Genomic DNA, 144,179 nt, shown 5'->3' with positions numbered 1-144,179 from the left:
CACACCCTATAAACTAACCCCAACCCCTACAAACAAATCCCGAAATCTCCCAACCCCTGTATATTAACTCCAAACACCCTCCCCTCTAAAAACGAATTCCGACACTTTAAAAATAAACATGATTACCCTCAAACCCTTTTAACTAAACCCCAAACCCTAAAATCTGACCCAAAACCCCCACCCCCTTAAAATCAATCTCTGTTACCTGTTCCTCTGCTACGCTCCTCCGAACTCGCGATGTGAGGAAAGATTATTATTCAAAATTGCGCAGTGGCTGTCGGTTTCTGCTTTGTAGAGTTTTAGGACCAGCCATTGTTTTCGGATGTAGTAATCTGATCTGTTTTGCACAGTGGGGCTCAAAGGCGTGCACATCAGGATGCTTCACATCCGGCATTGTAGTGGGGGCAATGCAGATGAAGTGCATGTCCAGACGTGCAGACGTGCATGTAAGTAATTCCACACGTAAATAGTGCATGCATGTTCATACGAGGCGGTGCAGTGCAGCATACAGTGCAAGAGTGTTTTGTGATTCAAAGTCAGGTCGGGAAGTTCACCAGAGAAAAAAAAATGGGGAAGTTCACCAGAGACGGCAAAAACTAGATCAGTGCGGAAATGTTTTATTCTGAACTATGACGCAAGCGAAACTCTGCCCTACCCGAACACTAAACCGAACCAGCCTTCGTGGTTAAGGCTGAGTCGTTGTTCGGGCAAGTCGTTGTTACGCTTTCGTGACTCCGGAACTCGTTGTTCCGGAGTTGTTGTTCAGGATGTTTCCCCAAAATAACTGTAAAATGTAAATGGCTACTTGCATGTAGGGTAACTTTATCTTCCTCTGACAAAAAGAATATAATGATGCTGCTAAATGTGTATATGCAATGGGGTAACAGAGAGGAATACGTTGTTGAAATGGGGATTTTAAAGATGATATGGATACAATCTGTGAAAAATATGGCAGGGATTTGATAATACTATTGGGAGACTTTAACCATAAACTGGACCCAAAGAAAGTCGATTGTTGGTTCCAAGAATTGCTGGAGGCTTATGATATAATACAAGCAACCTTCCCCGACTGTGTATCTACATCTAATGATACTCAGCTGGGGAATTATTTGGAAACTAAAAGCCTCTTTTGTCTAAAGGGAAGATCAACCTTAGACTGCCCAGCAAAGAAAGCATTTAAATTAGGTTTGCCAAACTGCCCAATAGATTATGTTCTTACGACACCCTGGTGTTTCCAACTAATTAAAGATTTTGGGGTCATTAATAGAGAAGGGAGTGACAATAACCTCTTAGAGTTAGAGCTCCCAGGTGTACATTTGAACCCCTGTAATAAAGTTATTGAACAACAGGCGGGATATCCTAGGTCGATCATCACAAGAGTGACAGAAGAGTATGTAGCTTGGCTAGTACAATTGCAACAGAATTTAGATCTGTGCATAGTAAGTGGTCAGAGACTGGATTGGTATGAGGATAAAATTGAAGAAGTGGTCCAAAGCCTCAGCGATGGTCTGAGGAAAGATAACATAAATGATAAAAGGAGACAAAGAAGATGTTTTACAAAGAATTGTTTGAAAAAGAAAAGAGAAATGAGGAGAACAGCACATAGTCTAAGCATAAAGTATGATCAGGGTAAGGCCGACGCCCTCACAAAATTAAAAAGAGAATATGATAAGTTAATAGAAACAAAGAATACATTTAGAAACTAATTCAATCAGCAGTGGACCCCCTGCCGCAACAATGAACTGTGTGGTAGAAGAAGCAGCTTGGGAGGAATGTTTTCTGGATCTATATAGCCCAGGCAGAGAACTGGGAGAGGGTTTGCACCCAGATTTGAGCGGTCTGGTAGCAGTCTTAAAACCCAACTTTTCAGCCTCTGAAGTGAAAAATACGATAAAAGGTTTGAATCTAACAAGGGCAGCAGGTCCTGACAACCTTCCTGCCCTGATAATTAAAACCCAGTTGGACTGGTGAGCATAATTCTTTTAAAAATGTTCCAAGTTATCTTAGAAACCAGGAAGTTCCCTAACAATTGGAAGGGTGCAATAATAAGGCCCATACACAAAGGGCAAAGACACCACCACCACCACCACCACCTCCACCAGAGCGGACACCTCAGCAGAGCTGCAGGGCAGATGTTCCCTCCCTGCACGAGATCGAGTCGGAGCAGAGTTCAGCACCCCAAAATGCCCCACGTCAGGCTGTCGTCACTCCAACCACCCAAACAGCAGCATGTCAGCGTGTCAGACAGAGGGCTGTGCCCCTGGGTAGGGCAGCAGCAAGACCAGTGGATGCGTCCGAAGGGTACGGAGTTGTTGAGACCCGGATGCTGCGTGTCCAGCGCCTGCAGGGGAGACACATGGGTGCTATGAAACTCCATGATGACACTGTGCAACAAATTAGGACACATGACTGACGCTGTACGTGAGCACACCACAGCCGTAGCTGCGGGAAACAATGAGATCAAGCTTTGCCTGCAGGAACTGACACGTGCCGTAGTCCCAGTTCAACAAAGTGAGCACCGGAGGCACAGGCAGATCATGCTCGCTGTAAATTCCACCAATAAGGCCATCACTAAGCTGTGCAACAGCACAGCTGTGCTGTCCCGCAGGTCCGTGTCCATGCAAGTGGACCTAGGGCATTATTGTGGGGATGTGGCAAGGCCCCTTGAGAGAGTGACCACTGCAGTGGAGCAACTGCAGCCTGGGTCAGCCAGTGTCAGCAGTGTGGGAGTGAATGAGGGGAGTGAGGCAGCCTCCAGTGTGAGAAGCGTCTCCCTGCCGGAGACCAGCGGGAGGAGGCACAGTGTGCGCAGCGCAACAGCCACTGACACCCTTCGTGGAGAAGTGGAGGAGTCACGGGACAGGAGACTGGGGGTACGTGGCAAATGCAAGTAGACATGTGGCAAAGTCTCACTATCCATGGTGACGTAACCATGGGCCAACTATAGTGCCACAAGCATAACCCGTGTTGAGAAGGGACAATTTAAGTTTAACTTCTACTGCAGCTGCATCATGTTTGAGTTACATATTTCTGCACCAGTTAGGTGTTCATGACCATTAAACCCTTCCAAACCAAATCATGTTGTCAAGGCACTCTCTTACCTGTCTCAGAAATGATGCCGTGTGATGTATGTCCGCCTCTGTTGCCCTTCTGCTGTGTTGGGCACATGCGCCTGTTGGTGTTGGGGGGGGGGGGGTGTTTGCTGAGCACGTAGTTCATCCTCTCCCTCCACCTCTATGGGTATCCCCCTGCGGGTGGCGATGTTGTGCAGGATGGCACAGACAGCTATGATCTGGCAGCAGGTCACTGGGTCGTACTGCAGGCACCTCCAGTCTTGTGCAGTATTCGGAAGCGACTCTTGAGGATGCCAAATGTACGCTCCACCACATTCCTTGTGCTGATGTGTGCTCTGTTGTAGCGCTGCTCTTGCGGTGTTGCTGGGTTGAGGTAGGGAGTGAGTAGATATTCATGCAATGCGTAAGCGCTGTCACCTGTAGGATGGGGAGAGAAAGGTCATCAGCATGAACGCAATGATACATGTGGGGATGGAGTGAACGATGATGCTTCAATATGTACCTAGTAGGTATCCCTCTCCAAATTCACAGTTGATCAGGCGCTGTGGAGGCCACAGTGACGGAATATGTAAGCGTTGTGTGTGCTCCCGGGGAATTGGGCTATAAGGTCCGTAATGATATGACTTCCGGTTGTGGTATATGTATTCGGTGGCTGATGGAGGACATATGGGGACATGCGTGCAGTCAACACACCCTATCACATGGGGGAATTGTGCCACCTGGTAGAATTCCCGTTTGGTGCGGGTCAGCTGCTGGGGGGTTGTGGGGAAGGTGATGTGGCGATTTATGAATGTCAGCATGGCCTCTAGGAACCGGTGGAAGAAGCGTGATAATGCGCTTTGCGACACACCTCCAGTCTCAGCTAATACCCCCTGGAAACTTCCAGATGCCAGCAGGTGCAGGCAGCATAGGACCTGGACATGAGCTGGTATGGCGTTGGTCCTAGGGGTCTCTTGCTGCAGTAATGGTTCCAGATCTGCTATTAGGCGCATGATCATGGCACGGTTGAGTCTGTACTTATTGTACACCCGTTCCTCGGTCTGCCCCAGCAAAGTGATGCGCACCCTGAAGACCCTGTCCTGGATCATCCTCGTGCGCTGAGCCTGGGTGTTGATCCTCCTCCTCCTAGCAATCACGTAGAGGGCAGCCATTTTGAAAGACTTGTGGGGTTTCCCAGGGCATTTGTGAAGGGTTACTGATTGTCAGCACCTGCTGAGAATTAGAATTTTTTTTCCTATCCTTCAAATAACTTTACCTCCTGTTTGAGATTCCCCTTATTTTGCTCATGCTAAATAGCGTTTTTGCGTTTTTCGGTATTAGCGATTTTTCATGCATTCCATTGCGATTCTTAAATAGCGATTCGGTATTTCCAAAGTCAGCTTTGGTGTTCGTTATTTCCGATTGTCTGATTTGCAATTCGGTACTTTACAGAGGGGATATTTTTAGCGATTCTTTATTTTTTACCGATTTGTGGTTGATGCATAGCATTTTCTGGTTTTGCGTTGGTATCGGCCTGTTTTACCGATTCGGTATTTTAACGGGAGGTATTTTGCTTGATGCATCTGCCAGAGAGTGCCTAAAAATAGCATCTCCTCGAGGGCGGTGTGAATAAGTAGAAACGTTTTTATTATTCGTAAGTGTTTCAAACGTTGCATGTGTGCACATATATATAAAATTTGGAAAATGTTTTAAATGATGTCCAAGCATAGTATTTTGCACTTCAATTGCAAAACGTATGGTAGACAAAACGCACACACCTTTGCACTCATTGAAAAGGTGTGTGCATTGCATTAGGCAGCCTTTAGAAGAGCCTTGACTGGGGAGGGAAGCAGCAGTGCCATATTTTAGCAGATATGGCTCTGTGATTCACTCTTTCCTTAGCACAATGTAGTACAGCAACGTCGGTTGCCTTGCTGTTTTGCACAAATGTTTTATATATGTGCCCCATGGTTTACCGGCCAACCTTGAGTGCAACCTAACTAAGCAATCTAACTTTTTTAAGCATGAGTAATTTATGGGGATTATGTAGCCAGCAACTTTCATTTTATTTATTTCTCTTTTCTCAATGCTTGTGGTTTGCAAAGCTGACATTTGATAGTTAATTTTTTGTGACATGAACAGGATAGGGGTGGCTCATTCCCTAAGGCGGAGGAGCATCACCACACTGCTTTGCGAGCCTTGCAGAGAAAAAATAAAAATGATATTAACAAAATGCTATTATCATTTTATTTTTCCCTTCCTACGTGCTGGGAGAGGCGGGGCTGGCCGGAGCAGGGGCTAGGAGAGGAGGGGTGAGCACAAAGGGTGCATGAATGTTTGATCGGCTGTCTTGGGCTGGACAATCATTCATGCACACTTTGCCTGTTCTCCACCAGGATGCATTACACAACCTGGTGGGGAACATTAAAAGACTCCCTGTCCCCCTGGGAGCATAGAACCATGGCGTTCAGACCAATCACAATGCTGCAATGCAGCGTTGGGATTGACTTAGTGGATTTTAGGGGAGCCAATCACCATGCTGCATTGTGATTGACTAGGGAAGTCTGGGATCCCGGGTGCTTCCAGCGAGGAGGAGAGGTGGCAAAGAGGTGGCACTGGCAACGTGACCAGCAGGTACAGTTTCTCTATTTTTTATTTTCTATCCCCACTCACCCGCCACGCACCAATATGCCCCCCTACCAGCCGCCACTGGAACAGGAAGTGCTATTTTTTAGCTTTTTATACTCTTTTTACAGTCACAGCATTTTAAGGCCAATCTTTGCATTTAATTAGATGTTTTATGACTGCACATTTCATTTATGTACAGTTCTGCATTAAACACCACATGAAGCATTTGTAAAGCCATCAGGAATAGATTTACCTAGGAGCTATGCCCAAACAGATAATACTACAGGAATATATGTATTTAAAAATAATAAACACGTAGACAAGCACAAGTATACACAGCCTGTGTGGTGCATGTATCCACGTTGGTTGTGCTTGTGGGAGAGAATGTAAGTTTCTGCTGTGTGCATGTGTAACAGTGTGATGTCTGTGTGTATATTGTCTGTGCACACCAGCCACATATTATGTTTTAATGTATCTTTCTCGACGCATTCCTTCCATTCCACTTCTTAGATACTTAAGAGTTTCACAGCCTAACAGACTCATTATGTTTTTTTCTTACCAATGAATGGGGCATATTCACAAGGATCTTTCGCCTAATTAATGGCACTTTATCGCAGCCAAAGTCGTGATAAATTTACCACCCCATTAACAAGCTGGTGCTAACAGCCCACAGCACCAGTTTAACCGCGATAGCAGCCGCAAAAGCATCGCCACAGAGGCCACAGAGGACCTCCGCAACTATCGCTAATGAGATGTAGAGTAGGCGTTCTCGTGCAAAAAGCCACGAAAACACGACACCTCAACATTCACTACGACCAGCCTGATCTGTAAATAAGAACACAAAAGACGCAATAAGGCGCATTAGCAGCCGGAAAATAACACCTGCTCTGTGTAAAGTCGGATGGCAGCCTGCACCACAAAAGGGAGCCCAGCCTGGGGCGTCATCGGAAGGGCAACAGATGCCATGGGGCCACGCATCATGCAGCCCGGACATCCAAGAGGGCCACAACACCCACCAGGTGCACCCCCCCCGGACCACCACAAAGGCAGCGCAGACAAAGACAGCCCCCAAGGAAATGCACCTGCCTCACAGGCCCGACATCTGACAATGTCACTGTCCACTACAGGCTGAAAGGGACAACCATCCTAAGCAGCCTTGCCATCATCGCCTAACAGGTCTACAGCACAAACACAGCGGACAATTAACATACCACCCCACACCAAGCCGCTGGCTGTGCTGTTTCTGTTGGCCCCTGGCACACCCCAACCATCAACCGCCAGAGTCAGCAGAGTCTCACAGCCAGCCATATCTAAGTGCCCCACACCTGTCCTGGACATCACCATCACCCTGGCACCCCAGTACCCATACGTCTAACACAATGCTCTGGACCTGCTGGAGACAAAGCAAGGACCATACGCCGTAGCCGAATGCACACATGTGTTGGGGCAATCCACTGCACACACGTCCCACCGGTACCCCTGGTGATACTGTTCAAAATCAGCGCAACAGGAAGCACACATCGCACACCAATGAGCAGGCAACATCGGAATACCATGGGACCATCACCAATGTCGCCTCCAAATGCACAGTCAGTGTGCATGATCCCTTCACCCTCTGACAGTCCATCTGCAACCAGCGTTCCCAGGATGGCACCAAGGGAAATGCACAGCCTCTTGGCAAGTGCCAATTTAACACCCCACTTACCTCAACTCTACAGCCATGCAATCCACAACTCTGGCAATGCACATGTCACAAAACCACAACCAACAAGCACAACAACATGCCCACCCTCCAGATATGATAGAACAACTTACAATGATAACCTGGGCAAGCCGTGAACATAACCAATCAACGGCATGGCACCTCAGTCACACAATTGCTGAATGTGGGGAGAAGTGGCAACCAGGCATGTGTGAAGGATGCAGTAGAACCATGTTTGGGAAAGTACACAATGCCAAGAGTGGCGGCAATGTGCTGGAAAGACTGCAGTATGCAGAACACACACATATCCACGGCGAGTGTAGTGTACAATGGACGCAACCATGTCACCCCAGCCAGTGGGCGTCCTCTTGTAAATGTTGCCTGTTATGCCGACCCCCTGTAAGCGTGAGCAGAGTGGGATGGCCCAGCGTATGCCAGGCTAGCGTAGGGGTGTGAATAAAAAGCACATAGCCCTGGGCATGGTTCTCTTCCGAAAAGCCCTACGTCTCTGCCAGGGTGGCGCCTCCCACCCCGCCATGAGGCCGACGCCGTTCTCATGAGTGGAGTTGCATGCAATCCTGTGCGCCTGCCGTACCCCGGCCTTCTGGACCACAAACTTTTAGGCTCGACCCTGCGCAGCCAGGCCACACTGATCACTTGCCGACACCAGCGTGTGTCAAGGAGGACCCACCACGCGTCTGTGTAAGCTCCAAGCCCGAGGATTGCGAGCCAGCCAGCCTCTCAGAAAATTGCTGGCCCCCTAACGCGGCCCACATTACTCCTTCCTCATTTACATACTCCACCGGCATCCTCTGCAGACCAGTAGACCCATATGTGAAACTGTGTCCTGGCTCCTGAATGGCAGTGACCCCAAATTCAGGCCAATGACCACAGCACCAGACCCCCGATCCATGAGGCATAGTTCCATATGGGCATCTTCTGACACGTGGTGCCACTAACCCTTTTTAATGCCAGCCGGTGACACTTGCTGCCACAAACCCTGTTCAATGCCAGCCGGCGACACGTGCCACCACAAACCCTGTTCAATGCCAGCCGGCGACACATGCTGCCACATACCCTGTTCAACACCAGCCGGCAACATGTGCTGCCACAAACCCTGTTCAACGCCAGCCGGCGAAACGTGCTGCCACAAACCCTGTTCAACGCCAGCTGGCGACGCGTGCTGCCACAAACCCTGTTCAATGCCAGCCGGCGACATGTGGATGAGGGACCAGGACTACCCAGCGGACCAGTAGGGCTCACATCCAGCACCTAGTTGCAAATCGCGAATGGTAGAGTCCACACCAGGGGTCGCACAGAGAGGAGTAAGAGGAAGATGCAGCTCAGTCCAGACAAAAGCCGGATCACAATCACAGAGGTGACCGAACACGTGGTGCACTTAACCTGAAATACGCAGGCCGGTGGATCCACCAGCCTATGCCGGCGACGCTCGGTGAATGGCCCATGTTGACTGCTGTCTCGAGCCTACACTGCGGTCCAGTAGGTCACAGAGTCATCATTTAGCAATGGCGGAGTTCATATCAGTGTACTGGCATCATCGCAGACTGAATCCCTCTCTCAGCCCTGGGGCCACTAAGTCTGTTCCCCGACATTCATGGACACTCTCTGGTCGAACTTTAGTGGCATTTGAGTCTATGGACTAGGGGCCAGTTTTCATCCTCATGTAGCTGATACAGAATTGGTGGTGGCAACGAGGCTGTCGCATTCCACTCCTCCATTTGCTGCTTCCGGATAAAATGAAACCTTTCGGCGTCATGCCCTGGAGGACACCTTCTACTGTCCCCCACAACCCTCCGCTACATACACCTCGGACATTGATGGTGACCCGCTCAGGCTGCATGGCCCATCTGACTGCACCGCAAGTCACCGTCCCATGGCTGGGTGCCAGTTCTGGCCGCAGTGCATCCGGGCCACTAACTCTGTGCTGGTCAGGTCCGGGACCCCTTCTCTGGAGACATTGGATGGCCCCTGAAGTGTAGGACTTAGGGTCATTAACGCCATTTCTCTGTGGCCTTGCGGTGTACGCAGCATTCGGGCCCAAATGCGTCCCACCAGGGATTACACACCAAAGTGAGTCCAGACCGGCCTAGACGTCGCATCACTGCAGGAGGCACACCGACCACCCCAAGCACCACCTCCAACCTCCATCTGCCAGAGTTGAAACAGTGGTATTGCCCTGGAGGACACCTTCTACTGTCCCCCACAACCCTTGGCTGAGGTGGTGTTGCCCTGGGGGGTGCAACTAGTGACATACGCTGATGATACTCAGCTTATCATCACGCTTTCCAGGCAGATGCCGACCTATGACAGACTCTCCTCCTGCCTTACCAGAGTCCGTGAATGGATGGATAACTCCTTCCTAAAACTTAACGGAGCAAAGACAGAGATCATGATGTTAGGGCATAACGCCCCCTCTTCTGTGAATGGCTGGTGGCCTGACACTCTGGGCCAGCCCCCCCCCCCCCCCCCCCCACCCCAAAGAAAAAATAAATAGTCTGGGAGTGTGGCTGGACCCAGCGCTCACTTTTCTGGGGCAAGCCCAGAAAGTAGCAGCCACCTGTTACGCTTTGATGAGATCACTCAGAAAAATTATTGGGCTCCTTTCATTTGAAGCAAGGCGGATATTAGTCCAGGCCCTGATTTTAACTCGCCTTGACTATTCTAATGCAGTCTACCTAGGAGCCCCACAGGGGACACTTAAGGTCCTGCAGACTGTACAGAATTGTGCAGCCCGGATGCTACTACAGATTCCTCGTAGAACTTCAGCCAAACCAGCGCTCCGGCAGCTTCATTGGCTGCCGGTTCAACAAAGGATTGAATTTAAGGCTATGACTATTGTCCACAAAGCTCTAACCAAAATAGGACCTGATCTTATTCAGCCTTTGTTCTGTCTATATCAAACTAACAGGACCCTTAGATCCAGCAATAATAACTTTCTTGCAGTTCCCAGAATAAGGAGAAGCCGTATGGGTGGCAGGCGGTTTGCCGTTCAGTCAGCAAAACTTTGGAACAGCCTGCCCGACTCTATCCGGATGGAGGAGAACCATCTTAGATTCAGAAACATGCTGAAAACCTTCCTATTTCCTTAAATCTTAGGGGATGAATTGGTCCACTGAAGCGCTGGGATGCCCTCGGGTAACCATGCGCGATATAAATGAGTAGTCATTCATTCATTCATTCATTCCGCTACATACACCTCGGACATTGATGGTGACCCGCTCAGGTGGCATGGCCCATTTGACTGCACCGCAAGTCACCGTCCCATGGCTGGGTGCCTGTGATCGCCAAAGTGCATCCAGGCCACTAACTCTGTGCTGGTCAGGTCTGGGACCCCTTCTCTGGAAACATTGGATGGCCCCTGAAGTGTAGGACTTAGGGTCATTAACGCCATTTCTAGGTGGCCTTGCGCTGTTTGCAGCATTCGGGCCCAAATGTGTCCCACCAGGGATCACACACCAAAGCGAGCCCAGATCGGCCTGGATGTCGCATCACAGCAGGAGGCACACACCACCACCACAAGGACAACCTCCAACTGCCATCTGCCAGAGTTGAAACGGTGGTCCTGACAGACTTACAGAGTGGCTCAGGCCTTTCGTGGATGCCATCAGTGGACTTATACCCTGCTCACCACGCCAGGTGCCAGTGACTCCGTGCACTGCAGGCCGTTGTCCGTTGCTGATTGTGTTTTGTGCTGTGGAGCAGTTGCCCAGCTATGTCACCTCGAACAGTGTGGGGGCCCTGAGAAATTGATGGGGAAGATGATGCAGGTCTAACAACCCCCACTGCATCTGCATCAGGAACATATCGAAGGAACACAATGCGAGACTTTTTCTTCACATGAGCGCGCTCATCTCTAGTGTCCCAACTCCAGTGCGCTGCAACTCAAGGACACTTCTGTTTGCATGTTGGCTGTCCTCTGGACTTTCTCTGGCTCATTCCATGTTGCTCGGCAATTGACCCTGTTATGCATGGGTTTTTCTGTTTCGGTTGCACTGAAGTCCAAAGTGTTTGCCAGCACAAGACATTCCATGCGTAATGGCTTACACTCACCACACACACATCCAGCACAGGCATCACTGTGCATGTTGCCCTGCCAATAAAGGGGCTGGGCGCATGTGCCCAAAGCCATTTCAACATGTTATCTGTGTGTGTCCCTGTGGTCTTGTTGTATGCATGAGAGCCCTGGGCCCTACGACATTACATTGCGCTATTTACATTGGATGCTGACATATCACCGCAGGCAGCGGGTTGGGGCTTTGACATGTAGCTTTATCGTCACCCACTCAATTCATAAGGGGATTGGCCAGGGCCGTTGTACACATAGCCAAAATGGGTATGTGACTGCTATTTGAGCGCCCCTGGGCGTGGTTGTGTACGGTGAATGTGCATCTGCATGTGTCTCTATGGCAGTGTGGGACTCCTTAGTGGGGGGTGGGTGGGCCCGATAGACACCTACGTATGTGTCCTGGTTCACATTCCATGGGTTCAGCCCCCACCCACACCTGTTGGGCCACCTCCTTTTGGCGTGCTGACACCTGAAATTGGAGTGCCATGTGTGGGTAGCTGAAGTGTCATGAGCCAGCTGTGCTTGCAGGTGCTTCCTGCTGTGTGTGAGTAGCTTGGCTGGCTAGGTCCTGGTGGTGGGTTGCATGAGATATCCAATGGCTGTTGTAGGGCATCGGTGTCGACTGTGTGGTGGTCCTCTCCGGCATCACTGATGTGCTGTATTCTGTGGTCTGTTGAAGGAGTTGTGTGCCCCTCTGCGATGTGAAGGGGAGGTGCATTTTGACTTTGTGTTGACATGCATGTTGGCGCATTGTGCTGGTGTGCATGCCGACTGTATTGCAATGTACATTGTGAATGTTTGGGGGTGCTGGATTCTTCTGCGGGACAGTGTACATTTGGACTACATGATGGATGTGAGGTCGTACACTTACATTTCCATTTCACAGTTTCCGGCTCTGTCAGAAGTAGTAGGCATGTTTCTGTGCATGTGCGGAGCCAGTTGTGTCCTCTGTTCTGCAGTGTCAGCTATGCACGTTGTGCCACGTTGTCGTCAATGTGGGTGTGCTATTCGTGCTATGTGTGTGCCCTGCAGTGTTCCAAGGGGATCTGGGACATGATCCTCTGTGATTATGGGTGTGCAGTCTGCTACACCTTGTTGTGCATGTATTCCATTGTGCCCATCTTCTCCCGTCACCCCAGTCCCTGTTAGTTGCACTCCCAGTTGAAGTTGTGTCACGTCCTTTCGAGGTGAGTACTCCCTACTCCTTGCACCGTCTCCACACTGATGACTGTGGCCTGGGTTTCCTCCAGCTCCTACGGTGGTGCTGGACTGCCACCTCCTGTCGCCGTTGCTACCTTTCTGTTGGCAGCAGGTTGGTGCCTGGTTTAGGTAGTCACGTCATGCCGGCGCCCATTGGCCTCCTGGTTTGGCCTCCTCAGCACTCCGACAGCAATCCAGGTGGTCTTGCTGGTACTGTACTGTCACCTCTGAGACACTGGTCAAGTTTTTATGCGGTTTGCACCCTGTCTTCCTCTCCCTCTTCTCCTTGGCCTTCCCCTCCCTGTTATTCCTTGCTGGTAGTCTGTGAGGGTTGTGGGGTTCGAGTTGGCCTTTGCGCTGGGTCAGGGTGCCTCCATGTTGCTACATGCTTTGGCTTTTTTCTGGCGTATTTTTTCTGTGGTTTTTATGGTGCATTGTCCTGCCTGATGCGTGCTATTTGCAGGCCTGTGGCTGGTTTTTGCTACTTTTAGTACCGTGGTTGGCCTCAACGCATGTTTTTTTGCATTCGCGTATCGCATTTTTGCAGCGTGGTATTGATTTTCACGCAGATATTTGCCGCGTATCTGGTGTCTATCGCATGCTACCTCAGTGTTGTGAATTCCACATTGACACAGGGCAATTTTCCCGAGATAGTCTTCGATGTTGAAAGTTGCGTTACGCTACTCTTGCGGTACTTATCACACGTTCTTGTGAATATACCCCACTGTTTTCTAAAATTACTGTTAGTTTATATGTGCAACAATACAACGTAATACCTTATAAGAGTCAATAGAAATAAAATATACTCGAATCTGGTAGCAAATTTGATTCCCCAATTAGGTTTTGGTGAATTACATTCACTGTAGTAGAGCAATAGAGTTAACAGCATCATGCATTTTGCTCGGTATAACTCCAAATTTTTAAAGGAAAATGTTGTATGTTGTGATGTCCCTTCATTGCATAATTAGTACTTTTTCATACTAGCTGAACCCATTTTAAACGAAAAGGAATAGGGTAGGTCGACTGAGGGTATAATATTGGCGAAATGAATTCAGGCATTGTAAACCTGTTGGCAGCAGACAGAAGGCAAGGTGGGACTGTGTTCTGGCAAAGGAAGTACAGAAGATGTGCTAGATTCCCCCCTTGCCACTGGCAGAGGCTTATAACTATGTCATTAAAAGCTCGAGCGCTCTCTCAGTGCTTCCGACCTGTGGAAAGAACATAATTGATTTATATGATAAGTCTGCCAACTTCCAGATAACATTTTAGAAAGAGCCTTTGTTTGTTTTATTAATACTTCCCAGAGTTTTCTGGGTTGAGATTGCCAAGTATTTTAATGTGGCCAATGCTGATGGCCATCAATGTACCAAGTTATGTTTTATATATATGTGACTTAGTTTACTTTAAAAAAAAACAAGATAAGAGTGTTAAAATGGCGGGGCTAACTTTCTGTGACATTTGCACTTAAATATTATATACATACCAGGTCTCACAGGGAATAATGCACAGATGCCAAGAGAAGCTAAGTGATCCGACAGATTAAAATTAAAAGCTTCCAAGTGCACAACAAATATTTAAATTCCACATTAGCAAGTTTGATGGACAGCTGACCCACTTAGAAACCTATGAATAAAGAATGAACTTGGAGACATTAATGGATAGAAAGGAACATCACTGTGACAAGGAACTGGTCGACATCGGAACAATTCTTCCCAGCCTGTTGAAAGACGCACGCAGCTGATGTGCATTCTCAACAGTGTTATTTCCCCAATAAAAATGTGGCAGCAGCTATAGGCTAGGGGAGCGCTAGGTAATGAGTTCATGCTCTGCATACCTTTTCGATAGTTCGATCTTTAGCTGTCAAATTCTCTAATCATGTTGTATGAATAAAATTAATCTTAAGAACGTGTTTGTATCACAAGACTCGTATCTGAGTAGCTACTTAAAAAATACACAATATTTTGTCTATGTGTGATTAGAATACCATAACAAACTGAGAAAATGATGGCGTGCAGTTTTCCTTACCTGACATACACCTGTCGAAAGTACTATTTCATGGGAGAGTAGACGGCACAAACATATGGATACTCGTTTTCAAATTTATAGAACTGCTAAGCAATTTTAATATATGCTCCATGAATACGCTGTTGTACAAGAGCACTTTCTACTGCTACTAATTAATTTTATTGGTTCGGGGAAGCGATTCAATGGATTTTACTACTATTAAATGTCTGTTGTTCGTATGGTTCTCGATAGACTCGAGGATGAAAATCACGACGTATGATGGTCAAGGTTGAGGCCAGGAAATTTAAATATGTAATTAGGAATTAAGGGGCATATTATCAAGACAGGCGATAAAATTATCGCCGCTTTAGCGGCAGAAAACTGTCGCTAAAAAGGCGAAAATGGGCTTGATAATATGCTCTTTGGAATTCCAATTGATGCCCATGTTAAATTTGAAGGACATCTAACACGGGCTAAACGGCGATAATTTTATCACCTGTCTTGATAATATGCCCCTCAGTTATTAAGGGGTGATCGGTTGATTGCTGCATCATCAGCCGAAATGGTGGAGGAAAAAAAAATATCCAGGGTGCTAATTTTGGAATTTTTTGTTTCTTCTGTGTTTTCTATAGGAAAATGCAAAATACATCGTGAAACAAACCGAGATGTTTGGCTTTCCAGCATAATTCGTAATTGATATGAAACTTTGTTGGTGGAGGGAGAGTGGGCCAGTAGTCCAATAAATGGCTGAATGAAAAAGGATGAGTGGCTGACTGCATGGATGAATAGACACGAGTGCCTTGAAATCTGAAACGATGTGTGAATCAGTGGATGTTATACCTGACATCTTTTGGCGTGATTACCCCTATCTTTTTACCTCTGCCTCCTGTATTTTTCGATGCTGTGCTGGATTCGTTTTTGCTGGTTTAGATGCTTTGGACACTCTGCCACTGCTGATCAGTGCCAGAGTGTAAGTGCTCCCTATATAAATTGTTATTCTGATTGGATATACATGTTTGGCATATTTGTATCACCACGAAGTCCCTCGTAAAGTGGACTGGGTGTGCCAGGGCCGGTGATGACAAATGCTACTCGTGGGCCTGCAGCACTGATTGTGCCACCCACAGGAGTAGCCCTAAAATGGTGTCTCGGGCCTGCCACTGCAGCGCCTACGGGCAGTTTAGAACTGCCATGTCCTCCTGGTCCGCGTCCCCGCTGACCAGGCCTAACCCTTCCCTTTTCGTGCACATCAGTCACCCCTATGGAAGGCCCAAGGTACCCCCCTGGGCAGGGTGCCGTGTATGTGAAAGGTAGAGCATGTACTGGTGCAGGTGACATGCTCTGGTAGTGAATTACAGCCATTTTCGTTTTTCACTATTGTAAGGCTATCTTGCTCCATAGGTTAACATGGGGGATGCTGGCTACAGTGGTTAACGGCATTTCTTCCCATAGGAACAAGATAGGACATAAGTATCTAGTATCCCTGAACTCAGAATTTAATAACGCATCTTTTAGGAAAGGTGGTTTTTAGATCCTGTGTTTGAGAACCGCACTTTTAGAAAGTTGCTGTTCTCTTGTTGGACCCTTCTGTGTGCCTGAGACTGTTTGTGTATTGACTGTCTGGTTTGTGAGTGACAGGGGCTGGGGAATGCCCCAGAGGCTGGATGAGTCAGCACTAGGCTGAGTGGAGCAATTGCTACCTGAGTGGTGGGAGGAGTTAGCACCTGGGCTGAATAGGGCTGTGCCTGCCTGCCACAAGGCTGGCTCCACCTCCTGCTGGGCGGCTGAGGACTCTGCCCCTCACTCTGAAAGGAAAGATGCAGCCAGCACATCAAGGTACTCAGGATCCGCCCAGAACTGGTTCAGACCGGGCTCAGGGCCCACATGCACAGAGAGAACAAAGACTTTAGGGGTATAAGTACAGGACCCCTGACAACAGAGAATTAGATCATCCTGGAATCAAGAAGGAACCTCTGCCAAGGAGAAAGCTGACTCTGAAGAAGGAAGACTGTCCTGCTGTTGCTCTGCTGGACTGACCTGCTGTTGCTTTGCTGCCAAGGAGAGGGGAAGGACTTTGCTGTGAGCTGTGTCCCCTGTCTTGTAAGGAATCTCCAAGGGCCTGAGAAGAGCTGGCTCCCTGTTTCCGAAGTCCCAGGAACAAAAGGACTTCATCCCCAGTCTCCCCGAACTCTGCTGTGAGAGTTCTGTCCTTCGTAGAGTGCTTGATCCAGTTGTGGGGCCTCTAGAAGTTGAACCTGAGCTGGGAAGCTTGAGACTAAGTTGAGAAACTTGTGAAGCTGAAAAGTGTCGCCTCGCTCGCTTGCGGAGCGCAACCCCGACAGTGCGAGAAGTTCCCCGCCGCTACGAAGGTCGAGATCGGCGCAGCACCTGACATCGCTGCCGAGGCCGTCGCACCCTTCGTTTGCGGGACGCACCAGGCCGGTGCAGGGGCATCGAACATCGCTGCGAGGGTCGTCGCAGAGCCTGTCGCCTGGGTGAGATCACCGCACCGCTTGCTTGCGGACCGCATCACGTCGCTGCGAACATCGTCGCAGAAACCTCACATCGAGGTGCTGCGAGAGAGAGGGTCACCGCTGGACTGCGCATCGTCGCCCCGGAGATCATCGCAGCCCCCACGAGATCGCATCGTGCCTTTGCGAGAACAGACTTCCCACGGAACCTACGCACCGGAATCTACGCAAGCTGCCTTCCTCCCCTTACAGACCGGATTCGTCGCTGCACGCCCGCTGCTGCAGCGGAGCTGTCGCATCGCCTCCCCAGGGTCTCAGGAGTAACGCATCGCTTGTTTCCACCGCACCAGCTTCCTGCTTGTGGAACTTTGTTGCATCTAAAAGGTACTTTGAGTCGACGTGACGCAACTGTGAACTTTTCACGCATCTGTGGATTATTTGATCGTAACTTAAAGAACTTTGATTACAACCTGAAGAACTCATTTGAAACCATAACCTTGCATTGTGTATGTTGGATTTCTGCCGTTTTGGTCTTGTGTAGTTTAGAATAAATATCGTTATTTTCCTAAACTGTTGTGGAATCAGTCTGTGGTGTTTTCACTGTGTTACTGTGAGTGTTGGTACAAATACTTAACGCATTGCCTCTGGTTAGCCTAGACTGCTCAGGCCAAGCTACCTTGAGGGCGAGCAGGGGTTATCTAAGAGGGTTATCTCCTCGTCCTGACTAGAAGCAAGGGTCCCTATTTGGACATTGGTACCTACCTCTGCCAACTAGAGACCCCCAGTTCTAACATTGGTGGTCAGGCGGTGGGATTTGAACTTGTATTTGTACTTGACCCACAGTAATTGGTGTACATCACTAGTGAGTGCAGACCATTACGCCACCGCATCCTACTGGTTTTTGAGTTTTTGCATTCTGTTGTTGAGTAACTCTTCGGAAAGCATCATGTCTCTGAATGGGAAAGCGCCCAGTGAGGAGGCAGAGCTAGATTTGGAATTCTCGATTGAAGATCTGTACTCCTACCCGGTAAAGCATCTTAGGTACTTCTGCCAGCAGTTTGAGTGCCCCATAAAGAGCACCTACAGGAAGGAGGAGCTGCAGAAAATCTTGAAAACCTATTGGGAAGCACAGGAAGGAAATGAGGTTGTGGATGTAGACAGTGCTTTTCAAGGCAAAGACCTGCCAGTGGGCAGAGTAGGCTCAGGAGCTGGCAGCAACCACTCCAGTAGGGGCCTCACCCCAGAAGAGTTACAGGAAAATCAAAGAATACGAGAATATGACCTGGAGGTCATGAAAATGAAAATGAAGCAATTGGAAGTCGAGAAGGCGGCAGAGGAGAGCAAGAGTGCCCGCGCCTTAGAGGAAAAGAAATTGCTTTTGGCTCACGAGTTGAGAATGAGAGAGCTGGATCTGAAAAACAAGGAGGCGGATGCCAGTTCAAATGGTGGCAGCGCACAGCCAGAGCATGGGGGTAAAGTATATATTCCCAAAGACCTGGTACAGAATTACCATAGGAGTGAGGATATTTATGCCTGGTTCACTTCGTATGAAATTGCATTGAAGATGAATGATGTGCCTGACAAGTATTGGGGGGCGGGCCTGTGGAAACATTTTGAGGCGTCTGGGAGGAGTGCCCTAGAGCCCTTAGAGTTGACAGGTGCCATGACCTACCCCAATATGAAGGAGGCCTTATGTCTCAGGTATGGCCTTACTCCAGAGCAGTACAGACTGCAGTTTAGAAACTCCAAGAAGAAAGAGTCTGAGACTTGGATGGAGTGTGTGAATGGGTACTCGCGTGCACTGGACGGTTGGATGAAGGGCAGTAAAGTAACTGATTTGAAGGGGTTGTTGCATTTAATCAGTTGGGAGCACTTGAGTAGTCTTTGTGTTCCAGAGCTGCGCCAGCATCTTTTAGACAGCAAGCTGACCGACCCCATTGAGCTTGCTAAGGAGGCGGACCGCTGGACCAGTACCAGGGTCCACAAAGGAATTGTGGGTACCACAGCCAAAGGTGGGCAGGGTCCCCAGCAGAAGAGTGGGGGGGACAAGGGTAACCAAAAGGAGTTCTCGCAAGGGCCCCAAAGTAGTTCCCCGGAAAAGGATTCCCAAACCCCCAAGCCTAAACAGCCATGGCCCTCTAAGGGTAGGCGGGACAAGAGAAATAACCAGGGTCCCCCTACCTGCTATCACTGCAACGAGGTGGGCCATATTGCTCCAAAATGTCCCAAGAAGAAGCCCGCACCCACTGGTGCTCCAGCCCCAGCGTTAGCTAGTGTAGCTTTGGGTGGGGATTTGGTTTCTAGTGATTGGGGAGAGCTAGCGGTCATGACCCTTGTCTCGCTAGGAGACCGAGAGATGGTCCCGGAAACCTTACTGCCCTCTAACACTAAGAAATATGGGCAGAAGGTGACCATCAATGGGAGGGAGGTTGAAGCACTGAGAGACACCGGAGCCAGTGTGACATCCGTGAGGTGTCAGTGGGTGTCTGACGAGCAAATCATCCCTGGCGTGCTCCGCCCTGTAGTGGCCGCTGACAGCTCAGTGCGCCTCTGCAAGTTAGCGAAGGTTTCCTTTGAATGGGGAGGAGTCTCTGGTCTTTTGGAGGTAGTTGTCAGTGATGCCTTGCCTGTGGACTGTCTGTTAGGTAACGACCTGGAGAGTTCTCCATGGAAGGACATAGAACACCGAACTCACTTGGAGATGTTGGGTCTGCCTGCGTGCATCTGCGTGACCACGCGTGCTATGGCAGCCAGTAAGGGTGAATCAGCAGAACTGGAGCCTGAAACAGTGGCCCAGAGACCTGCCAGGAGAGGAAGAGGCAGAGGGCGCGGGAAACCAGCCCCAGCCGTTCCCACGGTCCAGGAGGAAGCAGAACCTGAGGGGGATGCCCTGGAACCTACAGGGGAACAGGTAGCCGAACTGGGAGACCTACCTGAGCTGACCCATTGGCAGCAAGAGGGTGGTCCCTCCAGGGAGGAGTTCTGCCAGGCGCAGAAGGAATGCCCTTCCCTCATTGGTCTGCGGCAACAGGCTGTAGATCAGGCAGCAGGTGGAGCAGTCAAAGATCACTATGTCTACTGGGAAGGTGACCTACTCTATAGCGAGCCTAAGTTTGCTGAGCCCGGTGCAGCCCGTGTGCTGGTGGTACCCGAGCGCTTCAGAAACTTCCTAATGGGTCTGGCTCATGACGTGCCTCTCGCAGGACATCTGGGGCAAGACAAGACCCTAAACCGGCTTGTCACCCACTTCCACTGGCCCCAGATGAGGAAGCACGTCGGTTCCTTTTGCAGATCTTGCCAAACCTGTCAAGCTAGTGGCAAGACTGGAATGAAGTTGAAGGCCCCCCTTCAACCCTTCCCAGTGGTGAGCACCCCTTTCGAGCGGGTGGGCATAGATATCGTAGGGCCCCTGGACCCCAAGACAGCCTTAGGCAACAGGTTCATCCTGGTCTTGGAGGACCATGCCACCCGGTACCCGGAAGCAGTCCCTCTCAGGACAATCACAGCACCCGTGGTGGGCCGTGCATTGATGGGGATCTTTTCCCGTGTGGGATTCCCCAGAGAGGTGGTCTCCGACCGGGGTACCAACTTCATCTCTAGGTACATGAAGTCTCTGTGGGAGGAGTGTGGGGTAACTTATAAGTTCACCACTCCTTACCACCCCCAAGGTAATGGGCTGGTTGAAAGGTTCAACCGGACCCTGAAAGGTATGATTATGGGCCTCGCGGAGCCCATGAGATGGAAGTGGGATGTCTTGTTACCATGCCTTTTGTTTGCCTACAGGGTGGTGCCTCAGAAGTCCTTAGGGTTCAGTCCCTTCGAACTCCTGTATGGCCACCCTGTCAGAGGACCTCTCTCGCTGGTGAAGGAGGGTTGGGAAAAGTCCCGTGGGAAAACCCCCCAGGATGTGTTCAGCTATGTGCTGGCCATCCGCAACCAGACACAATGCTTCAGGAAACTCGCTCAGGCGAACCTGGAAGCAAGCCAGGAAGAAATGAAAAGATGGTACGACCAGAATACCACTCTGGTCAAGTTTCAACCTGGGCAGAAAGTGTGGGTGATGGCACCAGTGGAGCCTTGCGCGCTCCAAGACCAGTGGTCTGGGCCATATGAGGTGGTGGAAAGGAAGAGTGAGGTAACCTACCTGGTTAACCTGAAGACTCCCAGGCAGCCCCTGAGAGTTTTGCACGTGAACCGCCTCAAACCACACTTCGAGAGGTCTGAAGTAACCATGCTAATGGCTACAGATGCAGGGATGGAAGAGGATAGCGATCCTCTCCCTGACCTCCTGTCAGTTAAGGAGCACGATGGGTCAGTGGATGGTGTGGTCCTCTCGCCCACCCTGACCCCAGAACAGCAGAATGACTGTCGCCAAGTGTTGGGTCAGTTCTCCTCTCTGTTCTCCCTGACCCCAGGAGTCACCAACTGGTGCGTCCATGACGTGGACACTGGAGACAGTCTGCCTGTGAAGCAAAAATTTTACAGGGTAGCTGACAAGGTCAGGGCCAGCATCAAGGAAGAGGTTTCCAAGATGCTGGCGCTAGGGGTGATTGAGCCCTCCAGCAGCCCCTGGGCTAGCCCAGTGGTCTTGGTCCCCAAGAAAGCTGCTACCCCCGGTGGCCCGCCAGAACTCCGGTTTTGCGTGGACTACCGTGGGCTCAATGCGGTCACGAAGACTGACGCACACCCTATCCCCAGAGCTGATGAGCTCGTGGATCGGTTGGGAGCTGCCAAGTACCTCAGTACGTTTGATTTGACTTCGGGGTACTGGCAGATTGCCTTAACTGACGGGGCCAAAGAGAGGTCAGCATTTTCAACGCCAGAGGGGCACTTCCAGTTCCGTGTCATGCCCTTTGGGTTGAAGAATGCCCCTGCCACGTTCCAGAGACTTGTAAACCAGGTACTGTCCGGGCTGGAGGAATTCAGCGCTGCATACCTGGATGACATTGCGGTGTTCAGCTCCACGTGGGAAGAACACTTGCAACACCTCTGCGAAGTGTTGAAGGCTCTGCAGAAGGCAGGCCTCACTATCAAGGCCAGTAAGTGCCAGATAGGGCAGGGATCTGTGGTGTATTTGGGACACCAGGTGGGGAGCGGCCAGGTGGCGCCCCTACAGGCAAAGATTGATACCATTCTGGCTTGGGAGCCCCCCAAGACCCAGACCGAGGTGAGAGCCTTTTTAGGACTCACCGGGTATTACAGACGGTTTGTCAAGGGATATGGCACCATTGTCGCCCCCTTGACAGAACTCACTTCCAAGAAGTTGCCCAAAAGAGTTGACTGGACTGACGCCTGCCAAACTGCTTTTGAGGCCCTGAAGACTGCGATGTGCACAGCACCGGTGCTCAAGGCACCTGACTTTTCCAGTGAGTTCATAGTTCAGACGGACGCTTCAGAGCATGGTGTGGGAGCAGTACTCTCACAAGCCACTGAGGAGAATGGAGACCAGCCAGTAGCTTTCATTAGTCGGAGGCTACTCCCCAGGGAACAGAAGTGGAGTGCGATTGAAAGGGAGGCTTTTGCTGTGGTCTGGGCTCTGAAAAAGTTGAGGCCCTACCTGTTTGGGACTCACTTTCGTGTTCAGACCGACCACAGGCCCCTCAGGTGGTCGGTCTGAGGGGTGAAAATGCAAAACTGTTGAGGTGGTCCATCTCCCTACAGGGAATGGACTTTACGGTGGAACACCGCCCTGGCACAGAACACGCCAACGCTGATGGTCTGTCCAGGTTTTTCCGCCTTAGTGAAGAGAACTCCCAAGAGGGTGGGTAGTTCTCCCCACTTTCAGCTGGAGGGGACACGTGTTAGACCTGACATCTTTTGGCGTGATTACCCCTATCTTTTTGCCTCTGCCTCCTGTATTTTTCGATGCTGTGCTGGATTCGTTTTTGCTGGTTTAGATGCTTTGGACACTCTGCCACTGCTGATCAGTGCCAGAGTGTAAGTGCTCCCTATATAAATTGTTATTCTGATTGGATATACATGTTTGGCATATTTGTATCACCACGAAGTCCCTCGTAAAGTGCACTGGGTGTGCCAGGGCCGGTGATGACAAATGCTACTCGTGGGCCTGCAGCACTGATTGTGCCACCCACAGGAGTAGCCCTAAAATGGTGTCTCGGGCCTGCCACTGCAGCGCCTACGGGCAGTTTAGAACTGCCATGTCCTCCTGGTCCACGTCCCCGCTGACCAGGCCTAACCCTTCCCTTTTCGTGCACATCAGTCACCCCTATGGAAGGCCCAAGGTACCCCCCTGGGCAGGGTGCCGTGTATGTGAAAGGTAGAGCATGTACTGGTGCAGGTGACATGCTCTGGTAGTGAATTACAGCCATTTTCGTTTTTCACTATTGTAAGGCTATCTTGCTCCATAGGTTAACATGGGGGGTGCTGGCTACAGTGGTTAACGGCATTTCTTCCCATAGGAACAAGATAGGACATAAGTATCTAGTATCCCTGAACTCAGAATTTAATAACGCATCTTTTAGGAAAGGTGGTTTTTAGATCCTGTGTTTGAGAACCGCACTTTTAGAAAGTTGCTGTTCTCTTGTTGGACCCTTCTGTGTGCCTGAGACTGTTTGTGTATTGACTGTCTGGTTTGTGAGTGACAGGGGCTGGGGAATGCCCCAGAGGCTGGATGAGTCAGCACTAGGCTGAGTGGAGCAATTGCTACCTGAGTGGTGGGAGGAGTTAGCACCTGGGCTGAATAGGGCTGTGCCTGCCTGCCACAAGGCTGGCTCCACCTCCTGCTGGGCGGCTGAGGACTCTGCCCCTCACTCTGAAAGGAAAGATGCAGCCAGCACATCAAGGTACTCAGGATCCGCCCAGAACTGGTTCAGACCGGGCTCAGGGCCCACATGCACAGAGAGAACAAAGACTTTAGGGGTATAAGTACAGGACCCCTGACAACAGAGAATTAGATCATCCTGGAATCAAGAAGGAACCTCTGCCAAGGAGAAAGCGGACTCTGAAGAAGGAAGACTGTCCTGCTGTTGCTCTGCTGGACTGACCTGCTGTTGCTTTGCTGCCAAGGAGAGGGGAAGGACTTTGCTGTGAGCTGTGTCCCCTGTCTTGTAAGGAATCTCCAAGGGCCTGAGAAGAGCTGGCTCCCTGTTTCCGAAGTCCCAGGAACAAAAGGACTTCATCCCCAGTCTCCCCGAACTCTGCTGTGAGAGTTCTGTCCTTCGTAGAGTGCTTGATCCAGTTGTGGGGCCTCTAGAAGTTGAACCTGAGCTGGGAAGCTTGAGACTAAGTTGAGAAACTTGTGAAGCTGAAAAGTGTCGCCTCGCTCGCTTGCGGAGCGCAACCCCGACAGTGCGAGAAGTTCCCCGCCGCTACGAAGGTCGAGATCGGCGCAGCACCTGACATCGCTGCCGAGGCCGTCGCACCCTTCGTTTGCGGGACGCACCAGGCCGGTGCAGGGGCATTGAACATCGCTGCGAGGGTCGTCGCAGAGCCTGTCGCCTGGGTGAGATCACCGCACCGCTTGCTTGCGGACCGCATCACGTCGCTGCGAACATCGTCGCAGAAACCTCACATCGAGGAGCTGCGAGAGAGAGGGTCACCGCTGGACTGCGCATCGTCGCCCCGGAGATCATCGCAGCCCCCACGAGATCGCATCGTGCCTTTGCGAGAACAGACTTCCCACGGAACCTACGCACCGGAATCTACGCAAGCTGCCTTCCTCCCCTTACAGACCGGATTCGTCGCCGCACGCTCGCTGCTGCAGCGGGGCTGTCGCATCGCCTCCCCAGGGTCTCAGGAGTAACGCATCGCTTGTTTCCACCGCACCAGCTTCCTGCTTGTGGAACTTTGTTGCATCTAAAAGCTACTGTTAGTCGACGTGACGCAACTGTGAACTTTTCACGCATCTGTGGATTATTTGATCGTAACTTAAAGAACTTTGATTACAACCTGAAGAACTCATTTGAAACCATAACCTTGCATTGTGTATGTTGGATTTCTGCCGTTTTGGTCTTGTGTAGTTTAGAATAAATATTGTTATTTTCCTAAACTGTTGTGGAATCAGTCTGTGGTGTTTTCACTGTGTTACTGTGAGTGTTGGTACAAATACTTAACGCATTGCCTCTGGTTAGCCTAGACTGCTCAGGCCAAGCTACCTTGAGGGCGAGCAGGGGTTATCTAAGAGGGTTATCTCCTCGTCCTGACTAGAAGCAAGGGTCCCTATTTGGACATTGGTACCTACCTCTGCCAACTAGAGACCCCCAGTTCTAACAGTGGATTTATAAATGGATGAGTGGATGAATTGCTGAGAAGAATGGGTTAGTGAGTGGTGGATGTATGAGTGTGTTATATAAGTCAGTATAATGATATGAGCATGAATGAATGATGATTAACTTATGCATCCACCCATAATTGATTTCTATCTAACAGAACCCAGATTAGCAACTTGGGCCCTTTTAAATCACACGCCATAGAGCTTGTTAGGGGGGCGCCCCAGGGCTCTTGTCTGAGCCCCACACTATTTACCATCTACATGCCCCCCTTGCCAAAACCAACTGAGCATTTAGATTCAAACCTCTTTTGTATGCTGATGATACTCAGCTTATCGTCTATTTTGATAAACATACATATAATGCGAAAGCACGTTTTGAAGCCTGGATGAAAGAATGTTGCCTCCAGCTGAACCCCAGCAAAACAAAGATCATGTTATTTGGCAGTGCCCTACAGCTCTGGACCCCTGACTCGTGGCCTTCTGAATTAGGCTCTGCGCCTATTACCAAACTAACAGTCAAAAACCTGGGTGTTCATGTTTATCAGTCACTGACCATGAAAGAACAAGTTATGGCTACCACTGGCACTTGCTTTCATATGATGTGACTACTGCTAAGAGTCTTTCTTCTTCTTCCACTGTCTGTAATGAAGACTTTGATCTATGGGCTGGTTATCAGTTTCCTGGACTACTGTAATTCCCTATTGGCCACTACCAATGAGACACTTCTAACTAAATTCCAAGTTGTCCAAAATACGGCAGCTCCCCTCATTCAAATCTTCCATCCAGGACGCCCACTTCGCTCCTATTGCACTCACTCCATTAGCTTCCTATCCAAAAAAGAATGACATTTAAAATCTGGTGCTTAACGTATAAATCTCTGATTGGCATAGAACCAAGCTATCTTTCCGCAAAGTTAAGAACTTACCTGCCAGGAAAACTTTTAAGATCTACAAATAAACCTCTCCTCACAGTTCCTTGGATCTGGAAATCTCATTCAGGCGCCAGATCATTCTCCGACCTTGCCCCCTTGCATTGGAACCAGCTACCCATACACATATAGAAATGCACTGTTTACCTTAAATTCAGATGGCCTCATTTATGAGGTTTTGGCGCTGGGCAGCGCCGCAAGGAATCTTGCTGCGCTGCACCCCTTCAATCAAAAGATAAGGGCAGGAATGCACCAATCTTGATACAGAAAATTCCTGTCCTTTTCCCCTGTGTTGGTGCACAATGGGCTGCCATGCGTCAATGCAGGCACCCTTGCAACATGGTGCAAGGGTGCCTGCATTGAGGGTCTGATTGATTTGTTGCAAGAATGGACACCTTACTGCACAAAATCAATCAATTTGGGCAATTTCCTATCTCTATGTGTGCTGCCGAATGCAGCACACTTAGAAAAGGAAAAAACAAAGCAAAAAATAAAACATTTCTACTCGTTGTGTTTCCTTAATGCCAACCCTAGGGTGCTATTAGAGTCTGACACATTCCCAGGTTTACAATTTCTTGTAAATCTGTGAATGTGTCAGATTCCATGGGCGTTGCGTGGGAACACCCACAGCCTTACAATATTTTAACACCATCACTGCTGCACCAATTCGTCCAGGATGCTGTACTTTCTGAAATCCCATTGTTCATGACGAGCTCAGCGCGTCATGAGCACACGAGCAGTGTACTGCATGATGAGCTGAGCTCATCATGAACATCGTAGGGGTTAAGAACATGCAATATAAAAACAACTCAATGAGAGCATGTGCACAACAATCTATCAATAAATTCATCGGAAACATTAAAATACAAATATAGTAAAGTCCCAAAAAAGTATGCCTTTCAATCAAAGGCATACAACGTAAGAAAAAGTTCATGTTTAAATTCTTCAAATACAGCAAAGCGCGAGTGCAGTGAATAGGTTGCGGAATACCATCAGAGACAACATTCGAAATGAGAGAAAAACATATGCATCATCACAATTAAAAAAGCATAAGAATAGTTGGGAATTATTTTAATTTCAGATGTAAAAAATTTGCCAACCCACCTAGGAAGTAAAAGTGCAGTGCATAAAAATGATGCAAAACTGTGAAATGTATGCATAAAAAAGCAATGTATCACATTATGGGAAACAACCAGGCTGATGAAGATTACCTACTTAAACATAATCTTAGACTGGAGGGCAGCTCTCTCAGGCAAGGCCACGTAACTCCTAGATATGACACTACAGAGGTGGCCACAAACATATTATCCGGCTTAATACATAACACCATTGCTGGTTTAACACATCTGATCCCATGGTATTTAAAAAGGAGGAGGAGCCACCCCTGCCAGGAGGCTACATATTTTATACAAAACAGAATAAAATTGGTTAGATTGTCCAGACCACCAACGCTACAATCACAGCAGTTGTATCATCTATCAAGTATGTGTAAACGTATAAGAAAATTCCTGGTCGGGAGGATACCAAGCTGGAATTTTAAGTACAATGTTCGCTTCAATTCATGGTATAGCATATCTAGATATTCTGAACACGGAGGGACATGGATGTTACTGAAATAATTGCTCGTTAGAGATCCTGGCTTTAACTCCCAGCATTTTTTTTTAATTGTTTGTATTCATGATAGCGTTCTTGAATAAAATCTGCAGTATTTTGTCTAACACTGCCAGGAGCTTCCCATAGAGACACCAATTTTTAACTCCTTAAAATGTTTTGTGCTTGTGATGATCGTGCATGGACCCGGCAGGGGCTGCTCGATGTGTCTTCTTCTAGGGTTTCTAATTAAAATGCGGCTTTAGGGTTTCTTACCCATCGAATCCAGTAAAAAACTGGCCTGAGGGTGATGAATTCTGATAGAGTGGTAAAATTAAGCTCTGCAGACAGTGCTGCTGGAGAGGTACCTGGCCCAAGACCCAGCAAAGTTCAGAGGAAATTATTCTCAGCTACTTTGATTGGGGGACCATTCCCAAACCCAATAGTTCCGCACCCCACAGTTCGGCTGCCACTGCCCTTTGCTTATATATATACAAAATAAAGCTGATACTTCTGGCACCAGCCTTATGCCTAAACCTTAAAACTGATTCAACCAATTACCTCAAAACTGCCGTAGCCTTCTGTATTTGACTGCTAAACTGCAAATCCTCTGAAAATCGAACTCCCAAATAGTCAAATTGCTTAACAGTATCCAGGAGTATACCTTTAACCAAATGTTTTTGCTTGAAACAGGGGGAGGGCCTCAATACCATGCACTTTGTTTTGCTACCATTATTGGTTAATGACTTCTTGTCATAGTATTCCACAAAGAGTGTTAGTAGACTATAGGTGGCATTTTGTGTTTGTGTCATTAATACACTGTCACCCGTGTATAATAATATTGGCATCCGCTTTCCGGCGACTGTTGGAATATCTATGCTTTCTTCTATCAAATAGTCAACTGCATCATTTAAAACAAGCATTTGCAATGCAATGGTCTCGGCATCATTAAAGGTAGAGCTATTGGCATTGCTCATGACATTTTTTTTTCTTTAAATCACAAATAATCGGCATTGTCATTAACATTGCCAATACACAGCACTCTGCACTCAACAGCACACAATGCTCTGCACACAATGCTCTGCACACAATGCTCTGCACACTCACTCTGCACACTCACTCTGCACACTCACTCTGCACTCACTACTCTGCACACTCACTCTGCACTCACTACTCTGCACTCACTACTCTGCACTCACTACTCTGCACTCACTACTCTGCACTCACTACTCTGCACTCACTACTCACTACTCACTACTCTGCACTCACTACTCTGCACTCACTACTCTGCACTCACTACTCTGCACTCACTACTCACTACTCTGCACTCACTACTCACTACTCTGCACTCACTACTCTGCACTCACTACTCTGCACACTCACTCTGCACACTCACTACTCTGCACTCACTACTCTGCACTCACTACTCTGCACCCACTACTCTGCACCCACTACTCTGCACTCACTACTCTGCACACTCAACTCTGCACACTCAACTCTGCACACTCAACTCTGCACTCACTACTCTGCACACTCACTACTCTGCACACTCACTACTCTGCACACTCACTACTCTGCACACTCACTACTCTGCACACTCACTACTCTGCACTCACTACTCTGCACTCACTACTCTGCACTCACTACTCTGCACTCACTACTCTGCGCTCACTACTCACTACTCTGCGCTCACTACTCACTACTCTGCGCTCACTACTCTGCACTCACTACTCTGCACTCACTACTCTGCACTCACTACTCACTACTCTGCACTCACTACTCTGCACTCACTACTCACTGCTCTGCACTCACTACTCACTGCTCTGCACTCACTACTCACTGCTCTGCACTCACTACTCTGCACTCACTACTCTGCACTCACTACTCTGCACTCACTACTCTGCACTCACTACTCACTACTCTCCACTCACTACTCACTACTCTCCACTCACTACTCTGCGCTTCTGTGCAACACTGTAAGACCCCAATAATAGCAAAAGTTTTCGCTTGCACGAAAAACTGTTCCCGTTTTGTCAATGCTTGTTTATTTCTTTGTTTCCTTTTGTTTATGGCCCTCTGCCTGCTCACTGACACTTTCTTTCACAAAAGTAAGAGCGTGCCTGGTTCCATACACGAGGTAATGTCAAACAGCCGACAAATAGTGCCACAATTGTCCTTGACTATGCTCCTCAAAAAATTTAATTTATTTTATAGTGTTCGCTATTACAACATGTAGCCGTGAGGCTAAAGGCGGTTCGATTTTATCTATAGAAGGGCTTGAGCGAGTCTTTAAGGGCCAAAAGTCTTGAAGATAGGATGTGAAAGTTGTCACTTGTGACTCCACACACGACATTTGCTGGTAGATAGCAGTGGGTGCTGCTAGCAGCCATGAAGCCCTCAGTCCCTTCCTTGCAGGGCTTTAGCGAGCGTATGTGGCCAGGAGAGCAGGAGTGCTGCTGCATCGACTCCGGCGTGCGTGTAGCGGTTCATAAATACTGGTAATAAAGGGGAGCATTTGAAGAGGTAAAGAAGCAGCCACCTCACCTATGTGCTTGAAACAGGCAGCATTGTGGTCGAAGCAAGCATTCCCACACAGCTAACACCCACGGATCAGAGCAAAGTGTTTCAGTTATTAAACTTGCATTTCAGTAAAACACAATCAAAAGGCTTTAATGTACATTGTACAATGTCAATAGGTGTGTCACAAAATAAAATAAGGTAGAAAAAACAATTACTATTACAATTTGGTGCATTACAATTAATAGACAGCTGTATTAAAAAATAAATTAGGCAAGCTGCCTTGTAAATACTGGCAATGTAACATGCATTAGTTAAATAGCAATGTCGTTAACATTTTCTGTAAAAAGTATGTGAACAGAATGTGAAACATATTATGCGACTGCTAAAAAAAAACAAGCCTACTCATTTCGCGGCCGCCCCGGAAGTCAGGCACGGTCGCCTGTGACGGGGGCGGGGCCACGTTCACACCGGAAGAGGAGGCAGGCGGAGTCGTAGCGTCTCGCGGCCCGGGGCTCCTGTGAGCGGTGTAAAGCCCCGGGGCCGCGCCAGCAGGAGGTTGGGCGCCGCGTGCTGAGGTAAGGTAAGTTCCAAAAGGCTGGAGCGCGATTGGTGCACTTGTGTGTGTGTATGCTCGTGTGTGCGTGTGTGTATGTATGTGTGTGTATGTATGTGTGCGACGGTGACGGTGGGGGCGGGGGAGGGGGGGCCTCGGTGCACTTGTGTGTGTGCGCGCGTGTGTGTATGAGTCAGGGGTGGTGTCTCTGTATGTATGTATGTGCGTGCGTGCATGGGCGCGTGTGTGTGTGTATGCGCATGCGTGTGTGGTGCTTGCGCTTCCCAGGAGACAGCGCCTGGCCACAGCGCGCGTTCCAGTTACAAATCGCCTGGAAGGATGCGCGTGGCCAGGACTGTCTCCTGGGAATGATAGTCGCTGACAAAAGATCTCGGCGGAGACGCGCTTCCGCGCGTTGACGCCGAGACCTAAAAAGGCTAAATAGTAAGGGAGCCAACACGCACTCTTGCCGAACACCTTTATCGACTGTGAAGGGTGCAGTACACTCCCCGCCTAGCCCATACTGTACTTTGGTTGTGTTTCTTGTATGTAGGATTGCCATGGTCATTACTAACAAGTTGTCAACACCCAGGTATATCTCTATCACCTAAATCAAAAGCTTCTTTCAAGTCCACAAATATTAGGTACACCAATGACTTCCTAATCACCATAAACTTAGAGGAGATCATATATAACTGGAGAGTCTAGTCAATTGTCCTAATGCAAGGCCTAAATTAGGCTTGTACATCAATCATAATGTTGTGGGCATCGACCCATCCCTAGAGGCACTTAAGCAGGACTTTCTTCAAACTTCTTACTGCACCAATCAGAAGGGAGATCAAACGATAATCGCATGGGCTAGATTGATCGCCTTTCTTATGGATCGGCAAAATAATAGCAGAGCACCATGAAGGGGGTACAAGATTAGCAGCAAGTGCTGAATTAAACACTATAGTAAGGATGCTGGCCCACAAATACAACTTCTCACAATATATGTCAGTAGGCACCATATCGGGGTCTGGGGCTTTATGTTTCATTGCATCCTTCAGGGCTTTCACCGCCTCTGGTACTAAGTAATCAATTACACGTGGCCCAGAGCAGATGTTTTTTCGAGCTGACAGGGGGATTGTGGGGTTCGCAGTGTATAAATTACTAAAGTGGCTTGTACCAACAGATGGCTCAGTATGAGTTTCTATAATGTTCACTGACCCCCTCTACACCTGTGATATCATTTCCCAGAATATTTTGGATGTTTTCCCCTGTGCAGTCTCCTTTAATTCCTCCCAGAGATTCAATTAGTAAAGCAGTTTCTTGGTTCTCAGAAGGCGTTTATAATCTGTCTCTGAATAGCAATTCACTTTGTGGGCTATGGTGTCAATGTACTAGGTTAGATGAGAGAAGTCTCTTCATTCTACAACATTCCTCATCATACCAAGCAGTAGCTGTGGCTGGCATGTGCTTTCACATCATTAGATCACTAAGGAGGTTTTTTGATCTTCTTCCTCTTACTGCCAGGAAAACTGTGGCAGTGGCCTTGATAACATCTAGACTGGACTACTGCAATAGCCTGTATGCAGGGACCAACAAAACAGTGCTTCACAAGTTGCAGTTAGTCCAGCATGCCACTGCCCGTTTAGTACTTCGGTGGCCAAAAAAGTCATCTGCCTCGGCCGCACAAAAAATTCTCCACTGGCTACCCATACACAAGCGTGTATTGTTTAAGGTGCTTGTAATCACCTTTCGAGCTTTCCAGTCTCAAGGACCCAGATACCTGGTTAAGGGCTTCAAACACTATCAGCCAGCACGTTGTTTGAGGTCGGCTAACCAAAATCTCCTGGTAACCCCCAGATTTAGACTGGCCACTAAAGGTGGACAATCTCTTTTTGTTCTGGGCTCTAGGGCTTGGAACAAATTGCCACTTCAGCATCGACTCATGTCCAAGGAGAGCCAATTCAGGAAATCCTTGAAAACTTGGATCTTTTCCCTTACTGATGCTGCATGCAGGGCTTTGGTGTAGAGTGTTTAGTGTGTAATGTTCTTTGTGTTGCTCTTAGTCCACCAACCCTTTCGAGCTGGGCTGGCTTGAGCGCCAAGCTGCTCCATGGAGTGGTAGTAGCGCTATATAAATGAGTTTTTACATTACATTACATTTTCCCACCATCCATCAAGTCAGCTGCGTGCACAATGGGTTTAAACCACAAGCCCTTCAGCTCCTTTGCCATTCCATTGTAGGCTGCTAGGATTGCACCACTGTCAACGCAAAGTAATTTTATAATTGCAGAGCCATACTTAATAAATATACTCCCAAGCAATGGCAGTGTTGTAAATATTTCTCTCTACTCCATCTTATTCTCTTTCTAATATTAAATGCCACAATCTTATCTATAACTCCTTTCTACTGGGGTTATGTTCGACAGCTTCCTCGCTAAGGCATAATTCTAGGCAAAGTACCACATGATCATGGTCAAGTCTAAGTATACATTTGTGAATTGGGCCCTTAATCTTCAGGTCTAAATTTAAGGGAATGATTACGAGTTGGGCGTTCCACAGGATCACCAAACCTGCAGTGCTGTGGCAGCTATTGACACCGATTGTTTAATTGCCCTATTCTGAGTTTGGCAGTCAGACCGCTGCAGGCCCACTGCAACTGCTGGGGAACCACCAATACCCAGCAGTGTGAGACAGTAATATACTGGCGGTACCGTCAGCCTTTTAATGGCAGTGAGCCCTCCATGAAAAGGCCAGCGGTGAGGTAACTAAGACCCCTTGGTGCCTCAGGCCATGTGGATGCATGCAAGGGGCACATGTTGTGCCTCCCTGTGTGCATGCACCCCCTTTCCTGCCTGGCATGGACTACAGAGTCCATGCCGTGCAAGAATGGGCTTTGGCATTCCCATTGTGGTGGCTTTGGCAACGCCAAAGGACCGCCTGCCAGATGGCGAGAAAACTTGTAATCTGGTGGGCTGCCAGCGGTGAGCTTGGCTGTGTGGGAGACCTGCACCCACATCGCCAAACTCAGAACTGGGCCCTTAGGCTACAGGTCTAAACTGAGGGCCTAATTCCCAAATGTAAACGGACACTTTTTTGTACGTTTGTTTTGGTATTCACAAGCACATAGTTAATAGTGAGTTTACAACTGCAGAGTTTCTGCAGTCGGGGCAGAAAACATCTCACATAAAAAGACAGGCTTATCCTTTATATTCAGAAAGGTCAGTTACACAGATGAGTAATTTAGACATATACATTTACTCTTACATATTTGAGTAACCTTACTACTTTTGCCTATTCTCAAAATGTGTGAAGTTACTCAAAATGCAGTACACATCTCCTCCCTCTGATAAAGGACATGGAGCTTAATTTACAAGTGCATGTTATTCCAAAAAAAAGTAGTAAATCTTGCAGCAAACTCAACCAACTTCTAGTATTACAGCACCCTCCGATAGAAAATAATATTGACACAGACCTAAATGCAAACCTCTGAGAAATACTGTTACATTAAATTAAATTATTTCAAGTAGTTAAAAATAGAAATAAATATAATTTAGCATTCATAAATAAATAAAATGAGCACATATATTTTAATGATAACATATTTTAATAACTTTATTGCATTTGAAAATGTATGTAACAATACATCAACTTACAATTAAATGAATTAGCTTTAATTAATTTAAACATCAATGTTAATATTTACTAATGTATAATAAAACGTTTTGACATTATCAGGGAATTCATTTGGTAATTTAACTTAAAGAAATATTTAAGTGCAATTTCTTTTATTTTAAATATTTACATTTTTAAGTTAAATTCTAGTTAATGGTGGCGTGGTATTCTTTCTTCAATTTTACAATTAAAGTAAATATATAAAAGTAATTTAAATTAAGACTACACCTATAAAAAATTTTTACAAACTATTTCGAAGTTGAAAAAATGTTTATACTTCCCATGCTTAACCATGTGGAGCTCTCCTCTGGTAAACTATAGGCAACTTTCCCCTATACTTTACTGTATAGAATTATGTCCCCGACTGTGGAGTCACTAAAAATGCTATACAATTATTAACCTCATGCTGTCTTAAAATGTATATTATTCAAAATATATTTAATAACATTAAAGTTATTTTTCATAAGATTACATCAAAAAATAAATTCCCACCTAAAGTAAACACGTTAAATATTGTTTGTATGCATTAATACACATTAAAAGTGATGCATAAAATTAATTTAAAGTAATTTAATTATATTTAAACAAGTGTTACATTAATATTTAAAAGTAAAAAGATTTTACAAATATTTTATTGTTAAATAAAAAATGTGCATTATTTTATATATTTTTTAACATAAATCTATATTCACATTTTTAACTATTTACATGAATTTACTTTAATTTAACATTGTCTCCTATGGGTTTTTATTTGATGTCCTTTTTATTCTATGTAGCTAGCTCCATTGATTTCTATTGGAAGTTGTTGCAGTACCAATGGATGGCCATGTGTGATGCTAAACTTACTCCAGCTCTGAGTCGGAGTACTTCACTACAAATTGGATGTCCTTTTTTGACTGCAGTAACTTTAGAAGAGCAGTTTGAAAATAGGAATGAGCTTACTCTGTTGTTCGACTGAGCCGGAGCTGCCACTCCCCCCCCCCGCCCCACCCCCAGCTCCTTGAGACCCTCATGGGTGAGTAGCGCACTCTATAAACCCCTTGAATGATTGATTGATTGATTGATTGTTGTGGGTGGATAGACGTCCCTCTTGAAACCCCTACCTGATGCGCCCTCAATCCCCATGCTACTCCGGCCTGTTCCTCATTAGTAGTAAGTATTCCCTATTTTCCAACCACACTCCTCTAGCCCTCCAACATTTACTACTAAATTTTGTGCAGAGACTCTGCACTCAGGCAGATATCTCTTCCCAGAAAAATATATGAGAGGCAGGGGTGTAAAATTTGAACATAGGTTAGTGATTAGCATTTTGCAGTACTACAAAACGTACTAGAAAATGTACTTCGTGAATATGCCCCTTTATTTCTGTAGGTTCATCAGTAGTTCAGTGCATGAGTGTTTGAAGGCGTGGATTTGTACGTGAATGGTTGAATCTGCCTGGATGTTGGCGAGTTTGTTGATCTTTGTGCAATCGATTCTGTATGTACATTGATCTGCATTTTTTAATAAATAACTGTCGTCCTGCAATGATTGATGATACGTAACTTGCTCCCGCTGATTCCCACCTGCTGAAACGCTCTTGTTTAGAGGGTTTGTGAAACGGAGAAAGTACTGTTTCTTACAGGCCACTCTTTCTGCTTGTTTAGCTAGTTTGCATTCACCTCAGTGCAAGTGATCGGGAATTATGGTATTTGTAGTTCTGCATTTAGAATGTAAAAAAAAGGACAGGTGTACAAATGGAAATAAAAATTGAGACAGCATGAGCTACACACACCTGATGCGGAGACTTGAGAATTCTGAAGCATTGAAAGCATGATGACAAGAAACAAAGCATGCAACTACTGTCACCTTTGCCATTTCTCTGTCTAACTTTTCCTTTGTGTCTGTGCAATCTATTGTTGTAGTCACTTTCAGGATTTGTAGGGACTATCATTAGATTTACTGTTCATGATAACTGCCAATTTGTAGTAATTCTTGGTTTTAAAATTCCGGTTACCATACATCTGCATTACACAGGAGTGAGTAGTGCCACAGCCTTTTCAAGCGGCTGCTTCTACGACAGCAGCGCATTCTGATTTCGCATAGTTGCTGCATTACTATCTAGCAGCCCCTTCTCTCAGGGTAGAGGATATGATATTATGGTGGTGGGAAATGCATAAAAAGAATACCTATCAGAAACCGCCGTGGCTGGTCAACTAACTCTTCACCTCAAATCCCATTCGTTTTTCCAAGGAGCAAATATCTTACAATCAAGCCAACACCATAGCTCTTTAATACACAAAGGATAGATGATCTTGGCATGTTTTGCCCAATAAATGACCTACTCTAATCTTGTTGATTTTATGGCCAGTGTCTGCATTTGTTCTGTTGTTTGAACAAATCTGTAGTGCAATGCTTCTCATGTAGAATATCTCATGCTCCATGTAAATATATATTTTTTTTACTCAATAAAAAATTACAGAAATCAAAAAAAAGAAGCATACATTTTGAAACCTTGGTGATGTCCAATGGATTGCACGTGTTGGCTGCTTCCAGAGAACACAAGTACATCTATGAAACAAAGCACTTGTTGGCAGCAACGTGTCAGAGTAGCTTCCTCTTGTCAAACAATCATTTATCTCTGCTGTCAAACTCATTAGGTGTGGTTAAGCCTGCCACTGTTGACAGTCCATATCTCAAGGCAATAAGGGAAATAGTAGAAAATTAGCAGAAAGTTTACAGCACCTTTGTTAGGAGAATAGAGGACCTCTGGCCACCAAGGAGCATAACTTGATCTCCTTTGATCCACAGTAGAGCTTAGGATAGCAGAAATATATCTAATGAAGAAAGGTCAACCAACCACTTCAAATAGGGTATGCCAAAATAAAAGAAAGGTATATGCAATTATTGTAAAGGACCTCATCAGAGAACATATCATACCACAGCCATCAAGTGGTTCCTTGTAATTCCTTCTACAGTAAGTAATTATTTTGAAACTGTTATCTTTTCATCGAAAAAACATGCATAAGCTTGTATGCCTGACAAACATAGTCTAACATGGGGCAGACTAAAGTCACCAGGCTTCACTATAGTTAATCATTCAACTCTTGATATACCTTGTGCATACTATGTCAGAAAGGGGATTTTAGAAAAACTCTTCCTGCGCCTTGGATAAAGAGCCTGCCACATTGCATGCTGGCCCAAATCTCTCAAAAACTGGCCTATTAATCTTTCTATTGTCAGAATATATGGCTTTAACTGGATGGTGTAATGCTAGAAGTGGTAAACCATGGACAACATGGCAAAGGAAAAAGCAAGAAAAAGTTGGCGGTTCAGATGATGTATGTGTATCATATTTCTACCATATAAACCATCTGCGAGATAGTTGAAGAGCATCATCACACTTCAACCCAGAACGCATAGGCCAACTTGCTCAGTCTTTATGCTGTAACTGTAAAGACCTTTCAGGACAAAAGCAACTCAAAGCCGAAGCTAAAGTAATGTTACTGTCAATTATCTGTTTATAATGAAAAAATAACATAGAGGCATGAGAAAAACAAAACCAGCGCTTTTCATCAGCTTTCACCATTTGTCACAAAAGAAAAACCAGAACACAGAAGGCACGATTTTCTACTCAAAAGGATAAGCACGAGAAACAAGAAGAAAGCTGGTGAGAGCAGAGTCCCTCTATTATGAAACCCCTTAGAGGAAGTGTTAATGAATGTTTCAAACAGCACTTATTTTAAGCTAGTGATCACAGCTAGGACCCACTCGCACTGATTCTTGGGGACCTGGACACATTTTAAATAGTCAAACTTTGACCTAGAACAAGAAAGAGAAAGGCAGAATAGATGCATCAAGTGGAATCAAGGCATGACAGCCTTGGCAGTTGGTAATCCCAACATTCAGTGGCCCCTTCCATAGTTTTGTGAACAAAACTCTGGGCCCTGGTATTTATTATTTTGCGAAATAAGCGCTGCTTCAAGAATGAATACTTATGCATTCTGAAGGACCTACATTATTATTTCCTCAACCTGCCCAAATTTAGTGTAAGTGTTGTCTCAATAAAGTCTTCCTTATGTGATCAAGTTTAGATAGACTTTCATAAGATCCCTTTAATGACTCCAAAAACTCAATCCTATGTTGAGAATAACATGCAATGGATATCATGCCTGAAATCCAGATTTATATAAGACAAGGTCCTACCATTCCAACCCCTTAAAAGACTGTGTTAACCTGCTGTATGACAGATGTTCAGTACAGTGACTCGACATACCTCACATCCTTAATCAGCTGATAATATTCTTTCATTATTTGTATTTGTTTCAAAGATGAAACCACATAGGTGCTCTTTCATATTCTATTTTATACGTGGTCAAAACATGTATTGATCCATTAAAACATTAGAACAATCTCTTACTTTCAGCTTTAAATCATGTAGTCAGATGTGCAGTGATAGTTAATGTAATAATCAAATGTAGGCAAATCAAGTTTGAACTATGTATAAGTCAGGAAACAAAATCCTAGGTAATTTGATTAAGTTTAGGAAGTTGTCATGAAGGTATGAAATCTATAGTTCAGAAATGGTCAACATATATTAAAAACCTATAGTTTCTGCTGTTGACAAATCTTTTCAGATTGTTTTGTGCCTCTCTGTGCCATTGCTGGTCTTAGGTCTGGGTGGCGCAGTTTTCTGCAGTCGGTAGGTCTTCCCCTAGCACCCTTTCTATGACCCTTCCTGCCACCTCTTATTTTTGGTGTGTATTTCTATGGAAAACTGCTCCTCATGCTTTCTTTTCTACTATCATTGCCTTCAATACTGATATGAATTAGGGGCACCTTTTATCTCTGTGTGGGAGTGCTGCTTTTTGATATGGGCTTTATGAATCCACTTTTTAATGGTAGATTGGTGGTGTTTAGCTATGCTCTATGATTCCTTGAGGCTTTGCCTGGCCCAGGGAATGAATATTTGTTCCCTGGCCTTCTGCTGAGTATCCTTTTCTTCGCCTTTGGACTTGATGCTTGTGATTTGTATACAAAAATGTGTTATTAGTTGGAGAGAATCTGAGCCCTTCACAAGTAATAAGTCCAGAATCTTGTCATGTTAAAAACTCTGAGCCAGATTCACCAAGGTTAACTTACACTTTTGAGTAAGTTTACAACTTTTTAGTATCTACAAGCTACATGTGGAGTTTTACGACTCTGCACTCCTCATCCTTATGTGTGCGGTGTTCTCCGCCCCTGCTGGGGGTGGTTCTTCAGTGGTCCTGTGGTACAGACGGGCTTTTGGGACTTGTGAGTTGAACTGTGTAGTGCCCTAAGCATGACTCCTCTGTTTTTAAATGGGCCTGTTTGACATCTCCTATTTTGTGTGGGCTGTGTTTGTAGACTCCCCCTTTTCTTTGTGTTGTGTTTGAAGCTTGCCCTGTGTATACATTGTCTTGTGTTGAATGTCTTCTTGTTGGAATTGTGTGGACCCTCTCCTCTGCCTTTCTTTATATGGTGTCTGGTCAAATGTTTTCTTCTTTCTGTAAGGCACTGACAAGTTCTGAACCTGATCATGACTAGGGTACTGTGGGCCCTTGCTTCAGATTCTCTGCTCTTTAATCACTCTGTTGATTTGGTTACTTTGGGATCCTGCACTAAATTAGTCAGGTTTGTGCTTGGATGTGGTTAGTAGAGTCTTGGTGATTACCTCCTCGTTAGTCTTCCTCGCCACATGACTAACATAGTGAGCTTCAGCTCCACAACAGAACCCTCCAAAGTAAAAAAAAGCCTCCCATCCCCTCCCAACATGGCTGACCAGTCACCCTTGACCTCTATAAGAGGCGGGCCGGCCCAACCAACAGCCTGAACCACCAAGCAAACAATGAAGCCGATAGCCAGACAGGGAGGGGGGAGGGAACTCATGTGGCGAGGAAGACTATACTCGGAGTAATGAAGATTACCGGTAAGTAACCGGGGCATTAGTGTTACTCCTCTCTCATCTTGCTTTGAGCGTAGCTTGTTGGTTCCTGGGCTTTATGTAAGGTTCTGTTATTTATCTTTAGGGCTTTCATGGATTTTGGTTCCCTATAGTGTACCTGATCTACATTTTCCTCTGTAGCAATATTGGGTTTAATTCTGTGGCTTTGTGGGAGACTATCATCCTTTGGTTTCCTCACTAGTTGGCCTTTGCTACCTTGTTTGGCCAGTTGTGCTTTTGTTCATTCCTGTTTTGGATTTGTGACAGGAAAGGTTATGGTTGTCCCTGCTGATTCCAGGGTGCATGGTACTTTATTTTGTTTTTTGGGGACTTGGTAATGTTGCACACTGCTTTCTGGCTTTCTCATTTGGAATTCTTGCCCGTGCTTCCTCAAGAGGCCACTGGTGGTCTCTTCCATGTGCTGTAATTTGATTTTGCATGTTCTTCTGCAGTATACTTCTCTGCATGAAGGTTGTGTCTTTTTCATATGGGCTTCTAATGTTTGTCAACTTTTGTTGCCACTATAACTAGGGGAGGTTATGCCTTCTGGGTTCAATCTTTTCCCCTCTGTGGCTAGTCTTTGCCCTTTCTGGTCTGATGCCTTAGTGAACGACTGCTCTATTACACTTGCATGGGGTAAGTTAGGCAGCAATGCCCCTGACTCCGGGCTATGGATACACCTCGTGATGTATGAGTTGAGAGAGGAAAAAGGATCAGGTTAATGAATCAACGCATTTATTCAGAGAAAAAACAATAAAAGCAGCATTTAGCAGGGACCGCTGCTTGTTTTGAATTTCCAATGTATTTACACAAGGTTATTATTTCCTCTTAACCGAATTTTACCGTTACCCTTTTGACAAATGACATAAGATTTGACATCTCAACGAAAGGGCGATCAATGTTTATGTTGTTTGTCCGCTCTTGGTGCATTGTTAAGCTCTCTCTTGCTTTTTACTTATATTTGAACATGTTATTTCTCACTGTGTTCTCTACAGGCTTTTGTAATTTGAGAGCTCTTAAAAGTTTTCATTCTTCATAGGCACCGCAGATAACAATTTAATATCTGCAAAACGAGTTCAGATGATGCAATGTGGCACCGACCACAACAAATAAATGTTTACGCAGCCTACTCACGCCTTGAAATTGAGCGTTGAGCTCCCAAACGAGTTGATTCAGCAAAGATTCCATTAATTTCGCTTAAACTCTGGTAAGGGCGTACACCACAATTTAGAAGGAAAATGTGAGAGAAGAGTGCCTCTATGAATGTAGGATGTTATACTATTCAGTACACTTTCTGATTGTGTGAATCCCTGAAAGAGTGTCCATCTATGCCAACTGCAGGCAAAAACGTGTATGGAACAATAGTTTACAAATTAGGATTGAATCGGGCCCAGATTGTTCAACAGAAAACATATAGCTGTTGAAAAGCAGGGTCAAAATATTTTTCTCAACGGAGCATACCATTATTACACGTCAGGCACAACGGCTGTGAAATGCATTGAAACCTTTAGGATGTCTCTCTTAGATATTTATGTCTCACGTACGTGCCCTGAAAAATGCAGGTGATGAGACTGAATGGTGCCTTTACTTTTAAAATGGAGACATTGTGTGGAAGTACAAAGTTGGGGTTGGAAAGTAGTTGCCTTCGTTTAACAATGCGAAGAATGTCTACCTCAGTAATATTTATGAGGCCGAAGTAGTTTTGTTATTCCGGGAACAGCTGTAGATAAAAAAAATAGAGGCCTAGAAAGGACATTAAACCTCCATCCCTATATTAGTATCTTGCAGAATGGTGACACTTTTTTAATGAAAGGAACACCTGTCCATTAAAGAGACAGGCGCTCTTTTAAAAAAATAAAACCATTGCATTCAGTAAATGGTTTCGGGGCAGCCACTTTGGACCTTTTGACCTCTGCCTGCCCTCATTGAAGTGAGCAAACATATACCAACACTAAAGAGGCTCCAAGAGAAATCTTCCACTTTATTGTTGGGTTACCATCCCCTTCCCTGAGTTTATTTCGACCTCCTGTTTCCGTCTGTTCTTGTCGCTGTAAACCAGTTATACATTCCAGTATGAATAATCTGGAGTAGAGCATATCACATTTCAAACCTGTCCTCTTACTAATTCATACAGGCTCTCAAAGTGTTCATTTCAGATCCTTCGTACATTGCAGCTCCCTCTTTTGCGGTAAAAAGCTAGATGATTTTGTGAATCACAAGTGTTTCAACTGAAAAAAAACCTTTTTGTGCATAGGGGCCGCACTGTACAATGTTTTGTGGAGATCACTTGGCGTTCTCGGGCACTTTGCCTCAGATAAGAATAGAATATTTCTTATGCCTTTGTGAAAGGTTTAGTGGGATACGATTGCTAACCGAAACATGCATTTTGTTTGTCTTACTTCACAGGTCTTCAATACACGCACTGGGCATTTAGACAAAAGAATGTTGCAATCTACTAAAATCAATATAATTAGAGAACAAATTATGTTGTAAAAGGGAGACTATTCAGAATGCCTCTGAACATGGCCTAAATGTCTAACGGGCAAAAGGAATTGTTCAGGCCTACATTACATATATCAATAATATTTGATTATATGTCACTGAAATGCTTTGTGTTAAACGGGATTATCCATGATGCACAAAATTGCCACCCATAGATTGCTGAAAGTCACAAAAATGTTGCTAACACTTGTTGCTTATTTCAGGTTAGTATATATGTTAGAAAGGAAGGTCTTCATTTGACAGTGTCTTGCACCCTGTCCATGTAGGGACCCTTCCTTCTAGTCAGGTTAAGGGGATCACATACCCAAGATAACCCCTGCTCATCCCCTTGGTAGCTTGGCATGAGCCGTCAGTCCTATGCCAGAGGCAATGTGTAAAGCATTTGTACATACACACACAGTAACACAGTGAAAACACAACAAAAAGACACCACACTAGTTTAGAAAAATAGTCAATATTTATCTGAATAAAACAAGACCAAAACGATAAAAAAAGTCCAAAATACACAAATCAAGGTATCGCTTTCAAAAGGTTCAAAATAGTTCAGTCAATATGAAACTATGAATTAGTCACATTTATGACAAAGTAGCTGGAATGCATCAAAATCAAAGACGAAAACAGGCGCAGGTGATGTGAGGCCCTCGAAAACAAAGTGATACATCATTTCCTTACTCCCACTGGAGGCGATGCGTCAGTTCCTTACTGCCAGGGGAGGTTGTGCATCGGTTCCTTACTGCAGAGAAGAGGAGGTGATGCATCAGTTCCTTACTGTTAAGGAAGGTGATGCGCTGGCTCCTCACTGTGATGGGAGGTGATACGTCAATTTCAAGACACGTGGTCTGGGTTCCTCACTTCTGGGCTATGTTGATTATGAACTGACACACATTTGCGATGCATTGAAAATCCAGACAGTCTGGGTCGATGCCGCGGTGGCAAAACAGGCGATGCGTTGATTTTCCAGCCATATGGCAGGTGTTGCGTCAATTTCTTCTGCCACACAGGAGGGCCTGCATCGAAGTCAGAGAGGGTGCCACATACGTTGGTTACAGGACTCTAGACTCGGGCTGCAGCGATCTTTCAGATGCACGGCAGACAGAATGTACGACGTTACAGTGCATACATTTACAACGCATGCCTTTGCAATGCAGTTTTTACATCGCAACATCTTCTACTACGCATTCCATTACATGGCATGACACTACATTGCATTTTAAGAAACTACCTTTACAACGCATTCCATTACATCGCATACTACCTTTACCACGCATACCATAACAACACATACCAATACATTGCATTTAAGTTAAGTATTGCATAGTATAGGGGTAAAAATTACTATTCTAACTCCAGGGGGTGCAACAGTAGGGTAAGTATTGGATAGTGTAGGGGTTAAAATTACTATTCTAACTCCAGGGGGTGCAACAGTAGGGTAAGTGTTGGATAGTGTAGGAGTACTATGCACTTTAATGGTATGCGTTTTAATGGTATGCGTTGTAATGCCTGCGTTGTAGTGACATGCGATGTAGTATCATGTGTTGTAATGGTATGCGTTGTAATGCCTGCGTTGTAGTGACATGTGCTGTGAAGGATGTTGTGATGTAATGACTGCATAGTAAGTGTAGTGCGATGTAAGGACTGCATTGTCAAGGTTGTTTCCCCGGCCAAAACTGCCTCCATTCTTCAGCTGCATCACAGTGATGCGTTGATTTTCCATCTGCGGCTGCATCAAAAAAACAGGAGCTGAAGAGTGATGTATGATTTTTCAGGCTTCTTTGCAGTAAAACTACCTTTGGGGGCTCGGAACTAGAATTGGCACCCCATGGCAGTTCAGAACTCCTAGCAGAGGAGTTCAGGAGCTTCAGGTTAAGTCTTTGATGGCCCTGAGACTTCTTAATAGACAGCAAGCACACTCAAGTCCTTGGAGAACCTCTGCAAGCAGGATACAAAAAGCAAAGTTCAGTCATTTTACTGTCCAAGACAGAAGCATCAAGCAATGAGCTAGCACAACACAACAATAATCAAAGTAGCAGTTCCACTCCTACAGCTTCTTCAGCTCTTCCTCTTGGCAGAATCTCCTCTTGGTCAGAAGTTTTCGGAAGTTATGGTGTCACAGCTCCAATACTTATACCAGTTTCTGCCTTTGAAGTAGGCAAATGTCAAAGGAAAGTCCTAGTAGTGCACAAGACCCTGGCTTTCCCTGACCTGACACCAGACACACAGGGGGGAGGAGACAGCTTTGTGTGAGGACTGACAGCCCTATTCAAGTTTCAGTCACATCGCTTCCCAAAAATCTAGCTCAGGAAGACCCATCAGCCTGGTGATGGGTCATCAGGATATGCAGGATATGCAGGTGCACAATTCAGCTCTTTCTGTGACTATCTAGAGTGAATGCACATTCAGCCCAACTGTCACCCTCCCTCATACCTGGATTCCACAAGCAGAGAGAGGCACAGAGTAGTAAAGCAAGAAAATGCCCACTTTATAAAAGTGGCATTCTCAAATATGCAATTTAAAAATCAACTTCATTAAAGGATGTATTTTTAAATTGTGAGTTCAGGGACCCAAGACTCCAAATCTCCATCTCTTCCCAATTGGAAGTTACACTTGTAAGAGGTCACAAAGCAGCTTGAATGATAACCTATCGGAGAGATAGTCTGGTCAACAGTGAAAAATGAAATTGGCAGTATATCACGATAAGGACATCTAAAACATACCAGTACATTTCCTACCTTTCACATACACTGCACCCTGCCTACCTTAGGGGTGCATGACATTTAGAAAAAGGGTCAACATGGCAGTTTAAAACTGCACACACAGACACTGCAGTGACAGATCTGAGACATGGTTACAGGGCTACTCATATGTGTGGCACAATCAAAGCTACCTGCCTACTAGTAACATTTGAATAACAGGCCATGGGCACACGCAATGCACTTTACTAGGGACTGACTAGTAAATCAAATATGCCAATCATGGATAACCAATTACAATCACAATTTATACAGGGAGTACTCGCACTTGAGCACTGACCCGCAGTGGTAAAGTACACAGAGTTCTAAAACAGCAAAAACAAAATGCAGCACACGAGAATAACTTCAAAAACAGGAAGTCAGAAGCAAAAAAAGGCAGGGGAAAAAATAACAAAGATGCCAGGTCTAACAATGTACAATTGATTCCACTGTGACCCAAATGAGGAATCTTACCAACAATATTATATTGTGTGTCCTTACCTGTTGGTTTGCTTGAGCGAGACAGTGTGAATCAGATATCACTGATATTTGCAAATCAATTCTGCAATTTATTTTATTTCAATGCAGAAACCTATCACAAACGTTGCACACTACTACTCCTACTACTACTAAAGATGCAGCTCGTTGAAGAACATGGCGGCCGCCAGCTGAGCAGTTGCTTGCCTCCGGAGGCACTGACATCCCGTGCCAAATGAGTAGGCGAGACTGAGACCTGTAACCCATGATAATGTTCTCCTGAGGCTGCTTTAGTGGAACTACTCACCTTTTCTGTGTCGGGCCGCAGTTTCTTCTCTCCATGGGTAATGTGCATTGGAGCCTGCATCGACCTGCCGCATTGGGCTATTGCAGCCCTGGAGTTGAGAAGGGGCCGCAGATCAGCTGTTCGCGGGCTCCTCGGGACTGATACCGGCAGCAGCAGCACTAGGCAATTTTCTTCTACCCTGGAGAGGGCTGGTCATATGAAGCAGACTGGCAAGCATTTGTTTCCTGAGGGCAGTAAGCTCTCGCTATTCCCCTACAGCTGCAGGTGCCCGGGGACCAAGAGGGGGGCCTGCCTAGCACAGCTCTTCCCAGCACAGTGCTCACAACTGAGGGCAGTAAGCCCATGTCATTTCCCTCACAGCCGCCGCAACAACTACCAGAGAAGGTAATGGGGGGCCAGGTGGGGAGGGGTCCTTCTTAGCACAGCTCTTGCTAACATAGAGCTTACAACGAAAGGTGTAAGGAGAGGCAAATAATGTGGTGGGGTGGTGCAGGGGCAATCAAGAGTGAAATCTGATGGGAAACATACCAAGCAGCTCCTGGATGGAAAAAGTGCCATAAGTAACAGTGGAAAGTGTCAGGGGAAAGGAAGCGCTACCCCGGTTGCGGTAGCGGACAGTAGCTGCTCAACCTTCCAGCGCTGTGAGGTTAAGGGCAGGAGCATAAAATCAGGTAGAGCTAAAAGTAAACTTTTGGATCTGAAAATAAGGATTACTCCTTCTTTGAGGTCATACTTTAAATTTCAATCACTGGTGCTGGATGTGGTTAAACCTAGGCAGGCCCTAAGAAAAAGCTCTGTTGGGCAGTTGGAGTTAAGGCCCTTTTTGGAAAGGATGGAGGTGGCTGGTAGCCCTCTCCCCATGACATTAACTTTATCTGTAACTTTACCTGTAACTCCTGGACCTGCTCAAACTACAGCTTTGGATAAAGGCAGCGACCTTCTGAGTGGGGAAACCCTAGCTTTTCAAAGTATGGTGACCATCAATAGTACAGACTTGGACAAAGTTTCTGAGGATCGCGAGATTAAGGTGTCCTCAGTGGCAACTCTCTAGGCTCTTTTTTCCACCCTTTGAGTAAATATCAAGAAGGGTCTTTCAGTCTTTAAGGTGAATCAATGGGAGATTAGGGTCTTGTGTGAGTCGCTGGAGAAGAGCATTGACCTCCTAAATTACAACACAGTGGTTTTGGAGAATTCAGTGGGAGAACTGAGGGATGACTTGGGAGCGGCAAAAGCTGATATAACATTCCTCAAGTGGGAAGAGGTGGTGCTTCGGGACAGGCTTGAGATGTTAGAAAACAATTCCCGGAGAAACAATTTGAGTTTTCTTAAGGGGAGGGAGGGCGAAGATCTCAAGTCCTTCATTGTTACACTAATAAAAGAATCAGTACAGATGAAAAAATCTGAAGAGGACTTCAAGAAAGATATACAGAGGGTCCATAGGGACGCCTTCAGGAAACATCCCAACCAGACAAAACCCAGGAAGATTCTTATAAATGTTCTCATTCCTTGAAGGAAAAGATCCTAAATAGGGTCTTAAAGCAGAAATCCTTGAAAGCCAGAGATTTTTCTTAAGAACTCCATTCTGATCTGGCCAGAGTCACCCTGGACACGCAATGGGAGCTGGGCAGGAAGTTGGACAACTTCCAGAAGCTTGGTGCGGTTACCCAGCTTAAATTCCCTGCAACTTTTAAAATCATGCATAACAATAAGATGCACAACATCAAATCAGTGCAAGAGGCAGATGAACTCTCAGACAGTCTTGGCAAAGTTATGAAATATTTGACTATTGAGTATTTAGACATCACACTTGCACTAGGGTCCCCTGGAGTGGATTTAACCATAGGGTTTGAGGTTCATAAGGTATTAGACATCAGAGAGGCAAGTAGAAAAACACATGCATATGTATTCAGATAGGATTACACTTGGAGAAGCATGGTTAAGGGAAATTGGAGGTGGGGCTCTACTTTTTGCCTTGTCTAGTATTTGTTCGTAAAGGGACAGGGTAGGTTGCCCCGGGGAGCAGAAACTGGACTATGCCAGTCCAGGTAAATGGGGGAAGGGTTCTCCAGGGAGGGGTTCTGGGGTATAGAGGGAAGGAGGGGATGCATGAGGTGCGGAGCATTGAGGTAAAAAAAGAAAAAAGTACTCATTCAACTTTTAGTTTGGCCTTATCACGTTTGGTCTGGAATTGCTTTTTGTTATAACTTGTGTTTCCCTGCTGCTCAGCTAGTATGTATGTCATATAGATTGTTGGATAATTGGAATGTTGCTGTGCTGTGAATGTCAGTTGAGTGAGGGCTGAGCAGCAGGACAGCTGCTCCTGATGGGGTTATCATTATAACTTAACTAACTAACTTAAATAAAGTAACTTGATCTATCCTACTTGAAGTATTCATCTTCCTTTTGAGTACAACATTTTGGCGACGAGGATGGGATACGAACCCACGCGTGCATAGCACAATGGATTAGTTTACAGGGAACAATTTTAGCAGAAGACTTACCACCAACAACAGGTTTGCATGAAAGGTCCCTAGAGGACAGATTCACAGAACTCTTACTAGAGACACTCTTAACGGGTAAAGTCACAGTACTCTTACAAGGAGACTTAGGAACCACTCTGGACACACCACCCAAGAGGGACTGAGAGACCAAGTCCTTGAGCCAAGATGGAATGAGTTTGGTGCTGGGAACCCTACCCCTCATCATCTCAAAAGGGGATGTGAGGTGAGAACCGTGAAGAGTGGTGCAATACGCATAGACCATTTCACTAACAAGGGAAGAGACAGACGAACCACTGGAGAGAGCCATTTGAACGGTACCTTTCACTAACCTGTTGAGGCGTTCACAAAGGCCATTCCCCTGGGGGTTGTAGAGGGAAGTCCTATGGTGAGAAATGCCACATTCAGACAAAAAGGCTTGCATCTCATGCAAGACCAACTGCGTACCATTGTCAGTTATAAGAACGCTAGGAAAGCCTTCCCTAAAGAACAAGGAACTAAGGTGTTTAATAGTAGAGGCCGTGGTGATATCCTTAAGAAACTTCACAGACAACCATTTCGAGTGGCAATCCACGATTACGACAGCAAACCTCTGGGAAAGAGGTAGCTCAGCCATGGGACCTATGAAATCCAGACAGATGGTGTGCCACGGAATTTCAGGGAACTGCAGCACACCCATCTCAGACCCCGCAAAAACCTTAAGTCTCTTCTCCCCCACTTTGCAAGTATGACAGTCCTCAACCCAAGGAGAAACCATGGAGTCCATACCGGGCCACCAAAAATTCAACTTGAGACGCTGTTGGGTCAGGGTTTGGCCAAGATGACCCTCATGGGCCAAAGAAATGAGTTTGGGTCTCAAGTCAACAGGAGGCACAAATTTGTCGCCACGCATAACAACATTGTCATTGCAAACAGACAGATCATCAATGACCTTAAGGAAGGGGCGAACAGAAACATGGAGACAGCTCTCCCTGCGGGAACCCAACCTTATCAACTGGATGACTTCCAGTAAAACGTTGTCCCTGGACATAGCTTCGACCCACTCAGAGCGAGAAAAGGAACCCTCAGTTAGCAGAAGAACATCATCAATCCAGGCAACATTCTCATCAAGGCCCTCTAGACTGAAACCAACATCAGTACCAGGTGGAACAGCCAACCTAGACAGGCAGTCAGCCTGGAAATTTCTCCACCCAGAGATGTGGGAAATATCAAAATGGTATTCCTGGAGTTTGGAGGCCAACCTTGCCAACCTTGGGGAACCAAATGCCCCGCCCCCGGGAGAAAGAATGCGTATAAGGGGTTTGTGGTCAGTCTTTAAGATTGAATCGAATGCCCCATAGATAAGGTCGAAAGTGATCAGCACCCCATGCAGCAGCCAAAGCCTCTTTCTCGATAACAGAATAATTCTGTTCACATTTGGAAAGAGTCCTTGTGGGACTGAAGTAAGACTGCACCAAGACCATGGGCACTGGCATCAACCAAGAGAGTTGAGGATTTTGCAGTATCAAATGGTGCCAGCACCTTGGCATTGCAGATGGCTTCCTTGATCCCAATAAAACACGCTTCCAATTCAGGACCCCAGGAAAATTTGCAACCCTTCTTCAACAAAGCCCTCAAAGGCAAGGTCTTCTCTGAGAATTTCTCTACAAACTTGGAGTAGTATTCGATTAAGCCCATGAATGACCGCAACTGGTCCTTGTCAGACGGGCAAGGAGCTAGGCGTATTGCATCAAGAAGATTCTTCTTTGGTCTGACTCCATTGACAGAGATTTCATGTCCCAAGTACTCAATGTTCTCCACAAGAAAAGAACACTTCTCCCTACGTAATGTAAGGCCAGTGTCCCAGATTCTGTGTAAGACATTCCTGAGAACGAGGTTATGATCTGCCACAGAGTCACCAAAGACCAAGATATCATCTTGAAAAAACACCACGTTTTTGAGCCCCTTGAAAATTTCGCTGACCAACCTTTGGAAGACACTCACCGCCGAAATCAACCCAAAGGGGAGGCGAGTAAATTGGAAGATCCCCTCCGGGGTGATGAAGGCCGTAAGATGCTTCGAGGATTCATGGAGCTTAACCTGATGGTAGGCACTCTTCAGGTCGAGTTTGGAGAAATACCTCGCCCCCTGAAGAGTGGAAACCATATCCGTAATGTTTGGTAAAGGAAAGGTGTCTGCAACGACACACTTGTTTAAGGACCTGAGGTCCACACAGAATCTCAATTTTCCGTCTGATTTTTTAGAAATCACGACGGGCGAAACCCATGCTGATGCTTCTGTGGGTTCAATCACCCCGGATTGAAGCATCTCCTCAATTAGGAGTTTCACTTCATTGCGGATGGAAATAGGAATCCTCCTTACACGATGTTGCACAGGCAAACTATCTTTCTTCAGTTTTATAAGATGGGCATACCCCCGAAGCTCACCCAACTCCTCCCTGAAGACAGACCCAAATTCAGAGAGAATAAACTCAATAGAGTCATCATCTACCACCATTATTTGGTTCTTTGCCCTGGGATTGATAACGATGTAAAGGTCATATTGATGTACCCAGCCTAAGATGGGAGGGCCATCAATAGAAACATAAACCTTCCCAAAGATAGACCTCTTCTCAAAGGTAATCTCAGATTCAAAGAAAGCAAGGATTTCAATTTTCTGCCCATTGAAACCCTTAGGGGAAATATCACTGGGATGTAAACTCACCCCCTCCCAAAAGGCATCAAAGGTAGACTTAGGTATAATGGTATGACGAGAACCAGTGTCAACCATCAACAACACCTCGTGGGAGTCAATCATAAAAATGGCTCTGGGTCTGGTTTGTCTAGGATCATCACAGATGACATCCACATCATCAATGACCAGGAGTCTATCGGGCTCAACTCCAGAATCATCCACATAGTCATCAACAATATTCACTCTCTGCCTGGCTTTGGCCTTGCACATTTTGGAGAAGTGCCCAACTCTCCCACACTTCAAACACTCTTTGTTTGAGGCAAAGCAAAACCTTGCGTCGGAAGAGTGACTACTACTGCCACACCTGTTGCAGACCTTGCTCACTGAGGTTTTCTTAGCAGAGGGTCTGGGTCTGTTTTTCACTACAGCAACATTGTCTCCAGAGCAGTGTTCACACTCCGCAACACCACCTTTGTCAGAAACCACAGAGACTTCCTGATGAGAAGAAGGTTTGTGTGAATCCAGGACCTTCATGCATTTACTAGATTCCTCAATGACTTTGGCCAGATCAATAGCGTCTTTCAAGGTCGGGTTCTTAGCATTTGGGGACTTTACTGAAAAGAATCAACGCGTGCAAAGGAAAAAGACTATTTGAAAACTTCATTCTGACCAAGGAAAGAAGGAAAAGGTACTGATAAAGAGGAAGAAAGAAGACTAAAGGTAACAAAAAAGAATATTTAAGTTTGGATGAAAAATGCGTGTGTAATCCTGGCTGGCAAACAAACCCCATCAGTGACCAAGACATCGGTCGCCCTGAAATCAAGGTTTGCCAGATTGGATTTGTTTGATTTACCAGCGACAGTGCGGAGTTTGCCTGAAGATCAGTATTTGACATCTTGATAAGACATTACCTTTCTGTCTGTTGAAAATGAAAATGAAATTTTGACAGAGCACAAGAGATTAGCGCTGCAACTGTTGAAAAGGATGATATCAGCGCTGTGAGATTAACGCTGCCACTATTTAAAAGAAAAGAAAACTGTGGCAAGGCTGAAGAGATTAACGCTGGCACAGTTAAACTTTGCGCTGTCACTGTTCAAAGTAAAGTGTGCTCTGTGACTCTGGACTAGTGGGGATCAGTGTAGAGGTTAGCGCTGTGACTGATGAAAAGGAAAGTGGAGCTTTAGCAAAGCAGAAGTGAATTGCGCTGTATCTGTTAAAAAGGAAATGTTGGCGGAGAAAAGGAAATTGTGATGGCAGTTTGTGTCCAGCGTACTGTTAAAAAAAAAAAGGAGAAAGACTAAAATAGAGGCTTTCCACTATAACAACTGACTTTGAGATACTATTTAACTGTGCCTGCTTGTACTGTGGATTTATTTGGAACTGTGAATCGTCGTTTTATAATTTAAGAAAGAGCAATTTGAGATAGAAGAACAGAGTCTATAACCCAAGGCGATTTATCCAGTTAAAACATGCCTCTATCACCCTGAGTATGTGCATCTTTTGAACCCCCAACTTAAGCAAAGCGTCTTTTAAATTGTACTCGCGCAGGGACACGAGCTTACTCACCGTTGGAATCTTCGTCATTGGGAGATTGTTGTCAACCGCGAGGCAAGAGGATGAAGCGGCGTCATTGCAGGAAGCGGTAGGAAACGAGCGTCGGCAAGAAACGAGCGTCATTCCAGGAAGTATCAATGACGTAATGACGCTACGTGGTGGCCATTTTGACACTGTGTTGTGTTTCTAGTTACTAGGCAACCCATTTTAACTGAGCAATGCGTCGGGAAGAGACATTAAGAAACACTGCTAACGAGCGCTGAAGCGAGCAATGCGTTTTGGGGGTGCAACGCGTCTAGTGAAGTGGCAACTGGCAATATTTAAAAGAACTCAGAGAACTGTGAATACTCAAGGGTCTGCATTTAAGGATGTAAACATGAGACAATACCTGGGATATATTCTGAAGATCACCACTATGGAAGACAACAGAATCTGAATCTGCAATGGAGATTTATGCCGCTGCAGACACTTTCATGGGACAGTTGTCGCTGAATTGAATGTGCAGTGCAATGCTAAAGGTGTTTTGGAGGATGGGTGTAACTTGTTACTGTGTATTAGTGGAGATCTAGGGTATGTCTCATATTTTGCTTCCTGTGCGAGGGCTATGTTGGTGTTGTGATTGTTTCTTTAGGAGTTCTTACACAACTAGTATTGTGTGTGGGTCGTGTTTAAATGTCAGGTGACCCATTGACCCATGTTGGTTGTGACTATGTGGTATATGGTCACCCCTTGGTTGTGTTGTTTGAGTGTTGAAGTTTATTTAGCAAGAGTTGTTACACAGCTTATGTTGTGTGTGAGTGTGTCTTGACTCATTAACTCATGTTTGTAGTGGCTTTGTGGTATATGGTCACTGGTCACCCCTTGGTTGTGTTGTTTGGGGTGTTGAAGTTTATTTAGCAAGAGTTGTTACATGCCTTATGTTGTGTGTGAGTGTGTCTTGACTCATTAACTCATGTTTGTTGTGGCTATGTGGTATATGGTCACTTGGTTATTTGAGGGCTATGCTGTATATGGTCACTCTTTGGTTATTTGGGGGCTATGCTGTATATGGTCACTCATTGGTTATTTGAGGGCTATGCTGTATATGGTCACTCATTGGTTATTTGAGGGCTATGCTGTATATGGTCACTCATTGGTTATTTGTGGGCCATGCTGTATATGGTCACTCTTTGGTTTTTGAGGGCTATGCTGTATATGGTCACTCATTGGTAATTTGAGGGCTATGCTGTATATGGTCACTCATTGGTCATTGTGTTTTGGTATTAATGATTGTTTCACCAAAGAGTTGTTACACAAAATTGGCGTTGTATGTGATTGTGGGTCCGTTGTCTGCACCTGGTTTCCCGGCTACCTATGTGTTTGCTGTGTGCAAGTGTTATGCTGAGGTGTGCTTGTTGTGTGTGTATGTTTTTCCCGCAGTATGGATGTGTCATACGAGTACTGTCACTTATGGTGTGCGCGTTTTTTCCTGGTATTTTTGCATTAAATTTGTTCCTTTGTGTCTTCCTTCTTATACTGGTCTGGCCAACTTGTATAATTAGTGGCATAAGGATGTAGGATGAAGATAGTTGTTAATGTCAGGAAGTAATGCGGTGCGGGATATGTTAAATTTATCGTATGTGTTGTTAATTTGTACTTTAGTGCATTGTGTTTACATTACTTACTATCTGTACTAGAGTGCATCTCATTGACAACCATTTTATTGCTTATTTGCAATTGTACCCATAACGAAGGGAGATATGTTATAACTTGTGTTTCCCTGCTGCTCAGCTAGTATGTATGTCATATAGATTGTTGGATAATTGGAATGTTGCTGTGCTGTGAATGTCAGTTGAGTGAGGGCTGAGCAGCAGGACAGCTGCTCCTGATGGGGTTATCATTATAACTTAACTAACTAACTTAAATAAAGTAACTTGATCTATCCTACTTGAAGTATTCATCTTCCTTTTGAGTACAACACTTTTCTCGGGGACTCAGTCGACCTATGGTTCATGTGTTTAAACCTCCATGAGTAGGATCCAGTTTTTGTCCTGGAACGTTAATAGCATGCGGGTGAAAACCAGGAGGGCCAACATTTTGCAGTATATAAAAGATTCTCCAGCGCAGGTCATTATCCTTCAGTAAACCAATCTTTTAAGAGAAGAGATTTAAAAATTTAAAGTGGGTGAACATTTGATTAGCTCCAATCGGAGTGCTAATATCAGGGGCGTTGCTATTCTGATTAAAAAGCAAGCAAACACTTGCATCCTAGATTCTATGGCCGACCCAAGTGGCAGGTGGGTTATTGCAAAACTGATCATTCTAGGCTACTTGCTTACTGTGGTAGGCTACTATTGCCCAAACAGGATGACCCTTCCTCTCTGAAAGCCATCTTTTCAAATCTTTTGGAATTCCGAGACCCAGTTATCATTGCTGGGGACTTTAATATTGTCTTCAATCCCAAGCTGGACATGTCCCCCAGTAGCAGAGCTAGGGTGCCGTCCAGGTCCCAGATGTACCTTCAATTGATGATGGTGCAGACCAGACTCTGTGACATTTGGAGGGACATGTTGGGTTCCCAGCCAGGTGTTTCATTTTATAACAGCAAATGTGGCCATAACTCAAGAACTGATTATATTCTGGTCAGCCATACCCCTCAGGGGCAAAGTTAAGGACATCCGTTACTTGACTCCTCATCGGTCAGATCATGCAGGTGTAGATGGATTTGGTTTTGGCAGACAAAGTACAATCGAGGGTCTGGACATTTGATTGATCAGTACTTCTCGATGAATCCGAGATTAAGTATTTGTTTCCGGAAACAGAGTGCTTTTTAAATATGAATCTTGGTTCGGCAGGGACGTCAGTGGTAAGGGAATCTATGAAGGCTTTCTTAAGAGGTATGATCATGAGAAGGGTATGTTATAAAAACAGACATTATAGAGAGGAGGTGGCTCACATGGAGACGGAGATAAAGGCAGTAGAGCTGAGCTTGAATACAGAGACTGACCCTGAGAAGCGTCAAGAACATCTTGTTTAACTTGGTAGTTTAAAGGACCAGTTGGATACTTTTCTCCAGGCGAGGATTACAAGTAGGTGGAAGGCAAGTAAGCTTGCCCACTTTGAGTATGGAGAGGGGGCCGTTAAGCTTCTGGCGTTGAAGGTTAAGTCCGATAGGACTCGTCATCTGATAAAACAAATCAATAGTGATGATAGGACTACTGGGTTATCCACAGATGAAGAGATTGGGGGTGCTTTTTTCCTTTTTTTCAAGATTTATATAAAGAGGACAGTGGGGTGGAAAAAAATCTTACCCCTCAGAATCCCTCTCGGCAAGATGATTGGGAGATAGATATATCTCAGCAAGAGGTTAGGAAGGCTATTTTTTTCTGTAAGGGAGGGAAAGCTGCAGGGCCCGATGGGCTCCCAGCTGAACTTTATAGATCTTTGGGGGAGGAAATAATCCCGACTTTGACAGTGCTTTTTAATGAGATATTATCTATGTCATTGATTTTGAAAGCAGGAAAAAATCCAGCAAATTGGGGGTCTTATAGACCCATCTCGCTGTTGAATGCAGATTACAAAATCATTGCTAGGATCCTGGCAGATAGACTGTGCAGTGGCGGGAGATATGCTTCATCCTGATCAAAAGGGTTTTGTTAGAGGCAGGAATCTAGCTGACCTCACTTGTGATTTTGTTGGTGCAATAGACTTGGCTACCACTTTTTCGCTCCCCCTCGCAGCAATGACATTAGATGCTACCAAGGCCTTTAACGGAGTCATTCGGGCATATCTTTCGGCAGTTATGGAAAGATTTAACTTTGGTGAAAAATTCTGCAGAGTCATTCATCTTATATATCGGGATCCTTCGGTGAGAGTCCTGGTAAATGGTAAATTGACTAACCCTTTCAAGATCACCATGGGTACGAGACAGGGCTGCCCCCTCTTCCCCTGATCCTCTTCGAATTATATATTGAGCCCTTTGCACAACGTTTAAGAGAGGAGCATGGTATCCTACCATTCAAGTATGGGGCTTGGGAGAGGAAGGTAGTCCTATATGCTGATGATGTCTTGATACTTTCTGCTGATTTAGAGATGTTTTTTCCCCAGGTCATTTAGTTAGCACAGGACTTTGGGCAGGTATCCGGTTACGACGTCAATGCGGAGAAAACAGAGGTCATGTCTTGGAACCTGCTGGAGTGTCAGTACCAGACCAAGCTTGACATGAGGTACCTGGGGGTCAGAATTGTTCAGGACATAGACAAGATCTCAGGGACTAACTGGGCGAATGTTTCTACGAAATGTAAGAAACTAATGAAATCATGGGCCCATCTCCCATTGACCACCCTGGGGATGATCAACCTGATTAAGATGGTAGTATTACCAAAAATTACCTTCTTTTTCAATACTATTCCTTTACATTTTGATAAATCGGCAATAGATAAGCTTCAGCAAACAATTAATTTGTTTGTTTGGGCCTATCGGGCCACGAGGATGGCCTGGAAAAAGCTGGGGCGCAGGAGGGAGAAGGGGGGCCTTGAACTCCCAGGCCTGCAGTATTAGCAATGGGCATTTTAGTTGTCGCACTCGAGAATGTTGTTGAAAACTCCAGACCATACAGGGGTGGAGGCCATGTTCTCCGCTATGTTAAAGGGTGTGGGTCTGTCGCATGAGGGATTTCTTTTTAAATTTGGAGAACAGAAGTTCTTCAAAAAGATCAGGCTGAAAGATCTGTTGGAGATGGAGCAAACATGGGCTAGAATGAAACAGTGTACTGGTCTTAACTATTTTTCTAGTCGGGCTCCCCTGTGGACTCCCCAGGAACTCCAGAGTGCCTGAAAGACAGGCTAGCAATACCACTCAGAATAGCATGACTGAAGGTGTGGGGGATCTAGTTGTCATTACACAATAGGTTAGAAGAGGGCATGTCCAGGTTTAAATATTTACAGCTGCAGAGTTGGTCCCAAAACTTTTTTTTTTAAACTATAGGCATAGGAAACACCCTTGAGAAGCAGCTAGTGTTAAGACCTATGGGGAAGAGAGTGGTTTCTTTCCTATATTGGTCCATGGAGGAAGCTAAAGATGGTGATTTTAAATTAGCTGAGGAACTGTGGGAGGTCTCCTTGCCAGACGAACAGTGGGAAGATCTATGGCAAAGCTCCTTTAACACCCTGTTTGCTGTTGTAAAACCAGCTTGGCTGAGGAGGAACAATTTGTTCACAACCCTTAGGGTTTATTTGTCTCCGTCAAGACTGTCCAAAATATCAAAGAGACTTCCAGTCAGCTGTATGAAATGTGATTTAGAAAGTACCTTTGACATTCATATGTTTAAAGAATCCCCAGCGATAACATAATTTTGGGAAAAAGTAGGTGCAACCATTGTTGACATTTTCGGATTTTCAGTCCAAATCACTCTTGCTCTGATAATTTTTGGTATATCTAGTGAGATAACGGGTCCTGATAGGGGGATCCTCTTCTATGCAATCTTGCTGGCTAGGAGGGAAATCTGCAAGAGATGGGAAGAAGTCACACCTCCTTCACACGCAGAATGGCTGTCCTCTCTATTTAAAACATCTAGGACAGATTTGGGTAGAACGCAGAATAGTAAGAAGAAAGTAATATGGGATTGTTTATTAATATGGTCTAAGGTTGAATTTTGGGGATTATAATATAGGGGTTTGAGCTGTCATGTTTTAAATAATTTGGATCCTATGATTTGGCCTCTTTGAAACTCTCTTACTGTGTTGGGCCCCTCAGCTGTCATCCCTTCACAGGCAAACTTTAACAGTCACCGGCTATACTTAAACCAGAGGAGCGTGTGACCACCCCTTTCCAAAATGGGGCCAGTGACATTTGAGGACTGTTGTGTGCCGGTAGGCAGGGCGCATCCTCCTCGTCCCCTTCCAATAGCCTACATTTCCTTAATACCGAGTAACGGTAACAACGCCTTATTTTGTCAACTGGGGTCCAAGGTGAATGAGGATAAAAAAAAAATACATTTAAAAGAAAAAGACAAAAAAAGATGCAACTCACTGCCATATGTCTTTCTCTGAAATAGGACAGTGTCTTTGGGCAAGTTTTAGAGAGTTGACAGAGGACTGAATCTCTGCAGTAGTGTCAGTCCAAATTTAAGATTTCTTTTTTTTTCAGAAAATTGAGCTTTGGACGAACACAGTGACAAAATCCAAATGTCTTCCTAGTCCGTCTAAAACAATCACCAAATGTGGTATATAGGTCAAGCATGCACAACCAGACAGCATACCTTCTATTATAGCTCTTCTTTTCACATGCCAATAATTTTGGGGAAAATTATTTCTGACTTTTTCAACTATAGTGGTATCATAAAATGTATTCCTTATTGAATGCAGCATCATTTCAGCTGTTTAAAAACTACATATCTATTCCGAAATATTTGAAAAACTAAACTTTAACATCCAATTCGGCTCACACATTTACTCATTAAACATTTATAAAACCAAATCTATCAGAGAAACCTAAAAATATGAGTATGCCTGGGATTTGCCTTTCTAACTCGACACTGTCTGCTAAGCAGCACATTTCAATAGTTTTTGTAAATCTTTTATTCTAGCTATCTGTTTTAAAGCGACCATTGTTGTGAGCCTAAATAGTGATTTCCTATGTCGTTTTTGTTTTCCAGACAGTTATTTTGTGCATTGTACAACATTTATCCGAATACTTTTTTCTTTTGAAAGTAACTACTGAATCTTATGTAATAAGTACAGGCTTCTTTTTAAAAAGCTAAACAAATCAATCAATTAACATCCACCTGGCGCTGACATTATTTTCTGCTTTTGTGTATTTTACAAAGAAACCTGTTAATAGAATGATTATTGAAAACATGGATCTGGAGCATGTTCATACAAATTTAAACTGTGAAAACTGAAAAACAATGAAATGCATGCTCGAGTAGGAAATAACTTTAGGAAACACGATTCCAATGAAACATAGTTTCAGGACATGAAACGACAAAATCCCATTGATGACTATCGTGAATACAGCAACTCCAGGCTCTATTTCTTGTAGAAATGTATGATATTTTTCCACTCCATTTACAGAAAACATATTTCTTGAGTGATATTTGCGGTCACATTGATTAATACATTTTTTTCTCAAACACATTTTTTTGTCACTATAAGCAGTCTACAAAACAGAATATTGGTGCCCATCTCATATGCAAGAAAACCTTGTGACAATCAATCACATATTATCTCATTATGGTCGGATCACTGGAATAATATTGAGGGACAGAATATCGACCAACAAAAATATCGTTGACAAAATATCGCCAGACAGAATATCGAGTTTCTATCTACAAACAGGTAAGTACAGAAATATCGAGTTTAAAATATCGTGTACTAAAATATAGTTTATAAAAATATCGACTTAACTAAAAACACTGTTAAATTAAATTAATATTACAAATTAATTACTAAAATACACTTAAAAATACTTAAATTAACTTATAATAATTAAATAATTAATGAAAGTTATAAAAAAATGTTTTAATTCATATTTGTTAAAACATATATATATATTAACAAAATATAATTAAATAATATCTCAAATTATTAACATACAATAGCAGAAGTGTAAAAATTACTATTCCCAGTCCAAATAGTGCAATCATCGGGAAAGCGTTGGATAGCGTAGGGGTTAAAATTACTATTCCCACTCCAGTGGGTGCAACAGTAGGGAAAGCGTTGGATAGCGTAGGGGTAAAAATTACTATTCCCACTCCAGTGGGTGCATCAGTAGGGAGAGCGTTGGATAGCGTAAGGGTAAAAATTAATATTCCCACTCCGAAGAGTGCAACAGTAGGGAAAGCATTGGATAGCGTAGGGGTTAAAATTACTATTCCTACACCAGTGGGTGCAACAGTAGGGAAAGCGTTGGATAACGTAAGGGTAAAAATTACTATTCCCACTCCAAAGAGTGCAACAGTAGGGAAAGCGTTGGATAGCGTAAAGGTTAAAATTACTATTCCCACTCCAGTGAGTGCAACAGTAGGAAAAGCGTTGGATAGCGTAAGGGTAAAAATTACTATTCCCACTCCAGTGGGTGCAAGAGTAGGGAAAGCGTTGGATAGCGTAGAGGTAAAATTTACTATTCCCACTCCAGTGGGTGCAACAGTAGGGAAAGCGTTGGATAGCGTATGGGTCAAAATTACTATTCCCACTCCAAAGAGTGCAACAGTAGGGAAAGCTTTGGATAGCGTAAGGGTTAAAATTACTATTCCCACTCCAGAGAATACAACATTATTGAAATAAATACTTCATATATTATTTAAAAAATATATAAATTAATATCTATAAAAAAATAATTTTAACTAATTACCAATTTAATATAATATAATAATGAATTAATTAAAATTACTAATTAACAATAATTATTACTATTAGTTAATAACTAATTAACAATTAATTATTTAATAATTAAAAATTATTTTACCATTATTTCGAATTAAATACAATTAAATAAATGTAATTATTTAATTAATTATAAATAAATTGCTTCCCACCCTATTCCCCTATATAGCCACAACCCGCTACAGAAAATACATTATTAAAATTAACATAATTAGCAATTAATCAATTAAATTAAAATAATTGGCAATTACATTTTTTTTAATTACCCATAAAAACTTAATTAATAATTAATTCTAAATAAATACAAATAAATCATTTTACATATTTAATTAATTATAATTAAATTACTTACCACCCAATCCCCCTATAAACCCACAACCCGCTACAGAAAATAAATTAGTAAAATTTACATAATTACCAATTAATCAATCAATGAAAATTAATTACCAATTCAATTTTAATTAATTAACACATATAAATTCATTAACAAATATCAGGGACATCTCTATATATTTGAATCCCGAGGTATCGGAATGTAGTAGGGGCCATGGGATTACATATTCCCCAAAGGACAGGGTGGGTTGCAACTACTTGCCAGCAAAGGAGAACACACATTATTTGATTGCATTGCATTAATATGAAGGCCAGAAAGGGCCCCAAAGGTGGACATCAATTGGGCCATTTCCAGCTGCATGTCTCAGATGTCATGGAAATACAGAATCATGTCATTGGTATACAGCGAAATGGACTGTGGACTGTGCTACCCACCAGGATATCCATAGGTCTCACTTCCTGTCTCTTTCTTTGTGCTATAGGTTCAATTACAAGAATGATAAGGAGTGGGGAAATGAGGCAACCCTGTCTTATGGCGTGTGACACCGGATAAATGTGAGGCCCTGTTGTAGATCTTTACAACAAGGGGTGGTGAGGGACAGAGTCTCTGAATTAAGCAGAAAGCTCTCACCCAGTCAAGAGATCAGGGCTAGATCCAACACCGTTTTTTAGCTCACTGCACCATCCCAGTTTCAGAACCTGGCTGTATGCAAATTAGTCTGTTCCTGTCCCAGTGCATGATGGGAACAGGGCAAACCAAACTACAAAAGCCAATTCTTACACTGGGAAGGAAACAAGCTCCCGGGGACCGGTTTCTGGCATTACAGCCGTCTTCGGCCCGGTTTGCTTGAATCCTGATGGTGCAATGAGCAAGGGTCTCACATCTGAGAATACCCTTCCACGCTTAGGGTGGACAAAAATATTTACAACAAGGGGTGGTGAGGGACAGAGTCTCTGAATTAAGCAGAAAGCTCTCACCCAGTCAAGAGATCAGGGCTAGATCCAACACCGTTTTTTAGCTCACTGCACCATCCCAGTTTCAGAACCTGGCTGTATGCAAATTAGTCTGTTCCTGTCCCAGTGCATGATGGGAACAGGGCAAACCAAACTACAAAAGCCAATTCTTACACTGGGAAGGAAACAAGCTCCCGGGGACCGGTTTCTGGCATTACAGCCGTCTTCGGCCCGGTTTGCTTGAATCCTGATGGTGCAATGAGCAAGGGTCTCACATCTGAGAATACCCTTCCACGCTTAGGGTGGACAAAAATATTTACAACAAGGGGTGGTGAGGGACAGAGTCTCTGAATTAAGCAGAAAGCTCTCACCCAGTCAAGAGATCAGGGCTAGATCCAACACCGTTTTTTAGCTCACTGCACCATCCCAGTTTCAGAACCTGGCTGTATGCAAATTAGTCTGTTCCTGTCCCAGTGCATGATGGGAACAGGGCAAACCAAACTACAAAAGCCAATTCTTACACTGGGAAGGAAACAAGCTCCCGGGGACCGGTTTCTGGCATTACAGCCGTCTTCGGCCCGGTTTGCTTGAATCCTGATGGTGCAATGAGCAAGGGTCTCACATCTGAGAATACCCTTCCACGCTTAGGGTGGACAAAAATATTTACAACAAGGGGTGGTGAGGGACAGAGTCTCTGAATTAAGCAGAAAGCTCTCACCCAGTCAAGAGATCAGGGCTAGATCCAACACCGTTTTTTAGCTCACTGCACCATCCCAGTTTCAGAACCTGGCTGTATGCAAATTAGTCTGTTCCTGTCCCAGTGCATGATGGGAACAGGGCAAACCAAACTACAAAAGCCAATTCTTACACTGGGAAGGAAACAAGCTCCCGGGGACCGGTTTCTGGCATTACAGCCGTCTTCGGCCCGGTTTGCTTGAATCCTGATGGTGCAATGAGCAAGGGTCTCACATCTGAGAATACCCTTCCACGCTTAGGGTGGACAAAAATATTTACAACAAGGGGTGGTGAGGGACAGAGTCTCTGAATTAAGCAGAAAGCTCTCACCCAGTCAAGAGATCAGGGCTAGATCCAACACCGTTTTTTAGCTCACTGCACCATCCCAGTTTCAGAACCTGGCTGTATGCAAATTAGTCTGTTCCTGTCCCAGTGCATGATGGGAACAGGGCAAACCAAACTACAAAAGCCAATTCTTACACTGGGAAGGAAACAAGCTCCCGGGGACCGGTTTCTGGCATTACAGCCGTCTTCGGCCCGGTTTGCTTGAATCCTGATGGTGCAATGAGCAAGGGTCTCACATCTGAGAATACCCTTCCACGCTTAGGGTGGACAAAAATATTTACAACAAGGGGTGGTGAGGGACAGAGTCTCTGAATTAAGCAGAAAGCTCTCACCCAGTCAAGAGATCAGGGCTAGATCCAACACCGTTTTTTAGCTCACTGCACCATCCCAGTTTCAGAACCTGGCTGTATGCAAATTAGTCTGTTCCTGTCCCAGTGCATGATGGGAACAGGGCAAACCAAACTACAAAAGCCAATTCTTACACTGGGAAGGAAACAAGCTCCCGGGGACCGGTTTCTGGCATTACAGCCGTCTTCGGCCCGGTTTGCTTGAATCCTGATGGTGCAATGAGCAAGGGGATAAATAACGGTGATGGATCAAGCCCTGATCTTTGGACTGGGTAAGAGTGGTCTGCTCAATTCAGACACTCTGTTCATCACCACCCCCTTTTCTAAATCGTTTTTGGCCACTATAGGTGAGGCAGGGTATACTCAGACATGAGTCCCTTTCTCACTGCTCCATCAGGATTCAAGCAAGCCGGGCCGAAGACGGCTGAAATGCCAGAAACCGGTCCCCGGTAGCTTGTCTCCTTTCTGGTGAAGAATTGGCTTGGTAGTTTAGTCTGCCCTGTTCCCATGATGCACTGGGCCAGGGACAGACTGATTTGCATATAGCCAGGTTCTGAGCCGGGGTGGGGCAGTGAGATAAATAACGGTGATGGATCAAGCCCTGATCTTTGGACTGGGTAAGAGTGGTCTGCTCAATTCAGACACTCTGTTCATCACCACCTCCTTTTCTAAATCGTTTTTGGCCACTATAGGTGTGGCAGGGTATACTCAGACATGAGTCCCTTTCTCACTGCTCCATCAGGATTCAAGCAAGCCGGGCCGAAGACGGCTGAAATGCCAGAAACCGGTCCCCGGTAGCTTGTCTCCTTTCTGGTGAAGAATTGGCTTGGTAGTTTAGTCTGCCCTGTTCCCATGATGCACTGGGCCAGGGACAGACTGATTTGCATATAGCCAGGTTCTGAGCCGGGGTGGGGCAGTGAGATAAATAACGGTGATGGATCAAGCCCTGATCTTTGGACTGGGTAAGAGTGGTCTGCTCAATTCAGACACTCTGTTCATCACCACCCCCTTTTCTAAATCGTTTTTGGCCACTATAGGTGTGGCAGGGTATACTCAGACATGAGCCCCTTTCTCACTGCTCCATCAGGATTCAAGCAAGCCGGGCCGAAGACGGCTGAAATGCCAGAAACCGGTCCCCGGTAGCTTGTCTCCTTTCTGGTGAAGAATTGGCTTGGTAGTTTAGTCTGCCCTGTTCCCATGATGCACTGGGCCAGGGACAGACTGATTTGCATATAGCCAGGTTCTGAGCCGGGGTGGGGCAGTGAGATAAATAACGGTGATGGATCAAGCCCTGATCTTTGGACTGGGTAAGAGTGGTCTGCTCAATTCAGACACTCTGTTCATCACCACCCCCTTTTCTAAATCGTTTTTGGCCACTATAGGTGTGGCAGGGTATACTCAGACATGAGTCCCTTTCTCACTGCTCCATCAGGATTCAAGCAAGCCGGGCCGAAGACGGCTGAAATGCCAGAAACCGGTCCCCGGTAGCTTGTCTCCTTTCTGGTGAAGAATTGGCTTGGTAGTTTAGTCTGCCCAGTTCCCATGATGCACTGGGCCAGGGACAGACTGATTTGCATATAGCCAGGTTCTGAGCCGGGGTGGGGCAGTGAGATAAATAACGGTGATGGATCAAGCCCTGATCTTTGGACTGGGTAAGAGTGGTCTGCTCAATTCAGACACTCTGTTCATCACCACCCCCTTTTCTAAATCGTTTTTGGCCACTATAGGTGTGGCAGGGTATACTCAGACATGAGTCCCTTTCTCACTGCTCCATCAGGATTCAAGCAAGCCGGGCCGAAGACGGCTGAAATGCCAGAAACCGGTCCCCGGTAGCTTGTCTCCTTTCTGGTGAAGAATTTGCTTGGTAGTTTAGTCTGCCCTGTTCCCATGATGCACTGGGCCAGGGACAGACTGATTTGCATATAGCCAGGTTCTGAGCCGGGGTGGGGCAGTGAGATAAATAACGGTGATGGATCAAGCCCTGATCTTTGGACTGGGTAAGAGTGGTCTGCTCAATTCAGACACTCTGTTCATCACCACCCCCTTTTCTAAATCGTTTTTGGCCACTATAGGTGTGGCAGGGTATACTCAGACATGAGTCCCTTTCTCACTGCTCCATCAGGATTCAAGCAAGCCGGGCCGAAGACGGCTGAAATGCCAGAAACCGGTCCCCGGTAGCTTGTCTCCTTTCTGGTGAAGAATTGGCTTGGTAGTTTAGTCTGCCCTGTTCCCATGATGCACTGGGCCAGGGACAGACTGATTTGCATATAGCCAGGTTCTGAGCCGGGGTGGGGCAGTGAGATAAATAACGGTGATGGATCAAGCCCTGATCTTTGGACTGGGTAAGAGTGGTCTGCTCAATTCAGACACTCTGTTCATCACCACCCCCTTTTCTAAATCGTTTTTGGCCACTATAGGTGTGGCAGGGTATACTCAGACATGAGTCCCTTTCTCACTGCTCCATCAGGATTCAAGCAAGCCGGGCCGAAGACGGCTGAAATGCCAGAAACCGGTCCCCGGTAGCTTGTCTCCTTTCTGGTGAAGAATTGGCTTGGTAGTTTAGTCTGCCCTGTTCCCATGATGCACTGGGCCAGGGACAGACTGATTTGCATATAGCCAGGTTCTGAGCCGGGGTGGGGCAGTGAGATAAATAACGGTGATGGATCAAGCCCTGATCTTTGGACTGGGTAAGAGTGGTCTGCTCAATTCAGACACTCTGTTCATCACCACCCCCCTTTTCTAAATCGTTTTTGGCCACTATAGGTGTGGCAGGGTATACTCAGACATGAGTCCCTTTCTCACTGCTCCATCAGGATTCAAGCAAGCCGGGCCGAAGACGGCTGAAATGCCAGAAACCGGTCCCCGGTAGCTTGTCTCCTTTCTGGTGAAGAATTGGCTTGGTAGTTTAGTCTGCCCTGTTCCCATGATGCACTGGGCCAGGGACAGACTGATTTGCATATAGCCAGGTTCTGAGCCGGGGTGGGGCAGTGAGATAAATAACGGTGATGGATCAAGCCCTGATCTTTGGACTGGGTAAGAGTGGTCTGCTCAATTCAGACACTCTGTTCATCACCACCCCCTTTTCTAAATCGTTTTTGGCCACTATAGGTGTGGCAGGGTATACTCAGACATGAGTCCCTTTCTCACTGCTCCATCAGGATTCAAGCAAGCCGGGCCGAAGACGGCTGAAATGCCAGAAACCGGTCCCCGGTAGCTTGTCTCCTTTCTGGTGAAGAATTGGCTTGGTAGTTTAGTCTGCCCTGTTCCCATGATGCACTGGGCCAGGGACAGACTGATTTGCATATAGCCAGGTTCTGAGCCGGGGTGGGGCAGTGAGATAAATAACGGTGATGGATCAAGCCCTGATCTTTGGACTGGGTAAGAGTGGTCTGCTCAATTCAGACACTCTGTTCATCACCACCCCCTTTTCTAAATCGTTTTTGGCCACTATAGGTGTGGCAGGGTATACTCAGACATGAGTCCCTTTCTCACTGCTCCATCAGGATTCAAGCAAGCCGGGCCGAAGACGGCTGAAATGCCAGAAACCGGTCCCCGGTAGCTTGTCTCCTTTCTGGTGAAGAATTGGCTTGGTAGTTTAGTCTGCCCTGTTCCCATGATGCACTGGGCCAGGGACAGACTGATTTGCATATAGCCAGGTTCTGAGCCGGGGTGGGGCAGTGAGATAAATAACGGTGATGGATCAAGCCCTGATCTTTGGACTGGGTAAGAGTGGTCTGCTCAATTCAGACACTCTGTTCATCACCACCCCCTTTTCTAAATCGCTGTTGTAGATCTGGCAATAGGGTCGTATATAGGAACTTGATCCATTTAATGTAGGCCTAAGGTATCCCAAATCAGGTCAATGCGATAACCATATAATCCCACTCTAAAGAGTTAAACACCAGGCGGTTATGTAATGAAAGGCAACAGGCATGGGGCTAAATAGCTTGACTGGCATCCATAATCTAAAACAGCTCCTGCATATTTAATGTAGTATTTCTGCGAGGGACAAATCCACACTGCTCTCTGTGTATCAGTCCAGGTAGCAGCAGAAGCAGTCTGGGGGCAAGGATCTTCCTAAGGATCTTATACTCACTATTTAATATTCACAGCAGATGCTAGGAGTTCATTTCTCGTGGAAGTTTGTAAGGTTTCAATAAGGATGTGACTATTGATTCTCTAGTGGAGGAAGGGACCACACCTTAGTCTAAGGATGCATTTTACAATTTTTTTAACTGTGGCGTGAGCAGTGTGAATATAATTCCACCAGGAGTCCATAGGATCCTGCTGTTTTTTTACGTACTAGCTCATGATTGGAGCTGAAAGGTCCTCCCTATATGCTGTCTGCACTCTGGGGAGGCTTGTCCTTGTAGAAATTCCTGTAGTTCGTTTGGGTTAGAAGTGGGGTTTGCAAAGGACAATTCAGTGTAATAGTCTTGAAAGGCTGACTTTATTTCAAGTTGGGTGACCACTTTTCCCCAGGTTGGGGTATCTACTGCTAGAATCCGAGTAGAGGAGAGGTCTGAACGTATCATGAGTGGCAAGAGAGTGTCCTATATATCTGCCTCTGCATGTACTCTCTGTGTGTATTGACGACAGTCCACCACCATGAGGCGTTTTAGTTGTACCGCATACTGTACTCTGGCCTCTTGTAATCATGGCCCTGAGTTGGCATTTTCTAATGCCTCCTCCTCCAGGGGTCCTAATCAATCTTTTACCTTTCAAGTACTGTGAGGATCACCTGCTTAGTTCCTACTACTGAGTTAATGACAGATCCCTGTGTTACTACCTTAAATGCTTCCCATTCATACTATGATAGGAGAGGAAGTAGTGCCAGTATTAGACATGAAATAGGTATCTATAGTAGTCACCAACGGGTCACGAAAGACTACATTCTCCTGCAAGCCAGGCTGTAGCCTCCATGTTGGGATTGTAGCTGGAACCCTGCCAATGCTAATCTAATCTCCAGGGGATTGTGGTCTAAAATGGTTTTACCTAAGTAAGTGGCATGTGTAATATTGGATTGGAGATGGTGTGGACAGTGAAAGTGGTCTAGTTATGTGTGCAGTGTCTGTGGATGTGAGCAAAAAGAGTATTCTCTAATGCCTCAATTCTGACCTCTCCACACGTGTCAGTCCCCATCCATCCAGCCATTGCTGAATCATTCTTGCCTGCTAAGCCGGCGGTCCCAGGTAGCAGGGGGTGCGATCTATTGAGTGTCAAGTCCAGTACTGTGTTAAAGTCGGTCTGAGCATCCAAGGGTACTAAGCCCAGTCAGCTAGCACAGTTGACAAATGTGCATTAAAAGCTTCTTGTTCACTATTGAGCATGTATATACAGCTGAGAACTATCATGTCCCCATCTAGGGTGCCTCTCACTAGCAAATGTCGGCCCTGTGTAACCACACTCGAGTCCTGTATCCCAAATGGCACAACGACATGTAGGCACACATCGCTTCCTCGTGCAAAGTCCTAGTAGGTGGTATGGAATAGTTGTCCTCCCAACGATTGGGTAATTTGGAGGCCTCAGCGGCAACCAGATGCGTTTCTGGATGAAAGGCAATATGGGCCTAGCGCCGGTGCAGCTGTGCTAAGATCCAATGCCTTTTTTGTATGGTGCCCATAGCCCGTACATTCCATGTGACTAATTTGTATGGCTTCATTACCAATGCCGACCTCATTGATTCATACAACATCGATGGACTCCTTACAAGTCGTTTTGGACAAGGTAGCTAAATATTGTTTGTTTCAGTTTGAGAGTTTTTTCCAATACGTGCTCGGAGCAGGGGAGTAACGTTGGCTCCTCCATCCCCTGTTGTTCAGGGAAACCCCCACCCTTGAGAGGTTTTGCGTTAAGCTGCTGGCGGGATGTTTTTGAACAAGCATTCACCCATTCAAAGAATTCGGAAACAAACACATAAAATGGTCCTAATCTAACAAATCAGAAGGGAAAAGGTGCCAACGTTGTTTAAGTGTAACAGAAGATAAGGAGGCATGAAATGCCAAGATCCTAAAATAGCATAATGTGGGGGCAGATTTACTAACATTTCATGCAAAACAGGGCAGCAAGAAAAGTTGCTACACTGCTTTACTTGAAAGGGGGAAGGAAAAAATGCATCCTATCAGAGAAGACATGGCATATTTCTACTGCCTCATAGCACTGACACACTAACTCCGGCCTAGCACCAATGCAGGCACCCTTGCACTTTGGTGAAAGGGTGTCTCATTTACAGGCAGGATAGTTTTTGTGCAGGAAGGAACACCTTCCTGCACAAAAACAATCCTTAATAGCGGTTTCCTCTTTCCAAGTGTGCCTCCAAAAGCGGCAAACATGGAAAGAAGAAGTAATGAGGAGGAATACAAGATTCCTCCTCAATACGCTTCATTGGGGATGGTATAGTATTTTGACTCATTCACACGCTTATAAGTCTTTTCAAAGTGGCTTCGGCATGTCTCAATACATAACAAAAATATTTTTACATCGGAGCTGCACCACAAAAGTGACACAACCCTGCAAATTCTAATTAATTCTGCTTCTGCATTAGAAAATTGAAAAAAACGCCTTTTAGGAGGAAAGAATACTAACATCAAAGATGTTTTTAAAACCATGTATGATTCTAAGAAATACCTTACCGATTTCAAGAACAATACATCCTTCATCCTTGTGCCATGCAGTTGGTCTTTTATCTTCAAATATCAATGACCTCTTCACCTCCTCAGAAGACGGCAAAGTGTCCTGAGTCATGGGCACACTCAGCACCACCTTCTTACTTTTCATGGATTATTTGCCTTTATTCCATCATTTTCCATTGTCAAGTTGAACCCCTCTTTCCTTGATAGTTTTGATTTGTACTGGCTCAGAAAACGTGTATTTCCCTTAGAGACTATAACAGGCAGTTTCACCCTCACCCAGTCCACCACTATAAAATTTGCTTTGTGCCTCCCTTTGGCTTACTTCTCGCTCACTTACTTTAATTGAGCTTTCTCACTACTGAGTTTGACCTGCTCACGTTTCACTTCAGACACTTTTAAATAACCCATCCGCAGTTTAACCAACTTGGTGGTACCCATCCTGCCTATCAATAATGCAGATGATGACATTTTGGTGATGGCATTGGGAATGGTCTGTAACACCCAAAACGGATTCCGTAACTCTGCTTTCCAGTCCAAACCACTCGCCACAGACAACTGTATGTTATATTTTATTATTCTATTGCAGAGCTCAACTAAGCCACTGCTGTGAAGGTGATACAAGAAGTTGTGGTATGCTTAATGCCCCAATGAAACAGACATTCCTGACATTATCTCAATGTAAATTGCACCCCATTATCCATGGCCAACTCAGTTTGGGCAACCTCTGTCAAAAAAATGGCTTGAAAAAATGTCACCACTTCCTCAGGGTTGGCCATTTTAAAAATTTGACCTCCAGCCATCTAGTTCCATAATCCAACCACACAAGACCGTACCTGTACCTCTCACACAATACATGCATAGGCCCAATAATGTCCAAGCCCAATTCGGACCATTATTTTTCCAAAACAGGTATGGCCTGCACAGGCCTGGGAAAGGTCACCTGTGTTTTATCACTTACAACACATGCCATGTCCTCCCTCACTAACTGTTCCAATGATCGATCCATACCCAGCCACAAAAAGATTCCCCTGATCCTTCTTTTAATTTGCTCTCATACCCATGTGCACCTTGTGAGGTAAGGTCGACACTTTGTTCTGCATGGCACATGGAACTATGAGTAACTCCATTCTCCTCATCACACCATCCTTCAAGCCTAATTCTGAATAAAAGAACATGCTTTTAAACTTTCACTCTTCTTCAACAATTACATCAGACCATTTTTAGCTTTACATACACACCACTTGTTGAATGAGTTCATCTTTTGCAGCAGCATTTTTCCACTCCTCCTCAAAAATGCAGTCATATTCAGAACCCTGCAATGCAGCCACAGTGCAAATATCTTGTTCCAAAACATTCTCAGTTCCTTCATTTTGTAGTGGCAACCTGGAAAAACAGTCCATAAAGACATTTTTGGCACATGAAATGCACTCCAAATGGATCTGAAATTCCAAAATCCAGTAATGTTGTTTAGCTATTGAAGTCATGGCCTTGCAAGTCCCCAATATGGTAAACACACCCATCAAGGGTTTGTGATCCACACGAATAGCAAACGCCACTACTACATCTTTACCATCTCTTTTCTGTAAAAGAACTGCCCCCAACCAGGCTAGCATCTGTTACCACTACTGAAGAATCACAGGCGTCAAGTGATTGCAATGGAATGGCCTTACCTAACTCGTTCCTAATGATCTATAACTCCCAATATTGATTCTTATTCCACAAAAATTGCTTATTTTTCAGTTAAAATGGTTAAAACCTTGCCTAATGTTTTGGTGTGACTTTCCATATTCTTCCCAGACACTAAAATATCATCCTGGAAGCATTTCACATTGGCAACCCCCTTGAACTCAGCTTCCACAACTCTCTGAAAGACAGCTAAGGCCAGCCCAAAAGGCATTCTTTTGAAGCTAAATGCACAAGCCAGAGTAACAAATGAGGTAAGACTGTCTTTGAGCAACTGTAATGTAATGTAATTTAACGCATGTTTATAAAGCGCAACTGCCACCCAAAGGGTATCCTGGCGCTTGACCACAACACTACCTACATATGACATACATTACACAGCCCTGGAAAAAGATGACTTTTAAGGTCCTTTTTGAAAGATAGCAAATCCTGCCTACACCTCAGGGATAACGGTAAGGAGTTCCACAATTTGGTGGCCGTAAAGCTGAAAGAGCAGCCACCCATCCTTACCCTGTTTATCCTGGGGACTGTCACCAAGAATGCCAAAGAGTACCTCAGAGTTCTAGAGGCTGAGTACCAGGAGAAAAGATCTTGTAGCATCACTGGACCCAGACCATGCAGAGCTCTGAAGACCAGACAAGAAGCCTTAAACCGGATCCGTTGCTGGACCGGCAACCAATGAATATCCGAAAGTGCAAGGCAAGAAGAGGCAGAACGAGGACGAGATAGGGCCAGCTTAGCTGCCATATTCTGGACCCGCTGCAGCTTCTGGAGCAGAGTGTTGGGAGCCCCTAGAAGCAGTGCGTTGCAATAGTCTAACCTACTGAGGATGAAACTACGCACTATTTCAGTCCTAGCCGAAGGGGGAAATAGCGGCAGAATTTTCCTTAATGTACGGAGCAATAGCATGCATGTCGCCGTGGTTTTATTGACAAAGGCATCCAACTGAAGGTTGGGCCCAAACATGACACCCAAATTGCGCACGGACTCGGCAGCCGCCACAGTGCCTAGGATGGAAATAGAGCAGAACTCCTCTGGTCTATCGGATGATATTCAGAAAGCATATCAGAAAGCATATCCAGGGTTGTGAAAACCTTTTCTCCATTAAGGGAACCTAACATTTCTATGATATTTGGCAAAAGATGTCTAGCCACCCATATCCTTTCACTAAGATGATGTAAGTATATGCACATTTTAAGACTACCTTTCCCTTTTCTAGCAAGAACCACAGCCGACAACCACTCAGAACTCTTGATAGGTTCAATTATACCTTGTTCACTAATGGATTTAAAGTCCGGCTCAATTTTCTCCTTCATAGACACAGGCACGATTCTTGAGTTATTAATAAGAGGGTTCACACCATCTTTTAAAATTATACAATAGGAAAAACCTTTAATCTTACTCAGCTTCTCACTGAAATTCTCAGGAAATGATCTTTGCCACACTAGCTCCTCCATACCGACTTGCATTCCCCCATTAGCAAAACATATTCTGGACTATTAGGATCTCAAATGATCTCTTGATTCTTCTGTTCCAACTACCCCAACAGGCATAATCCAATCTTTACTACATAGAATGTGAAAGGGGTGATGGAGCAGATTCCATCTGGAGTCAGGCATTTTTTATTTTTTTGTGCTTTAGACAGACTGCATTTAAAAGTTACAGGCACATTTTGGTGCAAGTTAAAAACATGGCACATGAAAAAGATGAAAGTGAGGCCTAGTCAGTCTGAAATGCTTGTACTATTTAACATGTGTTTTTGCAATGTAGACAAAAGTGACCTTTTTAGTTGTGAAGAATAACCATAGAATGTGTTCTCTCTTCCCAGCTAATTTCCTAGTCATATATATATATATATATATATATATATATATATATATATATATATATTACCTACTGGCTATCGCCAGTAGGTATATATAGTTAGGATTAATTCCCTATGGGATTTTTGAAAATTCCATGTCTAATAACTTTGGCGTTTGTGGACGGAATCGGCTGAAATTTTCAGGAAAATGGCACATTTTGTTTCTGAGCAGCCCCTGAAAATTTGGGGGGGTTTCGTCAAGGGGGAGCTGAGAAAAAAGGGGGGTCCCAAAACACGTTTTTAACATTGAGTTTTCCATAGGGCGGTTGGACTCACTTTTAGCTCGAACGGCTGAATGGATTTGCACGAAACTTGGCAAAATTGTAGGGACTGTTAGCCCGATGTGCCTTTGCTAGGTCTCAATATATGTGCTCCAGTAGTTTTTGAGAAATTAATGTTCAAAACAAGATATATATCTGTAACAGCGCTCCGGGCTGCGCTCCGGTCCGCTTACTTTTCGCGAAACGGAACTTTGCGCGCAGAAAGCTGATTGGCTCTCCGGTGTCTGTCAACATTCTAAACAGTCCGGAGCGGCCGCCATCTTATCTCTCGGTAGGATCGAGAGAGAAGAAGAGGTGAAAAACGAAGGGGGAATTTATTGAAAGGGGGCAAGGTATACCCCTCTTGACCCCCTAGGAATGTTGTTGGGGTTATTAAAGGGTCCCGTGGGGAAAATAAAAAAAAAAAGATTTTTCACGGTAGAAGCGCTTCACGGGCCGCGAACTGGGCCGCAAACTGGTAGCGAAACGGGAATTCGCCATTTTGTGCTTCGTTTTAATTGTTTAGAGATAAAAATTATCGCCGCACATCGGCCACAATGCATGAATATCGCTGAAAAGTCAGCGATATTCATGCATTATCCAGCAAATGCTCTTAGCCATGTTATCCACCTTCCATTGGATAACATGTCTAAAAACTGCTCTGTGCGTGAGCTTTTTTTTTTGTTGCTGCGTGACAGTCCGGAGCGGCCGCCATCTTATCTCTCGGTAGGATCGAGAGAGAAGAAGAGGTGAAAAACGAAGGGGGAATTTAATGAAAGGGGGCAAGGTATACCCCTCTTGACCTCCTAGGAATGTTGTTGAGGTTATTAAAGGGTCCCGTGGGGAAAATAAAAAAAAATGATTTTTCACGGTAGAAGCGCTTCACGGGCCGCGAACTGGGCCGCAAACTGGTAGCGAAACGGGAATTCGCCATTTTGTGCTTCGTTATAATTAAATTACTAGGTATAAGGGGGTGCGGGAGACGTATCCTAATCCCCTATGTTTCATGAGGGTGGCTGAGGAGGCTCATATATGTTGATACATGTCTTCCAGCGGCTGTGCGTGAGCTTTTTATTTTTTTTGCTGCGTGACGTCTGTTAACGTTCGATTTGATGGAAATCAGGAAATGTGGACCGCCAATTTGTCACTGCGATAAAATATTTTGTTATAAATGAATCCTTATTGATAAACATTGTCTGCTCCATCTTGCCTTTTTTCCAATGCCACAATTTTGTCGTGCACGGCAGCCATTTTAGATGCCAGGCTGGTCCCAGGCTATCACCTACCCCTGCGGATGTACTTTATGGCCCCAGCTAAAGAGAATCCAGACATGCCAACCCTCCCGATTCAGGCGTGAGACTACTGATTTCAGTGCTAGTCTCCCGCCTCCCGATTTCTGCAAGCAAAAACCCGGGGGCATATTACGAACAACTAGCGATCATTTTTGTCTCTAACTTGTTTAGAGACAAAAAATTTCGCCGCACATCGGCGATTTTTATCGCAGATAAACCTTGCTATTATCGCAGAAAAGTCAGCGATATTCATGTATTATCGAGCAAATGCTCTTAGCCATGTTATCCACCTCCCACTGGATAACATGGCTAAGAACTGCTCAGGGCAGGTGTTAGCTTTTGGAGATATTCGCGTTTAGCGCGAATATCTCCAAAAGTTGGTAATAGGAGATAGCGATGTTAGGGACTGTTTCCAGTCGCTAACATCTTGGCACGCCCACTTTGCATGTCATTAGTGATAAGTATCACTGACATGCAAAGCGGGGCCCAAGATGGTCGCAATCTCCTTTTAGCTGTCACTAACTGGTGTTAGCGACAGCTTGGTAATAGGGAGATAATTTTATCTCCGCTTTCATGGCTTTTAAAGCCAAAAAAGCGGAGATAAACCCCCTTGATAATATGCCCCACGATTCCTCGGGGGTTTCAGCTGACAGGGCTTGGTATTGTGTTACGTGGTAATTTTTCCAGGAAACGTCAGAGGGTCGATGCAGGTGTTCTAGAAGAGGTGATAAACCATTTAAGCCTCATGAACAAGCGCATGGTCTTTTAAAGATTTGTGAAGTACTCGGGGCGGCGGTGTGTGTGTGCCCTCTTTCAGGAGCGGGCGGGGGTGCACTGCCAGCAACTTGCCAGGTCAGGTAGTGTTCAACACGTGCATCACCCTTTCTCTGCCTGCTATTGCGCTCCATGCTTCGGAAAGGTAAGAAAAAGAACGTGCATTTGAGTTTGAAATGTCTGATCCTGTAGCAGTACACTTGCAAAGCCCACACATGACAATAACCCGATTCAAGGCCCCATTCACCCGTTTAAAAAAAAATTTATAACACTCCAACAAAGTAACATTATAAAACTTTATTAACTTTTAAATATAATGAACGGAACAAAAACTGTAAAAACATTTAAACATTTTTCACCCAAAAAAGAAACAATGGTCAGAAGCTGTCTTTTGTGCGAATAGTCCCAAGGCAGCACAACGTGCAGAGTTCTGGACGGCACCCAGGTGATGTCGCCTGGGTGCCGCACTGGTTTTGGGATCCTACAATGCTGCTCCGAAAATTGGCGTGGGGCGTCCCGGGTGGTGCGGGGGGAGGCCTCGTCAGTAGCGGTCTGTTGTGCGAATAGTCCCAAGGCAGCAGAACGCGCTGAGATGTTGATGGCACCCAGGTGATGTCCAGTAAACTGCCGCACTGGTTTTGGTATCCTACAATGCTGCTCCGAAAATTGGCGTGGGGCGGCCCGGGGGGGGGGGGGGCGTGAGGGAGGCGGCGTGAACGGGCCTCCCCAGGTGGCGGCCATCCAGCTGAGTTGCGCCCGCTCTTGCGGCTACAGCGTCTCGCTCACCATGTTGTTGAGTTGCTCCCACTCTTGCAGTGCAGCGATAGGCGGCTGCCACATGACTCTTAAAATGGCGGACGGCTCTTCGGTTTTGGGCCTGGTCCACTGAAATGGCCCTGGGACACCTTGGAACTTGGACGCTTGCCTGCTAGGGCTTGGGCTCCATTCTCGAAAAGCGTCCCCTCAGCCGTGAAGATTCTACAAAAGTCTTGGGGGCCCGACTCCCGCAGGCTTCCGGTGGGGAGCGGCTGCCATGATTGCTCGCAGAATGACCACGACGGAGCCACGAGATGGTGGTGCTCTCATGCTGACGCCAGCTTCAGTCTGAATGATCCAGAAACAAGGTGGGGCTTTCATCGTTTGGGAAAAAAAAATGTTCTAAACCAATGAAAAGTGTTATTTTAAGGTCATATGACCAAGCCTTCCATCTTTAGGAAACCAAAAGTAAAATGAACCAATGAAAAGTTTTATAAACAAGTCACATGACCTGTTATGCGGCATAGGGCTACAAAAAGCGTAGAAAATCCGTTGGCACGTGAGGCGGCGTCAGTAGCGGACCGATGTGCGAATAGGCCGAAGGCAGCACAACGCGGCGAGATCCGGATGGCACCGAGGTGGTGTCCAGCAAATTGCCGCACTGGTGTGGCCATCCTACAATGCTGCGCCGAAAGACGGCGTGTCCAGCTGAGTTGCGGTCACTCTTGCGGTACAGTGAATCGAACGCGCCGAGATCCAGATGGCACCGAGGTGGTATCCAGCAAGTTGCCGCACTGGTGTGGCCATCCTACAATGCTGCGCCGAAAGACGGCGTGTCCAGCTGAGTTGCGGTCACTCTTGCGGTACAGTGAATCGAACGCGCCGAGATCCGGATGGCACCGAGGTGGTGTCCAGCAAGTTGCCGCACTGGTGTGGCCATCCTACAATGCTGCGCCGAAAGACGGCGTGTCCAGCTGAGTTCCGGTCAGTTTTGCGGTACAGTGACTCGAACGCGCCGAGATCCGGATGGCACCGAGGTTGTGTCCAGCAAGTTGCCGCACTGGTGTGGCCATCCTACAATGCTGTGCCGAAAGTCGGCGTGGGGTGCCCCGTTGGCTTATGAGGTGATGTCAGTAGTGGACCGATGTGTGAATAGGTCGGAACCAGCACAAGGCGCCAAGATCCGAATGGCAAGTCCTGGATGTTGAGTGCCTCAGTTGAGAGTTCTGAGCAGTGCTTGTAAGACTGTCTGAAGCTTATTTGCACCTGCTGCAGCTTCACTATTGCCCTGGTGTGGCCAAAGGTCGCACATGACATAGGCGGCCGGCTCCCGAGGTCCGGCGGAACTTTTTTCCTTTTCCTTTCTGTTTCTTTTCCTACAATCCGTTTCATCTGAAGACACGACCAGGTCCCTGAATGTTTGCAGGGGGACGCTATTGATTGAATGAAAATGGCGGCTTGACACAAAGCTGACTCAAGCGTTGCTGTTGATGCTATACAGACAAAAATTGGTTTTCAGTTTGTACATTCTTCAGGATTTTTTTTTCCATCCAAGGCTGATTGAGAGTTTGTAGAAAAATGGCTTCAGATTTTCCACATACTACTCTTCAACATTCTTCCTAAATGTAACAATGTGAAACTCACTAGGAGAACGGCTGTTTCTGTTTCCTTTCAAAATGCTGCGAACAATATTTTCTGAATGGAAGACACCATCTTGTAGCATACAGGGCCGAAAGGGGTTCTGGTCTGGCCGATGGTTGGTGGAGACATTTTGACTATATCTTGGACCTGCCCGGGCTCGCCCAAAATGGCGCCGGTATAAATGGAACTCGTAACTCCTTGCCCGCAAATGTATATCTAGAAAATTTTATTGTAAGTGGCCCTGTTTTATTTTAATTACAAAATGTACGTCTACCGATTCCGCAACTGTTAGACACCTTAGTTCTTCCAACCTAATGGCCCGCTCGTTACGTTCCTCTACAGTGTAAATGTCTCCTCATCATATACGATTTCAGTTTGCTCCGTGGCCGGCCCACGTGGTTATAGGCCCGTATTTGTATACTGACATTTTCACAATAAAGGTTTTTAAAACAAAACACGGTAGTAGTATTTACATTGGTAAAGTTTTTACTTTTAGTCACTGTTTTCGAATCAGTAAAAGGCAAGTGAAATAAAGCAGTCCAATTACATGACGGATAAAAGGTATAATATGTAGGAACGCAGTAAAGATAAATGGTCAAGGGCAGTTTTTTTTTTTTATTTCTGCAACATAAAGTGATCGATAAGAATCTGATAATCAGGCGTATCGGCGACTAAGACAGCATGCCGAGTCTCTTTTACTCAACGGCTCCGTCATGGAACGAAGAAACGCCCTTTTTCTCGAAAAAGGAATATATTTTACTTGCAGGACAGTTGTAAATTTTCCGGGAAAGTACATTAGCCTGGAATATTATAACATGTTTAAAAAAAAATAATGTTCGAAAACAATAAAAAGCGTAATTTTTAGGTCATATGACCAAGCTTTTCATCATTAAAATAACAAAAGTAAAATGAACCAATGAAAAGTTTTATTAACAAGTCACATGACCTGTTATGCTTACGTTACGCGCTGCGCGCCGCGCCTCGGATCACTTCCGGGTGCGCTAACGCGGCGTGTCATATAACGCATTACGCGACAACGTAGGTCAAGAATATAGTCAAAATGTCTCCACCAACCAGCGTTCGGAACACAACCCCTTTCAGCAGTCCAAAAAGTTCTGTTAAATGACAACAGAGGGGACAGGCAACAAGAACCATCAGTCAAAGAGGGGAGGGCAAGTTCTTCTCTTCCGGGTCATGTTGGGGCGCTACCGGAACTGATCGAATTGGTAGTCTACAGTGTTTGTGGATGTTTCAGACTAAAGCTGGCGTCAGCATGAGAGCACTACCATCTCGTAGCTCCGTCGTGGCCATTTCACGAGCAGACATGGCAGCCGCTCCCCACCAGAAGCCTGCGGGAGTCGGGGGCCCCCAAGACTTTTGTAGAATCTTCACGGCTGAGGGGACGTTTTCGAGAATGGGACCCAAGCCCTATCAGGGAAGCGTCCGAGTTCCAAGGAGTCCCAGGGCCATTTTAGTGGACCAGGCCCAAATCCGAAGAGCCGGCCGCCATTTTGAGAGTCCTGTGGCAGCCGCCTATCGCTGCACCGCAAGAGCGGGAGAAACTCAACTACATGGTGAGCGAGACGCTGTAGTCGCAAGAGCGGGCGGTAAACAGCTGAATGGCGGAAGAGGCACAGTGTAGCAAAAGCGGGCGGAATGGCAACTGAAACGGTAAGGGGGCGCCCCACTACAGCGTGTCTTCAGGTCAAACGGATTGTGGGACAAGGTCCAGAATAGAAGAGTCATCAAAAGGCAAAAAGTTCCGCCGGACTCCGAGAGCCGGCCGCCTATGTCGGGGGCGATCTCAGGCTACACCGGTGCTATAAGACTTGGGGAGGGGGTCGGAGCCAAGTGTCTTCTCCGAGTCCATGGCCATCACACCGCCCCTCGGGGGCCTCCGTCAAGCTGTTTAGGAAGGTTTCATATGACATTGTTTTCTAATGCAGTCAGGTCCACAAACGACACTCACTTACTTTGAGAATAGTGAAGCTGCAGTAGGTGGAAATAAGCTTCAGACAGTGTTACAAGCGCTGCTCAGAACTCTGAACTATGGCACTCAACATCCAGAACTTATGCCATTTGAGAATGGCAGTGACATTGAAGCAACTCAGGGACCAAAACCATTAACGTACTTTCACGTATGAAAATCTTACTTGGGGAGGGGGCAGGAGCGAAGCGCCCCCTCCCAGTCCGCGCCACCACACCGTATGTTGTAAATCTGAAGCCATCGTTCTACAAAGTCAACCAACCTTGGATTGAAAAATCTAGAAAAATGTACAAACTGAAAACCAGTTTTGGTCTGCATAGCATCAGTAGCAACGCTTGCTATCAGAGTGCATGAGTTTCATGCTCGATCGATTGAGCTAGCCGGATCGGGCAATAAAAAGTATAAAATAGTTATGTAAATAGTTATTTAATAAAATGTTTTACCCTGTTTCTTTGCTGGTGTGTTGTCTATATTTTTAATATTTGCATAGGGTTTGTCGTTATTTTGGGCGGGGTGGGTGACGGAGTCGAGCTGTCTTGCAGCCCTCATGGTGTGGAGCTAAGTTCATCTCACTATTTTCGTATTTCTCATGAAGAGTTGTTCCTAATATTTCTATTTTAGCGAGGTCAAAAAGAGATCCAATTAGTGGCCTACTGATTTTGCTCGATTACTTTTATTTTTTTACACGATTTTTCACTATCTGCAAAGACTAAACAGAGTATTGCGACTTTGTGCTTGTTTGTAAATAGATAATGAACCAAAGAGAATCAATTGTAAAACAGTAAATGCTTGGATAACAATCAATCAAATGGAGAGACAAGCAGGTACGACGGATTACAACAGGGGTAAAGGTCTGCGTTAACTACCGTTCACTATCTGCAAAGAGAGAGTACTACTAAGAGAAAAGAGGGGAGGGGGGGGGGTGCAGCGTTCAAAGCACATCAGCGTGCATAAATACGAAAATGTTTTTATCTATCACGTACTTGACATTTTAAAGCTTTTCATATTTGCTATTAAAAAACCATTGAAATTCACTGAAAAAACCATAGGTTATAGTCGATATATAGTTAGGAATTTGCATTTACAAAACCTTGAAAATTCAATGAAAAAACCATTGGTTTTAGGCCATATATAGTTAGGGATTTGCATTTACAAAACCTTATTTTACTCGCATAAAACCATTGAAATTCCATATATAGTTAGATGCGCTAACTATATATCGCGCACCCGCAATCCACTGCTGATGATGTCACATATTACATCATTCATGACATGGTCAGTGACATCACTGATGACATCACTGATGACAACTCAAATGACATCACTGATGACATCTCAAATGACATCACTGATGACAACTCAAATGACATCACTGACAACATCACAGATGACATCATTCATGTGTTAATACGATGAACCTCTACAGACTCTGTAATATCCTTAGATACACTCAGTGAAAACAGACACTCACAGACTGTCACTCATCCATGGAGTTACCTAGACAGTCATGCAAAGAATCAAACACACCTCCAATTCCTCAACTATACAGTTATACACACCTTACTTATTGAAACATATTCTAATACATATTTACTCGCTTATACAATCCTTGATACATGTTCACAATGATCCATACAGCCACTCACACATTCACTGGCTGTTATGCACAGTTATTTATATATGTTAACTCTCACATGTACTGTGTTTTACATATGTACTTACTTTGACATGTAGCACTGAGATATCCATTCACTCACCAATACACTCATGCACACAGTCAACCGCCCATATAGCTGTTTCCACATGCACTCTTGAACTCATACACCTAGTGAATCAACTGCTTACACATCTATGCACAGAGTCACACACCTCCCAGCCACCCACACACATACTCAGTCTCCCATACAAATACTTGAGCAACCAATCAATAACCCATATAGTTATTTATATAGCTACTGATCAACACATGCAGCAGTTTACAGAACAACAGATATAATGATACACAAATTAATACAGTTTAATCACTAACCCATGCACTCAGTGAGACACATTTAATCACTCCCTCATACAGTCAGTCATGCACCTACTAAATCCTTCATCCAGACATTTATACATCCACTCATTCTTCAATATGTAAGACATATTTTAACTTTACAGAAACTTCCAGTCACTGGATGTTGTCATCAGTGATGTCATTTGAGTTGTCATCAGTGATGTCATCAGTGATGTCACTGACCATGTCATGAATGATGTAATATGTGACATCATCAGCAGTGGATTGCGGGTGCGCAATATATAGTTAGCGCATCTAACTATATATGGAATTTCAATGGTTTTATGCGAGTAAAATAAGGTTTTGTAAATGCAAATCCCTAACTATATATGGCCTAAAACCAATGGTTTTTTCATTGAATATATATATATATATATTTCAATTTATAACACCTCTTAATATAATGTGTGTGAATCAAAAATGCACCAAACATTACACATGGGGCTAAACGTTTTTTTTGCATAAAAAGCTATTTAAAACATTAAAGCATGTATGTATTACCTGTGTGCGCTTTTAAAATTTACACAAATGCATAATTATGCTATGTTGTACATTGCACATTTTTTTGCATGTTGTGCATAAATAATAAGAACAGCTGCTTTAAATTAATAGCTTTGCTAGTAAATCTTTATAAGGGGTATTAGTATAAGGGAGGGAAACATAATGGCTGATTTACATGAAATTAAAGCTCTCTTCTGTTTGTTCTGTTTTTTGGCCTAAAATAACATGGCTGCCTGTGAATCCAGCAAGGCTGTGACTTGTATTAAAAGAAGAGAGCATGTGCAGATTGTGCCAGCTTTCCTCAAGACACGAAGGAGTCAAAGCCACTGTGAACTGTGCATTCTTATGATTGCGCCAATGTACCAGTGTTAGTTAAAGTATCCTTCCAGCCTGTGCTGTGACAGGAAGGAAGGAAAAAAAATAGAACATTTTTTAGTAAATGTTGCAAAACATAAATGTATTTAATAATTTGCACTTCTTTTGTTAAAACTGGCATGCTCTCGAATTTAGAATGAGATCAGGATAATGAGACCTCTTGCCATCGTGGCTGACCAATCAGGTACAAGCTTTTCTTAATATGAAACGTTTTGTGTAGTCTGCCAAGAATTAGAGTATAAATAATGACCTTTTTGGAGGCGTGGTTGGCATATGGGTTAGGTTCAAGAAACGGTGCGGGAGAGCTTGGGGTGGGATTGCTTGCGAGGAGAGTCGGGGGGGTTTCCATGCTCATGTTTTTTTTTAGAGAGTCCTTGCACGTCATATTTTTGGCACGGAAGGCCACATGCTTTTGAGGTCTGGTGAAGGAGGGGCTGTTTGCTCTTTCAGACACAGAGATACAGAGAGCAGCAACAGATAGAAAGGCTTTTTAGATTTAGATGCTAAAATTCTAAGTTTATGCTTTGACTAAATAACTAGGTCTGAAAAGATTTTTTTTTCATATGCATTTATTTCTCTTCATGGGAGATTTTTGCAAACTATTTAATTTTTTATTAGCCTTCCTAAACTCTTTTTCTTAGAAACTCTTTAAGAGTTTTGACTGACATTTTGCGCCACATTTTCTTTTCTACGTGTTATGCTTATATGCATACTGTAATATGTTCTGTATTGCTGCTATTTTTCCTGTTTTCCAAATTCTGTAACCTGATTGATATTTTACTAATAAATAAACGGTTAGAAAAAACCTTAACTTTTGACTAGAAAATAAAACCCTTTAAAATACTTAACAACTCTCTTCATTGGCTTAAAAAATATTAGCATTTTGACCGTTCATGTTTATTTAAAATCTCCTGAAGGTAATTCATGGTGTCAAGGGCCCAACACCTTTTTCAGCGTTAAATAGAGGTAACATGGGGGTTTTGCATTGAGAAATTACCAGATAAAATTACCGCTGCATCAGTTTCTGGTAGTAGAGGATGGTTTTTATTGATTAGTTTGGTGATTAATGATTATTGATTTCACCATTAACTATTCAACTAATGGATCATTGACCTTAGGATGGAAGTAAAATAATTGCCCAAGTTAGATAAATATCCAAGTCCTGTTTCCTGACTCCAATGCTCAGAAAATGAAGACTAGCAAAGCAGTACTGAAAGGTGATGCAAGAAGGTTATTGCTGGAGTGGTGTGAGTATCAATAGGGTTGTGTAATGTTGTTTATGTGCTAGGATGTATTTTCTGAAGTGTTGAAAATATTAAGGGTTTTTGACTGTTGGTGAATATTTGCTCATTTTGAATTGATGGTGTTATTGATTATATTGGTAATTTCATAGGACAGATTTTTTTTATTATTGATTACATGTTTTAACTCTTCATGTTAAGTAAGTTAGTGTCTTTTTTTATGTTGTCTGGAAACACAGCTACAGTGATACCTGGAAATCCCGGGAAGGAATAGCGGGTGGTAAATGGAAGCCACACAGCTCTGAAGTTTCTCGTCTGTTGGAATAACACTGAGAAGATAGGTAGGGCTGGCAGTGTTAAATTAGGGACTATTTTCTGTGTAAAAGTGTGAGTGATTGATAGCAAAGAGTTCTCTGATGAAACTTTGGTGTTATATCACCTTCAAAGGGTAACACTGAAGGAGTAGCAGGTTCTTCTGAGCTTGAGTGACAGCAAATAGTTCGCTGGTGAGACTTTGTTGTTATATCACCTGGAAAAAGGAAACACTGAAGAAGTAGCAGGTTCTTCTGAGCTTGATTGAACGGTAAACCGAAGGGATTTACCTGAAGTGTTTGATGAGTAAACAGAAGTTCTGACTTTGTGAAGAGTGAGCGGAATGTGTTACTCACAGTGAAAATAAATGTATCCTTTATTTAGTGGAACAGACAGAGTAGCGAATGTTTTTATGTTGTTATTACCAGAATTATTGATTAAGAAAAACTCAGAAAATATTGCAGTAAGATTTTGTGGAGTATCAGTATTAGGAGTAAAATTGACTGAAATTAAGACTGACAGCATTGGAGAAAAGAAATTGCATTGCACTATTGTAAAAATTAAAATGTTTGAAGGTTTATAGAAACTGTTGGGAGGTAAATAGAAACATTTGTTTTTATTGGTGATGCTCCTGAAGGAACACCTGTGCATTTTATGTCTACCAATGTGGGACAAAATTCATGTATGTGTGTTCACCAATGGTGCAAGATTACTGAAAAAGAGGGTGCTTTGAGGTTTCCAAAAGATGGTACTTTTGAACGGCAAATTATTGACACATTATGGGAAGTGTTATGTGAAATAAAGACACCATCAAAGGCTACACAATTTGAGGCCTTAAGCATATGGGAAAAGATAGCAAGAGAGAAAGCAAGTGAGGATAAAAAGGTAAAGCACCAGATGCAGAAGAAGGGAATTAGTGATGATAAAAAGCTTTCAATAAATAATGATTCAGGTGATGAAATAATGGATGCATTGTTAACTGAGTGTCCACCACTTTATGTGGTTCCCATTAAAATTCTGAAAATAGTGTATCAGTATGTACTACAGTGGCTACTGCTTCTGATGAAAAGAGAGAAAAACAGATTGGGAGAACTGTGCAGACATTTCAGGTTGACCCACTACCTGTTGATTCAGCACTGACAGTGATACCTCCAGGTGTTACTGTTTCAACTGTGCCTGATTCAGTCCAAGAATTACAAACTACAGATGCACAGATAGTGGCTAGAAAAATTATGACTGTCCCAATTATTATGGCTCCTACTCAAAAGGTTCAAAGAGCTGCAAAATGAGTGATGTTGCCTGGTTTTATTTCAGAAACTCAGAATTCACAGATTATTGAAGAGAAATTACCCCAGACAGATCAAGCACTAAAAGGTGAGGGAAAAATGGTATTTGCAATATCTGCAGCCCAGGATAAAATAAAAATATTTGAAAATGGGATTTTGCGAACCTGCTTTAAGGAACCAGCAGTGATTAAAAATATAGAGAACATGGGAAAATATATTAAGACAGGCCCTGAAAAAGAAAAACAGGTTAGTGTTTTAAATTCAGCATTTGAACATGAAGAAATTAACAGTTCCTGCAATTTAAATCATGAAAATGTGAACTAGTGTCAGGAAAAATAATTAATTTCCCTGAGTATGGAAACAGCTGCATGTGTATTAACTACACATAATGGACTGACAGATTTGGCTCAAAAATATGAAACTGATGGTTCAGGAAGTTTTCCATTTCAGAATAGTTTTAGGGTACATATGGATGATGACGCCAATTAGATAATGTGTTCTTCAGGAATGCAATTGCACATTGCAGACATAAAATATAGTTTTAAATGCAATGGGTTTGAGAAATTAGGAGACACGTGGGCAAGAAAACATGAGAAGAAAAAAGAAACCACCAGACCTACCAAGGAAACTGGATAAGGAAAATAAGCCACCAGATCTAGTTGAGAAAAATAATAAGCAGAATGAGGGAGAAGCTTTTGCTTACTCATTGAGAGAAACGGAGGGAGAAGTGCATGTTCCTATGTTACAGAATAAAAGTGAACTTGCAGTTATTCTGAACACATTCCCACAATTGAGAGACAGATTGATGCTGTGGTACCCATAAGTAGATGGAGTTGTGCATTAATTTGGAAATGTTCTTTTACATTTTCATGCAAACAGAATTGTGGTTTGAATCTAAAGTTTTGAAAAGTCCAAGGGAAGAGACAATGAAAAGGGTTTGCATGAATGCACCATCATTTTCTGTTGTAATTCAGAAAAACGTAGCTGTGATTACTTTCCTGAAGGGCAGAGTGCCAGCAAAGGATGTTAAATGGGTACAGATTAATAGAACAAACCAGGAGCTAAAAAGATTGGTTCATGAGTTTTGTGAAAGTGTGTGTTTAATGTTTCAGCAACACAGTGGTAGAGAATGTCCTGATGCCACTATCATAAGATTATTTGTAACTCAGTTGGTTATTGGTTTAATATTATCTGATTAGATCAGTGTGCACGCACAGCAAATATTGGTTGGTTTCCAAAGAAAGCTGATAGATGGGATTTAGAAGGATGAAGGGTACCATTATGCCCAACAGGGAATGAATACAAAAGAGGTTGAAGAAAAGCATATGATGGTACAGAGAAGGTTTGCACAGAAAAGGTTTCAGAATCAGTTGTTTGCAGGGGGGCGTGGCTTGGACGCCGATCGGGATGGCGGCGTGAGCTCGCAGCTCTGCGCGGAATCCCGCTAATTCTCTTGTTTTTCGCACCCTGGGCGACCCGAGATCGACTCTCCTGCCCTACGACGTGCGAGGGGACCTCTAGGCACGGACGGAAAGTTGCTAGGGGACTGCTGGCCCGAGGAGACCGAGTTGGGTGTCGGCCGAGGTGTTGCCGAGAGTGAGAAGAAAATGGCGGCGATGAGGTCGGACAGCTCCGGACATCGACTTTGAGCCGAGTTGTCGCCGGCTGGCGGGAGGCCCTGCAACCGATCGATCGGGCATTGGGGATGAGGCAACAGCTCCGGAGGTCAAGGGACAGTGATTCGCCCTGCCCGGACTTTGGGGACCCTCGTTGGCCGCCATCTCTATCTTCTCCCTTCCCCCCCCAAGCTTCCGAGGGGGTCGGCCGAACGGTGCTCACCACGTTGGCATTGGACCTGAGGGCACCGGTGGTTGCACTTGATCCTGATCAGCATCGGAGAGTTGGCACCGAATTTCGAGTGCTGGAACTGGACGGGCTTGTTGGCCTGTGACGCAGTAACCTGTAATGGCGGCGGCCGGAGGGCTGGTACCCGCGGAACGCGGTGAGGGGGACCTAGCAGAGTCGTCTCAGATGGGTGAGACTCCCCCGCCGGAGTTGGACCAGGAACAGCGGCTGAACCGACGTCTAGACGCCATACTTGATGCGATCACCTCGACCAAGGAGGCGTTGCACCAGGACATAGCACAAGTGGCCTCGGGACTGGGACTACTGCGGGCGGACCACGCGAAGCTGGCGGATAGGGTCAAGGACCATGATCAGCTGTTGTTGGACCTAAAACCGTCGGTGGTGACTGCGGAACACAAGATCACAGACATATTGGCCCGGTTGGACTCGCTGGAACGACGGGCGGAGGATGCCGAAGGCCGCAACAGACGGAACAACGTGCGGGTCGTAGGCCTGCCGGAGCGAATTGAGGGGGAGGATGCGGTGGCCTACATGGAGAACTGGTTTCGTACAGTGGTGGCACCGGAGGGGCTTACTCCTTTCTTTACTCTGGAGCGAGCCCACAGGGTGCCTGCTCGCCCGCCAGGGCTTGGCCGCCCCCCCCGACCGATGGTGGTGCGGCTCCTCCACTATAAGGACCGGGACCTCCTCATCCAAAGGGCTAGAATGGCAGGCCCGTTTGAGGTGGAAAACAGTAAGGTCACGATCTTCCCGGATTACACTCAGGCGGTCCAGAAGAGCAGGGCATCGTTCCTAGCGGTGAAGAAGGAGCTGCGGGAAGAGGGCATACAATATTCCTTGCTCTTTCCGGCCAAGCTGCGGGTCATACTGGACGAGACTACGCACTTCTTCCTGACTCCGGACGAGGCATGGCAGTGGCTGGAATCGTATAGAGCGGGGACGGACAGGTCGCATAAAAGTAGGCGAGATCTGCCTAAGCAACCCAGGATCAGACAATCACAGCGCATCAGGTCCCGCAACAGGCGCCAGCGGGAGAAACGGGAAGCTCAAATGGCTGCGGAAAAGAGAGATGGGCTCGCAGCGACGGCGGCCATCACGGGATCGCAACGGAACAGTGACTTGGTTGAAACGGACTCTGGCGGGGAAGGCAGCAGGACAGGAGAAGACCTTTCTGAAGCGGAGAGCTCGAAGGGGCCGGTGGTAACCCCCCAGACCTCTGATGGGATTTTTTGCGGTTGAGACTGTGTTGGGACTTGGACAAGATCTTATGGTAGGGCGGTATCCTGTTGGTGATGAGCGGGTTGCCGGGAGGGGGGCTGAGTGTACAGAGTGGGATGAGGACGCGGGGTGTGGACTCCGCTAGCTGAGGTCGGCGATAACCCACCCCCCGTGGGCCCTTAAGGCCTCCTGTGGTGGAGACCACAGGCTAGGAGAATGGGTAGTTGGTTCGAGGTTTGGATTGGGGCTGACACTGGGTTTGTAGGCTCTGTCCTGGGGAGTGGGGTTTGGGGTGTTCTTCTGTTCAGGGTTTGTTTCGGGAGGGGCAACTGCTTTGGAGGGGATGTGAACTCTCGTTGTTTGACTCAGACTGATCGATGTTGGTATGGGGACGTTACCTAACCTGAAATGCCTAACGTGGAATGTCCGAGGGCTGCGGACTATGGTCAAACGCCACAAAGTGCACGCATATCTGGTGCGCAGGGGGGTCCAGATTGCTATGCTACAAGAAACCCATCTGACCAAAAAAGAGTGCACTGCGTTGCAAAAAAGATGGCGGGGCCAGGTGTTCGGCACCACTTACTCAGCATATGCCAGGGGGGTATTGATTTGGGTGAGGGCAGGGATACCGCTCCAGGTGCTGAATCAAGTAGTGGACTCTGATGGCAGGTTCGTGGCGGTGGAAGGGAGGTTGTAGGGAAGGGATGTGGTTTTCTGTTGTGTGTATGCACCAAACACTGATCAGGCCCGATATTTTGATGGCCTCTCTGGGTCCTTGGCCTCTTTCCTGGTGGGCTCGGTGGTGTTAGGGGGGGACTTTAACTCGATCACGGATGTGGCGCTGGATAGGTCCCATCCTCCCCTTGTTGACTCCCCGGTGCGCAACATGGCCATGCACAGGAAGGATTGGCAGGACAGATGGGGGTTGCTGGATGTTTGGTGGGAGCAGCACAGGGACGTCAGGGATTATTCCTTTTATTCAGCCCTCCACGCACTACATGTGAGAATAGACTCAGTGCTCTGTAGTGGATCCCTAGCCCCATTAATTTCCCACACGGAGTACCTGGCTAGAACCATCTCGGACCATAACCCCCTATTGGTACATATCCAGTGGCAGCGGGAGCGCTCAGCGATACCAACATGGCGGCTCCGTCCAGACACATTGGAGGACTCAGTATTTAGGGACGCTGTCCAGCAAGGCATTGATCATTACTTTGGCGAAAACGAGGGTACGGCCAGAGCAGGTCCACTGAATGGGATGCGATGAAAGTGGTGGTGAGAGGTGTGTGTCTGGGTAGGTTCTCGAATGCTCGTACGACTGTGTTGAATGCACTTGTCAAAGCGGAGGAGACTTTGAGAGATTTGGAGCGCCGCAGGCCGGCCAGCCCGGACTTACAATCCCGGTTATTGGAGGCGAAGGAAGTGGTCGCCGCCGCGACGGAACAGTTGAGGTGTTACGACTACAGGCAATACGCCATCAGAGCGCACGCTGAACGGGACAAGGTGGGCACACTCTTGGCCAGACTTGCGAACCCGGAACTCAGGGGATGCCCGATCCTTAGCATTAGCAACGCACGGGGGGAACTGGTGTATTCCCAGGCGGCGGTGTTGGAGTGCTTTCGGGTGTACTATCAGGAATTGTATCAGAGCCAGTTGGGAGTGGAAGTCCAGGAAATTGCGTAGTACCTAGGGGCGAGGCCGCTTCCGGTCCTAGATGTGGAGGACGCGAAGGAGCTGGGCGGCCCGATCACGCTCACTGAAATACGGGTGGCCATTAAACATATGGCTCGTAATAAAACGCCAGGGGTGGACGGGCTACCAATAGAATTTTATCAGCAGTATGTTGATACCCTGGCCCCCAGGTTGCTGGTGGTGTACACGGAAGCCTATGAGACAGGGGGTTTGCCTGGGTCCATGCGTGAGGCCTTGATAGTTCCGCTCCTAAAACCTGGCAGGGATGCAACAGACGTGAGGTCCTATCGCCCGCTGTTCATGTTGACGGTGGACTACAAGATCCTGAGCCGAATTCTAGCTACCAGACTGACCCCACACATGACGGGCCTGGTGCACAGGGATCAGGCTGGGTTTATCCCCACGAGGAGCACGGCGCTGAATATCCGCCGCCTGGTGGGGATAATGGACGCCATCTTGGATGGGGACGGGGCCCAAGCGGTCCTGTCCGTCGATATTGAAAAGGCCTTTGATAGTCTGGAATGGACTTTCCTGGACGAAGTGCTGGGAAGGTTTGGCATAGGAGAGGGGTTCCGCCGATGGACAAGAGTCTTGTATTCCTCGGCTATGGCGCGGGTACGTCTGGGAGGTCTGGTGTCCGCGGCGTACCCAGTGGGTAGGGGCACGAGACAGGGGTGCTCCCTTCCCCCCTATTGTTCGCTCTGGCGATGGAGCCTTTGGCGGTCCATGCTAGGTCGGGTGACAAATACACGGGGATAGACAGCGGCGGGCAGCGGCATTACATCTCGCTGTATGCGGACAACCTACTCCTGTACCTCAGCGATACGGAGCGGGCCCTGGAAGGAGCGATGGACCTATTATCAGAGTTTGGCCGGCTGTCGGGCCTTAAGGTCAACTGGGCAAAGACCTGTGTGTTTCCACTGAGAGCGGAGTCGCCCAACCCTGCTCGCGACTTGGGGGTAGTTTGGGAGCCATCTTGCTTCACCTATCTGGGAGTCCGTATTTACCACGCGACCGCGGACCTGTTGGAGGGCAACATAGGTCGGTGCATTCGGGCACTGAGGGGAAGCATGTCCTTCTGGTCGACCCTCCCCCTGACGGTTCTAGGCAGGATTGCTCTCTTGAAAATGGTGGCACTTCCCCGCCTACTGTACTACTTCCGGACGCTACCTATCTGGATTCCTCAGGGGGGTTTTAGAGACCTGAGAACGATGGTCATTGGTTTCCTATGGGGCCATGGCCGCCGTAGGGTGGCTCTAAGCACGCTGCTTCGCCCCAAGATTGAGGGGGGTATGGCCGTGCCTGACTTCGAACTATATTATTTGGCGGCGCAACTGCAGGTCCTCACGCAACATGTGGCCAGGGTGTTTAGGGGACCGGAGGAGTACCGAGAGCTTGGGATACAACGCCATGTGCTGTCTTATATAGTCATGCAGCAGAGACTTGAGTTGCGGGGCCTCACAATGGAGGAACGGACACTCAGGCTGTGCTGGCAGAGGAGCCTTCGGAGAGCGAAGGCGACGCGGCCTTATGCGCCCGAAATTCCGATCGGTATGCTAACGGCCCTGCCACATGGGGGCGATTGGTCCCCATTGCTGGATTGGGAGGAGGCGGGCCTGCAGATGGTAGGCGATCTGTACTTCGATGGGGCTCTGGTACCCTTCGAAGTGCTTCGGGAACAGTTCGGGTTGCCTGACGGGGGGTTCCTCCTGCATGCGGCGGTGGTGGCTGCTATACAGAAGCACTGGAAGGGAGGGCTTATGGAACCGACCACGACTATGGCATGTCAGTATGTGGTGATGGCAGCGGGCACCTTCAAGGCGGTAACATGCCTCCACAACAGGATGCTGAACGAGGGACTGGAACCGCTCCAGGGGCTCAAGGCCAAATGGGAAGTGAGTGTGGGCAGGCCCATCCCAGACACGGCGTGGGGCCATATTTTGCGACGCACGTGGAAAGGCACAAGAAACGCGCGCTTCCAACAAGTACATTTCTATGTGCTTCATAGGGCCTACTTGACCCCCGATAAAATACGGCGGTATTTCCAGGTACAAGATGCTCGGTGCCCGCGGTGTTCGTTTTCAGGAGCGGACATGGACCATTTGTTTTGGGGTTGCCCGCGTTTGGAGGCCTATTGGGCGGAGGTAGGGGACCTTCTAAATGAGGTGACCGATAGGGAGGTGGATTTCGATATGGCGGCGTGTTTGTTACTCTGGTTCCCGCACACCAAACATACCAAGGTAACGAGCAAATTTATGGATTTGGGCCTGATACTGGCGCAAAGGGAAATATTGATGGCATTGGAAGTCCAAGGGCGGGCCGTCCACACGGAGGTGGAAGAATGAATTGTTGAGGTGGTCTGAATGTGAGAGTGTGCTCCGGATGAAGCAGGCTGTCAAGCTTGGCAATGAGAATGCTTTGGATGCAGCGCGTGCGTGGGAGTTGGTGGTTCAAGCTTTGCGTGACTCTTTGGTGGAAGATGAGGATTGAGTGAATCGGGCCTGTGGACACTGCGAGGCGCACTAACTCGGAGTTGACATTGACTCTGTAGCGGGATCCATACTACACATCAGGAAGAAGCACACCATTAGCAGTTGCCGGGGTGGGGACATAGGGGGATTGTTCAGTGGGAGTTCGGGGTGGGTTGGAAGCCTAGGGGTTGCCTGTCCGCGAGAGCGACTTCGAGTTACGTAGGGCCAGTGGGGAGTTGCACGGAGAGTGGGATGGCTGGGGGAGTGGCCGGGAATGGGGGGCTCTATAGTGCTCGGGGTGGGTTCGGGTGCGGGTAGTAGCATTGATCGCGCAAGTAGAATGGCTGACGGTAGTATTGTTGAGGGTGGGGGGGGGTAAAATGCGGATACGTACAACGATCTTTAGACCATGGTCCCTATGGGACATCCACCGTGAGGTTTTTCCTACTATGTAGAGGACTATGCCGCCCGGCTTCCGGGATGCGGGCTGAATGGCTGTGTATGGTATACGTTTTACTGTTGATCGGGGGGGGCGTCACGAGTGGACTGGTTGACTAATTGTATTCTGTGGTTTCTAACTCTGCAATAAAAACAAATTTAAAAAAAAGAAAAAAAAAGAAACAGTTGTTTGCAGCGAATAAACGTGTGGTACAGGGTGATGTTTCACAAGCAGAGGTAAAAAGTGTTCATGGAAAATGTGGTGTTATACAGGATGGAAGTAAAGGTGTTTTGGTTTGTGCAAATTCAGGTATGGATGTTGTACTAATGCAAAAGGTGTCCTTTTGCCATCTTTATAACAGATTTGAGCATTGGAAGAAGACATATAAATTTAAATATGATGCTCGGTGGGCTAAAGAACCGGTCCTCGGTAGCTTGTTTCCGGTCCAAGGAAGGCATGTCTTGGCAGTTCGGGCTGGACTGTTCCTATTAGGCACAGGATCAGACTGATTTGCATATGGCCATGTCTGAACTGGGGTGGCAGAGTGGGCTGAAGAATGGTGATGGATTAAACCCAGATCAGTTGACTGGGGGTGAGTGCTTGTATTGTCAACGCTCCGTCCATCATTTACTTTGGTTTTTCTTTGTTCGCCATAAGTTGGAAGGGTATGCTCTGACGTGAGTCCCTTGCTCCCTTTGCCACTGGATTCAAGCAAGCCGGGCTGAAGACGGCTGAAATGCCAGAAACCGGTCCTCGGTAGCTTGTTTCCGGTCCAGGCAAGGCATGGCTTGGCAGTTCAGGCTGGACTGTTCCCATGAGGCACAGGATCAGACTGATTTGCATATGGCCATGTCTGAACTGGGGTGGCAGAGTGGGCTAAAGAACGGTGATGGATTAAACCCAGATCAGTTGACTGGGGGTGAGTGCTTGTATTGTCAATGCTCCGTCCATCATTTCCTTTGGTTTTTCTTTGTTCGCCATAAGTTGGCAGGGTAGGCTCTGACGTGAGTCCCTTGCTCACTTTGCCACAGGATTCAAGCAAGCCGGGCTGAAGACGGCTGAAATGCCAGAAACCGGTCCTCGGTAGCTTGTTTCCGGTCCAGGGAAGGCATGGCTTGGCAGTTCGGCTGGACTGTTCCCATGAGGCACAGGATCAGACTGATTTGCATATGGCCATGTCTGAACTGGGGTGGCAGAGTGGGCTAAAGAACGGTGATGGATTAAACCCAGATCAGTTGACTGGGGGTGAGTGCTTGTATTGTCAACGCTCCGTCCATCATTTCCTTTGGTTTTTCTTTGTTCGCCATTAGTTGGCAGGGTATGCTCAAACATGAGTCCCTTGCTCACTTTGCCACTTGATTCAAGCAAGCCGGGCTGAAGACGGCTGAAATGCCAGAAACCGGTCCTCAGCAGCTTGTTTCCGGTCTAGGGAAGGCATGGCTTGGCAGTTCGGGCTGGACTGTTCCCATGAGGCACAGGATCAGATTGATTTGCATATGGCCATGTCTGAACTGGGGTGGCAGAGTGGGCTAAAGAACGGTGATGGATTAAACCCAGATCAGTTGACTGGGGGTGAGTGCTTGTATTGTCAACGCTCCGTCCATCATTTCCTTTGGTTTTCCTTGATTCCATATGGAGTCAGGCATTGCTTTATTTTTTGTGCTTCAGACAGACTGCATTTAAAATGGACACGCACATTTTGGTGCAAGTTAAAAACTTGGCACATGAAAATTATGAAAGTGAGGCCTAGTCAGTCTGAAATGCTTGTCCTGAATTAACATGTGTTTTTGCAGTGTAAAGAAAAGTGGCCGTTTTAGTTGTGAAGAATAACCATAGAATGTGTTCTCTCTTCCCAGCTCATTTCCTAGTAATTTACACACCTGTCCCTGTCTTAGGAGAATTTGGCTTGTTGCATATTTAGAAAAATATATACATATATATTTCAGTTTATAACACCTCTTTTTATAATGTGTGTGAATTAATAATGCACCAAACACTACACATGGGGCTAAACGCTTTTTTTGCATAAAACATTAAAGCATGTATGTATTAACTGTGTGCGCTTTTAAGATTTACACTAATGCATATTAATGCCATGTTGTACATTGCACAGTTTTTTTGCATGTTGTGCATAAATAATAGGAAACGCTACTTTAAATTAATAGCTTTGCTAGGAAATCTTTATAAAGGGTATTAGTATAAGGGAGGGAAACATAATGGCTGATTTACATGAAATGAATACTCACTTTTGTTTGTTTTGTTTTTGGGCCTAAAATAACTTGGCTGTCTGTGAATCCAGAAAGGTTGTGACTTGCATTAAAAGAAGAGAGCATGCGCAGATTGTGCCAGCTTTCCTCAAGACAGGAAGGAGTCAAGGCCACTGTGAACTGTGCATTCTTGTGATTTTGCCAATGTACCAGTGTTAGTTAAAGTATCCTTCCAGCCTGTGCTGTGACAGGAAGGAAGGAAAAAAGATAGAAACATGTTTTCTAGTAAATGTTTCAAAACATATAAATGTATTTAATCATTTGCACTTCTTTTGTTAAAACTGGTTTGCTATAGAATTTAGATTGAGATCAGGATGACGAAACCTCTTGCCATTGTGGCTGACCAAACACGTACAAGCTTTTCTTAATATGAAACATTTTGTGTAGACTGCCAAGAATTAGAGTATACATAATGACATCTTTGGAGGCGTGGTTGGCTTCTAGGCTCATTAGGCTTGCAGGCTTATTTGGCTTTTGGCTTAGGCTCCGCTTCATTCATATGGGTTAGGTACGAGAAACGTTGCGGGAGAGCTTGGGGTGAGATTGCTTCCGAGGAGAGTCACTTGGGGGGGTTCCCTTGCTCATGTTTTTTTTATGGAGTCTTTGCAATTCATATTTTTGACATGGCAGGCCACATTCCTTTGGGGTCAGGTGAAGGAGGGGCTGCTTGTGCTTTTAGACACAGAGATGCAGAGAACAGCAACAGATAGTAAGACTTTTTAGATTTAGAAGCTAAAATTCTAAGTTTATGCTTTGACTAAATAACTAGCTCTGAAAAGATTTATTTTACATATGCATTTATTTCTCTTTATGGGAGATTTTTGCAAACTTTTTAATTATTTATTAGCCTTGCAAGACTCTTTTTCTTAGAAACTCTTTAAGAGTTTTGACTGACATTTTGCACCACTTTTTCTTTTCTACATGTGATGCTTATATGCAAACTGTAATATGTTCTGTATTAATGCTATTTTTCCTGTTTTCCAATTCTGTAACCTGATTGAACTTATGACTGGAAAATAAAATCCTTTAAAATACTCAACAACTCTCTTCATTGGCTTAAATAATAATTGCATTTTTGACTTTTCATGTTTATTTAAAATCTCCTGCAGGTAATACATGGTGTCAAGGGCCCAACACATTTTTCAGCGGTAAATAGAGGTAACATAAGGGTTTTGCATTGAGAAATTACCAGATGAAATTATCGCTGCATTAGGGGTGTTGTGCCCTTTAAAGCTCAAGGTACATTCAAATACACCCAGCACTTCTACAGGGTTACCCCATATGCTACAGGTCTGATTAGAGACTTCTTTAACTCAATATTATCAAACTTCAGCCATTCATCTGGACCAATCAAGTAGAAAGACAAACCAGAACCAGCCACAGATATCCACTTGAAAACTAGTCATTTGAGCGTACTTTATTCAGTTTTCAGAACCTTACTATACTCTGCACCTTCCACTGATGACAACATTCTTATCCTCACTGACTAGGTTAGAATTAGTTCTTAGCACACTGTTCACAGAAAGTATCTTCTTTGGTTTAGTCTCAAAAAATTTATTTTTTTCTTTGAAAGCTTTGCAAAATGCCCGGTCTTTTTACATTTGGCACAGGTTTTGTGTATACAGCGGCATTACCTAAATTATTCCTACTGCCACATCTATACCATCCCAAAACCTTTGGTTTAGAATCCACTCATCTCTCCTTTTTCTAGACTGCAGTATCCACATCCACCAATTGGCCCAGCAATCCTATAGCCATTTGTTACGTATACATAACCATAGTTTTACAATCTTGTGTATCTCAAAAGCCTTGTCCAAAGTTAAATTTTCAGTAGTCAACAACTGTTCCTGAATTTTCTTGCCACTAGTTTTCTCCACTAGTTGATGCTTCAACATTTCATCCTCAAAGGCCTTATACTCACAGGTCGAAACCTACCCTCTCAGGCCACTCACAACGCTCTCTACTGATTTCCCTAGCAACAGCCATGGTCCATGGAGGAAGTTTCGGTGGGGAGGAGAGGCGGGGCGGGGAGGGGCAGGGTGGGGGTGCTAAAAACTGGAGTATGGATAATTGAAGTTAAGTAAACAATTTAATAAATAGAATGATTTTCGTAGCGCGCCCTGCATCGCAAAATGCGATGCAGGGTGTGCTACGAAATTGTCAAAGTACTTTTCTTGAAGCCATTAAACTCCGGAACTGACATACGGACGCTCAACATGCAGAAAAAATGAAACTAAGGAGGCGAGGTGCAGTGGCATGGAGGTCCTAACTGCCCTGAATATGTGGCAGTGCCAGATGGACACCTGCCCTGCCAGTTACTGGGTTCTTTAACAGTCATCATCAACAAAAAGTCCACGAAGTCAGTGTTGGAAGTGGGGTTTCTTATCCCTCACCGCCACCACCAAATGCTGGAGGCAGGAGTCCCGACCCTAGTTTCAATGTTAGGCTAAGTAAGGACACTGTCTGAGATAGCCCTGCTCACCCCCTTAGTAGTTTGGCATGAGCAGCTAGGATTATCTCCAAGGCACATGTGTACAGTATGTGCAACCACATTCACAGCAACCCAATGATGTCACCACAAATAGACTGCACACAAGATTTTATAAAATGAATATAATATTTATATAAGAAGTTATACAATATGACCACACAATACAAAATCAACATATAAGAATGGGTAGTATTGGTCCCCGTGGGTTGAAGATTCTAATCCCAAACACTGCTTCTAACCAACAATTAAGCTCACTTCTAACCATTTCTAAAAGGTTAGGTAAGTCGTATTGCTAGAATCACACAAGTTGCAAAAGGAAAGAAATAGGGCAATGTGTAACGGTATTCTCTTGTACTGTGCAACAGACGAACAATGCCATACGTAGCGCCACAGACATGGACGTTGCAATAGAAGGAATAATGCAATGCGTATCACTACCAGCATGCCCTGTACAAGGAAGAAACAAAGCAATGTGTACAGCTACAATCATGTACTGTGCAATGAAGAATTAATACACTGCACCACGTTCTAATCAGGTACTGTACAATGAAGAAATAATGCAATGCACCACGGTACAATCGTGAACTTTGCAAGGGGAAAATAACGTAGTGTGTAGCCCACCAAGCATGTAGTTCGTCAGGCACAAATGAGGTCAGGCGTCATACGACAGTTCGATAGTTCGTGAGCAGTAATAATGCAAAGTGTAATATGACAGTTTAAGTGCTCCGTTAACAGTGCCCTGTTCTGACCGACTTTTTCGGCCCTCCTTTGAGGGAGAATGATTGAAGGTACTCTTCTAGTGTAGGGATTAGAACTATAAACAGGGCCTATTCATAAGGCACAGTAATGCATTTCCGTACCCTTTTCCTTAGATCAGGGCTTATAAACTTAAGTTAGGGGATAGATTCATTAGTATTAGTGATAATCCGTCCTTTTGCAAGAGTGTTAGTATACCTTCTATGGAGTTATGCTTATTTCGGGCCTTGTAGGCCTCAAACGGGAGAGACTCCATCTTGCTTTCTGCCCCGGCAGCTCGAGATGCTTCTAGGCCAAGTGTAATGTTTTAGTTTCGAAGTGTTGTTCGCTTGGAGAGAACCGGCTCAGGCTGGCCCTTTTCGAAAGACTGTATTTTTCTCCACTCCGAAGACACAACATCAGGCTGGCCAGCTGGGAACGTGTCCTTGGTGCGGGGAGGTACAAGAATTTGGTGGGCGGCAGGTTACTGGCCGTAACTTTCCATGAAAGGACAAGCTTCCATATTAGCGAAAGTGTTAGGCAGTCAGTCAGTCAGTCTGTAGGCGGCAGCTAGCGGTTAGCATCAATGCCATTAATTATTTCCAGGCAGACAGTCGCCATTTTGAAGTCCGAGAAAGATCATGAAGCTGATACTCTCTGAGAAAGATTGAAGGAGAAGGAGAAGTAGCGCAGAGCGAGTGGAGACAGAGAGAGAGACAGCAGCTAATAAAGAGGAAGGTTCCAGTGACTTGGAGGAAAGTAGAGACGATCGAGCATAGCGGTGCAGACGTGTACTCGTGACTGCTGAGGTGTGATTCCGAGACGAGCCAAGGCACAGACGAGAAGGGAACCTAGATGACTGCTGAACCCCGACTTCGTGCTCACAAGGTGACTTCTGTCCTATCATGTGCACATTCTAACCTTTCACTTTTCTTTGCAGGATATATGTTATAGTATAGTGCTGTGTTTATAATCATTGTAATAAAATACCCCAGTTCTTAGTGAACCAGCATGTGCCTTGTATTCTTGTACAATCAGGGTAGCCTGGTCTTCTAGTCAGACATCGTTTTCATGAACGGATGTAAATCCCGGTCAGGTAAGAGGTGACTGAATAATGAGGGAGAGAGGGACCATTTGATGCTGAGAGCAGAAGGTACATGATTCAATTTGGGCAAGCTGTGCTAATTCCTGTTATTGTAGTATCATCCTGAGTAGCCAATGAGAGATTCCTTTAAAAGGTATTCATAGGAGAGTGATCGTCGTTGGTAAGCGGCGTTAATGAGAACACCAGGTGGGAGACTGGTGCGTAGATCCGCCGGATTGCGGATCGGGTTGTAAGTAAGCGAGCACTGGGAGGGAAACCAGTGTCTAGGTCCGCCGGATTGTGGACCGGATAAAAAGAGAGCACTGGGGCTGCAGCTCAGTGTGTATGGCACGCCGGATTGCGTGTCGAGTGAGCACTGAGGGTGATCAGTGTGTAATGATACATAATCAGAACTGCCCCAGGGTAGATTAGTCTGGGCCTAAGTGGCCGTGAGACTAGCTGGTATGAATGGAATATTGTAGAAAACCTATGCATGTGTATTGCTATTTTCCCCATCCTTAGGTATGAGATGTACATACATATACATATACCTATTGTAAATACGTTCTAAGGAGGGAGGTGATTACGTTCCGACTGGGTTGGAGGGGCTCTCAGGAGCTGATCCCATCTGGTTCGAGAATCCGGTCGTTACATCTGGCGTCACGAACTGTTTACGAAGCCTGTGTGCGCTGTATTGTTTTGATCTTGTTGGTTTGTGCTCGACTCGTATGTATTTTCTTTGTTGATAATTGTGTATATATTTTTTGTGTGTCAAAATGTTTTCGCGAAAGTCTAAATCTACTTTCAAATTGCCTGTTGAAATTCCCGGCTGGGAATCAACGCCTTACGAGGCCTTGGCCCGTGAGTGGGCCGATTCTACTGGTTTGAGTGAGAATTGGACTTCTTGTTTGGAGCAGGCGGAGCCTGCTGATGTGGTTTCTTGCTTGCAAAAGGCTCCAGTAGTGAAGGGTGATGAGCTTCCTATTTTAGGACGCAGAGGTTGGATTGTGTTGACTGCTTACAGAATACTTCATGAGAAATTTGTGAAATTACAGAAGCGATTTGTGGACATGGAGGAAAAGTTTGTTGAAGTGCAGAATGCGCATACTCTTTTGCGGTGTCAAAATAAACTTGAAACTTATCAGACTATCGCCGAAAGGGCTGCGGTCCGAATTTCGAAATACAAATATAGAAACCGTTGCGTCGTGTTTCTAAACGGAAAGTGCGTCTGGTCGTGGCGAAAGCCGGACTGGATTGGAACCCTGACGAGTGGGATGGTAATATCTGGGACTCGAATGATTCTGGCTCCTCGGCTGAGGAGTCCGACAGACGCGAGTCTTCTCGCTCCGGTCGTGACTGTAAATCTGCTTCTTGTGACAAAGACGATGGTTCTAGCGACCGTAGTCGCTCTTCCCGTTCTGGTGACGTACCTACTCCGGATTGTTCCTCTACCTCTATGGCTCGGGCTTCTTCGGAGGCTCGTTCGGAGGTTTCTGTATACCCAGTTTTTCAACGCAAATTACAACAGGCTCCTGGTAATCCTAATGGTATTCATATGGATAGTATTGAAGATTTTACTCAACAGGAAGTTAGTGACATTTTGCAACGATTTCGTCAACGGCCTGGTGAGGCTTTGCTTACGTGGATGGTGCGCCTTTATGAATTAGGTGCTGCAGGTATCATGCTAGATGCAGGTGATTGTTTACGTTTTTGCTCTTTGAGTTCTGATTCTACTGTACAAGACCATTTTCGAAATTTTAATGGTGCCGGCCAAATTAGTCTACTCCAGATTGCGACTGATGGCTGTAATCACAAATACCCTACTGAGTCTGATTGGCCTGTCAATGACAAGCCATGGTACACTTTGCGCGATGCGTCACAGCATTTGAAAGAGGAGGTGATGAAAACTGCGATTTTTCTCAGTACTGCTGACAGGTTGTTGGATGACTTATTGACATCTTCTGTGCGGAATCGCATTATCCGTTCTTCCCCTGTTGCTTATAAGCAGGTTATGATGACTTTGTTAATTAATCAAACTGGCAATCCTTTGTCTATAGTGCTTGAATCTGTCCGTCAGCTTGGTGAGTTGGGTGACTGGTTTAAACCTGAGAGACAGTCCAGACAGGAGGGTCGTACTGCTGGAGACTATAAATTCTGTAGACGTGATATGTTTCTTGCACTGTTGGCTGATGGTATGGAAAAGGAAGACATTGACGGTGAACCTAACAATCGCTTATGGGACATGTTTCGTAAGCGTGGTTTGGATCGAAAGGAGGGTGCCCGTCGTGTGCGAAAGAATGATTGTGATCGTGGTTGTTCTGATGACAGTGGTGACGACAGACGTCGTGTGGATTCTGATCGCCGTGAAGGACGGCGCTATGAGCGTGATGTTTCCCCTCGTCGTGAAAAAGTAAGGGAGAGAGAGGGGGAAAAAGAAAGGGGGAGAGATGATCGTGTCTACAACAGATATAGAGATGAAAGGGATCAGTCCCCTGAGTTGAGGAGAAGGGAGGATCGTCACAGGCTTTCTGATCGTAACTCACAGTTCTATGAAAATGACAAAAATTAATTTCGTAATGGAGATGGATATGAACAGGATATTTTGATACCCAAGAAACAAGAGAGCATTTACCCTGATTTGTCCTGGTTGACAGAACGCAGTAAAAATGACTAGGAAATAGGTCAAGCTCCAGTACGCAGGTGGGCTCACAAAGACAATAGACCCTATGTAGATATTGAAATTTTTTGGAAACATCGTAATATCCAAAGGGCCAGAGCATTGGTAGATACAGGAGCGGAGGCCACTCTAATTCATGGTAAATCAAAGAAATTCAAAGGCCAATTTTTCACAATTACTGGTTTAGGTGGAAAGGAGACTCCCGCAGTGCAAACTACGCTTGAAATGAGAATAGGTAGGATTCCCCGAAGAGAATATTCTGTATTAGTTGTACCACTCTTGGAGTATATAATTGGAATTGATATTTTAAAAGGAATGACTTTGCATTTGGATGACAGTTGTTATCAATTTGGAACTAAACATTATATATCGTCCAGACCCGTACGGGTTGGCCGTTTACGAATGCCCCCCATAAAAATTCCCCAAGCTACAAAGGTGGTTTCTCAGAAACAATATCGTATTCCAGGTGGCCATGAAGAGATTAGTGCCACAATTCAGGATTTGGTTGACGCAGGAGTTATAACTCCGGTTACTTCTGCTTGGAATAATCCCGTTTGGCCCGTGCGCAAGAGTGATAATTCTTGGCGCATGACCGTTGATTATCGAGAACTGAATAAACACACACCCCCTTTGACTGTTGCAGTACCAGATATTGTTACTTTAATTGAAAGAATCCAAAAGCATCCAGGTACATGGTATGCATCTATTGATATTGCTAATGCTTCCTTTTCAATTCCGATTGCCCCCGAGTGTCAGGAACAATTCAGTTTTACATGGAATGGACGTCAAATGACGTTTAGAAGTCTTCCTCAAGGTTATGTACATAGTCCTACGATCTGTCACCGGCTGGTGGCGGAGAATTTGTCTGAAGTAACTGTACACCCGCAAATTCAAGTGTGTCATTATACTGACGACATTTTAATTCAAGGCGAAACACAAGATCAAGTTCAGACCCAATTAGATCAAATCCTTGATTGCTTGCGTAAAAAAGGTTGGGAAATTAATCCTGACAAGCTACAAGGTCCATCCCAAAATGTCAAGTTTTTAGGTATCAATTGGCATGAAGGTCACAGAGAGGTGATCCCGCAGGTTAACCAAAAATTTTTAGATTTTACAGTTCCGAGGAATAGAAAAGAAGCTCAGAGCTTCATTGGCTTGTTTGGTTTTTGGCGTCAACATATTCCCCATTTGAGTCAGATATTGGCTCCTCTATACCGAGTCACTCGCAAAAAGCATGCGTTTGAATGGGGTGAACCACAACAGAATGCATTTAATTTGGCAAAAGAGGCGATTCAGTATGCTTTGGATTTGTGGCCTGTGGGCGAGGGTGATGTGGATTTGAATGTGTCTGTACAAGGTCTTTATGCAAATTGGAGTCTGTGGCAAAAGCAAGGTAGACAAAAAGTGCCATTAGGGTTTTGGACTAAAAAGTTACCTGAGGCTGGTGAGCGTTATACACCTTTTGAGAAACAGTTGCTTGCATGTTATTGGGCTCTGGTGGATACCGAGCAATTGACTTTAGGTCATGATGTGATTCTGAGACCTGAAATTCCTATTATGCAGTGGGTTTTGCGTTCGCCGAAAACTCAGCAAATTGGACATGCTCAAGAGGCGAGTGTGATTAAATGGAAATGGTACATTCAGGACAGGGCACGTGCGGGTCCGAAAGGTGTGGCAGCATTACATGAGCAAGTGGTGCAGGCGCCATCGGATGAGACTGGAAGTAATTGCTCTGTACCTATGGTACAGGAATCTCCTGTCAAGTGGGGTAAGCCATTTGATGATTTGTCCGTGGAGGACAGAAAATATGTGTGGTTTACGGATGGTTCAGCGAAGTTCATTGGAGAGAAACGGCATTGGAAGGCAGTGTCCTATAATCCGATCACACAAAAATTGTTGAGTACAACTGGTGAAGGAAAGAGCAGTCAGTTTGCTGAATTATATGCAGTTTACCAAGTTTTGAAACAAGAGTTACCTGGCACATGTCATATTTTTACTGATTCCTGGTCCACTGCTAATGGACTGGCGGTATGGTTACCAACCTGGCATTCTAATAATTGGGAATTGCATTCAAAAGAATTGTGGGGAAAAGAATTATGGCAAGAAATTTGGGAAATGCTCCCACAGAGTACTGTGACAATCTTTCATGTGGATGCTCATACCCCGATAGACTCCCTTGACAAATTCTTTCATAACATTGCAGATGAGAAATCTAAAATTGCTGAGGCAGTGGTGGGCATGCAAGATTCTGATTTGGCGGGATTGGCGAAATGGGCCCACCAGAAAGCAGGACATTTTGGAGAGAGAGCCACTAGCAGGTGGGCCGCCAATCGAGGAATTTATATTCCTTTAAATTACATTAAAGATGCTATTCTGCATTGTCCTATATGTCAACATTCTAGACAACGAAAAGTACCACAAATTGTTAAAGGCCATTTACATCGAGGAAAATTGCCCGCTCAAATTTGGCAGATTGATTATATTGGTCCGCTCCGTATGAGCAAAAGTTGTCAATATGTTTGTACAATTGTCGACACTTACAGTGGTCTTTTGGTGGCCTTTCCTTGCAAACAAGCTACCCAAGTAAATACTATTAAAACATTGGAATTAATCATATTATATTATGGTATTCCATTTCAAATTCAATCTGATAATGCATCCCACTTTCGTGGAAGATTGGTACAGGAATTTTGTGTGGAAAACAATATAGAGTGGGTGTTTCACATTCCTTATTATCCGCAGGCATCAGGTCTCATTAAGAGAATGAATGGTTTGCTTAAAGAACAGTTGCGAAAGTTAACTGACGACAAATACAAAAATTGGCAGGACTATTTATTTCAAGCATTGTTAATTCTGAATAATCGTCCCTTGTTACATGCTGAATCTCCTTTGATGCGTTTGTTTCCCCCAAATGTCGATTTAAAACCAAACACCATTGGCAATACTGTAATGTATTGGGAAATTTCCCCCGGAGCTTTGGCTCCATGCAGAGCAACCCCAGGTTCCGCAGGCTTGGACCTGCATGCCATGAATGACACTGTACTTAAAAGTAAAGACCGAATCATTGTCGAGGCCGGCGTTGGTGTCTGTATACCAGCTGGAAGTTTTGGTCTGATTGCCCCTAGATCGGGCCTTGCCTTAAAAGGTGTTCAAATTCTCGGAGGAGTGATTGACAGTGATTATCTGGGAGAGATTAAGGTCCTCCTGCTAAATAGCAGTGAGGTTGATTTATCGATTCAAAAGACTGACCGAGTTGCTCAATTGCTAATCATACCTGTTTTCAGTGGTGAGATTCAGAAAGGCAGTGCCCCAACTTTACTAACTGTGCGAGGCCAAAAAGGCTTTGGATCTACCGATAATCCTGGAGCGAGAATATGGGTGTAATCGCCTAAAAGTCCCCCTGAACAAGCTGAAATGATTGCAACCGGTCATGACAACACCATTTTGGTGATGAGACCAGGGAAAGATAGCTGGGAAGCTGTCCTGGCTGACAAATGTTACCTACGAGAATGAATAATGCCTGTATTTGATTTTCTTTCAGATCATTCTTTGGACTGCTGCTGCAGGATGTGCCGGCGTTGGACTCCTTTTGGTCTGCTACGTCGGGAGAGGAGGGAACCCACAGACTTTGGTTGATTCGAGAACCCGAGTACCGCGTTCCTTCGCTGCGTGGGATTCATCATCAAACGTTTGGACTACTCTGGCTAAACGAGTTACTAATTCTCCGCATTTTTGCCTGACACCCATGCGCTCAGTAACTGACATTTTAGCGACCTGTTTGGTTGCTGTCCATGCCTCATTGGAGACTTTAAAAAATATTTGTAATATATCAAATGCCCGACCCAATGTTATTCTGGGCGATTTCGCGGCCCATGAATTTTGTCCTTTATGTACTATTCTTTCAGAGTCCATTCCCCCAATTCATTCTCAGATTACCACGTATAATGTCACGCAGGGTGATTTGTGCTTTTTCTTGACTTGTGATCCTAATGCAATTACTGAATGTGTAAAGTTAAAACTGAGAGCCGCCACTTCTTTTTCGGCTCATGAACGATTTCTGTGCTCACGAAGACCCCCAAAATCATGGGTTTCTGTTAAAAATAATATGACTTGTAAAAGTATAGTAGTTGCCCCTAGCCATTACCGTACAATGCTGTTACCTTCTGGTTGGCTCTTTTCGTGCGGCAACTCCTCTTGGCCCTATATTCCTGCAAATATTTCCGGAGGCCCGTGTGCCATCACTAGACTGAGTTTATTAATGTTTTCTTCACATCCCAATACCTATTCCCGTGTAGTCCGTGATTCTATGATGTTACATGAGGACTGTGATTCTTCCTTACATCTCTATTCCAAATCTGAATACCTTAGTTTAGCTATCTCCATTGTTGGTGTCCCAGCGTTAGCTGTTTACAACGCGAAGTCCATTGGAAAAATGGCCTGTTGGATGGTAAAATCGATTAACCAAACCTCTACCATTTTATCTGATATGCTATTAGATGCCCAGGGTGAACGCAGAGCAATTCTGCAGAACCGCGCAGCTATCGACTATCTCCTGTTAAAGCATGGACATGACTGTTCTGACTTTGAGGGTCTTTGCTGCTTTAATTTGTCCGACCATACCAAATCAATTCAGGCCCATATTGACAAACTCCATGACTTGACTGCAGAGGTTAGAAAACATATTGATCAGGGCTGGTTTGACTGGCTCTTCAATTGGTTACCTGACTTGCATTCCCTACGCCAGATATTAGGGGGTATTATGATTTCTATTTGTGTTTTAGTAGCTATTTGCTGCTTTATTCAGTGCATTCCTTCTCTATTCTAATACTGTAGGTTTGGCAAGAGGAATAGATCAGTTAGTTTTGTTTCCTATTATTCTTCCACAGATGTTAGTTCCATATAGAGAGTGATTAATAGACTGGAGTCAAGGGTGAAGTGTTCTGACCGACTTTTTCGGTCCTCCTTTGAGGGAGAATGATTGAAGGTGACTCCAGCCTATTACTCTTCTAGTGTAAGGATTAGAACTATAAACAGGGCCTATTCATAAGGCACAGTAATTCATTTCCGTACCCTTTTCCTTAGATCAGGGCTTATAAACTTAAGTTAGGGGATAGATTCATTAGTATTAGTGATAATCCGTCCTTTTGCAAGAGTGTTAGTATACCTTCTATGGAGTTATGCTTATTTCGGGCCTTGTAGGCCTCAAACGGGAGAGACTCCATCTTGCTTTCTGCCCCGGCAGCTCGAGATGCTTCTAGGCCAAGTGTAATGTTTTAGTTTCGAAGTGTTGCTCGCTTGGAGAGAACCGGCTCAGGCTGGCCCTTATCGAAAGACTGTATATTTCTCCACTCCGAAGACACAACATCAGGCTGGCCAGCTGGGAACGTGTCCTTGGTACGGGGAGGTACAAGAATTTGGTGGGCGGCAGGTTACCAGCCGTAACTTTCCATGAAAGGACAAGCTTTCATATTAGCGAAAGTGTTAGGCAGTGAGTCAGTCAGTCTGTAGGCGGCAGCTAGCCGTTAGCATCAATGCCATTAATTATTTCCAAGCAGACAGTCGCCATTTTGGAGTCCGAGAAAGATCATGAAGCTGATACTCTCTGAGAAAGATTGAAGGAGAAGGAGAAGTAGAGTAGAGCGAGTGGAGACAGAGAGATAGACAGCAGCTAATAAAGAGGAAGGTTCCAGTGACTTGGAGGAAAGTAGAGACAATCGAGCATAGCGGTGCAGACGTGTACTCGTGACTGCTGAGGTGTGATTCCGAGACGAGCCAAGGCACAGACGAGAAGGGAACCTAGATGACTGTTGAACCCCGACTTCGTGCTCACAAGGTGACTTCTGTCCTATCATGTGCACATTCTAACCTTTCACTTTTCTTTGCAGGATATATGTTATAGTATAGTGCTGTGTTTATAATCATTGTAATAAAATAGCCCAGTTCTTAGTGAACCAACATGTGCCTTGTATTCTTGTACAATCAGGGTAGCCTGGTCTTCTAGTCAGACATCGTTTTCATGAACGGATGTAAATCCCGGTCAGGTAAGAGGTGACTGAATAATGAGGGAGAGAGGGACCATTTGATGCAAAAGAGCAGAAGGTACATGATTCAATTTGGGCGAGCTGTACTAATTCCTGTTATTGTAGTATCATCCCGAGTAGCCAATGAGAGATTCCTTTAAAAGGTATTCATAGGAGAGTGATCGTCGTTGGTAAGTGGCGTTAATGAGAACACCATGTGGGAGACTGGTGCATAGATCCGCCGGATTGCGGATCGGGTTGTAAGTAAGCGAGCACTGGGAGGGAAACCAGTGTCTAGGTCCGCCGGATTGTGGACCGGATAAAAAGAGAGCACTGGGGCTGCAGCTCAGTGTGTATGGCACGTCGGATTGCGTGTCGAGTGAGCACTGAGGGTGATCAGTGTGTAATGGTACATAATCAGAACTGCCCCAGGGTAGATTAGTCTGGGCCTAAGTGGCCGTGAGACTAGCTGGTATGAATGGAATATTGTAGAAAACCTATGCATGTGTATTGCTATTTTCCCCATCCTTAGGTACGAGATGTACATACATATACATATACCTATTGTAAATACGTTCTAAGGAGGGAGGTGATTACGTTCCGACTGGGTTGGAGGGGCTCTCAGGAGCTGATCCCATCTGGTTCGAGAATCCGGTCGTTACATGCCCCCAATATGGATCAATGATGATACAAAAGTACTGATTCTCACTCCGGCCCCGTACTGCCCCTCCTTGGGCCAGCACGGCACGAGATCTGAACTAAAGGAACATCCTCTCGCTGCTGACAGAAGTGAGAGGCTAAGAGAGTGTCCCTCCGGGCCCGCACCCCCACTCCACATGGTGATTGACGTTACCTGGGGGAGGTGCAACGCCACTCTCCTCTCCTACTTCAGCAACTTGGGCCTTGATCCAAAACTCCGTCATGGGGTATGGTGAGCTCGGGCCGGCGGCTCATCTCCTACGAGGCTGCCGGTCTAGGCCACTGCTATTTCACTCCGAGGGCCCAATGACTTGGCCCTCGTTCCAGCGGTCTCAGTAGTCCCTGAGACACGCCCTCAGCACTGTGGAGACTTACTTCGAAATCGGTGCACACACTACCCAGGCACTCCTCACCAGTGCCTCAGGGTGCACCTCGACACCCACTCTACGCTTCCGAAACTCACCTCTTCTCGGGTGCTCATGATGACCTGGCACTCCTCACCTACACCTCCGCTTGCACTTCGACATGCACCCTGCTCATCCGAGTCTCACCTCTTCTCCCAGTGCACATAATGCCCTGGCTGCACCACGACACACATTGTGCACGTCATAGTCTCACCTCTTCTCCCGGTGCACACGATGACCAGGTGATCCTCACCAACACCCTGGCTTCCCCACGACATGCACTCTGCGCGTCTGAGACTCACTTCTTCTTTCGGTGCACACAGCGACCAGGCGGTCCTCACCAATGCCCTGGCGTTCACCAAGACATGTACCCTCTGCATCCGAGTCTCAACTCGTCTCCCCGTGTACACAACAACCAGGCGATCCTCACCAACACCTTGGTCTGCACCTCAACACATACCCTGCCCGTCCGGGACTCAGGTTACTCCTGCGTGCCCACGATCACAAGGCACAACTTCTGAGGGTCTCAAGCTGCAAAAGCATGCGCACACCGCCTCGCTTGGGACTTTTCCAGAAACTTTTATGTACCTGTGTTTCCAAACAGGGTGCCAGCTCACCTCGGGCGCTTGGGGTTACAAGACAGAGCACAAAGAACAGTCTTATTCAAACAGGGGGACCCAGCGCATCCAAGCACAGCCCCAACAGCCTCTCCTTGGCTAGAACAGCAAACTGCAGACCAGCCCCAGATTACGAAGCAAGGATTGGTCTTTCCAAGGCACTCTCTTCAGTTGCTCCTTCTTTAGCAGATGTTCCTCTTGACCACAGAATGGGTCCAAGCCTTTTCAGTCTCAATCCATATCAGTTTCCTTCCAATTTTCAGGGATTTCAGCTCTCATAGTTATACCCCTTAATGTCTTTGAAGTTCATTTGTGCTCAGGGGTCCCTGATCCCTCCCTAAATCAGTTCTGGTCGCCTCCCTCCCAGTGTCACCTTTCACCCTTTGTTACTGGGGGTATGGATCCTTAAGCACTCAGCAGAAGATGGGTTTATTGGTTTATAGCACCAGCCCAGGCATTTTCACCGGCTGGACTTCTTTCCCCCCTACTCTCCAGGGTGCCATTTCAACCCCTTCCTTGGTCAAGACCTCTCCCAGCTCCTCTCACCTTCCAGATCCAGTCAGTCAATCCACATTTCAGCAGAGACACACAGAAATGCTTAAAGCACAAAACTCGCCACTTTCTAAAAGAGTGTTTTCTCAACACACAGTGACAAAACCACCTTTGCAGAAAGATGTGTTATGAAACTGTGGGTTCATACATACTAAACTCCACCTCACCATTAGAAGCTTACAGGAAACTAGGCTACCAAACACAACACCCAGCCTTCTCATTCTATCCTATGGGCAGGATGGCCTTTCAGCAGTGAAAAATTGATTGGTTTTCACTGTCAGGACATAATACACCTTAGAATATGTCCTGCCTTTTACCTACACTTCACCCTACCCAGGGATTATCCAGGACCTACCACAGGGGTGCCCAATGTGTATGCAAAAGGTAAAGTCAGGCCTGACATGTGGTTGCACTTGTCAGGATAACATGCTAGCTTAGCAAACTGTGCGCAGGCCCTACACTGCAGGCCTGAGTTCCTGTCTCTGTGCACCTTTGCATTACTTGCCCTGGCACACACAGTGCACATCACTAGGGACTTTACTAGTAAGGCAAACATACCAATAATGGCCAAACAATTACCATTACATCTTACATATGGAACAATTGTACTTTGACACTGATCAGCACTTGCAAAGTAGCCAAAGCATCTCATTTGGCAATCTCTGTCTGGAAAACGGTCTAGGGGGAAAGCACAAAGTTTGGGGAACTTTAGCCAAATAGGCCAAGTGCTACAGTCAGCAACTTAAAGCAACAGAAGGTATTCCTCACAGGGAAGTTACAGACGAATGACAGGACAGGCAGCAGCCAGAAACTGCCAAATTCCCCACATTCCAAATTCCACCTAGACACAGTTGTTAGGTGGCACCTACTCTGGCTTCTAACACAGACCCTAACAGTTTCCCCCAAAAAATTATCTAATCTTGATCGAGTATCCCTTATTGAGATAAACGTTTGATAACAAATTGGCTGAACGTCATTGAACACGTTCCTGGCCAATGTTCTTCTTTTATGATCACTGTTAGCAATACATGCAGTGTTCATGGGTATTTTAAAGTCTGGTAGTTTAGGACGTTTATTGAAATGCCCTGCATTAGAAGAAAAAGATCCTAATACCTACCCTTCAATATCTAGGCTCCATATTCTTCTTCAGAGGTCAGAGAAGATCATGATGTGCCAGATACAATCACATATGGAAATAAATGGTATTTTGGATCACAACCAGTCAGGGATAAGAGCATAACATTTAAGACAGCTTTGGTGCATGTTATAGATAAATTGTTTGAAATTATTGACCTAGGCTTTCTGGTCCTCTTCAATCTTTCTGTGGCCCTTAGTATCATGGATTATGGTATCTTGAGCCATGGTGTGAGGGAAGTCACTGGAGTGGGTATTTGGACAAGCACATGCCATACATCTTTTCTCTATCATAGAGGCCAGGTAGCACAGATGGACTGTTTTTAATCCTGAGCCTCCTTCATTACTAATGTTTCCAAAGGATTTAAAATGTATCTGCAACTCTTTACAATCTCTGAAACCATATGCTCCGAACATGGATTACACGCCTTCCTTGCTAAATTCTGATAGGAAAAGTCTACCAGAGCGAAATATGCAGCATGTATTTAATGTTGTATGAAAAGATCAATGAACCAATCAGAAGTGTATTCTTGTATAGAATGACTGTTTTTTGTATGTCAATTGTGCATCACACAATTTCTGCTCTTCAATAATGCTACAATGTAGTTTGTTTATGCCCTAGTTCTGCTGACATATTTACTCATTCTTTAATTTTTTATTTATATCTTCTAAATAAAATGCACAAACCTTCTACATAAATGTGCAGATCATCAATGCCAAGGTTAAATGACAATAACAAAAGATGTGCAAATTATATTATTATATTATTAAATCCATAGGTAGACTAAAATGAATGTCTTAGGTTATGCACATCATGTACCATAAAAGTCACAATATAGAGAACTCCTTTAACAACTAACACCGAAAACAGTGGGCAGATCACAACTGCAAGAGAGCACATGAGTGGAATTGGAGGGGAAGAAGAATCATCAGCATATAAATATAGGTAGATTGGCTGGGCTAGAGCAAATCACAGCCAGGGGTTTTATCATGTGCATTTTGCCATACTTTATATGTAGAGATATTTCAAGGATCCCTGAGAAATATAGGTTTCATATTTATGACATCTGCTCCCAAACCAGTCTGTAGAGCTTTACCATTTTCAGTACTCCAATGTTTATGTTGCAGTGGAGGACCAAATTATGTGACAAATGTAGTGAAAATCCTGGATTTAGTTGCCTTTTTTTGGACCGTATAGGTCTAGGTAACTTTCATTTAAGGCCAGAGTAGATGGAGCAGAAAAAGAACAAATGAAATGTGATATGTGGGTTACATGACTACAGTGCAGATTTACACTCCTCGCATATATGACAAAAACATATGACTGTCAGAAGCCACTGTGCTCCAGCTCCGCTGCAGTCTATCATGGTCTTCCTGAAATCAAGGTTAGGTCTCAGTCAATCACAATCTGCTGTTTTTCAATAATGCTTACATTTGTAGAGTTGCTGTTTGTATTAAAACGTTTTTAATTCAAAAGTCTAGGCAACCCAAAACACATTTGTGGCTTTTGATCATTACATTTGTCTTTATTTTTAAAAAATGGTTTAAGAATGGTATTAAATTATGTTAGTTACTTTACAATGGTTGTTACTACTTGCACTTAACACACACTTCTCTGAGTATTGATTTGCTGCTTGTGCCACAGTACCAGCTGTTGAGCTGATATTCTTCCAGAGCTGTGCTTTGCCCAAAACAGATATTGTTTGTTAAGTTGGTAGTGGGCATCCCCCTCCTAAATCAATAAGCACATTTCTAACACTGTCCATTCCACAGAGTCATTCCTGCCTTGAGAGTTAATTGCATCCAGTTCCTACATCCATTCTGTTTACTGACTAAGTAATACCTTTAACATAGCTAGCATATCTTGGCCTCTATTTTATATGGTTTCCAATGTTTGAAATCTTCCTTGATAAATATTATGGCCATGTTAAAAAAATGTATAGCCATGCACAGATGTCGTTTGAATGTACCTTTTGTGTTTGGTGTATGGATTTTTTGTCATCCTTCTTGTTTGACCTTTACTTTAAAGCCTCAATGTCTACTTTGAGGTGTCCATTCAGTTCATTGTCTCACAAGTAGAGACACATTGTTGGACTTGGCCCTTTTTGGCTAAAGTTCCCTTAACTTTTTGCTTTCCCCCTAGAACATTTTTTTCTGACAGATGCTTTGGGCACTTTGCCACTGCTGATCAGTGTCAAAGTGCAAGTGCTCCATGTATAAAGTGTAATGGTAATTGGTTGTCCATGATTGGTATGTTTGCCTTACTAGTAAAGTGCACTCTGTGTGCCAGGGCTGGTAATGAGAGATAAAACCCCTGAACTGGGGCATTGGATTGTTCAAGACTGAAAAGGATTGAAACTACTTTGTGGTCACGAGAAACCTCTGCCAAGGAAGAAACAGCTGGAGAGACTGAAGGAAAGGACTACCCATTGCTGTGTGTTCTGGGATTGGCCTGCAGTTTGCTGTTTTAACCAAGGAAGAGGCTAAAGGGAATTTGTTGTGTGCTGTGTCCCCCTGCTTGAAAGGACTTTGCTGTGCGGTGTCCTGAGGTAACTTGCTCCCAAGGGCCCGAGTTGTGCTGGCTCCCTGTTGTGGCAACTCAGGAACACAAAGGTTTCCAGAAGTGTCTCAGCGATGCTGTGTGTGTGTGCTTTTTGCAGCCTGAGACCTTCGCAAGCCATGTCCTGTGATCGTGGGCACCTGGAGTCCAAGTAAGTCTCAGCAACGCTGTGTGCGTGTGCTTTTTACAGCCTGAGCCCTTTGTGAGGATTGTACTGTGACGTGTGCACCTGGAGTCCAAGTGAGTCTCAGCGACGCTGTGTGTGTGTGCTATGTGCAACCTGAGACCTTTATAAGGATTGCCCTATGGCCATGCACATTAGAAGTTCCAGAGTGTCTCAGCGACGCTGTGTACTTGTGCTTTTTGCAGCCTGAGACCCTCTGAAGAATTGCCCTGTGATCTTGGGCACCAGAAGTTCAAGTGAGTCTCAGCGACTCTGTGTGTGTGTGGCTTTTTTTGCAGCTTGAGACCCTCAAAAAAATTGCCCTGTGATCGGGGGCCCCAGATGTTGAAGTGTGGTTCAGCGACACTGTGCATTGTGCTTTATGCAGCCTGAGACCCTCTATAGAATTGCCCTGTGATCCGGGGCGCCAGGAGTCCAAGTGAGTCTCAGCGATGCTGTGTGCTTGTGCTTCGTGCAGTCTGAGACCATCATTAGGATTGCCCTGTAACCGCACACGAGGCTCAAGGAAGTCTCAGTGACACTGTGTGTGTGTACTTTGTGCAGCCTAAGAACTTTGTGAGGATTGCCCTGTGACCGTGGACACCCAAGGCTCAAGTAGAACTCTCTCCCTGTTTAGATTCGGCAGTTAGATTGCCTGCTGTCCTTCCTTAAGAGTATAGGGTTTAAGGTGCCAGTAAGGTAATGTATTCATCAAGAAGATTTTCAGATTTCAGATTCAGATTTGTACTTCAGTTCTTACAAACATTTAATCAATTAAATCAACATCTGCTATAACGTTAGTTGAGTTGTAATGTTCTGGCAATCAATAAGGCAAAAAGACTATTCAAGTGATATAGTCAGAGTAAAGATGAAAAACAACACAGGATAATCTTTTTGAAAAATACTCCTTATTTCTCTTGCTCATAAATGCATAGGGTACAGATCAACAGTTCACGTTGATTGCAATGCTTACAAATGAACAAGGAGTTTAACAATTCTTCCTATATGTCATTAAAAAAAAAGTCCGATCCAAGATAAAAACAGTAAGTGACATCTCTTTTTCTTAAATAAAACAGTGACTTATACAAATATTCGCACATGGAGAAATGGACAATGTAGTCGACGTTTCAGTCTTCCATTGTATTAATCCATCAGACCTTCTTCAGGACAACACAGTGTGCATTCAGCAGTGACCCTTTGCAATGTGGTCCAGTTCTGACCTCAGGAATACTGGAAACGGTCAAATGACTCTCATTGGTAGTCCTGGTCTTTATCTGATTTTGATTGCCTCCAGGACTAACTTTAAAAGTTTTTTCCTTTTTGTAGATCAGTCCTCATCTTTTCCTTAATGCACTTAATGTTTATAATTTGTAAAAGCAATCTTTTCGGCATGGTACGCGGAAGCCTCTCGGAGTCACGTGAATGCTTTGGAGGTCAGCATTCCATACGATCTAGCCCTGGGTCTCCACTGACACTGCTGCAAGCGCCAGGATGCCCCTTAACTGAGGCAGCTGCAGCTGCTTCAGCCTTTTCGGGAAGGCTGAAGCGGTCTGGAGCAATGAGTGGTGGCCGTTACAACTGGGCCCCCCTCCCATTCCGAAGCCATGTGTAAACAATCTGGACATAAAACGTAATCAGTCCCTGTCCATGCGTGACCAGGTGGCTGCAATATCAGGGGCATGTTACTACAGACTGAGGCTACTGCGAAAGATCCTGCCTTTTATCCCTACGGAACATCGGCGAACCATAACCCAAGCCTTAGTCATGAGCTGTATGGATTATGGCAATGCTTTGCTGGCTGATGTGGGAGCCACAGCCTTGCTAAAACTGCAGGTCATTCAGAACACGCAGCAAGGCTGGTCCTGAACATGCCGGCAGGCACCCCATCCCTACCACTGCTCTCCGATAACTCCGCCAATGATGTGACCTAGAGTAAAGCGCCGAGATGCCCCCCGGTGATTTGTGCGCTATAAAAGAGAGAATAACATAACATAACACAACATAACATAACATAAAAGTACCTAACAATAACAATACCAAGTGAGTCTCAGCGGCGCTGTGTGCTTGTGCCCTGTAGTAGCCTGAGATCTTCGTTATGGTAATGGACCCGGAATTAACCAAGTCACATCGGAGGCCAAAGTCGTGAGAGGCGGAGAGGAGAGCGAGGTTGCAACCCCCAGGTAACGTGTGTCACGCCTGTGCTGGGTGCGGGCTCTTAGAGAGACGCTCTCAGCCTCTCCCCTTCTGGTAGCACGGACCTCTGTTCCAGCTGGTATCACGGCCAGTACTTGCCAAGGAGTGGCAGTACCGGGGCCGGAGCATGGAGCTGCACTGTGGTTTACACCAGATCCATGATGGGTGCATACGGTGATGGTAAGTGACCGCAAGTCAGTACGAGGGGCGGAGAAATCGTCTAAAACACCGTGATCGGTGCTAGTGTGTATTACACATTGCATTAATTCTGCATTATGAACTACCTGATTGTTGTATCACACATTGCATTAGTTTGCAGAGCAAATTACCTGACTGTTGCATTATGCATTGCAATATTTCTGCATAACGAACTGCCAGATGATTGTATTACACATTGCATTCGTTTGCATCACAAGCTGCATTATTTTTACATGGCAAAGTGCCTGATTCTTGTATCACGAACTGCATGGCCTTGCATTAGGACTGCATAGGATCACCAAGAATTGTTCATTAATACCACCAGAACTTACAAGAGCTGGCTGACCTAATAACTGGCCAGGTGGTATATTACAAATAGGCATATGTTGGATTTTTATTGTGTGGTCTCATCATATATCTTTTTATATAAAATGGGTCACTGGGAGCATGGTTGCAAATACCTTACACATTTACAGTGAAGATAAGCCTGGCTGCTCATGCCACGCTACCAAGGGGGTGAGCAGGGGTTATCTCAGAAGGTGTCCTTCCTTTCCCTGACGTGGAAGCGAGGGTCCCTACTTTGCCTAAGGTACCTACCTCAGTAAACTAGGGAATCCCGGTTCTAGCACACATCTTCATAGAATCGGGTTCCTGTGTTGGGATGCGATTTTTTGCTGCTTAATTGCATTACATTGTTACAATATGTGCAATGCAAACAGTGAAATTTCCCTTTTCTGGTGGCATTCAAATGTGTTTGGTGCAAAATTTCTACCACCGGTCTAGTCACTACTATCCTGTATCTTATAGTTTTTTATAATCATTTATACGTAAATTTGGAACACATCTTGTAGTTCCTCGTTATTAAGTATTGAATAATGATTATTAATCATTTTTCATTTTATGACTCTTTGTGGAGCAAAAGTAAGATAATGGAAGTCATTTAAGGGTCACCAGTGGTTGCAGCTGTGACCCTTGACTTGCCACTTCTGACTCATTGCACTGCCTTTGCAATCCCTGGCCTTACATTTAGCATAGTCAGCTACAAAAAGACTGAGGCAGCTTGTCCTTATGGGAGTCTGGGCTGACTACTATTTTCTATCAATCCTTTATTACACTAACTGTGAATAATAGTTGCTCACAAATAGTAAAATAAAGATGGGGTGCCAGGAGCTTGAAAGAGATCTCCAGGGGCAGATGATGTAAGTAAAAGAAAAAAGGTTTTTAAATGTATGTTGTGTGAGTGCTTGTGGGTGAGAGTCTGCTAGAGAGTCAGTGTCTGTGAGCACATGTGAGTGAGAATCAGTGATAGATAGTGAGTGAGAGTCAGTGACGTCGTGAGTGAGAATGATTGAAATAGAGGGTCAATGAGCATGAGTTTGCCAGTTAGAAAGTAAGAATGAGTGCAAGATAATGACTCAAAGTGAATGAGTGCAAGTAAGTAAGGATGATGGAGGGAATGAGTGTGAGTGAATCAAAGGAAGTGAGCGTGGCAGCAATGTGCCTGCATGCCAGCCCTTGGGCCTGGCATACTGATGGTAATTCTTGGTTTGTACAAGCATCCTTGGAAAAATACTGATGCTAGCTTATGGTGGTTGTTGTGGCCTGGGTTGCGTTTCTGGAGTAACATTGGGTTTTAGTGTTGGCGGTGCAGAGATCCAGGGTTCCTGGCACTGGTCGCGGATGGGTGCAGATGGGCTTGCCTTTGACGTGCCCGCTGTGCATGGCCGCCATTAAGTAGGGGTTGGGGAGGGCTGGACAGCTGGGAGGCGGGAGTGGGGAGGGGAGCTGGATTGGGCCGGTCGTGCTCGTCGCGCCAGGGAGGAAGGGCCGCAGGGGCAGCAGCGTCGTGGAAAAATGGGCAGAAAAGGCACAGGAAAAAGTCAAAAAGAGAGGGGAAAGTGCAAAGCAGCAAAAGTTCAAGCATAGTGGAGGAAAGAAATGGAGGACACAGAGGAGAGTGAAAGGGGAAGATTGTGATGAGGGTGAAAAATGAGTGAAGAACGGAGGAAAGACACAGACGTATAGTGAAAGGGGGAGATAGAAACGAGGTAAAAAACAAGTGAAAAAGGAAAGAAAAGGCAGAGCAAGAGAAATCAGACAGAGGTCTACTGGACCACCAGGGACGAGGCGTAGGTAAAACCTGTGGATGAGCAGGGCCTCAAACACCAACACTCAAGAGTGCAGGGGCTCAGGGGAAGGCCTCACTTAATGGTGGAGCTGCGAGGGTGGGAGAGCAATTTGACTGACAATGATTGGCACCCAGAGCACAGTGTGAAAGCAATGGGATCAACTCTTTGGGAGCATCAGGTTTCATTGGGTTGTTGCACCATGAAAGGCCTTGAATATGAAAGTGTCCTTTGAGGTCTTGTGGCTTTTTGTCTGATTTGTGTGAACATTGTGCTTCTAAATACACTATATGACCACATTGTATTCAACATTTTCTATGAATAGTAGCCCCTGAGCCCTCCTAAAAGAGGTCTGGCTTGTCACAATTCAGGGCAAGTATTTCTTACCCAACACTTTCAAAGATCATGTCAGCACCATAATGTGGGAAGCTTCTAAAATGGACATTTCATAATCATGCATGTCACATCTTGTGATGTTAATAATGTCAAAGCATATGTGAGGTCATATCCGCTACCCTTGGCAGTTTGGTGAATCGACATTTATAATAAGTCAGTTGTTTACAGTTGCTATCAATTTTGTAGCAATTGATTCCCAAGCATATCTCGAGCTTTCTTCTGGGTTATTTCAATCAACTCTTCCAGGAAAGAACTTTTTTGAAAATCTTTGTTTTCAGTTTTGGTGGTACTTTATTGCATCCCTTACTTTGAAAATCTTTGTTTTCAGTTTTGGTGGTACTTTATTGCATCCCTTACTTTTCTAAGAAATATGCTTTTTCAAAGATGTCAGATGTTATAACAATGCACAATTTGTCTATGTTCATTGGCTTTTTAAACCATCTCTTATTTTGTTAACATCTGAAAAAATGTATGCACCCATCATTCATTTTTTCACTGGAAAGCTTTATTCTAGAAAGCACCTTATTTAGACTCTTCCCTTTCAAAGAACCTTGGGCTAAATCTATGAACTCCCACACACTCTCCAATGTCTGTTTCTCACGTTTTCAGCACTTTATCTCAAATATACTCTTTTGTTGATTCATGGTAACTGTACTCATGTAAAGTGCTTTGATGCCCAATGGGCACGTCTGCGCAATATAAAATCACATTGAAATAACTCAATAAATAAGGTGTAAAACGTTGATCTAATCTTTTCCAGCTTTAGCTTTGTCGCTTTGGTACTTCACTAACATTGACTGAATTACCCATAATAAAATTACTTTTCACATTGCTTGTGGGAGGAGACGAGCATGGGCTCACATTTAGTTTTAAGGCCTTCCATCCTGACTTACATTATCCAATCTGATTTTTACAGGTGACTCAATACCTTTGCATTACAGTTTAGCGAATGAATGGATACCTTGGACTCTACTATTAGTAGTAGCACTTCTGCAGGTAGTCATGCTAATTCCTTTACTTCTTGGTTCTCCCCTTTGGTCACGAAGGCAAAAAGGCTACAAACAGATGGAATAAAAATGGCTCAGTAACTTCTCAACCACTGACAAATTCAATTATATCTCTAAAGTTAAAAAAAACTGTACGAAGCTTGAACGTCATTCTGAGGATATGCTCTGACCTATCAAATGTCTTCTATTTCCATTCCAAGATCGAGCAATTCTGAATTCACTATCTCCCAACATTTAGGTCCTGATTACAAGTTTGATGGTCTTGGGACTGCCCTATTAAGAGACATGCGGTTACATAAATGAAAGACAGCCCCTGTCCCGCCAACACCACCAGGAAATCACACAACGGCATCATCGGAATAGGCCAATGAGTCTGTTGGTGGGTGTACTGCCAGTATAAACACCATCCCAAGTACAAGTTGCCTTACAGCTGGTGTGAACATGGCGGTCCAACTACCACATCTGAGCTAGCAGAACAGGAGGGATTGAAGGCCGAAACTCACCTGTACTCACCTCTACATGTCCTGTGACACCATGGAGCTAGTGATGCCCGTCCTGCTTCTGCTGTACCTTCTTGATAATGTTCAAAACGAACCCCATTGAGGACACAACCAACGGTCGGTAAGTCAAACTCCTAACTGTTTCCATAAACTAATATGCAAATTGATGCCCCACCATGGACCTGACAAGGGGGTTGGGATCCCTTAGTCAAACATATTTTGTGGGACCATGTCAGTGATTGTTTTAAATGTATATCCCAATAAATCTGTATGATGCCCTCCTTTGCCAAGTTACTGAAAGTGCAAAGGCACACTGTACAGAAATGGATATGTGTTTACATCTCACAATCAGGAATAGTGATGTGTGACTTAAATTATGTCACACCACAGCACCTCCTCATCAATATCACACATATCAATCTCTCTAACACCCTCACATTGTACACATCCTTCATCCTGTTGTGATATCAAATATGCATCTGTATGGATGTGTCATTAAATTAAACTCAGACCTTCTCTTCTACAACTCTGAATTAAACTCTCACCCATCACCCACATTATAAAGTAATGTCAGAAAATAGCATTACAAATAATCAGTGTGAGAAGCATTCAAAGGGCAAAATGTTAACACTTTCTGCAAAACAGGTATGTCTCTTTTAGGGGGAACTCTGACAGGCTGGGGCCCTGGGGCCCAGTCCATTTGACAAATGACTGATAACCTCAATGTGCACCGGACTTGTCTATTGAAGTATATCAGGGACAACCAATAGCATAACCAGGTGCAATACATGTGTAGGTAATGTGTAAGTGCAAGTCATGAAAGCTAGCACAGCACTAAAAACATTTGTCACACATTTAGGTAATGTACACACAGGAAAGTGGACGCATGGTCATACAAATGTCAACAAAGGTATGATATTTTTACACTCTCCATGCTTGGATAAACAAATGTCTATTTTGAACACATCAAACACACCATAGAGAGAAGTGAAACCTAAATGATGTTGACAGTGGCCAGGCCAATCTGAAATACTTACCACATAATATAACACCCAATGAAATATCAGCCCCAAATCAATTTCCTCCCACATAGACATCCATTCAACATTTCCCCTTGTCCTGTGTACCTCCAACACTGGCTCCAATGTCAGATCATACTAACCATTTCAATGGATCAGCAATCTGGGATGAAACGAACACAACTGTAGTCACACATCACTAACTATACAATAACATCAAATAATTAGAAGAGCAATGGCCAGACCAATGTGTTTAAAACTATGACATTTTTAATGAATGTAGGATAACCATAATGTTCAACGAAGGTCAATGTCCAATTCATTGTAGAATCATGTGTCACCAAACATGCCCTTACTGACACTGCCAGGGAACCTCCTCACAAAGGGGCATTCATTGGGCTTAGCAGGCACCACAAAGATGGTACTTGGGAGAGGGGGGATGTGGTTTTGAGAGGTGTGGGTTTGGATTTCCATGGGGTTTTCTTAAGCTTTTATGTGGTAGGGGTGGGAATCAGGTTTCTCAGGGGTGGATTGGGATGTGGAAGGGATGGGTTATGCTGTGGAAGAGGTTTTTGGGACTTTGGGAGGGAGGGTATTTTTTCACTGGGGTAAGGGCAAGGACAAACTAGACACCCTAATGGGAAAAAAGGGTAGGATGTTCAGGATGGAGATGGGGTTGGGAGGTAGAGGGAGTGGAAGTGAGAGGCTATGTGTTGTATCAGTGCCTGTTGTGTGGGTGACTGTGAGCATTTGCTTTTCTTTGTTGTATGTAATGTGGTCATGCTGTGTGTTGTGGAACGGTCTGTGGTTGTGGTGTGGTGGAGCTGAGGGGTGTGTGTGGTGAGTGGTTCCACACCTGTGTTTTTTGTTTGTGTGTGGTTCTTGGGTCTGATGAAGTTAGTCTGTGCGTACTTGTGTGCATGCTTGGGACAGGCATATGAGTAGGGTTTGAATGGGGAAGCGGTAGAAGGTGGGGGTGAAAGATTGGGATGGGTGGAGGGCTGCAGTGAGGTAGAAATACAGAGCTTGAAAATACCTCCGTAAGCTGGACATTGCACTGTGAATGCCTTCCAGGTAGGCCACCATCTGTGTCAGCTGGTTGCTTTGCCCCTGGAGGGCACTCGGGAGTGCAGTCGAACCCACAGAGATGTTCCTCAGGAGGTCAATCACCTCCTCACTCAGGGCAGCAGGGGTACCAGCGGCAAGGGCTGAGGTGCCTGGGGTGAAGGAGATGTCTCTCCTTCTAGGGGAGTTCCCCGGGACAACTCGTTGGGGGACAACCAGGAGGGTGAAGATGGAACTGGGGGTGGGTGACAAGGACAAAGCTGGTACTAATTCTGTGGGTTCTGCCACCACACTGGAGTGTCCACCAGAAGATGACTCTGGTGAAGATGATGTTAAAATGCTGTCCTCTGTGGCACACCCCACACCGTCCTGGTCACTGGGTCCCTTCGTGTCTGAGGAGTCATGCCCAGAACCACTGTGACCAGTTGAACCTCCCCCCCTTCCCCCCCCCCCCATGACGTTGGCTCCTTCTATATCACCTGCCCTGGATGAATCTGAAATTACATTAAAAATGGGTTAATTGCAACTTCTTTTCCACACTTGACCATCACAAATTAACAGAAAACATTTATTAAGTTCACATATTACACAAGTTTCATGGTTTACTTTATAGGCTTCAAATGTAGCATGAGCACATACATGCATGTCACATAACCAGCCCCAGGTTGGTTCTACTTATGTCAATTCTCCAGACAGCTTCAAATGCATTGATGGTCTTGTCTACACTCTATTTTTATTTCCATACTATGATAGTTGTTCACCTAGCATACTTTGGCACATGTAGTACACCATAGTAAAATGATGTAACCAAATAGAATGGATCCAATTTTCTTATTTACACACTGTTCACACAAGGCCCAGATTTCAACAGGTCTTCCTTTGCTTCATAACCCATCAGAATGCCATGAAGGTCAAGTTCAAAACAAATGTACCATCAATATGTGTCGTAGCAGAAATCATGTTGCATGCAAATGCATATTGCCCACTGATGAGACTTTTGACTCCATACTTCACCTTATTTCCCTTGCCTGAAAAAGTGTAATGAAAGCGATACGGAAGTATTTTAGCTATGTATCATACGTACCTTAGAAAGTTACCTTGAAACATTGAGGTCCAACGTATTAGGAGGTAGATTCTCCAAATTCATAAAGCACAAGACTTCATAGCCATATGAACATCCCCAATCCTGCTTGGTAGAGGTGATAACACCATTCATTCATTGCATTACTACGAAGCCAATACACATTTGAAGGTTTTTGTGTGTCCCGGACATGAAGATGTGGGATTACTAGAGTCCCAATGGGATGGCACATCACAGCACTCTTTGGTATTGCAAACTGTGATTAACTTGTAAAGATGAGTGTAGACTCTTACATAAGATCTCTAAAGTTCTACATCTCACATCCTGATACATGTCACCAGTCAGTGAATTCATTTTGAAACACCATTGCAGTTGAACTAACAACAGGCAAATGTACCTTGGGCAACCTTGGGCAACATGTTGGCACTAATGCTGATGCCAACAGTGATTTTTTCACACTCATGTCACTGTTTAAGGACAACTTACCAATGGGAAGTGCCAGCCAGTCACTATATAAACTGTGCATTGTATGTCATGTCACATGTAATATGGCCAACATCACATGAGAGACAGTAGTGAGGGAACATTCCTGCTTACACAAGGAAGACAAGTGGCCTTTGTGATACAATTGCCAGCCAGAACAACTAAGAACATGACATAGTTCATCACTTCACTAAGCCAGGTGTCTGCAAATAAATGAAAATTGGTAGTGGACTAGACTTAACTGTGTTCCTGGTCATAAAGGCAATAGGCACAGCACAGCAGCATGCACCTACTACCCGACTTACACACACTATGACTCATCTTGTGTGTTGCACATAGGCCACCCCCAATATTGATGGGCAAATGCCTTCCTGTAACACACAAAGTTTGAAATGCATCATGTATGGCTCTAGCCATGACTCACCATCTTACTGCTGCTGTTGGGCCCTTACTTCCCATCAAGCTCCGGGTAGGCAACTGCTAGTATGCGGGCCATTAGTGGGGTCGGGGTCCGCGTGCGCCCCATCCACATTGGGAGGACTTCCCCAGCTAGTCTGTTATCTTGTAGACCAGTGCCCCAGGTCCTCCCTCCTCTTCCTGCAATAAACACAATGCACGTTAACGACCCCCTGGGTCTGCATCTTCCTGGTGATGGCTTCCCAAATGGCTTTCTTCTGATGGGTGTTGGCCTGTACGGATGCAATAGATGACAAAACAGATTGTAACTTCAAGTTTTTGGATATCTGTTTGATGCACATTTTGTGTGAAACAAGCACAAGCATTCATGATAGTGACCATGATACATGTGTACATGTGACCTGCTCCGCACTACAAAAGCATAAATACACACTTTTGTGGTCATCTCCTGACTATCTTCAACCCAGTGCATGATTTTCACTGACTGAGCCAGCCCACTACCATCATCTAGCCCTGGACCATCCTACATGTACTGTGATTGCAGTACTATGACGCACAACACACTATTGAGACCTTCTGAAGGGTGAAATACTTGTGCATGACTGCACAGACACCTGTACAACCAGGCCCAGTGACTTGATGCATTTGGTCCATAGAGCCTGGTACCATAGTATAGACAACATCCTGACACTGCGGTTTGCGTTTTTTACCCAAAATGTCATGAACACCTCAGTTTTGTGTAAATGTTACATTTAGGAATTGGTGATGTGCACATTTCTGTTACAGACACATGTGAAGACCACATTGTGGATTATTGGTTGATGGTGATCAGCGGACCATGATAATATAAATTAATGATATGTAATGCTGTTATGTTATGTCACATGAGGTTTTGTTTTCTCTTCATAAATATTCCTCTGGACACTTGACAATGTACAAAATCATGTTTACTCTTCAGATGGGTACCATGAGAGAGGGAGGAGATGACAGCCTCCAGTTTACCATCTATTTCCAGACCTTCAACTCATGGAAGAAAGAAATGCGATCAAGAAAATTCATTTGAGTAGGCAAACAATACAGGATTTATGTCATGAGTTGGAGCCTGACCTCCTTCCTCAAACCACTTATCCTACATCTCTCACACCAATAGTGATACTTATGTCAAACTTGCATTTTCTGGCCACAGGATCCTTTCAATTCACTGTGGATATTTCTGTTGGTATGTCACAACCAATGTTCAGTCATGTACTACGAGACGTGCTTTCAGCAATCATGAGACACACGGACAGCTGCATCCAGTTTTCAATACGGGAAGATTTAGCTACTGTAAAGGGTAATTTCTATAGATTTGGTTCATACCACATTTGGTTGGATCCATTGATGGCACCCGTATTGTCTGAGTACTACCGCAAGTCAGGGAACAAGTGTATTGCAACAAGTACTTCATTCCATCAATGTGCAAGTTGTCTGTTTACCAGATTTGTACATCTCAATCATCTGTGCAGAACAGCACCATACCCCAGCTGATGTCATAACTACTACCAGAGAGGGCCTGCCTGGTTGGTAAGTTTGATCTTTCCTAACTTTGTGTGGGTAATGTCAGGTAGTATAATCTGAAAGTGTGCAACTCATTGTTGCACGTATGTCTGTCTTCCATTTAGGCGGCTCAGCATAACCCAACTGCCCATGGTTTTTGGCACAGTTGAGAAATCCTACTATGCCAGAGGAAGTCCGCTTCAATGAGGCCCATGGGATAACATGGCAGCAGGTTTTCAGATTCCTGCAAGCCAGATTCAGATGTCTGAACAATTATTATTATTATTATGTTTCTTATATAGCGCCTGAATCGACCCCCGAAGGGGTATCTCCGCGCTTGCCTTGGGAACCCGTCCTTGCTTTTCCCTGTGAGATAGCCCCTACAGGGCATCCCCAAGGTGAAAGCCAGGCATCCCGCCGCGGGGGGCCGTTGTGAAGATTAAGCAAGCTTAATGCCCAGAGTTGCAGAGTGTGAACCCATGATTAGGTCAGGCACCGAAGCGAGAATTATCGAGTCCATGGACATTTGAGCTCAAGACCCTGCCGCGTCGGGAATTGAACCCTGGTCCCGGGTCTGACCTCTGCTTCAGGGTCTGCCTGCTCTAACCAGTGAGCCACACTTCTCCACCAACAAGACTGGAGGGGCCCTCCTCTACTCGCTCAGGAAGGAGTGTCAAGTCACCGTGTCTGCTGCATGCTCCACAACATTTCCCAGTGATGGAACATCCCTTATATTACAGAGGATGAAGACCTTTAAGAGCCACTGGGTGAGGAACCTGAAATGCTAAATTATGATGGTGGTGGTGAAGAGGAAAGAGCAGACTTGCGTCACAATGTCATCAAAAACGTATTCGCATGTATGTAAGTATGGTGTGAAATACAAGGACTTCAACTCTTATAGCAACTCTTGTTGCGATATTGTGAGGAGAATGTTTATCCAAAATCCTAGGAATATGAAATTGGCAACCTGAGTGAAAGATGTTTTTTTTGTCACTGTAGCTTTGGTTTGCTTCACATTTTGTCTTGGACTGTGTTCTCTAGAAGCTGAACATGTGAATTGTGCCATATGTATGGTTTCATAGCTTTGCTTCAAATGTTGTCTTGGACTATCTTCTCTAGAAGCTGAGTAAGTGAATTGTGCCATACGTATGGTTTCATAGCTAAACTCTTTGTTTTGGTCTGTTTTAGATACTTTCACCATGGCATCTGCACTTGGACGTTTTAGAGTTGTGACATTAGCTGGTAGATGATGCTGTTCTGATGTAAAAAGTGGACATGGATTGTTCCTGGGAATGTCTGCCACAGGCTTTGGGTGTGCAAAACCTGTACCAAGACAGCTTGCACAGCAATGGGACAGAAGTTACAAGGGGGCCATTAGACTAGTTCATTGTGGTGCTGTGGTCCTAATGGAATATGTGTGCCAACACAATGGTGTGTTGCACCCAAATCATGCTATTCTGCCTTCACATTGGCTAAATCCTCATTGTGTATGAACTGTATGTATCTGTTGCTGTGTTTCCTCAATTTAGGCCAAAGGGCTTGTGGCAAATCACTGACATTTGTTTGTGACATTCGACCAGATACAGCATCACTGGATTGGAATGACCCTCTGCTCAGAAACCTTTGTACTGTCATGTTGTAGTAGCAAGCCCCAGCCAGGCCTACTAGTGCAAGGGATTCGCCCTCCTCTGCTTAGAGTCCTTAGACCATTGGTAAGAAGTTGGCACAGAAACTGGAATAGAAAAGAAAGAATTTATTAAACCTCTTGAGGTGGAACTACAATTACATAACACCTTCGGTATAGTATGAGGTAGCAAACTGACTGGAAGGAGCTTGGTCCTTTTATACCCACACAGGGGCTGAAATAAAGGCGGTACAAGGCACAGAGTATTGGTTTCAAATACATATAAGGTCATACAGAGCGTGTGCTAGCAAGAAGTGGGAAGGGTTGACAGTAACCTAATTCTGGTGGACATCTCTTGCCAGTTACACCTTAGGACAGCTGTAAGCTTTACTGGGCATGTGCAAAGCAAAGAGACTAACCATATCTTGTCTCTAGGCAGATTTCAAGAGCAGTTGACAGGAAGGTAGGACAGAGCACATGGCATATAAAATGGCCGACAGAAATACAAAATGGATTCCGTAAAACAGGCAAGATAGTCTTAAAATACCGAATGTCTTCTGCTAATGCTTAATCTAATCGCTGTTAATTTACTACAATGTGTCTGTTTCTGGGTTTAATTGATGTGGGATTCCTTTTGTGAGGTAGACAATATAACCCCAGCTAATGATATAGACCCATTTCTATGTTGCCTGTTGTATAGGTTATTGTCTGATGTGTCCTCTCAGTCCATTTGTTTTTCGGTCTGCAACTGACCAGACCCCCCAGGATATTATGGCATAGATTTGCAAATTTTGCGGCACTCAAATTTAAATTAAGCAGCACAAAAATTTAAATTTAGCAGAATTATTGCAGCACTTTATTTTACTCGTAATCATTCCTTTTCAGTCTTAAATCAATGGAAACTGTTTTAGCGGAGTATTCCACCTACAAATAAGAACGTTTACAGTGTCAGAGATTATTTGCTTGCTCCACTAAGTCCCTGAGTCCTGTAATAGCTGGCAGCAAAATTTTTGTGATGTTTCTGGCAGCCAATCGGAGAACTTGCAGGACTCTAACTTCCACAGCAGCGAGATGGCCCAAGGGAAATAAAGACCACAGGGCTAATCATAACTCTGTACATTTAAATTGGCATGCACGCGTGGATCTAAGACACTCTTGCAAGCCTGAATGCACCCCCAATGTGTCCCGAAACAAGAAGAGAGGGGATCTGTTGATGTCCAATGCTGCTCCCTGCTTCTTGTCTCTCGCCCCAGAACAGGGCCAGGCACCCCTACCCTGACCAGTGCCATCAACCCTTCCACTCTACCTCCACTGACCCAGCTTACAAGCCTACACCATGGTTTGCTGTAATTCAATTCTCTTCCTGCTGCTCATGCAAACAAATCTGTGCAATAAACAACAAGCTGAACATGTGAATACACTGGACTTCCGCGGCGACCGATAAGGACGAATAGGTCCAAGGAGGAACCAGACCGAACTACTCGGTCTCTTTCTCTGCCAGGCGACCCTTGAGGCTTTTTACAAAGAAATAACAGATAAAGCTTGAGGGAATCCCCCTCTAACAGTTACAGCGCCTTAGAGTGCGCTACACATAGCCAAAATATGACACAACACTTAATTTAAGTTTACTATAATTTAATTTGCACCTTATCACATATCTCATTGGTCCTGAGGAAAGCCAGCTTAGAATTCAAAAGGCACTGGCTGAAACATGTAGACCACACTGGACGCTGGAGGTCATCATAGCACTTCTTTTTACGTCCCTTTGCCTTTTTAACCTGCTAACAGAGGCCCAGTTTATTAAAAATTGTTAACCCTCGGGTGCTGGGACCTCGTGTATAGCTTTTTAAACTTCACCTCTTTCACCTTTTCACTGCACACTCAGCAATATACCAGCTCCGCAGTCACCTGGCGTTGCAGCACACCCGGGGCACATTCGGTGCCACTGTGGTGGGCCCGATGATGAAGCATGCCACCGACTAGGTCGGTGGGTGAGGGCTTTATAAGGAAAACAGTGCTTTTTTCCTCATTATTATTGTCTGACGTACCAGAGTCTCCTATACTCTTTCTAAACTAGCTAGTCCTCTTTGATTTATACATTGTAAATGGTAATGCATTTTATTTATGTTTTGAAAACAAAACAAATATAAAAGGCATTATCATTTACAAAATGTCAATAGCTCAAACTAGCTTAATTGCGAGACCTATTGCATTGCAAATGCTTGTTTAGGTAAAACTGCCTGCCTTTCATCACAACAGAAACAAGCAGCAATCCTTGTGTGAGGTGCTGGCCCCAGCCCCACCTGTGCCTCTCATCTGAACTGTCTGATGCTGGCACCGGTTCCAGGCAACTGATTCGGTGTCGGGAAGGAATGTGAGGAATAGGGATGTGGTATGGGGATTCAGGGGCAGAGGGAGGCACAAGCTGGCAAGTGGAGGACTGGGATGAAGTGCCCGAACCGAGGGGGGGCCAGGCGACTCCCCCTCTGTAAGTTTTATCCTAGGTGTGGGTTAAGTTGCTTTCCCTTCTAATGCACGTTGCAAAAAAAGAGGTGGATCCAAGCCTTCTTCCTCCTCTCTTCACTCAGCCTGGTAGCAAGAATGCAAATTAAACACGTTTCTGTACCGTGGCCACTAAAGTGAAAGCGAACCGCAGTGTTTGCAAATTAATTAAATAAAGAAGCGTGGCCGCTAAAGTGAAAGTGGACCACGCTGCAAATTAATTAACTAAACAAGTGCAGCCACTAAAGTTAAAGCAGACCACGCTGCATGCAAATTAATTAAGTAGAGAAACACGACCACTAAAGAGAAAGCGGACAACGCTGCAAATGAAAAAAAAACATCAAAAAAATAGTGCTCAGAGCCATGTAACATGCAGATGAAAGATTAGAATTTTATGTAGGTAGGTAAGTAAGTAAATTACTGCTTTGAACACAGAGATCCTTTTGTTAATTGCAGTTCATAAATTATAATCCTTCTAATATAGCATAGTGAGCTGTGAAGGACATGTGACTCCTACACCTTTTAACCCTCACTGAGTCATGTAACACATCTTGTGCATTGATTTACACACTTACATGATTTATTATCAATGGCAATGGTGTTTACTTTTCTTTATCTGATGCAAATTGAGAGGATTTATTTTAAAGCGAACTGTGCCGCAACCCTGTAAAGGTGTAGGGAGTTAGGTGCAGTATAAAATGAGAGCCAGGGATACAAAATGGATGAGCACTGACAAAATCAGAATTTTGGGGCAGAGAAAAGGGAACACGTGTGGGCAAATCTGGAGAACTTTCTTCAGCTCTCTTTGAGGAAAAACATGAGCGAAAAGTTCCTTAAACGTCAGAATTGTAACAAAAAACAGGAAACACATCTTTATTATTGAAACCATTTTAAGCAAATGATATTCTTCTGCAATGAAGAATTCACATGTGAATTCTCAAATTTTGTACAAAAGCACTCCTTGTGCCAGTGAAGTTGCGTAAAAATAAAAAAACACCCAATTCGACAAAGCTGCAAATCGTTACATGTATCTAAAATACGGCGTGCAGGTGCAGTCCACCACCTGCTCCCTTTTCATTTGGTTTCTGTGTATTGCTTGTCCTTGTGACCATTCCACAGAGCAAACTTTTCTCCATTTCATTTTCTCTGCAAGTTTTATCTCCTTATTCTAGGCTATTTTAAGAAAACTGTGTGCTTATCATCTCATTTAAATGTTTTATTTTCCTTTTATGCACTTTCTGTATGCGAATACAGCTTTGAATTGAATTGAAAACACCGCTAGCAGGATCAAATCTACAAAACCATCAATAGGACTCACATGTCTGTACAATAATGCATGAGTGGCAGTGACAGAGAAAGGACAGTGAAATTAAGCAGGAGGGACATTGGGAAAGAACAGATGGGCCATGAAAAAAACAGACAACAAGCAATGAGACAGAGAACAAGAGTCACTAAAAGGAGAATAGCCAGCTTCATCCCAACCAGCTGCCAATCCCTGATTTCGCAGGCACTTTTGTATAAAGGGCGGCCTTTTTACAAAAGTGCTGATTTCGCGATTATTTAGCAAGTAGTGAAATCGCAAAATCCTGGTGGTTCTGACTGAATCTGTGATTACTGGCACAGGATATTTGAGTCATGTCTTATTTGCTATGTTTCTGACATCAGGCCAGCTTATGGTTGTAACAATGAAATAAAGATAGTATAAGACCAGACACTGTATCTGTTGGTTTGACATGGTTGTGATCCTGAGTTAAACATTATTTGCATTCACCATATCCATGCTTACACACGTGCCTTGTTTTGGCATTCTAAAATTCACATGTGAGTACATATACATTGGTAGCTGTGAGAGATACTATAGGAGACAATGAATTGGTGACTAGTGTATTTATTGCATTGAAAAAGGAGAAAATAAAAATGTTTCAAAATAAAACAGGGCAAACCAAAAGTGCAGAAGTCAGTCATGGTGGGTGAAACCATAGTTGTATACTCCACATTGTTTGGAGTCCAAGGTCCAACATAGTACTCCCATTAGAAATGGAAAAGTGTACAGGAATAGTCCGCAAAGTGAATGTGTTGCACACACAGGAGGAATTAGGTGCAAGGTTTCTTACTGGCGGTGGTGGGTGTCTTGCCATCCCCACCTCCTCTTTTTTTGGGTGGATGTCCTCTATTTTTGAGGGAGGAGGGATCTGCTGCTGCTGAGACAGGGATGTTGATATATACGTAAAGGGGTCCCAGACCAAGCACAGAATGAATTCTTAATGATCACACTATTTAGTTAGAATAATCCAAAACAAATGAGGGTGCACAGTGTTTTTATTTTCACCGCACCGTTATGTCCATTGAATGGTTATAACGGTGCGGTGAAAATAAAAACACTGTGCACCCTCATTTGTTTTGGATTATTCTAACTAAATAGTGTGATCATTAAGAATTCATTCTGTGCTTGGTCTGGGACCCCTTTACGTATATATCGACTACTTACCCAGGTCCCACCGACTACATGGGTCCAACCCAATTGTTTATAACGAGACAGGGATGTTTGCAGATGTGTCTGGCTCTGAAAGGCCTCGCTTCTTGTGGCTGCCGCAGATCTTAATGACCTCGATATACCTGGACAACAGGAAGGCATAGAAGCAGATGGGAAAACCCTGCAGAGAGTGGTGTTGGTGTCCTGCAGCACCCCAACCAGAGAGGCCATGATGGTGTTGATGCCAGCTACCTCCTGTCCCTCAGCAGCTGTGTCATCTCCCGCATGTCTGTAAGGAACTGGCCCATCACACCTTGGGAGTCCTGATAGACTCCCAAGACTTGAGGTACTGGTGGCCAGGGTGTCAGTGGCTCCAGTGGGCTCACTCAGAGGGTTCAGAGTTACCCTCTCTTGAACCCTACCCCCACAGGCCTATGCCCCTGGCCCAGGCTTCACCCTCCCACTGGTTCCTGGTTCCTCAGTGACTGTGTTGTTGATTACCACTTCAGAATCCAGGACTGAGGGCAAACAATATTGCTCACTGTGCCAGGAACACAGGTTGGGGGCAGTGATTGGCTGTGTTGTTATACCTGGGATAGGAGGTGTTGTTGTTGACAGAGTGAGAACTATTGTTGCCATCTGCCCAGGCTGACCAGATGGACCAGGAAGGTTGTTATCCACGTCCACCTCTACAGGAGTGTTGTCATCACTGAGGGCTTAATCCTGGGGTGTAGTTGAAGTCTGTTTAGTGGCCAAGCTCTGGCCAGGTGCTCTGCAAGACAGACCTGTTGAGAAATTGGGAACATTTTTATTGGTGGAAGTGTGGTATCTACATCCACATCGTTTGTGTTACAGTAAATAGAGACCTAGGATTAAACCAAATAAGTAGAGATTACAATGGTGATCTACTTGTGTGATGTTGAAGTTGTTTAGTAAACATTTGGAGACACTCAATACATGTAGTAGAACTAAGCAGCTCATTAGATGTGCTGATATGTTGCATTTTAGATTTAGGGATAAACATGACATCTCCTAAACATTAAAGCCAACACAGTGTAGATGTAAAATGTGAATTTGATGATTCCAAGGCATAGTTGCGTAGAATACAGGCATACACACAACCTGGCTGTATGTTTATCAAATTGTAATGGGCCACTAGAAGGGCAACTGCCATTCCTCTGGGCCTCCAGGTGGTGCTTGGAGGCCAGGGTACTTATCTTTAGCCTCAAGTCATTCCACCTCTTCCTAATTTCCAGCTGTGTGCACAGGGTATTACCAACAGCCTTCACTCTGTCGACTATTCGAGAAGTATGTTGAACTTGTACTCCAAACATTTGTGGCTCTACTCTAGTGATTAGTGATTTCATTCACCATGACTGAAAACTCAGACTCTGTAAAACATGAATTTTTGAGGAGATTCATGACTATCAAAATACGTAAGTGACAAATTAACACAAAAAAAGGGATATTAGTAACTAGGCTAAAACAAAAAAAAGCATGCGCAGAGTGATAAATAGGAAGATGAAAAAAAGCACTGCCCCAACACAAAATACCCAAAATGGTGGTGCCTGTCCTGTGGGCTGCAGTTGAGAAGCAAAGGACCATGGTCAGTGTTGGGGAGTGTTTTAAAGTGTGATTTGCAGTCATGTCCACTTGGCCAAAGGACATCAGCTGTGTAGTTTTTTATTCCATTCAATGGGCCCTGTTGTGGTGATTTGCTGCAGGCGTACTGCGGTGGTCTACTGCAGAAGTGCCCTTAGGGGACTCCCAGGACAACTGTATTGTCACAATAGGCTTGGTGAGAAGCCCAGGCCCTAATGGCGTTGGAGTATGAATCACCAACATTGTAGACTGCTGCGGCTCCGACAGGAACCACGCCATTGACATAGTCTGCATTTCAGGCTGCATAACTCATAATACAGCAGGCAGTAGACCACCAGCACAGCAACCTTCTTTTAGGGACCGCAATCACGGTCATCGGACTGCCAAACATGTAATTAGGGCATAAGGGACAGATGTACAGCCCTTTCATTTAGCGCCTCTCAATTAGCGACACATTACCAGTCCAAAATGCGAGGCGGTAAATGAAATGTACAACAGTATGTTAACACTGTTTTGCGATTTCTAATGGGGTTGCATATTGTGAGGCTCATTAATATTAATGAGCCTCTGGCAATTTGCGAGCCCATTGTGAATGTAAGCCCTCCCAGGGATGGTGGGCTCAGCAGACCACTATGTCTGGGACTGCCTTTTAATAAAGCAGCTTTTCATTGTTTAAGGGCAGGCAGTGGTCCCTAGGACCACTGCCTGCCCTTAAAAAAAATGTTTGCTTGCATTCGCAAAGGGGAAGGGGTCCCGGGGGATCCCTTCCCATTTGCAAATGCATTACCACCTACTTGAAGTAGGTGGCAATTGTGTGCGTTTTGCGAATGCAATGGCGATCGCAAAACATTAGTACATTTGTTCCCCAAACAGCCCAGAAGGCTGCCAGGAGTACCGACGGAGAGAGCGGGGCTCCATTATCCTGAGCTGCTTGCCAGGTGAGGTGGATGCACTTCCCCCTTGAATTAAAGGAGGGAATCCAGATGTGAACAGGTGACATTTACCATTTTGTTCACGATTGTTTTTAATCTATCACATAAGCAGTAGCAACTAAATTATGGGTCCTGAGGAAGCGGCAGGTACCAATGTGGACCTTTAAACCTCCGCAGAAACATGTCGACCAGATAACCCAGTCAGTATTTATTTGTTAAAACTATCTGACTTGTTTGCACTCTATTTGTTTTTATTGTTGGAAGTGCACGGCTCCAGAATAAAGGTATATTGCGTTCACTATCCAATTTTACTAGAAACACCACCTTTTTTTCATCACCATTCACTAATCACTTTTGCACTGCTTTCAGTTACAAACAACATCTAGCTACCACGCTATAAACTCCCTCACCAATATCAACCATCTCCCAATAACATCTTGGAGTTGGTTGTTCCGGACTACCTACTGTGAATTAGACCATATGATGAATTGGGCGGTACAGGAAAAGTAACTGATGGACACTTACTCTCAATAGGTATCTGTCCAGTAGTTTGCTTATATTCTAAGCTTACACATAGCCATTTCCACACACATAGTCATTTTACATTTCTAGACCCACAGTTATTCTTTATGTTTTCCACTGAAATAATATAGCCATTTGGTGGGAGGATATTTGCTTCTTGGAGAAGCCAGGGACAGGAAGAAGGCCAGTGAGATAGACTGGACTTCAAAAGTAGAAGCACAGATGTCACAGGACGCATGCCAGCTCCCACTTCCTTGATCCACAACAATATGAGAGCCCCCCTACTTAGATTTGGAGAGGGTAGGAAGTGGAGTGTAAATAGCTAGCCACACTGGTGGGTTTGGTTACCCAGACCAGCACCCACATGAGAGAATGTCTCTATCTTGATTTATGTAGAACTGTTCTTTCTGGGTAAAAAATACCACTCTTTCCCATAGGCATACCAGAGGGTGCTAACTAGAACTCCATTGGTTGGGGTGTCCCTCCTCTTGCCAGCCCAGAATGACGAATAAATATGGGAGCTCTCCAGGAACTCTTCATATCCATGTCTGAAACATCTAGAGAAGAAACACTGGCCCACATGCATCATTGTTTCATTTTGCACTTCCTAATTTGCGATTTTTAGGGAATCCCAAATTAGGAAATGCAAAATGGGATGCATGTACATTTTCGCAAAATATTTGAGAATCGGTAAAAATCGCAATTTTTACCGATTCTCAAATATTATGTGATTAGCAAAGTGCGAATTCGCAATTCCCATTCATTCCTATGGGCTAAAATGCCCATAGGAATGAATGGGAATTGCGAATTCGCAATTTGAAATCGCAATTCAGCAATGCATTTCAAGGGTGGAGAGGGGGGTCCAAATGACCCCCCCCCTTAACCCATGAAATGTACTTTTGAGTATAAGTTACATACACACATGTCCTAAGGACATGTGTGTCTGTAACTTTACTGTTTAAAAAATGCATGTTTGTGCTTTTTTAAACAATTTCGTAAATTACCACGAGGTTCAACTTCGTGGTAATTTGCACTTGCAATTTCAAATTTCGCAATTTGAAATCAAATGATGTATAGCGTTTTAGAAATCTCAAAATTGCGATTTCTGAAATGCTATCGCAATTTTAGAAATCGCAAAAAAGTAGCGATTTCTAAAAAAGCATGATGCATCTCAAAAAGCATTTTTGGAATCGAAAACGGCAGATTTTAAGGAATCGCACCGTTTGCGACTCCAAAACTGCTTGATGCATGTGGGCCACTGCCTTACTAGACCCTTGGGCTGCAACACAGAAGGCTTGCACTCAGAATGACTGCACCTGCTGCACTCTAAAGCCTTTAGACAGGAAGGGACTGTGCCCGTCTTAAAGGATAAGGAGTTATATCCCTGACCAGCAACAGGTAGAAACGTACTCAAAAAAGCCACCTGCGTATGGATGAGGCGCTGGGTTGGGTGCTCCCACGCACACCGCGACTGGGTTTGTTGCATGTGCTTTTACTAGGTCTCACAGTGGCCAAGCGAGACATTGCGAGGGCCTGGAAAAATCCGCAGGCCCCGTCACTCTTGGCATGGAAGAGGGGCCTAGATTTCTGTATGGGGATGGAGAAACCCGTATTTCTGGCCCGGGGCTGCCCCAGCAAACATTTCAAGATCTGGAGGAGATGGGCTGATTACAGGGGTATCTGGCTGGATCCGCCAGCAGAACCAGACCCTGATCTGGAGGTTTGAGTGCGCTCTACCGTAGGTTGTGTGTACGTGAATGGCTGGACTTGTCGGAAACCGTGCAAGGGGAAGGGATCCGGGTGGGATGGAGTTGGGGACAGTTGGGGGGGGACATGGGAGGGAAGGGGGGGATGAGTTACTTACATTGATCCCATTGTATTGAATGTAAAAGTAATGTTGGATTGAGCTGATATATATGTATGCTGGTGTCCGGCAGATACCTCTGGGGTACAGATATCTGCAACTTTCTGTGTGATCTATCAATAAAATCTGTTTTTAAAAAAAAAAGCCACCTGCAACAGTCCAAAGAGAAGACTACATCCGCTGACAACCTGGATCTTCCTGGACTGCACAAGTGCAATGTGGGAGATAGAATACTAGCCTTCAAGTAGCAATCTAGAGCTTCTGAACCATTGGCCTACCCTAAAGGACACTGATTTCCGAAAAGGAATGAAGAACCACCAGAACTACAGTTTCTGGACCCATCTGGAATGAGTTCTTGACCTTCAAGAGGTGCCTCTCACAGCGTGGGAATGTCAAGTGCTTTCTGGTCCCTTAAATTCAAACTTCTGGGCTCTTCGCAAAATGGCCCATTTGCTCTGGAACCGCACAGCTCACACAAAGTATCAGCACGAGCGGGCGCAAGTAAATCGTTTCAAACAGAAAGTATCACCGCTCGTGACTGCAAGGCTCCAGCCCATCCGTGTGCAATGCCCAATGGGTCTTTGTGCTCTGCGGACCACCGCCACTGACACTCTCCTTGCTACTGTGTTCCCCATGAATGTGAATCTTGGCACAATTCTTGAGAAGGATAAAACTTTAGTGTGACTAACCTGGAAATCTATCTGATATGCGCTCCATTGCAGTCAGCCAGAGCTTTTATATTTGACCCAATTCTGTGCAACCAGATAGCTGTGCTTGATGCTTTATGCTTTTAAGCATTATACTACAATTTCTTCTTTAAAAATTCATATTTCTGGTTCCCTCTATTGGATTTTTGTTGTTTTGCGGTCATTTTAAAGATAAGAATATTCTCCATTTGTATTATTTGGTGTTGGAATTTTATTGTGTTGTGTCTATTACTTATTTTCTGTTTTGGTCATATTAAATGCTTTACATACTTGTCTCCTGAGTTAAGCCTGACTGCTTGTTGCCAAGCTACCAATGGTTGAGCAAGGATTCATTTATTGAGACTTGACTGGATCTTATTAGTGATTGCGGTATTATTACTATCCGTAGGTACCTATCTACACCTAGTAATAACCCACCTTCCTACATTTGGTGCACTGTGGTGGTATCCAGAACTTGTATTTGATAACACTATTCAGTATATAAGTGAGGCAATTAAAAATCCTTTAAATTGACCTATTGAAAAAATTGTTTTTGATTTTTAATTTGGCCAAATAATAATTAATTCATAAAAAAATCTAAATTGCTCCAACCTCAATGTTTTCAACGATTTTGTGTGTGACCCAAACCTAAGGGATACCTTGGAGCTTGATTTGGCAAGTCTAACCACTTTCACAGTACCAGAGGTTATGGGTTTGCGTAAAGCTAGGGAAATACCAGCACTCTCCATTATCAGGAAGTCAGGGCTGATAGAGACCCCTATAACCTGGACAGGATCCCAGCTAGTTTATCCAGCCCATGACACAGAGGTGGCTCCAAAAATAGAAGAAGAAGAGAAGAAAGACCTGTTAGACATCAGTGATGAAACAGAACACATGTCCACACATTCAGTGACCCGGGACCTGCCTAGAGCTACTGGGGTGAGAGGATCCACCACAGGAGAAGCAGGACTTTCCCTCAGGTAGAGAGAACTTGAGGCTCATTTAGCCTACATAGCACTAGAGGCAGAGAAGTGGGCACAGGCCAAAAATAAATGGACATTTGAGGACAGAACCATAGGAGGTGGTAGAGATAAAGATGGACGGTGGCAATTAAGAAGAGACAGATGTGTCTAGGTGTGGTGGGTGTGACCCAAGACTGCCCAAGGGGTTTGTTCCTAAATATCAGGATAGTGACAACATAGATCATTGGGGGATTGCATTTGACAGGGCCCTAGAATGACAAGGTTGAGCACTCAGTATTGGGAACTGTTGGAGCTGATTCCAGTGGCACGGAGAGATAGCGTCTTGACTCTAGAGGGAGAGGAAGCTGCATCCTACCTCCACATGAGGCAAAGCTTAGTGAGAAGGTTTGGTCTCACCCCACAGCAGTACAGGATGAAGTTTAGGGACACCCAGAAAGTCAGTACCTGATCCTGGGTTGACTTTGTAGACCTATACTGAAGGAACTAGAGGGCTGGATTAAGGGAAACAAGGTAAGTACCTATGGGGGCTGTACGTTTTATTAATGAAGGCGCACATATAGGCCAACTGTCCCTCAGAGAAGCTTCACCAGTATCTAGTTGACTTCAAACCGGGGAACTGAGTGAAACAGCAGATGAGTGGGTTCACACTTGGGTGACCAAGAAGAACCAGGGAGGGGATCAGCAGAAAGCAGGACAGGTCCCTTCCCAGGAGAAAGGCCTGGGAAACTCACATAAAAAACAGAGTGAGTCCCCAAAGGTTCACAAACACCTACACAAAGAGGGGGTTTTCCTGAGCCAGCCCATTCCCAAGAGGAAGGGGTTTCCTGGGACACTGTTTGACCACACAAAGGTTGGGAAGTGTTATGACTGTTTACATCCAGTAAACAACAGGGGAGATGCAGTCTGTGCAAAGAAGCCTCCCACTGCTGGAGTGGAGGTTGCAGCCCTGGCAGCCTTACCCCTTAGCATAACGTATAGGTATAGGCCTAAAATAAACAGAACTGATGATGAAGCTCTGAGAGTACAGGAGCCAGTGTTTCCATGGTGGTGGACACATTGTTTTTTTCCCTCAACAGATCCTACCTGATTTATTTTACCAGGTTACCTATGCAGACAGCAGGGCCAAGCTCCATCTCATTGAAATGGTCAGTAGGTATGGGCGAATTTTGCGAATCTCGCGTTTGCGAATTTTGCGGATTTGCGAACTCGCAATCCGCAAAATCCGCGAATTCCCACGAATTTGCGGATTTTTTTTTTTTATGTTCGCACGAGTTTCTGCAAGTTCGCGAGGGTTTTGTACAATTTTGCAAATTGCGAAATTGTACAAAACGCGTGCGAACTTGAAGAACCCGTGCGAACACAATGTGCCCAGTAGGGTATGTGCCTCTTGTGTAAATAAAAGGTCAGAGAAAGATCAGTTCAGCAGATGAAGAGAAAGAAGCTCTGACCTGGTCACAGGAACAGCACGGGTATTGCACTCGTGAAAGTCAAGGATGCAAAGCCTATCCAGCATCACAGCTGATTTTCCACGGTAGATTTCCTCGACGACGCTCACGATTGTTTTTGGGCTAATGAATGAGTCACTGAATTTGAGCATCAACTAGTTCGAGCGACCATGTGTGTGTTACTATGCAATCGCCCCGAAGGGCGCAGGGGTCCCTTGAGTGAGCTGCAGACCTGTGCCCAGCCATGCAACTATTTTACAATGGCGCCAGCAAGCTGCCAGCGCTGTTGTAAAATAATTTCAAAGTTAGCTTGCACAGGAAGCACTTAGATAAAATAAAGCAGCACCTGCTTCGTTTTATCTAGTGGTTCCTGTGCAAGCTAACTTTGTAACTATTTTACAACGGCGCTGGCAGCTTGCTGGCGCCATTGTAAAATAGTTGCATGAGTGGGGGTTCAACTTTTGAACCCGTTACGTTCGCAGATTATTTTTTGCGGATTTTGCGGGAAATCCTCAAAATTCGCGGATTGCGGATTTCCCAAAAATCCGCAAAATCCGCGAGAGTAACGGATTTCCCGCTCACACTTAATGGTCAGCTTGGAGTGGGTAGGTATGACTGGCCCTAAGAAGGTAGTTGTGTCTCCTGCGCTCCCAGCAGAGTGTCTACTGGAAATGATCTTGAAGCTTCTGAATGGTGAGGAGTGGAAAGGCAGGTCCATGCTCAGATTCTGGATCCTACTGAGTTGGTATGTGCTGTGCCCAGGACATAAAATGCACATAAGGGGAGTTGGACACTTCGACCCTGGAACAATGGGCTAATCCCCTTCAACTAGACAAAGGGCAAAGATTATGAGCCAGCCCAAACACCTCATGAGGTCCAGGAGAAATCCAACCCTGAGTCGGAGGTTTTGGCCTCTTAACATAGGAACCCCTGCAAGATCAGCCTGACTTGGCAGAATTACAAGAAGCCTGTGGACCCACTAAAGAGGAGTAGTGCCAAGGGCAAATATATTGTCCCACTCTTGAGGTCCTGAGGCAGTCTGCCTCCAGGCAAGAGGAGGGTAATGTCAGTGGATTCTGCAAGACCTACTAGGATGATGGAATCCTCTTTACAGAGGCCAGGGATTCCACACCCGGGGCATCCAGGAGAGTTTTGGTCCTCCAGAAGTATAGAGAGTTCCTCCTTACCATGACATCCTCTTGGCAAGACGCTTGGCTCAGACTAAGACCTGGAACAGGCTGGTCAACCATTTCTATTGGCCCAACATGTCTGCCAAACTTAAAGAGTTCTGCTGTTTCTGGCCACCTGTCAAGCCAGTACCAAGGCAGGGAACACGCCAAAGTCTACCTTGATACCACTGCCAGTGGTTGTTTCTCCTTTTGAGTGGGT

The sequence above is a fragment of the Lissotriton vulgaris genome, chromosome 6 (genome assembly GCF_964263255.1).
Source record: "Lissotriton vulgaris chromosome 6, aLisVul1.2, whole genome shotgun sequence".
Classification (NCBI taxonomy): Eukaryota; Metazoa; Chordata; class Amphibia; order Caudata; family Salamandridae; genus Lissotriton; species Lissotriton vulgaris.
The sequence above is the reverse complement of the archived record's forward strand: the minus strand, read 5'-3'. Positions refer to the sequence as shown.